Source organism: Harpia harpyja, chromosome Z (assembly GCF_026419915.1).
Source record: "Harpia harpyja isolate bHarHar1 chromosome Z, bHarHar1 primary haplotype, whole genome shotgun sequence".
NCBI lineage: Eukaryota > Metazoa > Chordata > Aves > Accipitriformes > Accipitridae > Harpia > Harpia harpyja.
The window spans coordinates 8,318,723-8,427,858 of NC_068969.1; the positions used below are offsets into that span (position 1 = coordinate 8,318,723).

General features: G+C 63.3%; 10 protein-coding genes across 15 annotated transcripts; 4 read left to right on the top strand and 6 right to left on the bottom strand.

The window, feature by feature from the left end:
• The first annotated feature begins 9,564 nt into the window (after positions 1-9,564).
• Positions 9,565-16,969, top strand: LOC128137807 (semaphorin-3B-like). The gene is given in 21 exon segments (XM_052779004.1): positions 9,565-9,638; positions 11,548-11,681; positions 12,683-12,840; positions 12,918-12,980; positions 13,069-13,188; positions 13,270-13,363; positions 13,518-13,573; positions 13,893-14,039; positions 14,135-14,227; positions 14,229-14,250; positions 14,339-14,408; positions 14,500-14,521; positions 14,524-14,646; positions 14,752-14,904; positions 14,907-14,973; positions 15,063-15,154; positions 15,325-15,366; positions 15,474-15,631; positions 15,744-15,799; positions 15,876-16,015; positions 16,105-16,969. Coding segments are annotated over 20 exon segments (2,223 nt in total). The 5' UTR covers positions 9,565-9,638; positions 11,548-11,575; the 3' UTR covers positions 16,546-16,969.
• A 1,203-nt stretch (positions 16,970-18,172) lies between these two features.
• LOC128137629 (2'-5'-oligoadenylate synthase 1-like) lies at positions 18,173-20,384 on the bottom strand. Its single transcript, XM_052778739.1, is given in 7 exon segments — positions 18,173-18,769; positions 18,852-18,984; positions 19,072-19,313; positions 19,396-19,452; positions 19,454-19,572; positions 19,652-19,946; positions 20,121-20,384. Coding segments are annotated over 7 exon segments (1,545 nt in total). The 5' UTR covers positions 20,316-20,384; the 3' UTR covers positions 18,173-18,265.
• Positions 20,385-22,996: 2,612 nt separating this feature from the next.
• On the top strand, positions 22,997-27,120 carry IFRD2 (interferon related developmental regulator 2). 2 transcript variants are annotated; one of them, XM_052776071.1, is made up of 12 exons: positions 22,997-23,083; positions 23,401-23,517; positions 23,653-23,737; positions 23,878-24,002; positions 24,085-24,242; positions 24,472-24,522; positions 24,874-25,043; positions 25,156-25,261; positions 25,521-25,658; positions 25,805-25,933; positions 26,008-26,103; positions 26,249-27,120. In XM_052776071.1, exons 1-12 carry the CDS (start codon positions 23,056-23,058, stop codon positions 26,327-26,329), a joined length of 1,284 nt encoding a protein of 427 aa, XP_052632031.1. In that variant the 5' UTR covers positions 22,997-23,055; the 3' UTR covers positions 26,330-27,120. The 2 variants fall into 2 exon arrangements, with proteins under 2 accessions (XP_052632031.1, XP_052632032.1); XM_052776072.1 differs by lacking the exon at positions 25,156-25,261.
• LOC128136472 (translation initiation factor IF-2-like) lies at positions 26,436-29,584 on the bottom strand. Of its 4 annotated transcripts, none has more exons than XM_052776077.1 (4): positions 29,243-29,584; positions 27,892-28,032; positions 27,599-27,808; positions 27,270-27,504 (listed from the first exon to the last, which is right to left on the bottom strand). In XM_052776077.1, exons 1-4 carry the CDS (start codon positions 29,262-29,264, stop codon positions 27,368-27,370), a joined length of 510 nt encoding a protein of 169 aa, XP_052632037.1. In that variant the 5' UTR covers positions 29,265-29,584; the 3' UTR covers positions 27,270-27,367. The 4 variants fall into 4 exon arrangements, with proteins under 4 accessions (XP_052632034.1, XP_052632033.1, XP_052632037.1 ...); XM_052776075.1 differs by having other exon boundaries at positions 27,892-28,035; XM_052776074.1 differs by having other exon boundaries at positions 26,436-27,808.
• A 110-nt stretch (positions 29,585-29,694) lies between these two features.
• Positions 29,695-35,373, bottom strand: HYAL3 (hyaluronidase 3). Of its 2 annotated transcripts, none has more exons than XM_052776070.1 (4): positions 35,321-35,373; positions 30,519-31,428; positions 30,313-30,402; positions 29,695-30,144 (listed from the first exon to the last, which is right to left on the bottom strand). In XM_052776070.1, exons 2-4 carry the CDS (start codon positions 31,413-31,415, stop codon positions 29,791-29,793), a joined length of 1,341 nt encoding a protein of 446 aa, XP_052632030.1. In that variant the 5' UTR covers positions 31,416-31,428; positions 35,321-35,373; the 3' UTR covers positions 29,695-29,790. The 2 variants fall into 2 exon arrangements, with proteins under 2 accessions (XP_052632030.1, XP_052632029.1); XM_052776069.1 differs by having other exon boundaries at positions 30,519-31,448; positions 35,325-35,353.
• Positions 32,596-36,083, bottom strand: LOC128136329 (N-alpha-acetyltransferase 80-like). The gene is made up of 4 exons (XM_052775650.1): positions 36,065-36,083; positions 35,906-36,006; positions 35,325-35,709; positions 32,596-33,383 (listed from the first exon to the last, which is right to left on the bottom strand). Exons 1-4 carry the CDS (start codon positions 36,081-36,083, stop codon positions 32,656-32,658), a joined length of 1,233 nt encoding a protein of 410 aa, XP_052631610.1. The 3' UTR covers positions 32,596-32,655.
• LOC128136467 (maestro heat-like repeat-containing protein family member 6) lies at positions 35,999-45,611 on the top strand. Its single transcript, XM_052776067.1, has 22 exons — positions 35,999-36,391; positions 36,760-36,955; positions 37,117-37,239; positions 37,602-37,681; positions 37,910-38,030; positions 38,154-38,240; positions 38,818-38,922; positions 39,223-39,406; positions 39,690-39,799; positions 40,051-40,200; positions 40,402-40,556; positions 40,683-40,830; positions 40,971-41,149; positions 41,239-41,376; positions 41,567-41,681; positions 41,948-42,085; positions 42,687-42,863; positions 43,328-43,483; positions 43,944-44,045; positions 44,356-44,458; positions 44,705-44,758; positions 45,014-45,611. The coding sequence occupies exons 1-22, from the start codon at positions 36,378-36,380 to the stop codon at positions 45,217-45,219; spliced, it is 2,841 nt and encodes a 946-aa protein (XP_052632027.1). The 5' UTR covers positions 35,999-36,377; the 3' UTR covers positions 45,220-45,611.
• A 1,056-nt stretch (positions 45,612-46,667) lies between these two features.
• On the top strand, positions 46,668-50,260 carry RRP9 (ribosomal RNA processing 9, U3 small nucleolar RNA binding protein). Its single transcript, XM_052776078.1, has 15 exons — positions 46,668-46,766; positions 46,864-46,946; positions 47,029-47,141; positions 47,230-47,306; positions 47,423-47,464; positions 47,708-47,834; positions 48,052-48,176; positions 48,413-48,505; positions 48,606-48,706; positions 48,829-48,963; positions 49,153-49,215; positions 49,296-49,441; positions 49,540-49,619; positions 49,739-49,812; positions 49,908-50,260. Exons 1-15 carry the CDS (start codon positions 46,692-46,694, stop codon positions 50,011-50,013), a joined length of 1,440 nt encoding a protein of 479 aa, XP_052632038.1. The 5' UTR covers positions 46,668-46,691; the 3' UTR covers positions 50,014-50,260.
• GRM2 (glutamate metabotropic receptor 2) lies at positions 50,240-61,673 on the bottom strand. Its single transcript, XM_052776068.1, is given in 7 exon segments — positions 50,240-51,564; positions 52,005-52,179; positions 52,937-53,284; positions 53,286-54,001; positions 54,721-55,558; positions 57,895-58,516; positions 61,594-61,673. Coding segments are annotated over 6 exon segments (2,610 nt in total). The 5' UTR covers positions 58,354-58,516; positions 61,594-61,673; the 3' UTR covers positions 50,240-51,490.
• Positions 61,674-64,239: 2,566 nt separating this feature from the next.
• On the bottom strand, positions 64,240-108,680 carry TEX264 (testis expressed 264, ER-phagy receptor). Its single transcript, XM_052778187.1, has 6 exons — positions 108,561-108,680; positions 107,413-107,480; positions 105,927-106,218; positions 99,094-99,315; positions 72,653-72,824; positions 64,240-65,095 (listed from the first exon to the last, which is right to left on the bottom strand). The coding sequence occupies exons 3-6, from the start codon at positions 106,182-106,184 to the stop codon at positions 64,782-64,784; spliced, it is 966 nt and encodes a 321-aa protein (XP_052634147.1). The 5' UTR covers positions 106,185-106,218; positions 107,413-107,480; positions 108,561-108,680; the 3' UTR covers positions 64,240-64,781.
• Positions 108,681-109,136: the final 456 nt, after the last annotated feature.

Genomic DNA, 109,136 nt, shown 5'->3' on the forward strand with positions numbered 1-109,136 from the left:
CAGCGCAGGACAGCTGGGCTGGGCTGCCCTATACCCCAAAACCCACCTGGACCGGGCGCAGGGCCAGACCCCCAGCCAAACCTCCCTGGGACGCCAGGTCCAGGGCCGAGCTGCAGCTGGGGTGTGCGGTTAATGTTTAGCGGAGCGGAAGCAGGGCCCTGGTGTGGGGCAGTGGAAGGAAATGTGGGGCATCGTTGAGGGGTCTGCAGTGCCCAGGGGGGGTCTCCCATTCAAACCTGAGATCCCCAGCAAGCCGTTACAAGTGCAGACCTGGCTGGGGGAGCCCCGGGGGGGCCAGGCACGCTGCCCAGGGCCTCAGCAGCAGGGCAGCAGATGGCTGGGGAGCTGGGGATCGGGGAGCAGGGGAGGACCAGGGACGCCTTTCGGCCCACATGACTGTAGCATCCTTGTTTAAAGATATAAATAACTGGGCTGAAAAAAGAGACGCAGCCACAGCCATGTCCCTCCTCTCCCCGGGGGACAGCGGTTGGTCCAGAGCCGACTGAGGAGCAGATACGGCTCATGCGGCCCCAGCGAAGCTGCGGTCTGCTCTGGCTCCCCGTGGAAGGCACCGGCAGGGCTGTGCCAGGCCCCCACCCTCACCGGGGTGACTGGCGGTCCCAGGGCCAGACAGCAGCACAGGGTCCTGCCGGGTGTGATCCGGCCACGAGGAGGAGAGGGGATAAAGGCCTTTTCATGGCCCGCCAGGGAAAAGGATTCAGCGGGAGGAGCACAAAAGGACATGCCGGTGCTCAGGACTGAGGCTGCCATGACCCCAGCACCAGGGTCCCCGAGCTCCACCAGTGGCTGGGGGCAAGCAGGGGGGGGGCAGCTGGGGAGTGCTGGGTGCCAGGGTCCCGGCAGGCACCCCCGGGTCCCCACCAGCATCACCCAGCCTTACGCTTGGGTGGGCCGAGACTGGCGCCGTTTCAGGCTGGGCAGCGCTGGCATGGTGGCCCCCTCCACGGTTGGGAAAGCCCCGGGGCGGCTGCCCCTCTCCCTCCCCTCTGAGCTGGCCGACAATTGGCTGCCCGGGGGACGCCGGCCTTGATCCGCACCACTGGCCGTCCCCACGGCTGAGCAAACAGAGAGGAAAACAGCCCCAGCTGGCCCCCACCACCGCCGGCATGTGGCCAGGCACCCAGCACCACGCAGTACTTCCGGGCCGTGGGACCCCCGCCACTGAGCAGAGCTGGCAGCACCCGCCCTGCCCGGTGCTGCTGGGGGGCTTAACGGTACCGGTTCCCACAGCTGGGCAAGAGCTCTGGGGCTGCAGGGACTGAGCCGGGAGGAGGGAGCCGGAGCCGGCGTAAGCACCCACCGTGCTGGTGGAGGGGCTGCGCCGAGGCAGCCAGCGCAGCGGGGAAAGTGCTGAGGCTCAGCCGGGGCAGCCCCCGTGACCGCTGGCCCTGGGTGCGGGGCAGTCCCTCCTTGCCCAGTCCAGGGGTCAGCTTGCCCAGTTCAGCGCTGTTTGCCGTGGGGCTGGGCCAGTCCCCGGGGGCTGCGGGCCAGCCGGGGCCAGCCGGTTAGCAGCAGGCAGCCAGCATGTGCCAGGGGCACGTGCCACAGCCCTGCCCAGCCGCCCTACACACTCCCCCCACAGCCCGATTCCCTGAAGCCCTTCCCCATCGGCAGAGCACGGCAATTCATGGAAATCGCCCCCAAGCCCCCTTCTCGGAGCTCCCCCGTTGGAGGGGCACCCCACTCCTGCTGGAGGCTGGGGAGATGCCAGAGGCCGGCTCCAGTCCCATTTCTCCCCCGGTGCACCCCGATGCCACCCAAAGCCCCCTGCCACCTGCTCCGCGGCACCTCTGGGACTCCCACCCGGCCTGCGGGGCAGCGGGTCCCACCCGTCACCAACACCAGGCTCGGCTGGCCTAGACGGCCGGGATGAGCACGGGGGATGCCACCAGCAGCGGTGCTCATGGTTGCACCGCGGCCAGGGTAGGGACGGGGGACACAGGCCTCCGGCCGCCCTCCCGGCAGTACAGCTCCGGCTTGCCCTCGGGGAGGATGGGGCGTGGGTGCCAGGGCACAGACAGCTGCTCCAGCTCTGCCGAGAGCGCTGCCCACTGCCCGTCCTGCCGCCGGCAAGGTCAGCGCGCTGCTGTGGCCACAGCCGGCCAGCGCTGACCTTCCCCGCCACCGGCCAGCCGCTCCCGGTTCCCGCCGGCTGAATCACCGGGCACCGCGCTGGTGACCCCGGCACGCCGCCCACGCAGGGACGCCACCATCCCGTGACGGTGTGGGCAGGGGGAGCCTGCCCGCGCCCCCGCGCCCACCCCAGCTCCGCTGCCGGACCAGAGCACGGCTGCCTGCGCCCGTGGCTGGTGACGGCCCTGCCCCGCCATGCCGGTCACGGCTGGCAGAGGGGCAGCAGCCCCGGCCCCACAGCAGCACCCGGCCTGCTGCTTCGCGTCACGGCCGGGCTGCCGCACGTCACCCCCAAGCCGCCCCACGTCAGGCCCAGGCTGCCCCACGTCACGGCCGGCCTGCCGCACGTCACGCTCAGTCCCCGCCCGCCCCGGCCCGGCTCAGCCCCGCCCCGGCCCGGCCGCGCGGGCCCCGACCGCCCTCTGACGGCAACCGGCGGCACGGCCGGGCCTCGGCCTGCGCCCGGCCTGGCCCCGCTGGGGCTCCCCCGGCACCCCCCGCCCCATCACGCTCGTGTGCCCCCCGCCCCTGTCTCCCCAAAAGCCCTCTCTCCCCGCTCGCACCCCAGCACTCTGCCGTGGGGCAGCCCTGGCCCCTCTCGGCCTCTCCCTCGGGAAGGGGTGGCCAGCCGGCCTGCCCGGCACCTCCCCGCTGGGGGTCACCCGCACCCCGGGGCCCCCGGCCACCCGAAAGCTACCCGCGGAGCTCAACATTGCACGGCGCCCTGTGGCTTCGTGTGGCACCACGCGGCGCGGCATGGCACGGTGAGCCGTGCATCCGCACCCCTGTCAGCCCCGGGACACCACGGCCTGCAGCCGCACGGGCAAGAGCCTGGCTCCGCGGTGGCACCGATATCCCGGGCTCTGGGTCCCCCCAGCCCCTCTCCTCCTGCACGGGGCGCAGGCCCTGGGGAGGGAGGTTGGGGCCTGGCACGGCCCCCCACCGCAGCCGGTGCTGGCAGAGCCCACCGGCTCCCCGGCTCCCACCCCGCAGCAGGAGCGGCTCAGCTGGCACAGGCTGCCTGGGCCGGCCAGGTTTGCCTGTCTCCACGGCCAGAGACTCCACAGCCTCTGGGGCAGCCGTGCCAGTGCCTGGCCACCATTGCAGCAGAAAAAACCATTTTCTTGCCTTCAGATGGAATTGCCCGTTTGGGTTTTTTTATTAAATTGGTGCCCGTTGCCTCCCGTGCCGGCAGGCACCGCAGAGCAGAGCCCGGCTCCCTCACCCTCACGCCCTGCCGGCAGGCAGCTGGGTTGAGGCTGGGGCAGGCGTGGGTGGCGGGTCAGCCTCCCTCCTCCGGGGACGGGCTTGTTCCCATCCCAGCCCGGCACGCTGCCTGCTACACTCCTTCCAGCAAGCGCTGAAGTCACCCCAGCGTGCCCGGCCACAGGACAGACCTTTCTTCGCCCTCCTGCCCCAACTGCGCGGCTGCCGCCGGGTTAGAGCCAACGCATCCCCAGCCCCCAGCGTGCCGGGTGGGTGAGAAGAGCCGTGTGGCTCGAACCGCCCTGGCCCGGCCAAGAGCTCGTTACACATTTACCCCGCGTTAATGAGGTGGCACGGGCTGCTCCTGGCCTTCGGACCACAGGGATGCTTCGCAGGCAGCCACCCGGCCCTATGGCCCCAGCGGGGCAGGGCTGTGGGGGTCCCGCGGGGTGAGTCCCCCAGGCATGGGCACTGCGGCGGCAGCCACGTCCCCTTCCTCCTCCTCCAGCCCTGCTGGGCCGGGCTTTGCAGGAGCAGATGAGGCGGGGGGACGGTGACAAGTGCCTTCATCCTGGCACCCCTCCACACAGGGACAGGACCGAGCGGGCAGGGATGGGTTCTTGGGGACGTCGGGATGCTCCGTGGCTGCGATTGGGGACCCAGGGCTCACCCGCACCTCTCCTACCTTCCCAGCACAGGCGGAGGGGGTGGCAAGCACCCCGGGGAGCCCAGGGTCCTGAGGGTCTGTCCCCAGGCGGCCGACCAGGTCGCTGGGTGCACAGGGAGGACACGGGACACAGTTGCCTTTTGTTGGTGCCGGCCCCGGGAGCAGGGACCGGGCCTTCGCGTCTCCTCCCTCCGCCCCCGCCGCTGGTGGGACTGGCGCCCGGCACCGGGGATTTGGGGTTTAAAGAGCAGGCGGCAGCCGCAGCCCCGTCTCACCCTCCAGGCGAGGAGGCAGGCGAGCTCTGGCAGAGCCCACGCACCATAGCAGGTGAGATGGCGGCTGCGGGGCACCGGGCTGCCCCACCGAGGGGGGCCGTGGGGTCGGGTGGCCGGGGCGGTGGAGCTTCCCGGGGGGGATGCCAGGTCCCTGTCTCCCCTCGGTGGGTGCTGGGTGCCGGTGGGCTCAGACACGGTCCCAAGAGGGAAGTGGAGGCATCGCTGGGCACACACCGCCACCTCCTTGTCCCCGTCACCCCACGGCTGAGTGGGGACCCCCAAGCCCTGTCCCAGCCAGGGTGGCCGGGATGAGCACCGCCACACTGAGGGGTTTCCCAAGCGATGCCCCTTTCCCGGGGCGCTGGTTTACGGGAAAGGGGGGTTCACCCGGTGACCTCCCACCCACGGCTCCTGCACCATGCTCACCGGCTCGGCCCTGGGCAGGGCTTGCCCTGGCTGGCACCTGGGCGAGCTCCGAGCCATTTGGGGAAGAAGGGAGCCCGACGCTGGGCACGGGGCTGGGCAGGAGCGGGAGCTGGGCCAGCAGACAAGGCCCTATTGTGCTGTGCCGGGGCCGCCGGCTCGCCCGTCAATAGCCGCATTATGCTCGGTGGCAGCCCCCCCAGCCTTCCCAGCCGCCGCGGCTCTGCGGGAGCACCGTGGGAGGCGATCTGAAGTGGCTGTTGTGTTGGGGGGCCAGGGTGAGAGGAGGAGGGTGGGCAGGGCAGGGTGCCGGGACCCCTCTGCCACCGCCTGGGTGGGTGCTGCTGGGTGCTGTGGCAGTGGGATGCTGTGTTCCCTGATGCCACTGGCTTTGGGGGCAAGGTGCCCTGGACGGGGAGCGAGCAGGTTCGGGGGGCACCTGGGCAGCCCTGTCCCCGCTCCCCTGCCCTTGCCGTCCCGCCAGGCATCGCCTGTGCTCAAGGTGGCCGTGGCTGGGCCACGCTGCTGGGTGCTGCCCTGGGGCAGGGATGAGCAAGTGGGCAGCGAGGGGCTGACATCAGCCCCGGGTGTGGATGCAGATGAAGGGTCCCGCATGCTTCCCAGTGAGACACGCCCCAGCTAAAATTACCGACCCTGTGGCAGGGCCACCAGCCTATTTTTAAAGCCTGGAGGAGCTGGATGCCGCCGGTCGGTGTGGCACAGGGCAGGGCTGGAGGGGCTGGGGCAGGGCAGCAGCCAGGGGGGCTCAGCCAGCATCTCTCCTGCCCTCCCGCTGGGACAGGGAGAGGGCCGGGCCGGTGGCAGAGAGCCTGTGTGCCATGTCTTGCGCCACTGAGGCTCCTGCCCCAAAACTGGGGATGGTTTTGAGGAGCTTGAAGCTCAGTGGTTGTCAGTGCATGGGACGCAGTCCCTCTGCCTGCCCTGGAGCCTGGCTGCTGGCATCCACGAAGCCGAGGGTGGACAGTCACCTCGGGGCAGCAGTATGGGATCCTAGAAGCCCAGGATCCCTCCCTTTCCCAAAAAGCCATTGTGCTGCACTGGGAGGATGGATGATGCCTCCTTCTTCATCACCACCCCAAAGGTTCACCATGCACCCCACAGCTCGGTCCCACAGCAGTGACACACGGTGATGGCACCCCAGACGTGCTCAGGCACTGGGGTGCACCAGCACCCCACGTCCCCTGGGCAGCCTGGCTCAGCCCAGTGCAGGGTGGGGACAATTAAAAAGGGATTAGCTGGGCTACACTGGCATGGTGCTGCCGGGAGCCGGTACCTAATCCTGGCAGGAATGCGCTGGGGCCACGCGGGTCCCTGCTGTGGGGGTCTCGCACCAGCATGCTATGATGGGGGAGTGGATGTAGAGTCGGGGGGGTATATCCATAGACGGGGTGCGAGCCCTGAGCTGGTGTCCCCCCAGGACATCGCCACCATGCCACGCTATGAGGATGCAGCTGGCTCAGGCGCGTTTGCTCGCCATCAGCCAAGCCCTTGGACCAGCACGCTTGGGACCCCATGGGCTCCATCCCCTGCCTCGCACATCCTCCCCTTGCACCAGGGACATGGTGGCCACCCGAGGCCTGATGCCAACCCGTGGCCCAACACCATGTGCCATGGTGACACACAGCCCCTTCCCTGCCCTGGTGCACAGCCGAGCCAGGTGTGCCAGCGAGGAGACACTGGTACACCCATCAAAGTGGCAATGGGAGAGATCCCCGCCGTGTTCATGGCACAGCAGGGCTCACCTCACTCCCCCAGAAAGCCACAGGCTGAGGTAGGGAGTGGAGCTTGGGACGGGGAGCCAGGCTGGCCAGGGATGAAGGAGTCACGCAGGCAGCCAGTGAGGGGCCCTGTGCCGGAAGGATTCCCAAAGGAGTCCTAAAGCCACCTCTTTTGTGTTGTCACAAACCACTGAGGGATTTTTGGGGTGGTGAGACTCAGGGGGTACCAGCTCGAGGAGAGTATCCCCATGCCTGGGCCATGGGTGCAGGCTGGGGTGAGGATGCCGCTGCTCCCTCCTCTCCCCCGGCAAGGCAGCAGTGTCATCAGGAGTGCTGGCAAAGGCTACCCCACTGCACATCTCTTGGCTGGGGAGCAGGGCTGTGCCAAGCCCAGGTGGCATGGGGACACCTGTGGCACCGGTTGGTACAATGCAGTTCACCTTGTTCCCCTGGGTTTTTGGCTCCACCAGGGCGGAGGGATGCTCCCCAGCCCCTAGGGAGATGGGGGGGGGGGGCACTCTGCAGCTGCCTCCCTCTGGGTCACCCCACAGGTCCCCGCAGCATTGCCAGGGCTCTCTCGGCAAGATACCGCTCCCGCTTGGGGTGCAGGATTTGTCCCCATCCTGATGGCTAGTGGATACCCATCCCTCTGTGCGGGCTGTCAAGCAGCCACTGGTCCTGGTCACCCATCTGATGGCCCGGAGGTGCGGGAGCTGTTGGCCGCTGCCTGCTGCCGCGTCACCCCCGGGAGCCCTGCGGAGGTGGAGAGGAGCCGTTTCCTACCACAAACACCGCTGGGGGCTTGGGCGCTGCCAGCAGAGCTACCGATGCTCGCCGGAGCCGGAACCGCCAGGGGAGATTTGGCCGAGGCAGCGATGCCCAGGCGCGGATCCGCCGGCGGCAGGGAAGGGATCAAAGAGGGAAGGTGCCGGCACCTGCTCGCGCTGCCGGCAGCGACACCCCCGCGCTGGCAGGGAGCCAGGCCACCAGCACCCAGCCATGCCACCCTCCGTGGGGCTGGCAGCGAGCATGGCGTTGAGGGCAGGATGCTGGTGGTGATGCCCGTTCCAGCTGGGAAATGTCACTGTGCCAGCGCCCAGTGGCTTCGGCGCTTGCCAGGAACACCCAGCAAGGCGGGAATGGGTGGCCAGCGGCGACGTGGCGCATCCCTCTTGCACCGTTTTTTCCGGGATTGAAGCCCGGCCCTTCTGACGCCTGATGGTTTCTCCAGGCGGAGCTGCTGCCGGCGAGGTCCCTGCAGGGTTCTGGGGCTGGGGTGACAGTGACGCCACCCAGCTGCCTCACCATGTGTGCCGGGAGCGGTGTCAGGTGGAAAGGTCCCAGCTGGGTGGAGGGAGACTGAGGCACAGTGCTGGCACAGCAAAGGAAGGTGCCCATTGTGCAGGGCTGGGCACGGCATCCCCGATCCCACCATCTCAGTCTGCCATCATGGCAGGCTGGGACAGTGGGATCGGGGACGCCGTGCCCAACCCCGTGGGGGCCACCCAGCCCAAAGTCCTCCTGTGGCACCTGGGCAAAGTCTTATGGGAGAGTAACCCTGCCATACCAGTGCCAGCGGCTTCCCTGCCACCCGATCCCGTCCCCTCGCCGTGCCCGTCCCCCTTGCCACCCGTGACTCTGGGCTGGTGCTTGGCACCATGGCACAAATGGGAGGGGAACAAGCGGCAGTGCTGGGGCAGAGCCTGTGGCCAGCCTACCAGCACACCGGCGCACCCAGGCCGGCAGCAGGACGGTTACCGGCAGTGAGACGGAAGGGCATTGCCCGGGCACCCCATCTGGCACGGCTCCTCCTGCCTGCTGCCGGCCTGCCTGCGCCTGCCTGCATAGCTCCTACTGCCTGCTGAACCCACTGCCTGCCTGCACCAGCTGTCCACCTGCACCTGCACCTGACCTGCCTGCACCCGCTGCCGGGCTGCTGGCACCTGCTGCCAGCCTGCGCCTGCTGCCGGCCTGCCTGCACCTGCTGCCGGCCTGCCTGCACTCACTGCCAGCCCACCTGCACCCGCTGCCTGCTGGCACCCGCTGCCTGCCTGCACCCCCCCACCTCCCCAGTCACCCTGCACCTGCCTGCACCCTCCACCTCCCCACTCACGTTGGGCCTGCCTTCCCGGACTCCCACGCCCGCAGGAAGGGACAGCTCGGGGCGCGGGGGGGGGGGACAAGGCAGGGGGGTGTTCCCTAGAGCAGCCCGTGTCCCCCCCCCCGGCCCCGAGCCCTGCCCGCCGAGGCACGCGTGGCCCCGCTGCCGGCACCGCTCGGCACTTGCTATTCTTGGCAGCGGCGGCTGGAAAATGGGAGGCAGCGGAGGAATTTTGTTTGCTCCGGGCTGGGCCTGGGCCAGACATCTGGGCTGCAGCTGAGCAGGGCGCAGCACCGGCCCCCCGCCGCCCCCGGCACGGCCCCCGGTGCCCCCCGGCATTGGCCCAGCACACCCCTGCACAGCCCTCAGCACCCCACGCCCGGGCTGGCAGCACCCGGCCGGCAACTGCCTGCCCCGGGGACGAGGTGACCCTGCCACTCGTGTGCTGAGCCGCTCGTGTGCTGAGCGTGGCACGCTCAGCTCTGCCCTGGGGGCAGTGCGTGTCACTGCAGGTGTCACCGTGGGCCACGTGGGGTGGCAGCGTGGCTGTGTGTGTGTGTGTGTGTGCGCGTGAGTGTGAGTGTGCGTGAGTGTGCGTGTGTGTGAGTGAGTGTGCGTGCAGGTGTAAGCATGCCTGGGTGATTTTGCACGCATGGGCTTGTGTGCAAGTGTGAGTGGGTGTGTTTTGCACGTGTGTGCCTGAGTGTGCCCGCGTGTTTCTGCACGTGTGTGTTTTTGCGCCCGTCTGCTTGCACGCGTGTGTGAGCGTGCGTGTGTTCGCACACGCGTGTGAGTGTCCGTGAGCGCGTGCTTGCACGGGTGTGTGCGAGGGTGCCCGGGTGCTTGTGCACGCGCCTGTTTGCACGTGCGTATCCGTTTGCACGCGAGCGTGCGTGGGCACGCGTGTTCGCACGTGCGTGTGCGTGTGCGCGTGCCCCCCGGCCCGGGCCGCGCCCCCGCCGCCCCCCCCCCCGCCCCGCCCCGCCCCGCCCCGCCGGGGCCGCCCCGCTCCCTCCCGGCGGACGCGGAGGGCGGGGCCGGGCCGGGCCGGGACGAGCCGAGCTGGGACCCAGGTGGGTGCCCGGGGGCCGGGCAGGGTGCGGGGGCTGCCGGGGTCGGGGGGGTCCCGGGGTTGGTACGAGGGGGGTGTCCCGGTCCGGGGTCTCTGCGCTGCCGTCGGGGGTCTGCCCGGGCTGGCACCGGGAGGCCGAGGGCTGGGTCTGCCCGGGCTGGCACCGGGGGTCTCGGGGGCCTGGCTCCGTGCCGGGGCTGGCACCGGGGGGGGGCTGGGGGCTGGGTCCGTGCCGGCGCTGGCACCGGGGGGCTGCGCGGGGTTGGCACCGGGGGTCTCGGGGGCTGGATCTGCCAGTGCTGGCACCGGGGGTCTCCGGCGCTGCCGCCGCTGCTCGACCCACCCGCCCGCCCAGCCTGCCCAGCCTGCCCAGCCTGCCCTCCGCACCAGCACCGGGCCGGGGCAGCCGGCGTGCGGGGGCCGTGCCCGGGGGGGCTGCCCTGGCCCCTCGGCGGGCTCTGGCAGGTGCCGGGCAGGCGGGAGGACCCCCGGTGCCCCCGCCAGGGCCCTCGCTGGCCGGCAGCCGGAGGGGCTGGCAGAGCCCGACGGGTCCCCCGCCTCGTCCCGGCGCCTCTGGAAATGCCATTAGCGCCTGCCGCCCTCGCGCCAGGCCGCCGGGCAGCCCAGCCCTGCGGCACTGTGCCCGGCCGGGACCCCTGCCCGCCGCCGGCTGCCTGCTGCTCCCCGTCCGCTGCCTGCCCAGGGCTCGCTCCCCCCCCCCCCCCCGCCAGCCCGGGTGGGGGCTGCCCCCTGCCCGCAGGAGCCCAGGGCAGGCCCCGGCCGGCCGTGCCGGGCAGCGGGCAGACGTGCCCGGATCTGCGCCGGGCGCTGCCACGCACGCGTGTCCCTCTGGCCCGGCACCCGCCGCGGCCCAGCTCACACCCTGCCCGAGCAGGGCGTCAGAACGTGGGGCGGTTGCACCGAGCCCCGGTGCCGCGGTGGGGCTTCGGTCGTCACCGGTGTCCCGGCGAGGCCCCGTTGGCTGTGGTGTGGGTGAAACCCATCGGCCGCGCCAGGGGCCGATGACTGGCCGGGCTTGTGCTCCGCACGTGGCGCGGGGAGGTGCCGGCTGGCACGTCCCGGCAGCCTGCAGCTGCCCGAGGCTGCCGTGGCGTGGCCGGCGGGCGAGGTGGGGAGCTGCGTGTTGGCGCGGTGCTCGCGATAACCGTCGCCTCCCACTCCCCAGGGGAGAGCGTGCCGGTGCCGGAGGAGCTGTTCCCCACCCTGTGGTGGGTGCCCGTGAGGGTGGTGGGCATGCCGGCGTGGGCCCCTCTAGCGGCTGTGGGCACCTGCGGGGCCAGAGTCCCCCCCAAACCCAGCTCCCATTCGCAGGGTGGTACGAGGAGGACCAGGGGCCAAATGGTGGGTGTAGCAGTGGGGGAAACTGAGGCACAGGACCCCATGACTCCCACGACGGCCTGCTTGCCCGCTGCTCAGGAGCCCGCTGCCTGCCCAGGGTGCCTTGTCTGGCTGGCACCACCCTGGTGCTTGCCCTGTCCTTGTCCCCGTCCCCTCAGGACAGCTCTGTGCTTGCAGGCAGCAACGGGCAGAGCCCAGCGTCCTCCTGCCAGCAGGGCTTGGGCAGGCATGGGGAGGGCTGGCTGCTGCTCGGCTGGGCTGCCTCAGTTTCCCCATGGACAGGAGCGGGAGGGCTGCTCCCGGAGCCCCTTAGGTTCGGGGTTGGATTAACGGAGGCTTAAAAACCAGGGAGGGATGCGGCTGGCCTGTGTCCTCCCCCCAATCACCAGGTCAAGCCCAGCAGGGTGGCCTTCTCGTGCCGTGCCGGGGTTGTCCTATGCCGATGCTCGGGGCTCTCCGCATCCCATCGGCAGCGCCGGGGAGGGATCGTGGTCTGGGGGCTGTGGGGAGGGGGCTGTAACCCGAGCTGAGGTCTCGCTTCTCTGCCCCAGCCGCGGGGCCACCAGCCAGGCCCCGGCCATGAGCCGCACGGTGCTCCTGCTCCTGCTCCTGCTCCTGCTCTGCGGCCCTGCCGCCGGCCGCCCCCCGCCCGCTGCCACCCCCCGCCTCAAGCTGGCCTTCCCCGGTGAGCATGGGACACGGGTCGGGGGGGGGACACGTGGGGTCAGGCGTGGGTGCGCCGGTTCCATGTCAGCACCCAGCATCGTCCCGGGGGATGGGAGCATCCTGGGGGGGCAGGAGACAGCATGGCGGGAGGGGTGTGAAATCCCGGCACTGTTGCCTCGTCGGCACCAGTGCCACCCTCTTCACGGGCTGCCAGGCGTTGGCACAGGCTGCAGGGTTGCTTGCCTGATGCCAGCCCCACCAGGGCCACCTGCCTGCCCTTGGGCCTTCACTCTCGGCCCCCAGCATGTGCCGGCTCAGGCATCCGTCCCCCTGCGGGGGCACCGCAGCAGCGCTCACTGCCACGGCTGTGCCGTGCTTGGCGAGGACGGCGTGCCGGCCAGGGAGCCGGTGCTGTGTCCCGGCTGGCCACCCCGTGGGCTCCGGCACGGCACAGGGGGCTTTGTCCGGCGGCGGGGTCCCGGCAAGCATTCTCCTTGCAGCCTGACAAAGGGCTGTTTGTTCCCTCGCGGTGGGATTAGCTCCGCAGGGCAGGGAATGGCCCCTTCTCCCCTGCTGCCTGCCACCAGGGTGGGCAGTACAGGGGTGGGTGCTGGGGGGCGCGGGGAGGGGTGCTGGGCTGGCTCAGGGTTGGGTGCTGGGTGATTTGGGAATGGGTGCTGGGGGGTGTAGGGATGGGCGCCAGGCTGACACAGGGATGGGTGCCGGGTGGTGTATGGGATGGGTGCCGGGCCAACGCAGGGGTGGGTGCTGGGCAGTGCAGGGATGGGTGTCAGGCTGGTGTGGGGATGGGTGCTGGGCCAGCATGGGGTTGGTGAACCCGGTCAAGCCAGTGGGACAGGTTTGGGGGGAGGGGGGTGGCATGGCGGGGGGGGGGGGGGGGGGGGGCCTTGGCCAGACCCAGATCCCCCCGGGGCATGTGTCCGGGTCAGGGGAGCGTGCCAGGCAGCAGCGGGTGCTGTGGCGAGGCCAGGGCTGAGCGGTGTCGGCGGGTCCCGGCAGAGCTGCGGGCTCGCCACGGGCTGCGCCTCTTCGCACTGGAGCGCTCGTGCTGCTACGAGGCCCTGCTGCTGGACGAGGAGCGCGGCCGCCTCTTCGCCGGCGCCCAGAACCACCTCCTCTCCCTGGCCCTGGATGACATCAGCCAGCGGGACAGGAAGGTAATGGGGGGGCCACAGCTGCCGGGCGGCCCCTGGCACACCCCAGGGCTGTGAGCGTCCCCCTCTCCCCCCCGCAGATCTACTGGCCGGCACCGGTGGAGTGGAGGGAGGAGTGCAACTGGGCTGGCAAGGACATCACTGTGAGTGGCGGGGGGGGGTGCTGGGAGGTGCCGGGGGGGGTGTCGGGGGGCCGCCCCAGCACCGCCTCCCTGTGCCCTCCGCCCCCAGGCCGAGTGCATGAACTTCGTGAAGATCCTGCACCCCTACAACCGGACCCACCTGTACGCCTGCGGCACCGGAGCCTTCCACCCTGTCTGCGCCTTCGTGGAGGCTGGCCAGCACGCGGAGGTTGAGCTCCCCTCTGCCAAAGCACTGCTGCGGCCCCCAGCTGCTGCCACCCACCCACCTCCCGTCCTTACCACCCTCCAGGAGCCCATCTTCAAGCTGGACCCCCGGCGCACCGAGGACGGCAAGGGGAAGAGCCCCTATGACCCCCGGCACGCAGCCGCCTCCGTCCTCGTGGGTAAGGGAGAGCCGAGCCTGGCGCTGGGGGCAGTGCAGCAGGGGGTTGCCGGGGGGGTCCCCCGTAACGCTTCCCTCGGTGCCTGCCAGGCGAGGAGGCTCTACTCCGGGGTGGCCACCGATCTGATGGGCCGTGACTTTACCATCTTCCGCAGCCTGGGCCGGCGTCCCTCCATCCGCACTGAGCAGCATGACTCCCGCTGGCTCAACGGTCAGTGCCGGGCAGCGGGAGGGCAGCGGGGCCGCCGGCACCCCCGGCGCGGCATCGCTGCTCCCTGGAGGCATCGGGGCAACGAGTCCTCCAGGCTCAGCCGCACCCTGTCCTCCGCTGCCTGCGGAGGGTGATTTGAGGGGTGCCTGTGCCCCCCGCGCACCCCCAGTGCCTGGTGGGGTCCCACCCTCGCTCTGCCTCTGCCTGCAGCTGGGCAGGGGAGGGGCTGCGCCCCTCCTAGGACCCCGGTGGGTGCCCCAGGGTCCCCGGGGAGCAGAGCTAGCAGAGGCACTGGATGCGGCACCCCCTCTGCCCCCAGAGCCCAAGTTCGTGGCCGTTTTTTGGGTGCCGGAGGAGCGAGGACCCCGACGATGACAAGATCTACTTCTTCTTCCGTGAGACAGCGGTGGAGCGGCAGCAGGGGCTGGGCAAGACCAGCTTTGCCCGCATCGGCCAGATCTGCCGGGTGAGAGCATCTGCAGGCAGGTGGGCTGGGTGGCCGGGGGTGCCCGTGGGTGCCACCCGCCGCTGCTGACGTCGGTACCCTCCCTCTCCCGGCAGAACGACGTGGGTGGGCAGCGCAGCCTGGTGAACAAGTGGACGACCTTCCTGAAGGCTCGGCTCGTCTGCGCTGTGCCGGGACCCGATGGGGCGGGACACCCACTTCGATGAGCTCCGTGAGTGGGGGGGTGGAGGCGGCCCCCCAGGGTGCCCATGGGCAGCCTTGGCACGTCGGGGCAGTGTTGACGCCCTCCTGGCTTGCAGGGGACGTCTTCCTGCTGCAGACAAGGGACAAGCGCAACCCCCTGGTCTACGCTGTCTTCTCCACCTCCAGGTCGAGCCCCCTCCCCCCCGCCCCACCGCCCCACCCCGTGCCCAGCGGTGCCCCCCTCGCCCCTCACATGGCCCCCTCTCTCTCCCACCAGCTCTGTTTTCCAGGGCTCGGGCCCGTCTGCGTCTACACCATGGCCGACATCCGCCGGGCTTTCCTGGGCCCCTTTGCACACAAGGAGGGTCCCAACTACCAGTGGGTGTCGTACCAGGGGCGCGTGCCGTACCCCCGCCCGGGCATGGTACGTGGCACAGGGGCGTCCCGGCTGGTGCTGCCGGGGGGATGCCAGTACCCAGGATGGGGGTTGGGAGCGAGACCCCGTTCAGCCAGCACCACCTCCCCGCAGTGCCCCAGCAAAACCTTCGGCACCTTCGGCTCCACCAAGGACTTCCCAGACGAGGTGATCCAGTTTGCCCGGCACCACCCACTGATGTACAACCCGGTGCTGCCCCACGGCCAGCGCCCCCTCTTCCTGCAAGCCCGCCGTGCCCTACACCTTCACCCCGCATCGCCGTAGACCGCGTCACAGCTGCTGATGGCCACTACGATGTCCTTTTCATCGGCACAGGCACGTGGTGACCCCGGGGCTGGGGCAGGGAGGGAGAGCTGGGGGATGCCGGGGCTGGGACCCCCGGCCTCACCCCTCCTTGCCTGCAGACGTGGGCACGGTGCTGAAGGTGGTCTCGGTGCCCAAGGAGAGCTGGCACCGCATGGAGCCGCTGCTGCTGGAGGAGCTGCAGGTCTTCCAGGTGAGGGGGGGGGCTCCGCACCCCCCCAGTCAGACCTCCCTGGCACCGCCTTGTACTGCCTGTGGTCCGGGTTGTGCCGGGGCACTCCACCTGCCAGCACGTGGGAGCCGGCAGCCTGGATGCCTGGGTTCCCCTGCCTGCCCTAACTCCTGCCTGCACTCTGCCTGCAGGATGCCTCCCCCATCACCAGCCTGCAGCTCTCCTCCAAGCGGGTAAGTAAGGGGGGACCCCGGGTGGGTCCCTGTGTCCAGCCGTGGCTCTGCCTGGCCCCGTGCCGCGGCACCGGGGTGCTCAGCTCCGCTCTCCACCCCACCCCCAGCAACAGCTCTATGCCGGCTCGGCCACGGCACTGGCCCAGCTGCCCCTGCACCGCTGCGGTGCCTACGGCAAAGCCTGTGCCGAATGCTGCCTGGCCCGGGACCCGTACTGTGCCTGGGATGGCACTGCCTGCACCCGCTATGTGCCCAGCACCAAGAGGTAGGTGACGTGCCGGGGCGCGGCGCTGGGGTGGCCGGCCTGCTCTGAGGCCACGGTGAGGGGCACGGGTCGTGCCGCCGCGGCCCCCTGCTGCCCCGCCGCCTTCCCGCAGGCGTTTCCGTCGGCAGGACGTCCGCAACGGTGACCCCAACGTGCTCTGCTCCGAAGGTGAGCCAGGACCCAGCCCGGGGGGCATCAGCCCTGCCGGGGCAGGGCGCTGACGGCCGGGCCGTGTCCCCCCCAGACCCCCGGCGGGGCAGCGTGCCCCAGAAGCAGCTCTACGGGGTGGAGGGCAGCACGGCCTTCCTGGAGTGCGTCCCCAAATCCCTGCAAGCCCGCGTCCTCTGGACGTACCAGCGCACCCCGGATGACCCCCAGCGAGAGGTAGGCTCTCCCCAGGCGGGTGCCACCGGCGGGACCGTGCCGTGCCACGTCCCGCCGAGCCGACCGCCCGTCTCCCGTGGGTGCCGCAGGTGCCGACGGACGAGCGGGTGGTGCGGACGGAGCGGGGCGTCCTGCTGCGCAGCGTGCAGCGCGCCGACGCCGGCCTCTACTTCTGCCACGCCACCGAGCACGGCTTCACCCAGCCCCTGCTGCGGCTCTCCCTGGAGGTGATCGGGGCCCGGCAGGCAGCGGGCAAGGCGCCGGCCGGAGACCCCCAGCTCGCCGCCGGGCCCCCCGGCCGCAAGGTCTGGTACCGGGACTTCCTCCAGCTGGTGGAGCGCCCGCCGCTGGGGGCCGCGGACAGGGGCTGCCAGCGGCTCTGGAGCCGGGGCAGACCCCCGCCGCCCCCCCGCGCCCCCGCCGGAGCCCCCGGCCGCGGGCAGGGCGCGGAGCCCCGCAAAGCCCGCCGCCGGCGCACCCACGAGGGACCGCGGGCCGAGCGGGGCCCCCGCAGCGCGTCCCCCTGGTGACCGCGGGGCCGGCCCCGGGCGCCGGGCTCTGCCGAGGAGCGGGGCCGCGGGCAGGGGGGCTGCGGCTCCGGGGCCAGGAGGGCAGCCGGGCTGACCGCCCCCCCCCGGTGAGGGGCTGCCGGCCGCCCTTGCCGCCGGCTCCAGCGGCGGTGGGGGGACCCAGCCGGTTGCCGGCACCGCAGAGTCACCGACATATTTATTAACGACTGTTACGGATGAATGTAAACCTGCCTCGGCGTACCGGGGCGGTGGGGGGGGGGGGGGGGGGGCGGCAGGGCCGGGCTGTGCCCCTCCCCGGGCATGGCGCCGCGGGGGGGACGGGGCAGCAGGGACGCCGTCGTGTCCCGGGGGGCTGCGGGCGGGAGCGGGACCCTGGAGGGGCAGGACGGGCGCTGGCGGGACGCGGGGCCCCCGGCAGGAGGAGGGGTGCCCGGGGCGAGGAGATGGGGGGGGCACGGAGGCGGTGCCCAGCGCCCCGGGTGCAGCGCAGCGGCGCGGGGGGGAGGGGGGGGGGGGGCTTGTACTAATTGAGCACAATAAAGCAGAGAGGATTCAGCCCAGGGTCCCGTGTCTGCCCCAGAGCCCCTTCTGAGGGGGGGCTCATCCCCCCCTCCTCCAGAAGACCTCCGGCGCCTGGGGCTCGGTCTGCAGCAGCAGCAGGGTGCTGTAGGAGATGCCGTGGGTGGCCGGGGTCTCGCCGTCCTGCAGGAGGAGGGTGCTCCTGCCCGGTCCTGCTGTGCCAGACGCAGGAGTACTCGGGGGGGGGGGGGGCGGGCACCCGGTGCCCTACAGCAGGGACCCCTGCTAGCACCCTGAGCCAAGAGGGTCGGGGTGCTCGGCAGCACCTGGGGGGTGGGGGCAAGCGCCGCAGGGGACACTGCCAGGGTCGATGGGGTTCCCCCCCCCCAGGCTTCCGCCGCGCCGTGCTTTCGTTTCTGGAAAACGAAAACCGAAACTCCCCGGTGCCAACAGCCCAGCAATTAAGGCAGTGACGGGAGGTGACGTCGGGGTCTGCTGCCTCCTGCTGCTTGCGGTGCCACCAGCGCCCCCGGTGACACTGGCAGCGGCCGCGTCCCGTTGCCTGGGGTGGCACCTTGCCACCGGCACCAGCCCTGTCCCAGCGCTGGCCGTGCCCCAGCCCGGAGGCTTGACACCCCGGTGTGGGCACAGGCAGGCGCTGGTGCAGGCAGGGCACCCCCGGCCCCCCGGGCAGGGCCTGGCGCGGGGTCCCCGTGGTGGCACTCTGCCTGCGGCCAGCTGGGCACCCAGGGGACACCCTGGGCAGGAGCCCCCCGGGGGGCCGGGGCCAGGGGAGAGGCAAAGCCCTGGGGCCGGGGCCGCCTTCACTGCTTGGTGGTGATCGGGCTGGGGGCCCGGGAAGGCTTAAAAGCTGCTGCAGGCAGAAGCAGACAGAGAGACAGCTGCAGGCAGAGGATGGAGCTGTTTTTTTCCCCGAGGTCCAGCCGGCACCCTGGATCCCACCAGGCACAGCACCGCTGCTCTGCACTCATGTGTCCCTGTGCCATCCCAGCAGCCGGTGGCATTGAGGTCCCCCCTCATCCCAATGGGGTCCCCCCTTGACCACCCCCGTGCCACTCGGCCCCATCCCTAACCCAGCGAGCAGCACAAGGATCTACCAAGGCATTTATTTCCAGTGCAACAGGGGGAGTACAGGGGCATGGGCCAGGGGCAATGTTCAGGAGGGCGAGCAGGCAGGGAACTAGGGGTGCTGAGGGCCTGAGCCCCCCCGGAGCCGCAGGAGCATGAAGATGGTGCTCCTGGGCTGGATGGCATAGTGTGCCAGCGTGTTCCGGTCCTCCAGCTCCCTGGAGCCGTACGTCAGGCGCTGCTGGTTGGCAGGAGGGCCCTGCCGGCTGTGGATCTGCTCCTTCAGCTGCCGGACGGTGTCGGTGGGCTTCACTGTGTAGGTGGTGGTCCGGTTTTTGTCGTCCTTCACAAAGACCTCCATTGCCTGGGGCTCGGTCTGCAGCAGCATTAACATGGTGCTGTAGAAGATGCCGTAGGTGGCCAGGGTCTCATCATCCTGCAGGATGAGAGTGCTCCTGCCCGGCTCCTGCTGTGCCAGGCGCTGCCTATACCGGGGGATGCCCCACACATTCTCAATCTCCTCCTTCAGCTGCCAGACGGTGGTGCCCGGGCTGATGGTCTTGCTCATGCTGGTGCCCGCCAACTGCCTCACCTCGACAGTCACGGGCCGGGCTGGCTGCGGGGACAGAAGACCGGGTGGGCAAAGCTGGCAGGGGCGGGGGGGGGGGCGTGACACCCGCAGGTGCAGGCAGCCTTACCTGCACATCCCAGGGCCGGGCGGTATTGACGCAGGGCAGTGAAAGGTGGCGGGCAGCTTCCTGTGCCACCAGATCCCAATTCTTGCCTTGGCCCAGGATCCCCGTGGGGTCAGCAGGGTCCAGGATGACAGGGCTGTAAATGCAGAAGACAGGCGCTGCCATCAGCCCCGGGCAGCGCCACGGGACGGGTGGCACGGGCCTCACCGGGCACGGGCCTCACCGGGGACTGTGCAGCAGCTTCCTGACGTGGGCGCCAATCTGGCTGTGCTGGAGCGAGTAGTACACCTCCCAGTAGATGCAGATCTCCCGGTGCTGGCGCAGCAGCTCCAGCACCGTACGGAAGCCTTCGGCCATAACGAAGGAGTCCTGGGAGCCCGTGCCCTCCTCCCAGGCGTAGATGGTCAGCAGCTCCAGGGCGTACTTGGGGGGCAGGTCTGCAGTTGGGTACTGTGGCTTCAGCAGCTAGGGAGAAGATGGGGACGGGGGTGAGAGCTGGCCAGGGTGGGCGCCCGATGGGTGCCGGGGAAGCCAGGCAGCCCCTCACCTCCTTGTACCAGTGCTTGACCAGGCGCAGGAGGTTCTTCAACTTGGCGGTGGTAACGCTTCACAAACTTCTTCTGCAGCTCGGTGAAGCAGGGGGAGAACTCCCCAGGGTCACTGCTGGCATTCAGGAGCCCCACGTACACCCCTGCGTCTGGCGGGGCATCCCAGTTCACCTGGCCTGTGGGGTGAGGAGGAGGGTGAGAGCTGTCCTGGCGCTAACACCGCAGCCCAGCCCCACGCCAGCTCACAGCCCTTACCCAAGGCGTCATAGGCGGGCAGGATGTCCACCTCGATGGACTCCAAGGTCTCCTTGGAGCAGAGAGTGAGGCTGAGGGAGCGTGGCGTATTGCCAGGACCCTTGTACCGGGGCTCACTGATGTTCACGGTGAACCTCAGGCTCCGCCTGCAGGCATGCAGCCTCCTCTCGATCAACTCCAGGATATGCCTTCTCTCCTGCTTCTGCTCGTGGTAGCTGGAGAAGCAGCTGAGGAAGAGCACCACGTCGGCATCGGAGTTGTTTCGCAGGGCTGTGCCCTTGCCCGCCGAGCCGCCCTGCGGAGAGATACCCTGCGCACTCAGCGCCACTGCCCCTCAGCACGGGGATTGCCTGTCACCATTCCTGGAGCTGCCAGGGGAAACTGAGGCAGGGCAGGAGCTGGAGCAGCGGAACAGAGGGAAGGGTGGCAGCAGGGGTGCCAGCTGGCCCCCGAGCCGGGCAGCGCTTACCTTAACGGTCTTGAGGACACGGATTTTGGTCTCAAAGCAGTCCTCCTTCAGGAAGTCGCAGATCTGCTTCACCGTCTGCTTCACCTGCTTGCAGAAAGCCGTGCTGGGCTGCAGGGCCTCCGCGATCCAGCCATCCAGCTTGTTGGCGGTCACCATCCTCAGCCCGTTCGTGGATGTCACCTGCCCCGCATCCATCCTGCCAGGCGTCGTCGCTCCCTCTGTCCCCTCCTGACCTGCTGCCTCCCTTCTGCCTGCTCCTGCCTGCAGCAGCTTTTAAACCCTCCCGGGCCACCGCCCCGATGGCGTCACCGCTGGGAAGTTAAGGTGGCCCCGGCCCCGGCTCCCCGGGACGCTCCTGCCCACGGAGTCCCCCGGGTGTCCCCGGTGCCACCGCCGCTGGGGACGGGAGAGGGCTCGAGGGGCTGCGAGGCACCGCCGTCACCCCGGCACCCAGCTGAGGGGCAGCAGTGACCACAGTGGCGGCAGCGCAGGCAGCTGCCTGCAGGCTGGGTCTGGGGTGCTACAGGACCTCGTCACCTGGGGTGTCGGCGGTGGCACAGGGTGTCCCCTGGGTGCCCAGCTGGCCGCAGGCAGAGTGCCACCACGGGGACCCCGCGCCAGGCCCTGCCCGGGGGGCCGGGGGTGCCCTGCCTGCACCAGCGCCTGCCTGTGCCCACACCGGGGTGTCAAGCCTCCGGGCTGGGGGCACGGCCAGCGCTGGGACAGGGCTGGTGCCGGTGGCAAGGTGCCACCCCAGGCAACGGGACGCGGCCGCTGCCAGTGTCACCGGGGGCCCTGGTATCACTGCAGGCAATGGGACATGGCTGGTGCCAGCATCACCGAGGTTCCTGGTGTCACCCCAGGCAATGGGACATGGCTGGTGCCAGTGCCACCAGAGGCCCTGATGTCACCCCAGGCTATGGGATGTGGCTGGTGCCAGCACCACCGAGGTTCCTGATGTCACCCCAGGCAATGGGACATGGCTGGTGCCAGCACCACCGGGGGTCCTGGTCCCCCCCCCAGCAGCGGGAGGCGGCAGGAGGTGCGGGCAGGACGCTGGTGCCCGTGCTGCCTTAAGAGCCGGAGCCGGGAAACGGGAGTTTCTGTTTCTGCCGCGGTTTCGGTTTCTGCCTCCGCCGGCTGGAAACGAAAGTGCGAAGGGACCTCCGCGGGGGCTCTGCCCCCCCCCCCGGGTCCCTCCCATCCCCCATGCGGGGCCGTGGGTGCCGCGGGCATCCCGGGTGCCGCGGGGTGGGTGCCCACGGGCAGCTCTGCTCGCCTGCGCTGGGTCATCCCGGGAAACTGGGAAGAGCCAAAAAACTGAAACTCGGGCCTGGAGACTCAGGGCAAGGGCAGGCAGGGACAGGAGGACGGGCAGGGGCCGCAGGCAGGCAGGGGTGGTGGGCAGGAGCAGGGGCAGGCACGAACGAGGAGAGGAAGGGGACGGGGGTAGGGGCGGGAGCAGAAAGGGGCAGGACGTCAGGGCAAGGGCAGGAGCGGGACAGGGATGGGGCAGGGACGGGGCAGCAGCAGGGGCAGGGACAGGCGCAGAGATGGGGGTGGACGTGGGGTGCAGTTGGGCTCAGGGACAAGGTTAAGGGTACGGGCAGGGACAGGGACAGGGCAGGGGAGAGATAGGCAGGGACAGGGGCTGGCACAGGCAAAGCAGCAGGACGGACAGGGGTAGAGATGGAGCAGGGATACAGGCTGGGGCAGGGACGAGGACAGAAACAGAGATACAGGCAGGAGCGGGAGTGGGGGCAGGAGCTGGGGAAAGGACAGAAGCAGGGATATGGGCAGGTATGCAGACAGGGGCAGGGATATGGGCAGGGACAGGGACACAGGGATGTGGGCAGGGAGAGGGAAGGGACAGGACCAGCAGCAGGCACAGGGGCACAGGCAGGGGCAGGGATGGGTGTCACAAGCATTTCACACCTGGCCCTTGCGGCCCGAGGAGCAAGGCGAGAACGACAAGTCATTCTTTATTTGCACCAATGGGGTGTCCCAGCCAAATCGAGGCACCCCAAATGTGGTTTCACACATGGCTCTCATGCCCTGCAAGTGATGGGGTACAGCATGGCCCGACTAATCCCCACTCCCCTCCGACCTGCTTTGCAAAGCTGCTGCAATTCTATGGTGGCAGCACCCTTCTTCCCTCCTCCAAGTGTCCCTGGAGCCGGTCTCGCTAAGGGTACTTATCTGTGAGGCCAGCTAACAGGAGGGTCTCAGGGAGGTGTTGGAGGGGCTGGGCTGCTGGCCTTATCGTGGCAGTGCAGGGGTAGCCTTTGTCCTTCGTGGTGGGGCTGTCCTCTTTCTCCTTCTCTTACCTATCTGGGGTCCTGTAGCCATGCCTACTGAGCTGTAACTACACAGTATACAACGTAAACTATAGACATGTATCTCTTTGGGAAAGTTCATACCGTTTCAAACTATAAAGACTAATTGGTACGATAGCTAGGGAATGAGATTTTCCTAGCGAGATGCAGGCAGGGGCAGGGACAGGGGCAGAAGAAGGGGTATGGGCAGGGGTAGTAACAGGCCAGGGGCGGAAATAGTGACAGGACAGGGACGGGGGCAGGGATACAGGCAGGGGCAGGGGTGTGGGCAGGGATACAGGCAGGGATACAGGCGGGGGCAGGGGTACAGGCAGGGACTGCGATGCGGGCAGAGGGGCAGGGGCTGATCTGTGGACCCGGGCAGGGCCGGGCAGGGGGACCAGGGCCGGGGCGCGGGCAGGTGCCGGCAGCGCGCGCCCGCTGCCCCGCGCGGCGCGTGCCGGGAGTTGCAGTCCGCGGCCCCGCGCGGGGCGCATGCGCGGGTGGCGACGGGCGCTCCCAGGGGGCAGCGGGGCGCGGGGGGGAGGGCGGAGCCGGAGGCGGGACAGGAGGCGGGGCCTCCCGCCCGGGGAGGGGCGCGGGGTCCGCGCGCGCCGGCCATGCCGCGCTCCCGCCGAGCCGCGCGCCGTGAGTGGGGGGGGCCCCCGGGCGCGGTGCAGGGCGGGAAGGCGGCGGACCGGGGAGGGCGGCTGGGGGCGGCGGGGCCGGGAGGGCCCGGGGGGGTGGCTCTGCGGCGGGGCGGCGGGGGCCGCCGGGCAGGGCAGGGCCGGGCCGGGCCGCCCTGCCCTGCCCGGCCCTGCCCTGCCCTCCCGGCACCGGGGCGCGGGGTCCGCACAGGCCCCATGGCCCGCACAGGCCTCCGCCGCCCCCGCGCCGCCTCTCCCCCGTGCGGCCGGGGCCGGGCTGACAGGGGCCTGTCCCCGACCTCCCCCCTTCCCCCGCAGGCGGCGCCGGCAGCGGCCGGGCGGGTTCGCCCGTCAGCGAGGAGGAGGCCGGCAGCGAGGTGCTGAGCCACTGCAGCAGCGCCAGCGAGGGGGCCAGCCCCGCCGAGGAGGGCGCAGGTGAGCCCCGGGGGCTGCCCCGCTGCCCCCTTCGTGTTCCTCCCGTGGGTGGCGGTGCTGCTGCCGTGTCTCCCAGCCGTGGGGCCCCCGCTTTCGCGCCCGGGCACCTCTGTGACGTGGGTGCCGCCCCGGCAGGGAGCGAGGCGGCGAGTGAGCAAGGCCAGGAGGAGGAGGTGGAGGACAGGCTGAAGGAGCACATGGACAACCTCCTGGACAAGAGGTGAGGAGCGGCTGTCATGCCGCCGTGGGCACGCCGGGCACGCTGCCTGGTCCCTGCCGGCGCTGCCAGCCAGGGCCAGGGACAGGGACGTGCCCTGTCCCGGGCCGTCCCACCCCGTGACCTCCCGCGATCTCTTGCAGCGCCAAGACGCGGCAGGCGGCACTGCAGAGCCTGCGCCTGGCCTTCTCCTCCAAAACCCTCTCCGAGTTCCTGCTGGAGCGCCGCCTCACGCTCACTGACTCCTTGGAGAAGTGTCTCAAGAAAGGTCTGGGCGCAGGCGGGTGCCAGGGCTGGGGTGGTGGGGCTGGTGACCGGTGTCTGAGGGAGGTCTCTCGTGCTGCCCGCAGGTAAAGGGGAGGAACAGGCGCTGGCGGGCACCGTCCTCACCCTCCTCTGCCTCCAGATGGGCTCTGGCCCGGAGGCGGAAGAGGTGTTTCGCAGCCTGAAGCCCCTGCTCATCAGCATCCTGACAGACGGCACAGCCAGCCCTGGCGCCCGGCAGAGCGTAAGGCCTGGCCCCTTTCCTCCTGGGTGCGGGGGGCACCTTGGTGGTGGGGAGAGCCCGGGCAATACCTTTGGGGGCCCCTGCAGTCACAGGAGGGTGGCAGGATGGGGTGCTGTGGGGAGCAGTGGGGTAAAGCAGGGGCACTCCAACCCTGCTTCCCCTTGGCTGGGTGCTGGATCTGGCCTGGCACTGCCTTCTCTGACTGCCTTTTCCTCACATCTCTCACCAGTGTGCCACGGCCCTGGGAATGTGTTGCTACATTGCTGCTGCTGACCTCGAGGTAACTGTGCCTGGGTGTCATCCGTACCCCTGCCAGAGGGCATCCCGGGGGCTGCCGTGCCACCCACCCTCAGCCCATGGTGCCAGGGCAGTTTGGAGCTGAGCTGGGGAAGGGGCACAGGGAAATCAGTGACAGCCCAGGCCCCTTACCTGGGCAGCGTGGAGCTGAGCTGAGCTGAGGGGGGGAATCCCACCTTGCAGAGATGGGGTGTCCTGAGTGGAGGAGTCTCTCCTGCCCTGGGGAGGTCCTGGTGCCCCTGGGCAGGGTGGGTGCCCTTCGGTCCCCAGTGCACAGCTTCACTGTGGCATCTTCCTGGCAGCTGTGGTCTGACAGTGGGTTTCCCCTCTCCAGGACCTGGTCTCATGCCTGTCCTGCTTGGAGGGCGTCTTCAGCTCCCCCAGTGCAGGTGAGGGGGGCTCGGCACCCGCCCACCATGGCCCTCTGCACTGCAGCGCGCTCCAGTCGTGGTCCCTGCTCCTCACCATCTGCCCCCCCTCCCACATCAAGAGTGTCTTGGACAAGTGAGTGGGGTGCGGGGGGTGCAGGGCCTGGTGTGGGGCAGCCGGCTGCAGAGGGGGGAGCTTCTGGGGTGATGCCTGGCCCCCCGACTGCCCTCCTACCTTCCTGTCCCAGTCACTGGCTGAAGCTGCCCCCGCTGCTGTCCAGCAGCAGTGTCACGCTGCGCATCCTGGCTGGGGAAGCCATCGCGCTGGTCTTCGAGCTGGCCCAGGACGTGGAGGTATGGCGGGGCACTGCAGCAGCAGGAGGCAGCCGGTGGGCGGGCAGCAGAGCAGCAGGGAGCTGCTGGCACCGGCACCCTGCCCGTGCCCCAGCTGAGCTGGCACTGACGGCATTGGGATGCACAAGACTGGCGTTGCCAGCAGGTGCCCAGGCAGAGGGGCTGGCCCCGGTGGTCCTCCCAGCCCTGTCCTGGCAACGGCAGCGGTGGGCAGTGCCTGGAGCCGCATCCCCTCCAAACCCCCCTGTGTTTTTGGCAGGAGGACTTGTGCCACCAAGATACAGAGTTCCTGCGAGCCCAGCTCAAGGTTTTGGCTACAGAGAGCAGCAAGTACCGAGCCAAGACAGACCGACGGAAGCAGCGCTCCATCTTCCGGGACATCCTGCACTTCATCGAGGTACTGGAGGCTGGCGGTGCCCTTCCCTGCTGAGGCTGTGGCCGTGTGGCTGCTGCCCAGCTGCCTGGCGATTCTCCTCCGCTGAAAGCCAGGGGATGCACAGGGCTGGTGCCCAGGTTATTGCTGATGCCCCTCTCTCCGCTCAGAGCGGGGAGTACCAGGAGGAGACCATCCGATTTGGCCTGGAGTGCATGTACCTGGACAGCTGGGCACGCCAGCGGACCTACCAAGCCTTTAAGGAGGTGCTGGGCTCCGGCATCCGCCACCACCTCCAGGTAGGGGCCGGGTGGCCGCACTGGGGGGTGCCGGACCAGTGCTGGCAGGTGCTGACAGGACCCTGCTTCTGCAGAACAATGAGCTGCTACGGGAGATTTTCGGCCTCGGGCCTCCCTTGGTGCTGGATGCGGCTGCTCTGAAAGCCAGCAAGGTCTCCCGCTTCGAGAAGGTGGGTGCCGCCACCCAGACTCGTGCCCGCAGTCCTCTCCCGTGCCGCCGCCGGCTCCAGCCGAGTGCCTGCATGTGGTGGGCGCCAGTGGAGAGGTGGGCAGAGGGGCAGCCCCTAACCCATCTCTCCTTCCCTCCCCTCCCAGCACCTCTACAACTCGGCTGCCTTCAAAGCCCGCACAAAAGCCCGGAGCCGGGTGCGGGACAAGCGGGCGGATGTGCTGTGACGGGCGGAGGGGGGGCAGAGCCCCCAGCCCACCTGGACTGCAGACCCAGCACTGTGAGGGGCAGGTGCCCCCAGCCCTCGGGCTTTTATTCATGTACAGCAGAGTATTTAATGCCTGGAGCTGCCCCACCAGGGGCTGCCCCCTCTTTTATTTTTTTAACCAAAAAAAAAGAATAAAAGGAGAGCAGGGGGGGAGGTGGCGGTGTGCTGCTGTGTGCCTGCTCTGTGGCTGTGGCTCTGCGTGGCACGGCGGGAGGGGATCATATGGGGCTCCTGCAGCCCCTTTCAGAGGCAGGGCTCATGTCCTCCCTCCCCGGTCCCGCAGGGGCATCAGGGTGGCCTGGCACAGCCCAAAGGGCTGGGTGGGAGGGCAGAGCCGTGCAGGGCTGCGGGGCAGCTGGGCCTGGTGTCTGTGCCTGCGGCAGGAGCGCTCCCCCAGGTCCCCCCTGCCACGCTGGGCACAGCCCCCGTCTCCGCAGCCAGCCTGGCACCCAGGGGTGGTGGCAGAGCGGCGTGGGGTGGCAGGCTCTGCCCAGCCCTGCCAGCTGCCCGCTGTGAGCCCTTTTCCAGCCAAATGCTTTATATGAAATAGTCCTCTTGTGGGAAATTAATTACAGGGGGGTGGCACAGCAGGCGAATCCCGGGGCTGCCTGTGCAGCCCTGGGGGCCACTGCCTGGGTGGGCATGGGGCTGCGCCAGCTGGGAGTGCCTGCCACCCCGGGAATGTATCTATGGTGGTGATTTTCTAAGACTTTGATTACAGGAGGTAATTAAAAGGCTAATTGGAGGGTGCCTTCTGTCTTGTTGTTAAGAGGAAGGGGCTGTCACTGGGGTGGGTGCCGGTCCTTGCAGTCCTGTCCCTTTCTCTCGCAGCCTGGGGCAGGGGCCAGGATTGCCCCCGCCACCCCCTGCGCCCCGTGGGGCGATGCTGCCAGGTCCGAGCAGGATGGGGGGCTGGTAGGGCTGCCCGCTCCCCCCTCCCGCCCTTCGGTGCCCCTTCCCGTGGTGGCCCGGTACCCGAGGTGGGGCTGGGAGCGGCTCAGCGGTGCCCGCCAGGCTCGGCGCTGGCGTTGAGGCGAGCCCAGAGCTGCCGGCTGGCTGCCCGCAGCTGGCGCATGGCGTCCTCCTGGCTCTCCAGCCACTGGGCCAGCGCCCGCACCGACTGGCTCTGCAGGACTGCGGGGAGAGGACGGGGACACGCTGGGGACGGGCGGCCTGGCCTTCCCGCAGCCCCCCCCCCCGGCCCCCCACCCTGCCCAGCGCCACGTACCACTCAGGTAGATGGCCAGCGTGGCCAGGACCAGGCTCGCCAGTGCCAGGAGCCCCAGCAGGGCCAGGAGCAAGGGGTGGCTGGGGCTGAGGCAGGGGCAGGGGCTGGCGGCGGGCACGGGTCGCAGGGTGGGCAGGAGCGGCGGGGGGCCGGGGGGCACGGGGCGAGGCGGAGGCCTGCGCAGGCTGCTGGAGGGAGCCGGGCCATTGCCTGCGGGCAGGGGAGAGAAGAGGTCAGAGCCCAGCCGCCGGCACGGCCAGGGCTGGCACGGCCCCTCCTCGCCCCGCTCTCACCCTCGGCGCCCTTCTGCCCGCCCGAGGCCCAGTGCAGGTCGCTGATGGACTCCACGGGGCGCAGGCTGATGGCTCCCGTCTCGCTGCCGTCGGGGTCCCCAGGCTCTGCCGGCGCGGCACCCTCGGCCCTTCCCATGCCGTCTGCTGGGAGCGGAGGCAGAGGGTGAGCGTGGGCCCTGCCAGCAGCCCCTGCCTGCCCCGGGCGCCCCTATGGGGACCAGACCCCTCCCGGAGGGGACCCCAGCTTTGACGCCAGCCCGGTGCTGTGCCGGGGCAGGCAGCCAACGGCGGTGTTCCCTCGGCACAGCCCTGTGGCCGCGGGCGGGCGAGCGCTGGCTGTGCCCCCCCCGGCCCCGGTGCTGTCATCGGAGCGGTTAGTGGTTGCCTGGTGGCCACGATCCCAGAGCCTCGTTAGTGGGGCTGGAATCTGGCCCTGGCTTGGGGGCAGGAATGTGCCACCCCCCCCGGGCCCCAGGTAGCCAGGGCACAGCGGGGCTGGCTGGGGCTGCCCCGGGCCAGCTGGGAGCTGGTGGGGCAGGGGCAGGACGGTGCCAGCTCCAGCCTGCGGCATGGTTTGGCCTGCCCTGTGGGCACCGTGCTCATGCGCTGCTTAGGGGTGCACGGAGATGTGGGGTGCGTGCTGTGCCAGGGGATCCTGGTGCCCACCATCCAGGTGGGCACGTTCCCCGTGGGAGCAAGGGGGCTTTTTGGAAGTAGGCATGGCTCCAGCACCATCTAGGGAAGCAACCATACCTGCACTGGGGTAGAAGGAAAGGCTTTTTTTGGGGGGTGTTTGCGCGTTTTTGAGCAGCGGGCAGGGCCCAGGCACTGTGCCGGCGGCGGAGCAGGGCAGGGTGGCACTGCGCCCACTCCCAATCCCTCCCGGGGTCAGTGGCGTGTCGCAGGGCAGCGTGGCGCCGTGCCGCTGCCGGCGGGGCGGTGCGTGCCGCCAGCCGGGTTGGCAGGCGTCGGGGCTGGGGGGCCTCAGCTGGTACCCAGGGTCCTGCTGGACCCTCCCCGGGTCTCTGCCTTTGGCTGGGGGCTGGCCCATGGGTACCCCCATCACCCCTGCATCCGCTTCCCCCTGCCTGGGGGGCATGGCTGGTCCTGTAGGTTTGGTGCAGGGGGCTGTGCCAGCCAGGTGCCTGCCCCCCTCCCCAAACCCTGCTGCCCTGTGCCTGCAGCCCTCCAGGACCCCCTTCTTCCCCAGGCAGGCATCTCTGCCTGCAGCCCCTGCAGCAGAGCGCAGCGTTTGGCCGCTGCTTCCATCCCAACCCCATGGCCTCGTGCCACCCGGTCCCCCCCAGGGTGCCAAGGCCCCCGTCAGCCCCCAGCCCGCTCCCCAGCCTACCTTCTCCAGCCTCCCTGGGCATGGCTCCCTGTGCCCGGGCAGCGTGAGTGGGCAGCGAGGTGGTGTGGGGCCCCTGGGAGCCGGGCACTGGGTTCCCAGTGCGCCAACTGCGCCGCTTAAAATAGGACAGTGAGAAACACGGTTGGGGGGTGGATAAAAATAGCCGTGGGGAGGGGGGCCCAGCGGTGCAGTCAGGGCTGCCGGCAGCATGGTGCCAGGGTGGCAAAGGGATAGCAGCCTGTGGCAGTGCCCCATGCCCCCCCTTCAAGGGTAAACGGGCTGCCAGCTCCCCGTGGCATCAGGGCAGAGCCCGTGCAGGGAAACTGAGACACCAGTGAGCCCATCCAGAGCCAAACTGGGGTCTCCACTGCCTCTCAGCAGCAACAGCAATTGTGCCCAGCCTGGGGGCACCAGGGAGCCCCCCCCAGCTTTGCCCACAAGGACCATGCCAGCTGTGTCAGGAGGATTTATTTAAGTTAATGAGACCATAGGAAGCGCCGGGCAGCAGCACTGCTAGGGTAGGGGACCATGGCGGTCCCCGGCCCTGGTCACCAGCCCCACGTGCCCCGTGGCAGGCAGGTGTCAGAGGGCAGGAGATCGTTCTGCCCGTAGAGCCCATGAGCGTGGGTGGGTGCCAGGCAGGAGGCAGCAGGGCCGGTTTGGACCTGCCGGGCACAGCCCTCACCGGCCCAGCCGCGGTAGCAGTGGCAGCGGAAAGAGGCCAGCGGGCTGGCACCGGGGCCAAGGTGCAGGAGGCTGCCCAGGTCGTGGGGCTGCCGGCGCACGCAGCGCCCGTGCCCGTGGCACTGCCCGAAGCTGCACTCCCGGGCTGCTGCCGTCACGTTGGCCACGTAGGGACCCAGGGTGGACGTGAGGTAGTGGCGCAGGCTGGCACAGCTCTCCTGCGGGGGGGGGAAGCACCAGTGAGAACCTGCCTCGGCACTGGGGTCCCTCCGGCCACCCCTTCCCGGAGGGCACAGGAGATGTGGCCGTCCTGTACGTCCCATGCCCACGCCACGTCCTGCTGCCCGCCGCGTGCCAGCTGCAGTGCGGCAAGGGCCCGTACTCACAGCCGAGCGGGAGTACGACAGGTCTCCCCAGAGCACGAGTCCGGCCGCACCCAGCGCCGCGCTCTCCCCGATGGTGTGCACCAGGTCAGCCTGCCACGGAGAGAGAGAGAGACAGACATGACCGGGCTGGGGGGCACAGGCCACGTCCCAGTGCCAAGCAGGACCCCCAACACACCCGCTGCCAGCCCTGGCCCCGCGGTGCTTACCAGCTCCAGGAATCTGGGTGAGCGGCGGAAGGAGAGGCGGGAGTAGGCGACCACGGGCAGGAGGCCGTCGGCCCCGAAGGCGGCCACGCGCAGGGCCTCGCGCAGCCGGTGGTGCACGTAGCGGCGGCGCAGGGCGGGCGGCAGCGCCGGCGGCAGGTAGATGCTGGGGTAGAGGGCTGCCGAGGCGGCCCAGAGCCAGCCCAGACGGTTGTTGCGCCGCACCTCCGCCGGCCGGCACCGCCCGGTGTAGTTGGCCTCCTTGGCCCAGTTGCCGTTGAGGCAGTCGGGGAAGCGGTAGAAACCCCAGAGCCCCCTCGGGCGCAGGGTCCGTCCCAGCAGCAGGGTCTCCTCCATCAGAGTCTGCGCAGCCTGCTCGAACTCCCACCGGGCCAGCCGGAGCCGCCGCCGTGCCGGCAGGAGGCCGTGCCGGTCCCGCACCCACTGCTCCGAGGCCACCCGGTAGATCCGCTTGGCCCCCCAGTTCTGGGCCCAGAGGGGCCTCCACTCCTCCCAGTCCACCACGGCCAGGCCGCGGAAAGCGTGTTGCAGGAGGAGGCGGATGTCCCCGGCCACCCTGGCGAGGTGGGCACTGAGCGGGACCCGCTGGGGGATGCCCCCGTTGCGGGGGACGCCCTGCCGTGACAGGTAGGGGTACAGCCCAAACTTGTTCTTGTAGAAGATGGTGATGTTCTGGCCGGCGAAGCGGCCATCCTGGTTCTCCACGATGCCGTAGTCACCGAGGGGCAGCCCCACGCCAAAGCGGCGCTGGCAGCGGCCGGTGGGGATGTTCCACACCACAGTGAAGGGCTGGCCGCCCACCAGGGGCTCTGGTGCCGGGCCTTCCCCACCGACTGTGCCCAGCACCAGGCAGGCCCAGAGCACCAGCGCCAGCACCATCCTGCGTCGCCGGCTGCCTGCGGGGCCGGCACCCTGCAGGGAAAGGAGAGTGGCAGGGGTGAAGTGGCAGGGCGCAGCGGGCACCCCGGCTGTGCTGGCGCTGCCGCCCTGGCACGTGGTGGGCTAGGATAGGCCACAGGGGCCAGGCTGCCCCACAGGCACGTGCTGCCCACCCCAAAATCCCACGGGAGTCAGCAAATTGAGGGTTTCAGACACCTCGTGCCTCAGTGCCACCAGTGGGCACCTCTGCCTGCTGTGCCCCGGTGTGCAGAGTCCCTGCCTGCACCACCACAGCCGTGGCACGGCTCTGGTGCGGCACTGCAAGCTGCTGACCCCGGTGCCTCAGTTTCCCTGCTGGCTCCTAGCCCTGCCCGTAGCAGGGGCACTGTGACCCCTTCTTCCCCATTTTGTAGCAGGGCCTAGCCAGGCTGGGTGCCCTGCTGAGGGACGGAGTCCCCCGAGAGGTGTGGTGGAGCCAAAGGGGCAGCTCTGTCCCCCCAGGCTGGGCAGGGATGGGGGGGGCCAGCTGTCCCTGCCTGGTGCCGGCCAGCTGCCCGGGGTGAGGGGATTAGACCGGAGATGGGCCCGGGGGCCGCGTGACGCAGCAAGGACAGTGCTAATCCCCCGGCACGGGGCCCAGCCGCTCTCCCTGACCTTCCTGCTCCCGCGCCTCCGGCCCTCGCTGCTGTCAACTGCCTCGGGGGGGGGGCCTGGCCACCTGCCCCCCTCACGGTGCAGTGCAGGAGACCCTGCAGCCCACCTCACCCTCCTGGGGCCTCCTCCCCCTGGTGCCCCTCCAGCCATTGTGTGCCTCAGTTTCCCCAGGCTGCTCAGTGGGGACAGTGGCAGCCACGCTGGCAGACATGGCATGCTGTCAGCCCCAGCTGCCCAACAGCGAGTCCTCTGGGTGGAGGAGACACTGGTGGGACCGGGCGGCGCTCCCGGGACCAGTCCCAACCCCAGAGCCCGACGTGGGCCCGGCTCCCTGCCATGCTGGTGGTTCCAGGGCTCCAGCCAGGTGAGCTGGGGGCCGGGCGAGAGCAGATCCAGTGTGCCCAGACAGGGCAGGGTGTGGGATCCGCATTTTTGCCGGCACCCACCCCTGCAATGGGACCAGGGCAAACCAGGGAGGCTGGGAGAGCTGGCGTCAGCCCCGAAGAACGGCAGGCAGTCAGGCAGCACTGGGGCAGGCAGCCCCTGCCCGCACTGCTTTTAATCACCAGCTCGGCGCCCCGGCCCCTCAGATGTCCTTCTTCATCCAGAAGATGGGCAGCCCTTTGCCGTCGCGGTGGGGGGTCTCCAGGAGGCTCTGCCCGCTGCTCTCGGCCAGGACTCCCCTCGCCCAGATCACGGTTGGCGGGGGGGGCGGGGGGGGAGCGGCAGGGGGCGGGAGGGGAGGAGGGGGGGCAGAGGGCACCCTTGGCCTGGTGGCGGTGGCAGTGGCAGTGCCAGGAGGGGCGGAGAAGAGCCGCAGCACCTCGGCGGGTAGGGCGGGGCTGAGGAAGGCCACGCTCTGCACCGGCTCGCCCAGGACGAAGCCCAGGTGGGCATAGAAATGCTGCTTGTCGTGGGTAGTAAGATGAAGGCAGCCGAAGCCCCGGGCCCGGGCCCACCGCTCGGTGGCCTCCATCAGCTGCCGCCCGTAGCCCTGGCCCCGCAGCGCCCGGGCCACCACCACGCTCTCCACGAAGAGGTCGCGGGGACGGCCGGCCACGCGGGAGAGCCGGACGTGGCCCACGAGCTGGCAGGGACCCTCCCGGGCGGCGAGGGCCTCGGCGGGGCCCCGGCTCCGCAGCAGCAGCAGGCAGATGGGGAAGGCATCCGAGGAGCGCTGGAGCGTGTGGAGCCGCGATGCCCGGCTCTTCCCCCACTCCTCGCCCAGCAGCTTGGCGCAGGCCTCCAGCAGCTCCGGCCTCCGGTGCAGAGGGACCAGGCTGAGTTCCTCCGACATGGAGCCCATTCTTCTCACTGACAGGAGACCAAGTAGGCCACAGCTTAGAGGCCGCAGGGGACAGGCTTCGTGTGTCGCCCCGGCGCAGGCATGGCTCCCCAGTGGCACGGCCAGATGGGTTTGCAGGGGTTAGCGGCGGGTCCGAGGTTGAACGACAGCACCGCGGCAGGGAAGCGGCGCGTGGTTCCAGCTCCAGACACCCGTGCTGAGACACCTGTGGGCAGGTCTGGCACTGCCGAGCCGGCAGAGGGGCAGGGGCAGGAGGCACAGGGCTGGCCTTGCCCCCTCCCCAGCCCTGCCACCAGCTCCTGCCACCTGGGCACCCGCCTGAGACCAGCCAGCTCATCACATATGTATCCCCAGCCTGCAAAAGAGGCCTGCAGTGCCGTGGAGCTAAGCGGACCCCAGCCATGCTGTGCCAGTGCAAGGGCTTGGGGGGGCCCTGCTGGCCTCCAAGGGGGCAGAACCCTGCCACAACTGGTGAGCGGCAGGGACCCCTCTCCCAGCGTGGCAGCCATTCCCCTTGCGAAGGAGAAGCCACAGGCAGAGAGCAGGAGGAACCGCTGCACCAGCTCACCAGCTGGGGTTGAGCAAACTGCCCTGCTTCCCTCTCTGGTGGGGGGAGGGCCTGGCCCTGCCCCCCCCGCACCCTCAGGGTGTCCCCAAAAGTCACCCCCCCAGCTCCAAGACCCCCAGCTCCCAGCCCAGCCTGCACGCCCCGCTTTGGAGGCCAGGCAGCTCCCCGAGGCCCCATCGGCACCCCCAGGTGGGTGATGCTTTTCCTTCCATCTCTCCAGCAAACCCATGCTGGGACCCTGCCAGCACCCCTCTGCACTCGGAGGGGGGGGCCCCAGTGAAGGGGGAAGCCCCCCTCATGCCTGCCCTCCTGCCGCTTCTGCCTGCGGTACCGCACCAAGCTTCACCCACCCAGGTGCCTGGTTCCTCCCTATGCCTGCCCCTCTCCAGGCCCTGCCCAGGGGCATGGGGCTGCCCACTCTGCCTGCTGCTCACCCTGCCTGCACTCACCCTGCCCACCTCTCACCCTGTCCGCTGCTCCCGCCGCTCACTCTGCTCACACTCACCCTGCCTGCTGCTGCCGGCTCCCGCGCCGTCAGTGCCTGCGCGGCAGCGCGGCAGGAAGCAGCCCAGGCTCGCGGCCGACCGCAGCGCCTGCTTCTGCTTCCCCAGCATGAATGACACGTCTGTCCAGGGCACCTCCCCCAGCACCCAAAACAGACTGCACCCCCGCACAGGGCAGGCCACCCTGCCTGCACCCCCCATCACTCCAAACCACGCTACACCCGCACACGGTGCACAAACCTGAACGGCACCACCCAGCTGATCGCTGCGCCCACCCCACGTCTGGACCTCCCAAACACGTGGCCCCCAGCCCATCACTGACCATCCCTGACCCATCACTGACCCCATCATTGACCCCATCACTGACTCCATCACTGAGCCCATCGTTGACCCCAGCACTGAGCTGATCGTTGACCCCAGCACTGGACCATCATTGACCCATCCCTGACCCCATCACTGAGCCCATCATTGACCCCAGCACTGAACTGATCATTGACCCCATCACTGGACCCATCACTGACTCCATCGCTGAGCCCATCACTGACCCCAGCACTGACCCATCACTGGGCCCATCACTGACTCCATCACTGACCATCCCTGGACCCATCCCTGAACCCATCCCTGACCCCATCACTGAGCCCATCATTGACCCCAGCACTGGACCCATCCCTGGACCCATCCCTGACCCCATCACTGACTCCAGCACTGACCCCATCACTGGACCCATTATTGACCCCATCACTGACCATCATTGACCCATCCCTGACCCCATCATCGACCCCATCGCTGACCCATCACCGGACCCCTCTCCCCCTCCCCTTTCCCCCTTCCTTCTTCCCCCGCTCCCCCGTTCCCGTCCCCTTCCCGCCCGTACCGACCTGCCGGCCCCGCCGCCGCCGCCGCCGCCGCTTCCGCCGTCGAGCCTTCACTTCCGCTGCCGCCACTTCTCGGCGCCCGAACCGCGCCCCCTGGCGGCCGGAGGCCGCGTCCCCTCACGCCACCCTCTTGCGCGCATGCGCGTTGCGCCGGGGCGCCGTCCGCCCTGCTCCCCGCCGCCGTGGCCCGTCCCGCTGCCCCCCGCTGCCCACCGGCCTCTCGCCTCACCTCCCGCCCGTCCCCACACACCGACCCCTCTGTGCCCACGCCACCTCGCTCCCGGCCCCACCACCCTGGGCGTACCGCCGCCCCCCAGCACCCCGGGCCGGGCCGGGCCGGGCCGGGCCCCCGCGCCCGCTCGGACGGCCCAGCAGGCCCGGGCTGGGCCTAACGGGGCCGTAGGCCTCGGGGAGTGGGAGAGGGGGAACCCCCCCCCGTCCCTGGTGCCAGCCAAGGGCTGGTGGAACCCTGCCGCCTGCCACGGCAGCCATAACCGGGGGGACCCAGCTGACCCCAAGAGTCACAGGTCGCTGCGGCTGCAGCTGAGCGCATGGGAAGGCCTCCGGTGTCCCTGTGTGCCCACCTGCCTTCGAGTGAGGGGAGCCCGGCGGGCCTCGTCCCGGGCCTCGTGTGGACGAGGGAAGAGCCTCGGCGTGCCTGAGGGGCTGGGGGCGGCACCAGGCCCTGGGAGTGAGGGACACGGGACAGAGGGGTCTCTGCGACAAGGGGGATGCCCCCATACAGACAAACCCCAGCCCCATAGCGGGAGGAGGAGGAAGAGGGAGCCAGTCCCGTCCCCCCAGGGCAAGGAGGGGTCCATGTGCTCCGGGGCAGCCAGAGGGGTTCTGGGGAGGGGGGAATCAGGGGGCTTAGGGGAGTGACATTGGGGTACTTTGCGACACCCTGTGTCACCCAGCCCTGCTCCCACAGTGTCTGGGAGGACAGTGTTGGGACAGGATGGGAGCAAGGAGCCCCGAGCACAGCCACCTCTGCCCCCACCGCCCCTGGGGTGGCAGGGGGTCCTCCTCACCCCTTTCCTCCCTCCCTCCTGCAGGATGGCGGAGAGACCCCCTGGCCACGTTAGGCAGGCCTGGGAGGAGAAGGATGGAGCTGCCCTGGTTCCCGGCTCCGGGCCAAAGCCTGATGAGATGTGCAAGGTCCAGCTGTTGCAGGCAGGTGAGTGTGCAGGTGCTGTGGACCAGGGGGCTGCCCACCCTGCCCTGCCCCGTCCTGTGCCAGGCTCGCATCCCCCAGCCAGACTGGCATCAGAGCTCCCACAGCGCAGTAGCCAGGAAGCTAGCTCTGTTATGGCATTCCTGGGTCAGGGACTCTCCCTGTGCCCTGGTGCCAGCGTGTCCCTCAGCAGAGCACACCAGGGCCTCCTCCCCATGCTGCCCTCCAGCATCACACCCTCTCCCCTGGGGCACACAGGGGACACCAGTGTCCCAGCCTTGAGCAAGGGCTCGTGGCATCCCTGGGAGCTGGGCAGAGGGCTCGGGTTTTCCCCGCTGCCTGCCCCCCAGCCCTGCCTGCTCTCTCTTGGCCAGATCTGTGCTGCTCCACCTTGGCTGTGCCCAGGGAGGAAGATAATACCCTGGACATCGTTCGAGCCTTCCTCAGGAGCAGACCAAAGGTATCCGTGGCCACTTCTATGAGGCTGCGCCCGTGTCTCCCAGCCTGTCTTTCGACCCCTGTCCCATGTTCAGAAGGTGCTGGGGGCTGTGCTGGGCCCCCCACCCGGCTGTCTCTCCCCCCTGACACTGTCTGTCTGTCTGCCTCCTCCCCGGCTGGCAGCAAGAGGCCCAGAAGCTGAGGTTTCTGGCCTCCATCTGCACCGTCTGCAGCACCACCAGTGTGGACTCTACCGTGTGGGACATGCTTTACTTCTGCCAGCTGGAGGTGGTGGAGACCATCGAGGTGAGGGGACGGCCAGTCAGGCTGAGGCAGGGGCAGGGGCAGCAGGCAGCGACACAGCCCCAGGGGCAGGTGAGGGCTTGGCCAGGCAAGGGGGTTGCGGATGAGCACTGCTCTGAGTCTCCATCCTTGGAGATGCCCCAAAGCCACCTGGGTGGCCCGGCTGGACATTTGCAGGTCCCTTGGCCAGCCTGTGGCTCTGTGATGGGCACAGCCTTTCCAGCCATGGGGCTTGGGACCACTGGGTGCTGGGTGGGGAGGGGGTGCCAGGATGGGGGCACCTGGGCTCTGCCAGCCCTGCAGGCTCTTGCTGGGCGAAGGAGACTGCCCCGTCCTGAGCTGTCCCATGCTGCTGTGCTCCCCAGGTGCTGCTGCAAGAGGAGCCCGCTGGCCACCAGGGCATCATGGTGCAGCAGCAAGCCATGCTGGCCATCACCTCCATGAGGTACCTGCCCCAGCCCCCAGCTTGGTGGCCCCGACGGCACTGGTCCCAGATGGGGGGCATCCCCGGTCCTGGGTCTGAGAGGGAGGCAGAGAACAGGGCAGGGGGTGCCACAGGGTTTTCCCCGCAAAGGCGAGTGCCAGTGTCATGGGGGGTTGAAGTGTCCCCCATGGCATGGGGCTCAGCTCAGGTCTCTAAGCCCAGGGTCTGCCTCCTCCTCTGTCCCCGCAGCAGAGTGGGGCTGCTTCTGCAGGAGAAGAAGAGCAGCCTCCTCTATGTCTGCTTCTGCAGCATCTTCCACCTGCCTCCTCAGGAGGACACTCAGGGCCCTGATGCTTCACTCTACTCCAAGGTATGCCAGGGGTGAACCACGGGGAGTTCCCTGGCTGCGAGGCCCCTTCCTGGGCACCGCAGGGCCATGGCCGTCCCCTGCCAGGCTTCCAGCGCTGCCCCCAAGACTCTGTCCCCCTCGCAGACCCTGGCCACGATGGACAGCATGCTGCAGGTGCTGGTACGCAGCGCCGGCACCCTCGGCATTGTGGAGCTGCAGAACATCTTGGAGGTCTGGCCTTGGCACAGGGTCCCCATGGGCAGTGACCCCTGGCTTGAGCGGTGCCCGCCCCCAGCACCTGGTGCAAGGAGGGGGGCAGGGAACGTCCCTCCTTACCAGCCATGCCCCCCACCAACTCCCCTGCCTCCTGGCTGCTGCCAGAGCACCTTCTCCTGCCCCAGCCCACCCCACCTCTGCAGCCTTGCCCGCTGCCCGTCCTCCCCAACACTGCCTTCCAGATGGACCTGCCTGTCTGGCAAGGGGAGCCTAGCCCTGGGGCTTTCCCCCTCCAGCTTCACCATGGGCCATATCCCAGAGCCCCCACCACAGGTCCCCAGTGAGGTGGTCACCCCAAAGCCTTGGAGTCCTTGGGTGGGAAGCAGAGGGATGTTTTTTGGTGGGGAGTGAATGGAAGGCAGCAGAGGCAGCAGAAGAAGCGGGATGCAACAACCTGCCTGGCTGCAGCAGGTTGCTGTGAGGGGCAAGAAGGACACATGCCCCATCCCAGGCACTGCCCCAGAGCAAGCCTGGCCATACCATGCTGTGCCATGCCACCTCCCTGGCACACCAGCAGCTTTTCTCCTCCCAGCTGCTGCTGCCCTTCACCAATTCCCAGCTGGCAGCGGTGCAGGAGAGGGCCATGGCACGGATTGCCAGGCTGGCCAACTTCATTACCACCTACTCCCTGCCGCAGGTACTGAGCTCCTGGTCTGGGCAGCCCCAGTGCCCTGTCCCTGTGCACCTGAGCCCCGGCACCTCCCAGGGAAGCTGGCCACCCAGCCAGCAGGTCGGGAGCAGGGGTCTTTGCCCTGCCCCTGTCCTGTCGATGCTCTCTCCCAGGGCAGGGCAGGGCAGGGCTGCCCCGGGCACAGGCAGGAACTTGGGTCCGGCAGCCCTGCCCTGCTCTTGGCTGCTGCCTAGCTGCTCTGAGAGCAGCTGGGGCTCACCTTGTGCCTGGGCTTACCTTGTGCTCACACTGCCTCTCTTCCCCCAGGTCTGCCCCTGCTTTGCACAAGCCACAGTCCTCAGGCATCAGTGCTCCAAGACACATCAGTTTGTGATGCTGGGGAAGCTGGTGGGGCACCTCACCCTCTGTTGCACCTGCAAGGACAAGGGGACCCGTCACGAGGCTGCAGAAGCTCTCCATCACCTGCACACCTTTGTCCTGCAGCAGAGAAGTAAGACAAGCCGTGTCGGGCTGGATCCCCCAGGCATGGGCAGTCAGGGGCCGCTCTCCTTGTCGAGAGAAAGCCTTATCCAACCTGCCTGCCTGCCTGCAGTCTGAAAAGTCATTTCGCCTTGCCCCCGCTCACAATAGCCCTGGACCCTCCCTGGGTATCTGCTCCCTGGACCTGTCTGGTGCCCTTTTTCTTTGTCAGCAACTTTTCTGCCCAATGCTCTCAGACTGCACCTCCACTTCTGCACCCTCTCTCTGAGCACCCTGGTTTTGCTCCTCCCCAGGCAGGTGGCCCTGGCTGCATGACACAGGGCAGCTGCAGCTCCAGGAGGGCTGGCAAGCAACGCAGCCCTGGCAGCTTTTGCACACCAGCCACATCGGCAAAATCTTCTTGGTAAGAAGTGCCTTTGGCTCAGTGTGAGTGAAGGGACACCCAATGCATGGGGATGACGGGCTCACGCTGTTCTTGAGCAGGGGTTAGGCAAAGGCCCTCAGGGAGCTTCAGTTCCCTGTGGGACCCTGACGCCCACCATCGGTCTCCTCCCCAGCGCAGCCTGGCTCTGTGTCCTGCTCTCACTGCACAGCCGAGATGCTCTGGGTGATGCTCTAGGCAACAAATCTCCCCTCCTCTCCTTCATCCTGCAGATGTTCACAAAATACCTCCAGCCCTCCGACCGGGCAGACGTCATCCTCATGGCTATCAAGAGCTTGAGAGCCCCAAGCGCCTACAGCATCAGCCTGGCTGCCCACATGGTGGATGTCCTTGTGGCGGACCATGCCTTCCAGCCGGGGCAGGTGAATAGCCCATGGGTGGCACGGCTGATGCTCCAGCCCACTGGGGGACTGTTCCTCCCCTGGCTCGGTGCCTGGCTAGCACTGACGCCGTCTCAAGCTGGCATACCGCAATAGGAACAGAAGCAGCTCCCAGTGGGAGCTGGGCAAATGGCCGCGCTCACCGTGCTGACATCCCCGCTCCCACCTGTGTCTCCCCTCCAGGTGCTGAACATCGTGTGGGCCATCTACAGAAGCCTGCCCTCCGTCAGGGCGGTGGTAGCCCTCAAAAGCCTGGACAGGGCCCTGCTGGTGCTGACGGGCAAGCACCCCAGCGAGGTGGTGGCCAGCCTGCTGCAGTGCTCCCCGATGTGCACCCAGTAAGGGGACCACCAGCCTTTGGGGCTCCTCTCGCACTGGGAGAGGGGCCCCAAGACCCTCCCGAGGGATTTCAGCCCCGCCATCCTCTGGGGTGTCCCTGCTGACAGAGCCCCGGGTCCCTGCAGTGTTGCCGTGGCCATGTGGAGGGCGATGATGTCTGAGCCCCAGGCTGCAGAGAAGGTGCTGAGGGAGCTACTCAGCATGCTGATGAACCAGTCACTGCGCAAGACCTCCACCTCCACCAAGGACAACCCGCGCATCCTCTCCCTGGCTGTGAGTTGCTGGATGAAGGCTCGCTGACCTCCGGGGCTGATCTCAGCTGTCTGGGGCCCCTGCTCCCCTTCCCTGCCCACCCCAAGGCTTGACCTCCCCAGGGGTGAGGGGACATCTCGGTGTCTGGGTGTCTTCTGCAGGCAGCCAGGACGATAAGCGAGATCCTCCTGCAGTCTGTCTGCCTGTGGCAGGTGGAGGCAATTTTCCCCCAGCTTTTCCTGGCACTGCTTTTCCAAGTGTCGTTCACCACGGAGCTGACGCTGCAGGAGGTGCACATCTTCTGGAAGGAGCACCAACAGGATCTGCTCACTCCCATCAGGTGCTCCATCCCCTTTCCTCTCATCCCTGCCAGCCACCCAGAGCAAAGCCACAGGTCCTGGTGGGAGCTGAGCATTTCTCCTTGTGCAGGTCTGCGGTGCAGTCCATGAGAGTGCTGCTCTGCAGCATGGGCTTTGAGAGCCAGGTACTGGCCATCGAGGTGCAGGGTGGCTGGGACACCCTGCTCAGCTCCCAGACCCACCTCATGGGAGTGCGCATCATCGCCAGGTGAGAGCCCCTTCTCCCTGCTGCTTGGGGACAGGGCACCCCATGCCACCCCCTCCCTTGGGGCTGATGGCAGTGGGGTCCCCATTACTCGGAGAAAGTGGTACGGACTGGTGGTGTCCAGGCTGGTGCAAACCCCCAAAAGATGTGCCTGCCTGGCTCAGGCCTGACGGTGCCTCCTTCCCCCTGTCAGGGAGATGATGAAGACCCCAAGTCCCCTGTGCTCCACCATCTTCTGCCATCTGGCAGAGCTCCTCAGTGCGGAGGACCCCACCTGGGAGATGGTCGCCATGGTCTTCTTCATCGAGGTGAGCCTGATGGCACCGCTCCAAGCTCCCCCCGACGCTCGGTTCTCCCATGACCACCGCTGTGGGGAAAGCTGGGGCAGCAGGTGGGCTCTGGTTGGTACCATGGAGGAGCAGATGAGCAAGCAATGTGCTGTGGTGTGGGGCATGGGGACCCTCCGCAATCCCTGCTGCCTCCGTCTGGGCTTGGTCTTGCCCTGCGTCCTTGTCCTGAGCTGATGGTTGGAGCCAGCACCGCACCTTACCGGCTCCCGCTGCCTGTGTTTCAGATGCTGAACTGTACCAACCTCAGTGAAGAGCTGGACCGTGCCCTGGAAATCTTCCCTGTGTATCTACAGAGCCAGTGCCTGGGGATGCCCAGCCTGGTGCTCAGGGCCATCCTCAGGCTCACTGAGAGGCCCGACACAGTGAGTAGGGGGCAACCGGGACAGCAGCCCAGGGTGGAAGAGTGCGTAACATGGCAGCTTGGGCTTTCCTGGGCATTGTGAGCTGTGCTGGCTGCTGCCAGCTCTCCCGCCTCCCCGGCCCTCTGCCCCATGGCTGTGCCGTGCCAAGGAGAGAAGCAGCAGTGCCGATGGGAACGGGCTCCCACTGCCAGCACGTCCCAGCAGGGATGCTGGCGGCAGAGCAACCAGCCTGAGCGTGGGGTCTGCAGGGCCTGGCCGTGAGGTGTTGAGCCCCAGGGTGAAACACAGCAGCCATGGCAGGGGCTGCTGGCAGCTTGGGCAGCTTTCCAGGCAGCGCCAGTCACCCACCAGCCTATCCAGGGGTGTCTGGTGGAGAAGGGGGCAGCCGAAGGGCTGGCAAGGAGCCAGTGCTGTCTGTCCTCCCCCTCTGTGCCCTGCTCTTCCCATGGCCATGCTGATGAGCCCTGTCTGCTGGGACCTTGCCCTCGTAACCCGCACTGCCTGCAGAGAAGCTAGCGGGGAGGCCGGTGTTCGTGGAGAGGGTTTTCACGCCTGTGATCGGTGGTTCCTTTACAAAAAGGAGGTGGCATGTCTCACACAGGAAAGGAAAGCCCTCATCCTGCTGCCATATGTTATGGAGCAGCTGCAGGGTGCTGACAGTGATGCCAGCGCCGCGGCCCTGCCCGTGCTTGGCAACATGCTCCAGCTGCTGGAGGGGAAGACGCTCAGCCTCACTGCCCTGGCACTGGCTGACAAGCTCCAGCCGCTTTTCGACGATGTAAGGCTAGGGGAGAGCCCCATGCCCCCCTCACTGGGCACCTCCATTCATGCCTCCCACCGCAGCCCCCGTGCTCTGCAGGGGGATGCTTTGCCCCGCAGTCCCCAGACCCCATTGCTGCCCTCGGCGGCTCCGTGCTGTGTCACAAACCCCCCCCCAAGGACTCCCTCCGGTTCGGCCTCCCTGCCGCAGCGGGGGACGGTGGTGGCAGGATGGCAGCAGGCGTGCTGAGCCCCACCAATGCACACCCTGCTCTGGCAGCATCCTCCAGCCTTCTGCAGGGTCTCCCTCTCTGGCCCTCAGCCCCGGAGACCCCAGTCCCCCTGGGCAGACCATCTGAATGCCGCAGCTCGCTCCCTTTTGGAGCAGGGCTGCCTGCAGCCATTTGGGGGATGTCTGTCTCCATGTCAGCCCCTTGCTTGCCATGAGCTTGGGGTTGAGGTCCTCCTCCCCTCCTCCCCCAGGAGCTGGACACCGTGCGGGAGCTCTCCATCCGTCTCTTCCAAATCGCAATGGGGCTCGTGGTGGGTGCCGAAAAGAAGAAGATGAAGAAGAAGGTGTGGGACAGCCTGCTGCCGCTGCTCTTTCACCTGCATGATCAGGACAAGAGCGTGGCCAAGGTGGGATTCCCAACCTGACCGGTCCTTTGGGGAGGGCAATGCTGACACTGCACTGTGAGGTCTAGCTTGTTGAGTCCCTAGGAACAGGCAGAGCCCCCCTCCCTGCCCACTGCTGCCTTTCTCCTCCTGCTGCCTGGATGCATGGGGAGGTGGGTCCCTTTCCCACCCAGCTCCCTCCACACAGCCCCTGGCACGGGTCCCTGCAGCCCCAGAGACTGGGCTATGGCTCTGCAGCAGCCTGGGGCCACCAAAGCTGAAACGCTGAAGCCCCGACAGGCTTCCAGCCAGAAAGGGTGGCTGCCCTTCTTTTCCCCTGGGGTGCTGAACCTGGTGGCAGCATCAGTCTCCAGCTGGTGCGTCTTCCCTGCATGGGTCAGGACAGGCTTTGAGCCCCACCAAGAGGGAGGACACAGGGTCCTGTGCCCCCCATGATGGTGGTGGCATCTCTGCTGCTCACCAGGCCTCCCAGGAAGCCCTCCGCAGCGCTGGCCAGTTTCTGAAGTGGGGGCAGCTGGCGCAACTGGCCGAAACGGCACAGGCATGGAGGATCTGCGAGTGCCTGGTAAGCACAGCCCCAACACCCCTGGGTAAGCCCTGCAGAGGGGACCAAGGGCTGTGTCCCCACAGCTGCATCCACCCTCCTGGAACAGGCTCTGCTCCAGGCTGTCCTCACCCCCGGGGTCCCAAAGGGGACCCCGCCACCAGGATGGCACCCTAGCATTGCTTGGGAGCCCTCTGCTCCCTCCGAACCCCAGTGCAGAGAGCGGAGAGCTGGGAATGTCCTGCTGGGGGGAAGAAGGGTAGCCCTGGGTGGGGGGATGGCCCAACAGGGGGCCACCTCTGTGCCAGCTCTGCACCCTTCTCCTCTCCAGCTGGCCAGGAAGAGGAGCAGGGCCAAGGACTACCTGTGCCAGAGCCAGACCTACCTGCAGAGCCCACAGGAGCCCCTGCGGCAGGAGGCTGTCAGGTTCATCGGTGAGCCCCTAGCCCGAGGGTCCCTCCCTCTCCCAGGGTACCTGTGTCCTGGCGCAGGACCTGTGGGGCACCCCTTCACCCCCTCCCACTCCTGCCTGCACAGGTAGGGGTGGCAGGAGGTGCATCCCTCCCCTCCCCGATGCTGCACCCTGGGGTCAGCCCTCCCCAGGGAACCGTGTGGCCAGACAGGCTGGGTGGCGGGTCCCTGATGGCCAGTGGGGTCCCTGACATGCTGTGTCCCCCCAGGACTCATTGGACGGGATGTGGATGAGCACAAGAAGGTGCAGTACATCAGAGAGAGTGAGTGAGGGCAGCGGGGAGGAGGAAGGACCCTGGCATGGAGCTCCCCCCCCAGCCTGGGCAAGGGGGGCTCTGGTCCCAGCACATCTGTGGGAAGAGGGGTGTTTCGGGAGGGGCGTATTCCTGACCAGCAGGTTCCAGCCGAGCCATCTGCCCCCTGGTTCCCTCCTGGCCCTGGGAATCATGGGGTGCAATGTGCCCTGCCTGGAAGGGATACGGGGCTGTCACCTCACTTCTGCTGCTTTGTCCCCGCAGTCCTTCAAGGCACAAGCAAAGACACCAGCCCCCTGGTCTCCTCCCTGGCAACTCAGATGGTCCTCATCCTCGGACGAGGAAGGCTGAAGTCGAGGTTTAACTTACCACGGCTGAGCTTACAGATGCCGAGAGCATGGATGAGGTCACACTCAGTCCCCAGCGAGGACTCTGCTCAGACAGAGACAAAGCAGGAGCCCCAGCCCTAGGATGCTCTGCAGGCTGGGTTATCTCCTCTTCCTGAGGTCTAACAGGAAAGAAGACACCTCAGCCAGAGGAGGACCCAGCACCCTCCAGAGAGCGGCAGGACAGCCACTCTTTCCAGTGGTCCAGGACAACGCCTGCCCACACGCTTCGTCTTTGCCACAAAGCACCAGCTGCTCTGCTGGGCTGTGAAACAGAGGGAAGGAGAAGGCCACGCCAGAGCCAAAGCCAAAGTTGAAACTGAAGCCTTCCCTCCCCTCTGCAGGGCCATGCTGGGGTGAATCACTTTTTCTGCCTCCCACCGTCCAAGGATCCTGCGCTGCTTTGGGCCAACGTGGCCGAGCTTGGGAGCTACAAAGCCACCGATGCTCTGACTCCAGCAGCATCGTCCCCTCCATGTCCCCAGCAGGAAGGGCAGCTCTGCCTCCTGCCCGCACCGCTAGCTGTGCAGCCGCTCCTGCCCGGGAATGTTGGAAGTCACAAGAGCAATGGTAAGAGGTCACAGCGTGAAACTAAGCCCTCTGTCTCCAAAAGGCAGACCGCCGGCCGACAGTCAGCAGCCCCTCCAGGAAGCTCTGGGCACACATGGTGACGCTCTTTCGCTGCTTGTCCCTGGGGAAGTGAGCCTGTGCCTGGCAGAGACCAGCCAAGGAGTGTTCCCGCTGTCCTTCCACACCTTCCCGGGTGCCAAAGAGGAAAGAGACTGAACGCACAAAATGAAGTTTCGGCACAAAAGCAGGTTTTAGCTCTTTAGAGCATCACCAGGACAGGCCCCTCTGCACCCGCCTGTCCCAGACAGCCAGCCACTACCCCTGGCGCAGCCCAGCACGGGTCCCTGGGACCCCCAAAGGATGTGGGACAGGACCAGAGGCCGTGCCCCGCGCGGGGACTGGCCGAGGGTCCCCGAGGGGCAGAGCAAGCTGATCGTGATTTGGGAAGCAGCCACCCATCCACCGTCACCGCGACGCCGTCTCGGTGAGTGGGGGACGCCGGCTGCGATGCCCGCGGGGCCGGCACCAGGGGTCTTGGGGGGACCGGAGGAGGCAGCGCCCCCAGGGGGCCCTGGGGCTCAGCCAACCGGGCGGTGTCGCCGGGCGGGAGCTTGGGGGTGCGGGTCGGCAGGGAGTGAACGGTCCCAGCGGGGAGCCCCCGCTCCCCCCCAAAACCGCAGGACACTCGGGGCAGGGACGGAGCCCCGGCAGAGGAGCTCCGCCGAAGGGGCGGGGACAGCTACAGGGGGCGGGGCATGGCGCCGAGGGGGCGGGGACAGCGCCGAGGGGGCGGGGCGGGGCCGGCGCGGAGTGAATGGCGTCGCTACCCGAGTGACAGGGCGGCCCGCTTCCGTGGAAGGGGAGGCGGGGCCGCAGGGGCGGTGGGAGGCGGGGCCCGGCCGCTTGAAGCCAATAGGAGCGGGCGGGGGCGGGGCCTGGCCGCCCGCAGCCGGCGGGGCGGGGCGGGCACCACGTGCGGCGGCAGCATGGCGGCGGCGGCGGGCGGCAGGAGGGCCAAGGCCCCGCGCGGGGCGGCGGGACGGCGGCGGCCGCGGGCGGCGGTGAGGGCCGGGCCGGGGGCGAGAGAGAGGAGGGGCTGCCCCGGCGGGGTCGTCGCGCCCCTCCCCGTCCCGTTGATCAGCCCGGTTTGTCCCGTAGGTCCCGGGCGCCGAGGGGAGGCCGCGGGCGGCGGCCGGCCGGCCCGTCGACGAGGAGGTGTCCAGTGACTCCGAGCCGGAGAGGTAAGGCCTGCGCCACGGGGCGGGGGGGGAATGCCGGTACCGGTGGGGGTGCCGGTACCGGTGCTCACGCGTGTCCCCGCAGCCCGTCGTTGGGGCGGCGGCGGCGGGAGGCGGCGGAGGAGGAGGTGGAGGAGACGCCGCAGGAGAAGAAGCTGCGCCTGGCCAAGCTGTACCTGGAGCAGCTCCGCCAGCACGGTGAGTCCCGCCCGGCCCCCGGTGTCGGAGCCCCGGCGGGAGGGCTCCGGGCGCTGAGCCCGGCCCTCATGCGCTGTGTCCGCTGCAGAGGAGGAGCGGGCGGCGGCGGAGGAGGAGGAGACCCAGCCGGCGGATCTCATCGGCGACCGGCTGAAGGAGGACGTGGTGAGCAGGGGGGGCGGGCGCATCCCCTCTGTCCCGGTGGCGGCGGCGGGCTCTGCCCCTCTCCCGTGGGGCTGGGGCCGCGGCCACCTCCACTGAGCCTCCTGCTTCTTCCCCAGCTCGAGCAGAAGGGCCGGCTGCAGCGCCTGGTCGCCAAAGATGTACGTGCCCAGCGCTGGGGGTGCCAGGGGGGTGCCAGACCGTAAGTGCCGGCTTTGGGGGATACTCAGGCATGGCCACAGCCGGCACCCCGAGTTGCCGTGCCAGCTACGGGACCAGGGCCCTTCTCCCACCTGGAGTGCCAGCTGCTGGCACCCAGGAGAAGAGAGGGTGCCGTGCTCGGGTACTCCCATGCCTGGGGAAGGGGCCAGGGCAGCCCAGCTCACATCCTGCTCTCCCTGCAGGTACAGCCTCCGGATCCAGCCAGCATCCGCATGCTGCGGGGGCACCAGCTGCCTGTCACCTGCCTGGTCATCTCTCCAGATGACAGGTTCATCTTTTCTGCTTCCAAGGACGGCTCTCTCATCAAATGCAAGTGTTTCTTTGGGGCTATGACTGGCTGTTACCCCACCCTGAGCCCTGCAGGGACCCTGCAGGAGCAGGACTGTGGGTGCTCACGGGGGTGGCTTGGCCCCCAGCCCCTCTGGGGATGTGCATGTGCATTGTTTCAGTCTCTGCAGGAGGCTCGTTGGTGCTTTCTGGAGTGGTGGGAGGCTCTCAGGGGGTGACGGTGATGCTTTTCCCATAGGGGAGGTGGAGAGTGGGAAGAGGTTGTGCGTGGTGCCCGGGGGGAAGAAGGGCACCGAGGAGCGGCACATGGGGCACGCATCCCACGTCCTCTGCATGGCCATCTCGTCAGATGGCAAGTACCTGGTATGGAGAGAGGGGTCTGGCGTTGCCGCATGGGGTGGAGAGGTGGCCATGGGGAGTGCATCTCTTCCCAGGGTCCTGGGGGCCAGTGTCTCATGCCCAGATGTACCTTGCTGGGTTAAAGCAGCCCCTACCCCCACCAGAGTCTAGAATGGGTTCTTGGGACCCCCCAAAGCACCCATGGGGTGGGCCGTGGGTCCCCAAGGGGCAGGTCTCGGGCATCCCCTGTTGTTTGCCAGGCCACGGGAGACAGGAACAAGCTGATCATGATCTGGGATGCAGCCACCTGCAAGCGCCTGCACATCTTCACTGGGCACCGCGATGCCGTCTCGGTGAGTTGCGGGCATCGGCCGTGATGCCTGTGGGGCTGTGCAGCCGCGTCCTCCCCGGCGCCCCTCACTGCTGTGCCTGTGTCTGTCCATCTGTCTGTAGGGTCTGTCCTTCCGGAAGGGCACGCACCAGCTGTACAGTGCCTCCCACGACCGCTGCGTCAAGGTCTGGAACGTGGCAGAGAATGCATACGTGGAGACCCTGTAAGACCTGGGCGGGGGGGAACCCACTGACCGTGCTGCCATGGGGTTCGCCAGTGGGCCCAGGGGAGTCGTGGTGGCAGAGGGCCCTGCTTGCCACAGCTCTTTGCCATCTCCTTCTCCAGGTTTGGGCACCAGGATGTCATCACAGGGCTGGACAGCCTGAGCCGGGAGTGCTGTGTGACGGCAGGGGGACGGGACGGTACCGTGCGGCTCTGGAAGATCCCGGAGGAGTCGCAGCTTGTGTTTTACGGGCACCAGTAGGTCTGGGGGGGGGAGAGGGGGCTGCAGGCAGGTGGGTCCGGCTGGGGCAGCGGTGTGCGGGTGCCAAGCATCACCAGGAGCCTGCCGGCACTGTGGGGATGCTGATGCCCTGGTGAGCCCTTGTCTCCTAAATAGGATCCCAAAGCACGCTCATAACTGATGGCAGTTGCCCCTTCTCTTCACAGGGGCTCCATCGACTGTATCCAGCTCATCAACGAGGAGCACATGGTGTCAGGCGCTGATGACGGGTGAGCACAGGGCCGGGGTGGTGCCCGGGGTGCGCAGGTGGTGCCCCCCTCAGTCCCCTCACCCCTTCCCTCCCTGGCAGGTCCCTAGCCCTGTGGGGGCTAACGAAAAAGAAGCCGCTGGCACTGGCCCGGCAGGCGCACGGCATGCAGGATTCCCAGGGCCTGCAGCAGCCATACTGGATCTCAGCAGTGGCCGCCCTGCGCAACAGTGACCTCCTGGCTACAGGTGTGTGGCAGCTGCTTTGGAGTGGGGCTGTGGAGGGGGGGGCGTCCTGCTCCCTTACCTGGGTGGGGGTGCATGGCAGTCTTCTCTCTCTGCCCCAGGCTCCCACAGCGCCAGCGTGAAGCTCTGGAAGTGTGGTGAGGGATTTCGGAAGCTGGAGCCCCTCTGGGACATCCCGTTGGTATGGGTGGGGAGGTGGGGGATTGGAGCTGGGCTGGGGGCATCTCTGGGCAGGGGCTCCCCTCCCTGGGCGGCAGGAGCAGGCTGCCAGAGCCCCTCACCCTGCCCTGTCCCCTCCAGGTGGGTTTTGTTAACAGCCTCAAGTTCTCTGCAGCCGGCGACTTCCTGGTGGCTGGCCTTGGACAGGAGCACCGGTACTGTCCCCCCTCCCTGGTGCTGCCCAGGGGCACAGCCCCCCCGCTCCTCCAAGGGCTCGGCGGAGGGTAGCCCCCATCTCTCTCATCTACAGGCTTGGCCGGTGGTGGAGAGTCAAAGAAGCCAAGAACAGCATCTGCATCATCCCCCTGAAGCGGAGGGCTGCAGCCCCCAGCTCCGAAGCCCCCGACAGCTCCTAGCCCCTGGCCCCAGAGGCGCTGGAGCCAGGTCACTAAACCCCTGTCCCTGGAGCTGCACCCCGAGTCCTTTGTGCAACCATCTTCCTGGAGCCGGCAGGACGTGAGCAGGGGGTGTCGCATGGCCCCCTGATCCTGCTGGCCCCCATTTCATGATGTGGCTCTGCCCTCTGCGAGGGTCTGCCCCTTTCCCTCAGGTTCAGCCTGACCTGAGCTCTGGAAGAGTCTATTTAAAAAAAAAAAAACAAAACCACTTTATTTACATAAATTACAAAAAAAAAAAATCACACTCTTGCTCACACTAAAAATCTACTCTTAAAAACTCGGTTGGGCTCAAATATCTGGGTTCTCTTACTTGCCTTCAGCCCCTGCCGGACCCCCCTGGGCTCTGCAGGGGCCGGGGGGCCAGCAGGCCCTTGCCCCGCTCCTGCCCTGTCTCCCATAAAGGGGTGAGGGGTGAGAAGCACTACGCGCAGCGAAAGGAGGGAGGGAGGGGGCTTGGGCCCAGCCCGGCAGTGCTCGGTGGCTTTCCTGGGGCCAAAAACGAGGAGAAAAAGGTGAAACTGCAAAGCACCCGGGAAGGGTGACGTGGAGCACGGCTTGGCGCAGGGGGGTGACGGGAAAGACCCTGCACCAGGAAAGCAGGGTGGGCGATGGGGCAGGGGCTAGACTGGCGGCGCGTGCCGGCACGGGGCTCGGCGTGGAGGGGGCAGGAGGTGCAGCGTGGCTCGGTGCAAGCAAAGTGGGAGTTGCAACGTGGCTTGGCCAGAGGCAGTTAGGTCGTGTGCCACGGCTCGGTGCAAGGGACGGGGGCTGTGCACCAGGGCTCGGTGCAGGTGGCGGGGGGGGGGATTTGCACCAGGGCTCAGTGCAAGGGATAAGGGGGGGGGGGGGGGGTTGCACCACAGTTTTGGTGCAGGGAATGGAGGACGTGCACTACAGGTCAGTGCAAGGGACGTGCGATGTGCGCTACGGCTCAGTGCAAGGGACGGGGAGGACGTTCACCAGGGCTCAGTGTGGGGGACGTGGGGGGTGCACAACGGCTCAGTGCAGGTGACTTAGAGGGACATGCACCATGGCTCAGTGCAAGGGGTGGGGGGACGTTCACCATGGCTCAGTGCAGGTGATGGGGGACGTATGCCACGGCTCAGTTCGAGGGACTGGGGACGTTTGCCATGGCTCAGTGCAGGGAACAGGGGACGTATGCCACGGCTCAGTTCGAGGGATTGGGGACGTTCACCATGGCTCAGTGCAGGGGACAGGGGATGTGTAACGTGTCTCAGTGCAAGGGAAGGGTGACACGTACCGTGACCCAACGCGTGGGATGTGTAGCTCGTGCTGGGGCAGGGGCTGAGCCTCTTGGCCGCTTGTGGCACCCGAGCGGGCCGTGCCGCGGGCACTGCTCTCCCTGGGGAGGGAGCCGGGGTGCGACGCGGCCGTGGGCATGAGCGGCGGCACCACGGCCTGGGCCCCCTGTCCTTCACAAGGATGACGTCGTGGAGTCCACCACCTCGCGGCCGTTGCACACCGTGGGCACGTACTGCGAGGCCGAGCCTGGCCGGGAAGGCAGCAGTCAGGGGCAGCAACCCCCCCCCTCAAGGCATCCCGCTGCGGTGGGCGATGGGTGCCTGGGGAGCTGCATCCCCTGGGGCTGGGGTAGAGGTTGCCTGGGGGGGCCATGTCCCCCCAGGGTGGTGACAGGCACCTAGGGCAGCTGAATCCCCCAGGTTTGGGGTGGAGTGTGCTTGGGGTGGCCATGTCCCCTCAAGGCAGCGTCGGGCCCCTGGGAGCAGTACCTCCCCTGGCAGGCAGTGCTGCAGCCATGGGAGATGACAGGGATGAGCCATAGGGGACACAGCACCCTCCGTCCCCCCATTTCCAGCCATACCCTACCCTGCACCCCACTTTCTTTCAGGGGCCCATGCTGGGGTGCCCCCCCCCAGCCAGGAAAGGGGTGCTGCCCCCAAGCCCTTCCCCATCCCCACTGTGCTCACCATGGGACTGGCTGGAGCTGGCAGCCGCCACGCTGAACCGAGCAGTGCCCACGCGGTGGCTGGCCACGTTCTTCTGCGGCTGGAAGAGTATGATGTGGAGCTTGGGGGTGAAGAGGCAGCCGAGGACCACGGTGCCGCTGAGGCTCACCGAGATGCACATGGTGGTGGTCTGGACCTGGAGACAGGGGTGGGCGTCAGGTGCTCTGGCCACCAGCCCTCTGCCCCGACCGGGGCAGGATGAAGCCCTCGTTGTGGCACCGGCCATTCTTCTCATACCAAACTCAAAACATAGCACTATACCAGCTACTAGGAAGACAATTAACTCTATCCCAGCTGAAACCAGGACAGCCCAGCACACCCCACCCCAGTGCCCGCTCCCACCGGGGGATGCAGGTCCTCTCTGGAAGCCCCCAACTGCAGCCCGCCCCCACCGAGTCCTCCAGGCCTGGCAAGAATGTGTCTGGGCACCCTTGCCAGGTGCTGCAGGGTGCACCCCATGCTCCCCAGGGACCGTGCTGGCCCTGGGATTGGCATTCATGCCCTGGTGGGGGGGTGTCTGGATGGGCCAGGGGCTGTCTCGTGCCTTCGCATCATGAGGCTGAATGATGGCAATCACTCCTCCGTGGTCAGGGTGTCTTTGGAGGTCTCAGGGCCATTTCCTAGCCTCACTCTAGCAAACAGTCTGTCAAGGGAGAGGGATGGGGGTGTGTGTCTTCTTCCCAGGACTCATTGCCCCCTCAGCCACAGCCCTTCAGCCACCCTTCACCTGGTTCCGAACACCCCAATGCAGAGGTGACCATCACCAGGTCCGTGGCCAAAGACCCTTCCCCAGGCCCACACATCTCCTGGCCACAAACCTTGTGAGGCCCAAATTGCCAAGACCTCTCAGATCAAGCTCTATTAGAGCCCCCCCCCCCAACTCAGGCTCTTACTCGGTAGTCGCTGGAGGTCACGTAGAAGATGGGCAAGAAGGCCAGCCAGATGATGCAGGTCGTGTACATGGTGAACCCAATAAACTTGGCCTCGTTGAAGTTTTCGGGGCATTTCCGTGTCTTGAAGGCATAGACCGTGCAGAGGACAATCAAGAGGACATTGTAGGTAAGCGAAATGAGCATGTTGGAATCGCGGTTGTTGCACTTGAGGGTGACGATGTACCTCTTGTCAGGCTCGGTCTCCTTGCCTGTGCCGGGGGTTTCCACCAGCAGCCAGATGATGACGATAATCAGCTGGCAAGAGATGAGGGCCATGCAGATGACCACCTGCGATGTGGGGCTTATGAAACCGGGGGCGCTGGACCCCCTCCTTCACCCCGCTGAAGATCCTGGCGATGCGGTTCGTCTTGGTCAAGAGGGCCGAATAGCAGACGGCGAAGGACGTGCCCAGCCCCAGGCGTCGGAGCGTGCACACCTCAGTGGAGGGCTTTGCGATGAAGATGAAGGTCATGCTGTAGCACATGAGGACCCCAGTCAGGAGAATGTAGCAGAGCTCCCGGCCAGAGGCCTTCACGATGGGAGTGTCATTGTTCTTCATGAAGACTCCGAAAACGAAGAGAGTGGAGATAAATCCCAGGCAAGAGATAGTGACAGGACCAATGGCCCAGACGTCTTTCCAGCGGATGTACTCTTGGGGCAACTCATAGCAGCCATTCAGGGTCTCGTTGGGCCAGTAACCGAGACCGCAGTCCATGCAGGTGAACTCATCCAGCAAATACTCGTAGGGCTGGCAGGGGATGCAGAGCCAGCAGCATATGTCTCCAGGCTGCATGCTCTTTATCTCATTCTTCTTGCAGGGATCGCTGCACTGGGACACAGGGATGGAGGTCTCAGCCCATGGGATGAGGCTGGTGTTGAGGATGAGCCCCTCGGCCCAGTAGCCCACCTTCTGATACCGATACCGCCCATCCGTGTAGTGATAGTTGAAGATGTTGTAGCGCCCGATCCCATCGCCATAGCGGTCGAATCGAACAACGCTCTTGGTGTCTGCTGGCCTGAATGGCGCTGGAGGGAGGAGAAGGGGAGACGGTCACTGCCATGGGGCAGGAGGGTGCTTGCTCCTGGCATGGCGGCGGGGATCCTTCAAAAAGTGTCACATCCCACCATTGCCACACGCAAATGTCCAGCCTGTTCCCTGCTTTCACTTTCATATTTGCTGCCTAGGCACATGTTAGGAGCAGGAAAGCAAAGGTGGAGAACTACCTCCCCGCGTGCCTAAGAGCTCAGCAGCCCCAGCCAGCTTTGTAGGGGCAAAATGGGGGATTTTGCAGCCTCCGTGGCTCTCAGTGACACCTGGGCTCAGCCCAAGTCACAGAGGACGTGCTTTTAATTCACCCCAAACTATGTGGGTCCCCGGTCAAGGGCATCCCTCCAGTTTAATCCCTGAAATGTGAATAAACCACAACGCTTGCAAGTGAGGTCTCTAAGAACCTATGTTCTCAGAGGGTCCCTTGTGGGGCTGGTCCCACCCAGCTGTAGCAGGATGGGGTTGGTCACACTGTGGAGCTTCTCCACACTGGGGACAGAAGGCCTGGTTGCCTCCCAAGGGTGATGGTGGGCTGTTGGCATTCTGGGACAACCACAGCCCATGGCTCCCCGGGTGTGGGCAGGCTGGAGGAATTGGAGGGTCTTGGGTCAAATTTGGGTCTCCTTCCTCTTCCCTGCCCCTCCACCCATCCCTTTCCAGTTAGGCAGCCAAACCCTGTCTCCATCTCCGGACTCACCATCAAAATTAACATTGAGCATAAAGTCCTTGTAGAACCTCTTGCCATTGACGGGCTTCATGGCGTCGCAGAGCTTGGTGGCATTGGGGCACAGCGCCTGGTGCATGTTGTGGAGAGAGTGAGCCATGGCATAGACTGCATTGACCACGAACGTGATCTTGGACTCTGGCTCAAACTTGCCTGTCTTGAGGGAGTACCGGCTACAGTCCTGCGTGTGGAAGCTGCACTTGAACTTCTGCTCCCAAAACTCCCGAAACCAGGGATTTCGGCTGTTATTGTAGGGGTTGAGGTTACGGAAGTAGGCAGCAAACTCCTTAATGGGGTAGGCTGCCAGCTCGATGGTGATGGCTCCCTCCGCCACAGCTTCGCTCCCGGCCACCACACTCTCTAGGGCTCCCCACCCATCACTGGCCACCCATGTGAAGGACACGTTGGCTCTCTGGGCAGCCGCCAGCAGCTCCCGGGCATCTTCGCTTCGAGTGAACAGCACAACCACTCTGGCATTGGGCTTCTGCAGCAGAGCCCGGACCACCCCATCGTAGGTCTTCTTGTTCATGGAGCGCCCCACCTTCTCCGAGGTGGCAATGCAGATGTTGCGCATGCGGGCTTCTTGCTCAAAGGCCTCGATCCCTGTCTCCCCATAGTCGCCCTCCGAGGCCACAGTGGAGACGTAAGTCCAGTTAAAAAAGCGGAGGATCTCCGCCATGGCTTTGGCTTGGTAGAAGTCTGGCGGGACGGTGCGGGCGAAGTAGTCGTAGCGGGACTTATCGCTGAGCTTGGCGCTGGTGGAGGCATAGCTGATCTGTGGGATCTGGAAGAGCCGCAGCAGGTTGGCCACCTGCATGGAGGAGGAGGAGAGGTGAGCACCTGAAGATGTGGCCCAGTGAGGGATGTTCCCACTGGAGGACCCCTGCCCAACACCAAGTGTTGCATGGTGCTCCCAAGCACGACTGTGGGGCTGATGAGCAACCCCCCCACACCTGGAAGGTCCTGGTAGATGGACGGACGGCACATTCACAGGGTTGCCTGAGCCTTCAGACATGCTCATTTCTTTTAGTTTTTTTTAGTATTTCGTGTACTCCCCTCTGAAATTTGGGGCTGGGGAGGGGATAAATGGATTCGTGGCAAAAGCAGAAACTCCCCTGCGGGCGACCTGTGGGAGATGCTCGTGGGCAAGGAGAAAGCCGGGTGCCTGGCAGCCCCACGGCGAGGGGGGAAAGGGCTCTGGGGGCTGGGGGCCAGGGCAGAGCCCCCCCACCCAGCCCGGGGGGACCGCAGAGCCGGGCCTGGGGACCAGCGCCTGCGCATCCCACATTAGGAGCCCCAGTGAGACCGGCACCTTCCAGCAGCTCAGCAGAAGCCCTCGTTAGCTTCATAGGGGAAAAAAGCCCCGCTAATGAGGCTGTTAAAAACCCAGGCTCTTGGAGAAGCAAGGGGGGGGCTCAGGCACGCCAGCGGGGCCGGTGAGCCTGCCCTCATCTCGCTGCTCCTGAGGCAAGAGACGCAGCTTAATTAACGTGGACAAATGTTCTCGACGACAAAGTCCCCTAATGGCAAGAAGCCCCCGGAGCGCAGCAATGCCGCTGCCTGGCCTCACCGCACAGCGGGAGCTGCCAGCCGGCTGTGCCGCCCCAGCACTGCTCACGCTCCCCGGCCGGCTGCCCGCCTGCTTGGGGTTGGGACGGTGTCCCCAGCCGTGGGGACACGCCAGGCCCTCCAGCAAGGGAAGGGACGAGCGGCCGCGTGGGCTGGACCAGGATGCTGCCTCTATCACCCAGCCCTGGCTTCCTCCACCCCACGGCTGGGGGATATGGGGACCCCGGGGACCAGCAGATGTGGTTAGATGCGCCCTGGGGACTCGTTAATTCTTAGCGAGTGCGTGGCCCACCGGCAGCCCCAGGGACTCAGCTGGCCCCGCCGGCTGCCTGCATCCTCAGGGGATGCTCTTCTCCCTGCCAAAGCCGGCCCCCGGGTCCGCAGAGCCACGGTTTTGGGGACTGAGCTGCACAGCACCTAGGGTGCCAGCCGGGTCCGAGGCTCGAGCTGCCTGTTCCCGTGGGATCACTGTGGACGTGGGGGCGGTGGTCCTCTGCGCCCACCCTGCCCCGGCCGGGCAGCCCTAGGGCTGAACCTCGCCGGCTGGGTTTGGGGGGGGGCAGAGGGGACGGTGGCCCCTCGTGCCGGGCAGCTCTGCCTGCTGGGAGCGGTGTCCCCACATCCCCGCCCCAGCGTTCCCCGCTGCCATTCTGACATCAGGAATGTCACCGCCACGCCCGGAGTGTGTCCGTGCACCCGGCCGCCCGCCCGTCCCACGGGGGACAGGACCCACGGGGCTGGAGGTGAGCCGAACCCCGCTCCCACGCCATGGTGGCCCCCGGAGACAGCCACCCACTGGGTGCCAGGGCAGCCCCCCAGCAGCCACCCCCCCGCAGCACTATGCTGGTCAGGGGGGACCAGGACAGCCACGGCGCGGCTGTGGCCATCCAGGCCTGGTGGCGGGGGCAGCTGGTCCGCCGGGCGCTGGAGGTGGCCGCCCACAGCGCCTGCCGCATCCAGGCCTGGTGGCATCGCGCCGTCGCCCGTCAACGGGAGGAGCGGCGGCTGCGGGCGCTGGCGGCGTATGTCAGGCAGGAGAGGGCCAGCGTCCTTCTCCAGGCCCGTGCCAGGACGTGGCGGGCCAGGGACCAGTACCGGCGCTGCCGGGAGGCGGCTCGCACCATCCAGGCCCGCTGGCGGCAGCGAGGGACGTGGCAGCGTGGGACGCGGCAGCGTGGTGGCACTGAGGACGGCGTGGACCTGACCATCGAGATCGTCCTGGGCTGAGGAGCTGCGCTTGCTGCCACGACCCCGGGAGGGGAATAAAACCCCGTCCCTGTGTGGGACGGATCCACTGGCTCAGCTCCCCTGGCTTATGGTGGGTGGGGGGCTCCCCGCAGACCCTGAGGGGACCTCAGCCACCATCAGGGCTGCAGCCCACCCCCGGTAGCAGAGAGACGGCTGTCTCAGGTGCCAGCCTGGCATTCCCTCCCCATTGCAGAAAAGGGCACAGCATCACTGCGAGGGATGCAAGAGCATCCCTGTGTGGCATTATCGCACCGCAACCGGGGTTTTACCTCCCTCCCCGTTTCTGCCGACCCCCCAGCCCCATCCGAGCCCATCTTGCCCGGGGGGTACCTGGATGGAAACGTCGCTGTAGGAGCCCCCGATGACACCAGTGATGGCAGTGGGCACGTCGTCGTGGACGGCGTAGGAGCCATCGGGGCAGATGTGCTCGGAGCCATCCACCCTGGTGAGGGAGGCACGGACAAAGTCGAGGGACTGCTCGAGGGCGTAGGTGTCCTTGGAGCAGGTGTCAAGGATGTGGGCGCCCAGCTTCACCCCTGGCAGGATGCTCCCGTCCTTGTTGATCTCGTCCAGGGCAAAGAGCATGGCCTCCAGGCGCTGGATGCCCCGGTGCTCGTTGATCTTGCCGCAGTCTTCGCTCCCCACTCCTTTCTCATGGACGGGGAAGAGGCCCCCGATCACCAGGTCCCCATCCATGCTGATCTCCTTCTTGCCAGCCATGCCATGCCCGGCGGCCAGGCAGGTGGCCAGGCGCATCAGCCACAGCCAGGCGGCCAAGGGGACCGCCATGGGGTGCGCCAGCGCCGGCCGGGGGACCCAGGCCACCCCGTGTCACCCGCTGCCACCCGTCAAGGTGAGGGCAGGCAGTCCCCAGGCATCGGGCGGCGGGGGGTGGCGCAGCGTGGTGTCAGCGTGAGGGGGGGTCGTGCCTCCTTGGCAGAGCCCTTGGCACCTGGAAAAGCAAAGAGAAAAGCCGCTGGGTCTGGTGAGCCAGGGCATGAGCCTGCCTGTGCCCCCCCACCCCAGAGCCGCCCCACGTGGGGTGCCCTTAGGAAGGACCCGCCACAGAAGGGCGAGCTGAGCAGATGTGACAGCTCCTGCAGTGACCGTGGACACCCAGGACACCTGCAAGTGACACAGACCCCAGGGGACAAGTAGGGGTGCATGGACCCACCCCCCCCACCACTCCCTGGGATGCACGGGTGTGGGCAGGGGGGGCATAGAGCTGGCTCCTGCAGCAGCACTGGGCAGAGCAGCCTGCTGGGGGGCAGCTTGCCGACCCCTAAAACATCAGGGAGGGGGAAAGGAGCCAGGGAGATCACCGGGGGCAGGGAGCCCGGGCTGAGCAGGCAGAGCCAACGCCGGCTCCGAGCCGAGCCCCGACCCGTGCAGCAGCATCAGGGATGCCAACAGCTACCGACCTCCAGCCAAGAGCGCTGCCAAAAGCAGCCAGCCATGAGCCTGCTGTGCCCGCAGCACCCAGCACCCAACCACCCCTGTATTTTAATCCCCATCCCCACCCCCAGAGCCCACCTGCCCTGCTGTTGCCCCCACTGCTGCCCGTGGCACCGGGGCTGGAGCGGGGACGCGCCGCCGGCTTCATCCCCCCGCAGCGATGCGCGGGGCGGGCTCCGGCGGCCGCGGTGATTTCGAGTCTGTTCTCTCACCACCGCCCCTTCCTTCCCCGTATACTAAATTCAGAGATTTCAGTAAAAGTAAGAGCCAGGTTTGCTGACTCCCTCTGCAGAAAGCACGGAGGCGCGGGGGAATCAAAGGCTTTTGCAGCAGGCAGGCCTTTTTTTGGCAGGAGATGCAGTCCCCTCAGAGATCAGTTGTCTTTTCCCAAACCACGGGAGAGATTTGTTCCCCATTTGAAGCCGACTGCTGAAATCCCGCAGGGCTGGCGTTTCAAGGGCTGTGGGAGAAGGAGACCCCCTGACAGCCCAGAAAACTCAGGCTGTTCCAGCACGGGAAGCTGCCGGTGCCGTGGCGGGTCCTGGGGCTCACCCACAGCCCAGCAGAGCAGGGTGCTCATGGGGGCACTTGAGGTAGGAGGGCGATGCCGGAGAGTGCTGGCCCCCCTGCAGCCCCTCACAGCCGTTACCGAGTCCGCTGTCCCTGAGCAGGAGCAGGGCACCCCTCGATGCCCCCGTGGTGCTCCCAGACAGGTGGTGCCCGTGGCTGGAGAAGCCCTCCAGCAAGCAGCCGGAGCTGGCGGTGATGCCCAGAGGGATGCGGGCAGCAGTGTGGCACAGGGCGTAATGGGGTGGGGAGGTGGGATGCAGGCAGACCTCCTCCTCTGTGCCCCAAAGTGCCTGTCCCCCAAGTGCTGCCTGCCTGTGATGAGCCCCCAGCTGCCTCAGGGCATATCCTGCCTGACCCCCTAATTTGAAGGTGTTTGGGGAAGAGGCTGAGGAAGGGTCCCTCCCTTATTTCAGGCAGTGAATGCTTTTGAGGGACCTAGGGTTTCCTTAAGCAGGAAAGAGGCCACGGGCAAATGGATTATTGATGGACCCCATCGGTGGCAGGCTGAGCCTGGCACAGTGGTCCGGTGGCACCGGGAGCCCAGTTCCTTGGGGTCCAGCTCTTCTGGGGCAGCTGGCAGGACCCGCCAGATGAAAGGCACCTTCAGGCAAAGCTCTCCCAAAAGGGCAAACCATCACCCACCCTGCAGTGAGCCCCGAGGGACAGCGTGAGCAGGGCTGCAGCCATCCCTGCAGCTGCTCAGCTGGGTTGGCATGGTGCTGGCGGAAGGACAGCCCCATGGGAACATCTGGAGAACATCTGGGGAAGTGAAGCACCCGGCAGGGCAGAACCAAGTCCAGACCGATGGCCGTGGTGCGGCGGGAAGGCTCCTGCCGGCTGCTGGCAGCCTCCCCTCCCAAAATGATCAGCAAGTAGGATGGGTGAGAAGGTGCCGTAGCTCCTATGCGCCCCGAGCGCTTCCCACCCACCCCCTGCCAGGAGGCCTGACCCTCTCCGACACCAGCACCCTTAGGGGTGGCGTGGGGCGTGTGTGGAAGCAGCAGTGCTGGGAGGGCGCAGGGTGAGCCTGGCTTGCGCAAGCTGCCATCGTCATCTCCCCCGGGGGTCCCCGCGAGTCCAACTGCCACCGAGCTCTGCCAGGACCCCCACGCCTCCGTTCTGCCCCCACGGCCTGCGAGCCCCAGTGCCCCGTGGGGCCGAAGTGCCTTCCCCAGGGTCTCGCCCCATCGCGCCCCACCACCGCGGCCGTTCGGCTGCTCCTGCCCAGCCCGGGGGGAGCACGGGGCGTCGGGGAGGCGAAGGCGAGAGGAGCTGGCACAGCCCTGGCCCGTGTGCCCCAGCAGTGAGGCGAGAGAGGAGGAGGCTGCCTGCCCCACCGCGGCCCCCCGAGGGGTCACGGGCTCAGCTGATCCACCCCAAATCCCATCCCAAATCCACCCTGGGGTCCGGCTGCCCCAGCAGCCCCCCCCTCCCACTAAAGCCACTGCTCTCCCCGGCCGGGGTCAGCCGGAGAAGGGACCCGGGGGGGATGGCAGCAGGGGCGGGGGGGGGGGGGGCTGTCCCCACCGTGCCGGGCGGTGACCCCCAGTTCCCTGCCCCGGGGCCGGGGCGCTGCAGCGGCAGGGTCCCGCTGGGTGCCCGCTGCAGGGGGTCGGCTCTGCCGGGGCGACGGGGACCCCCCGAGCCTTTCTCCTGGAGCCCCGCGGCCCGGCGTCTTGCTCCGGGCAGTGGGAAGCCGGCGGGACCGGCCCCGGTGCCCGCCGCCCCGCCTCGCCCCGCCGGCCCAGCCGGTGCCGGTGCCGGTGCCCGGGCTCGACTCCCCTCCCGCAGCCCCGGGAGCCCCGGCACCGGCTCCGGGCACCGGCCGCCGAGCCCCGCCGTGCCGCGGCCCCGACGGCTGCGGGGGACCGCCGGTCGCCGTGCACCCTCCGCCGCGGGCACCGGGGCTCTGGGGACGCCGGGGCGCCGCCGGGGCACGGCGCGGCCCGAGGCCACGGGGACGGGCGCGGCCGGGAGCGGCGGGGGTGGGACCGCAGCCCTTACCTGGGCCCGGCGGGCTGTGCCGGGAGCCGGTGCCGGTGCAGCGGCCGCCTCGGAGCTGCGGCTGCCGCCGCCTCCCGCCGCCGCCTCTGACACTCCCGCAGCCCCAGCCGAGCGGAGCCGCTCCGCCCCCCGCCCGGCCCGGCCCGGCCCCGGCCCCCGCCCCGGCCCGGCCCCGGCCCGGCCCGCCGGGCAGCGGCACCCCCGGGGCCGCCCCGCCTGCCCTCCGCCCGCTCCCGGCACCGCCGCGCCGGGCAGGGCACCGGCAGGGCCGGAGGCTGGCGGGGCTTGGGCAAAGCCGGGGAGGAGGACGTGGCCGGATCCAGGGCGCGGGCAGGACGTGGCCAGATGCGGGCAAGGCATCGTCAGACTGAGCCGGGGCACGGGCAGGACACAGCCAGAGAAGGCAGGACGTAGTCAGGGAAGGCAGGACATGGCCAGATCCAGGCAGGACACGGCCAGAGAAGGCAGGGCACGGACAAGACCCAGCCAGATCCAGGTCAGGCATGGTCAGACCGAGCCAGGGCACAGGCAGGGCACAGGCAGGACACAGCCAGATGCAGGCAAGGGATGGCCAGATCCAGGCTGGGCAGAGGCAGGACACGGCCAGAGCAGGCAGGACCTGCTCAGCACCCTGGCAGACCCAGCAGGGCACAGCTCAGCGCCTGCTCCCCCAGCTCAGTCCCAGCCCAACGAGTGGGGTCCCAGCGCTGGCTCCAGCTCCACAGACACAACCTGGTGCCCCAGGGGCTGTGTCCCCCCCTGCCCGGCAGAACACCCCACCCAGCCTGTCCCCTGCTCCCCAAGCCTTTGGGGGGTACCCAGGGGCCCAGCATCACCCCGCTGACCCCTGCACTCCATGCAGCCCCCAGCACTCACCATCAGCCCAGGCACCAAGCTGGGGGAAGGCTTTGGACCATCCGAAGACAGAGGCAGTGGCTGGATTTAGCGTTCCAGGTCTCCACCACTTGCCCAAACCCTTTCTGGAGCCATTTGGCTGCCCAGGATCCCACCGTGCTGCATCCCCATCAGTCCTGCACTGGCAGCCCGGCTGTCCCGGAGAGCTCCATGACTCAGGGACAAGAACAGGACGGGGGGATGACACAGGACCCGCAGGGATGTGCAGGGACCAGGGGTGCCTCTGGGGCACCACCCTGAGTAACCACCTCACTGCCCTGTGCCTCAGTTTCCCCACTGCCAGCTGCTGTGCTTGCAGACTGCAGGTTAGGGCACTGCAGCAAGTCAGACCTGCTCTGTCATTCCCCCCCACCCAGGAGTCCTGATTTGGGGGAAGGATAACCCAGGACCTCCATGGCAAGGTCCTCCCTGGGGTCCCACGGCATCAGGACCCCAGACCCCACCAGCTCCTTTCAAGACTGTTAGGAGAGACAGAGCGGGGCACCGGGGAGAGGAGGATGCCTGGGCTGGGACACCTCACCATCACTGGCCGGTGGGGACAGAGAGCCGGGGAGGGCTGGAGCCGTGCCGTGCTGGAGGATGCTGGCACTGCCAAGGTCCCACTTCCCCCCCCGGCAGACGGGACCTGGCACAAGCCTCGCACGCGCCCCGGCACCGGCTGCACCCTCCTGGCTGCTGCTTCAGCGCGGCTGACAGCAGAAGGACAACGGCAAACCCTCCCCAGCCCCCATCTTTGGTGGGGTTAAGGGACAAGCGGCATTAGGATCCGCTGCCTGGCTCCAACCCCCCCCCCGGAGCCTCAGCCAGGCATAAATATTTCAGGGGGCTTGGCAGTTTTGTAATAACCGGCAACAAAGATAAACACCGGGAAGAGCAATATTTTTCCATGTGGGCTGGAGGAGTTTAATATTTTATCACTCAGAGCACAAAATATTTATGAACAATCTCATGTCAATCACTGGCTGAGGACTAATCATGACCTTTCCAAGCCAGGGAGGACACATCCCCACCACAGCAGGACAGCCAGGCCTCCCCTGCCCCTTGCACCCCCACCCCAAGCCTCGGTTTTGGGCCGCCACATCTGACCGCCGGGGAACAAGCCCTGGGCTGCCAGAAGCACGGGGGGCACCGGGGCAAGGGCTGAGCTCTGCCAGCCAGGCGAGGAGCTCTGGCACCTGGCATTGCCCCGGGGCACCGCGGGGGTGATGTCCAGGCTGCTCCCTTGTCCCCAGCTGGGGGACAGGGAACTGGGACCAGCATGGGCAGCCCTCCCTGCCTGCACCCCATTGCTGCGGGACCAGGCAGATGGGATGCCGGGGAGGCACTGCACGGACAGGCTGGTCCCTGCTGCCACAGAAGCAGCACAGCGGTACCAGGCCCACTGGCAGTGCAGGGACCTGGCTTTACCGGTTTTACTTTCAGCAGGGTCCCAAGAGGAGCGGGGATACCACCTCCCTCCAGCCCAGCCCAGCTCAGCACGGCGGCTGGGACCCTTCCCCGCTCCCCCTGCAGCTTGCAGAAGTCAGGGATGGTCCCGGGGCCCCGCGGGGTTGCCCGGGCAGGGAGCAAGCACCGGCAGCAGGGGTGCAGAGCCCCCGGGCAGCTCCCTGGCTCAGTCGGGGGGCACAGGGGGGCAGCCCACCAGCAGCCTCCACCCGCAGCCCGCTCCCCCCCACGGGGCAGGACGACGCGATCGGCCAAGAGGCAGTCAGCAATGCCACTGGCCACCGGTGAGGAAAAGCATCCACTTTATTACAGACCTCAAAAGCGCCCGTGGAAGTGCCAGGAGGATCAGGTTTACACGGGATGTTTCCATTTTTCAGCAAGGGGAAGAGAAGGGGGGAACAAACCCAACCGACCCTACTCACGGCTCTTTGGTGCTAGAAAACACGCGGCGGTGCAGCAGAGAGAAGCTGTGGGTGAGAGGGGCACTGGCAGAGATGAGGGGGGACGCTTCTGCCATCCACCACCACCCCCCCTGCCCCGAGACACCTGCAAAGAATTTGTGATGCATCTAAAGACACACAAACGGCAAATGCATTTCGCTGTCCCCCCCAACCTGCACCAACTCCACACCTCCGAGCGCTGCAGGAGACCCCCCCCACCTCCCAGCATCCCCGAAACGGTCAAACACCTTTCTGCAAAGAGGGAGAGCGGGTCGCGGGGGAAACCAGCGACCAAAATCTCTTGGCTGGAGAGGAAGGAGGTGGGAAAGGCAACCAGTTCCCAGTAACTCAGACCCTGGCGGGAGGTGAGGCAGCCAGGTCTCTGCTTCACTCTTCTCCTCTCTCAGCAGCGATGGGCTCCTTGGTCCACTTGTCTGTGACCTCCTGGTTGCCCGCACAGCCCACGTCGGGCAGCAGGCCTGGGGCTCCCTCCCCATCCCCGGTGACCTCCAGGTCCAGCTCCTCAAAGGAGGAGCCGCTGGCTCCAGACTCGCTGTAGCTGTGCTCGCTGCGGTTGTCTGCCTCCTCCCGGCCACGGCTGGCTGGGAAGGGCAGCAGGATGGAGGTGGCCACCGAGGTGTCTCTGCTGTCAGTTGTGGCCTCCATGCTGATGGAGCTCGTCTCACTCATGGTGTCGGCCCCTGGGATGGAAAGAGAAGGGAAGGGAGTGAATGCTGCGGGAAGGAGGCAATGGGAATGGCGTGCCACAGCCTTCGAAGCCACCAGAAACCTCAGAGACGTCAGGCCACAGTGGAGACCAGCTCCTACCTCGTCACCTCCTGTGCCTTTGAGAAATGGCTGGGCCAAGACAAGCACAAGTTGGACTCAAGCAGCTCCCTGAAATCAGGGCACCCCCAAGCCGGCACAAACAACCCCTGACTTCCCAGCCGTGCCCTGACCTCCTGGCCATGCCTGGCCCCACTGCTGCTCTCCATGCACACACTGAGGACCTGGCATGTCCTTCCTTAGGGAGCATGCCCGGCCTGGGAACCGGGGGACAACCCTGCCCCCAGCACAGCACCAGGAATGAGGCAAGGAGCTGGACGCTGTGCTGCGCGGGTGATGGGGAGCTGCAGCATTGCTTGAGCACCCAAGGGGAAGGCGGCACATGGGCAGGTCCTCAGATGTGCTGCCGTCAAAGGCGGGTGTACATCCAGCCTCATGCCGTGGCACCCTAAGGCTGCCCTATAACCCACTCCTGCTCCCTGCGTGGCTCCCCGTAGCCGTCAGCTCTGGCAGCAGTGCGAAGGCAGGCAGGGCAGCGGCAGATGGGACTTGGGGTGCCCAAGGATGGGGAAGCCTTCCCAGCTCGCTCAGCACTTCTCCATGTCAGCCAGCTGCCAGTCCACACCCCCTCTCGCAGCCGAGTGCCCCCGGGGGCTGACCCTGCCTGCCCGGGCAGACCCCTCGGCCCACTGCCGCCTCCCCGAATCCCTGCCTCGTTAGCTCGGTTGACAACACAATTAAGGAGTCGACAATGAGATGAGCGTGTCAGATTGAGACCAGCAGCTCAGTGCTGTTGCCGGAGCAACCAGCCAGGAGACAAAACCCTCCTGTAAAACATTAATCATTGTTAATTATGACATCACAGATCCACGTGGTTAATTATGACATCACAGATCCACGTCACTGATTACGACATCACAGATCCACATTGTTAATTACGACAGTGACAGCAAACACGGGGCGGGCTCTTCCATCACAGCCCTCCCCGCTCCACCCTCCCTCTTCCAGCCTGCCTCGCACCAGCGGGAAGCGCGTGCTGGGCTCAGCCGCTTTTCGGCACCTCCGCTCCCCCGGGAGCTCCAGCCACACCGGGCCGGACACCCCTGCCCACGATCATGCTCCACACCAGGAGGGAAGCCAGGACGAGCCCCGCTTGGCAGCGGCACCGGACCGCAGCTTGCCACCAGTGGGGCCGGGAAGCGGCAAAGAGGACGGTGATGACCGTGGAGGGGCTCCCAGGTGGGAGAGGAGAGCCCTCTCCTCCATGCTGGCTCCTGCCGGCGTGGCTCCATCCCCAGCCGCCGGCACGGGGCTGTCCCGGGCTCCCGCAGGCATCTCCAGCCTCCCTGGGCTCCTGCAGCTGGGGTACCCAGGGCTGGGCTGCTCGCCCTCCTCCAGCTGCATGGCAGTCACTGATCTCCTGGAGGAGACCCGACAGGGAGGGAACTTTCCTTCCAAACACCCTTAAATCCCTTTTTTTGCTGTTTTTCTTCCCAGCCTGGGCAGCTGCCAGCAGAACTGCTTGTAAATGGCAGTCTTCTGCCTTCTGAGTGGCATCATCCCACAGTCCTGCCAGCTGAGTGAGGGCTGTTCGGAGAGGACCGAGTAGCGGTAGCAGGACGAGGAACAGCCGGGAAAGACCCACAGACACAGCATACCCGCTGCTTCATCCAAACTGGATGGTGTATCGGCTTCATCCTGCCTGGTGGGCGCCCAGAGAGGAGCCTGAGCCTCCACCCTCTCGCCTTGGCCATGGCATGCAACCCCTTTGGCAGCTGGCACAAGCCGAGCTCTGGGCTGCCCACCCAAGCAACGCCTGCTGACCCCCCCATGAAAAGGAGAAAAGAACCATCGCCTGCCAACACGTGCCACCTTTGCTGCAGCATCAGGGAGCACCTCAACATGGAAACTACATTTACTCTAAGTTAAAAAGGATGTTCTGCACGCTGCCGGCGAGGTGCTTGCTGAAGGAGATGGCGGAAACTGAGCAGGCGGCACAAAGATGGGAGATGCTATCCCACCTGGCAGGACCTCGGCAGGGCAGTGGGTCAGCAGGGAGCCTCTGGGAAGATGGAGAGCTGTGGGGTACAGAGGGGAGTGTGTGGCCCCTGAGCCTTGAAGCCAGCTAAGGGTTTGCAAGGTCTCTAGCGAGGATCTCAAAAGAAAAAAAAAAACCAACCCAATTTGGCCAAATTGGTGGCCTGAGGTGACACAGATATGTTCCCACCATGGCTTCATGACAGCTCACGTCATTTGTGGTCATCTCGCGTCCCTCTGAAACCCAGGACAAGAGTGACCCTGACCCCCCAAGCTGTGCCCTGTCTGCACAGCACCCCTCCTGTGTCACCCCAGGGTCCGTTTTGGCTGGGAAGCCGTCACGTAACCCCATGCCATAAGGCAAAGGAGCTCCTGAGAAGAAGAGCAGCAGCTCAGGAAGGGGAAGATGGGGATGAAGCTGACCTACACGCTGCTCCGAGCCGCCACATCAGGAAAGCACCACTCTCCTCACCCCTGCAGCCGCCTCCCTCTCCCTTGCTCCAAGGGCGACAATAAATCGAGTCCTGTTTCCTTTCAGCCAGGCACTTTTTCACTGCTCTGTCACTTCTGATCATGTTTGAGCAGCCTCAGCTGGCAAATTTGCCCATTTCAGCAGCCTCGCTCTCCTCTGCGCAGGACAAGGCTCGCTCTGGCATGGCCACCCAGCCTGGCTGGGGTGGGCAGGGTGAGAGATGGAGCCGCTGCTGCTGGGGACGGTGCGGGGTCAGCTCTGGCAGGGGGATGTGGCAGGAACCCCCAGCCATCCCAGCACAGCCCGGAGAGGCCAGGCAGGGAGTGCGGCAGGGCTCCAAGAGGGCAACCGAAGCTTCATTGGGAGGTGCCTTGCGGGTGAGCAGGGGCTCAGCTCTCATCTCGCGGGCATGGAGGTTTCCGGCAGCCCTCACGCCCACTTCTCCACCCTGCCCCACGCATCTCGCTCGGTCCGCCAGCGAGCCGCTGCCCATCTCCTGCATCCCACTTCCCAAGGCCAGTCCCTGCACCAGGAGCCAGCCCAGCACCTGGATCCAGCATGGCTTTTCCCTCTGGCGTGCAGCAAGGTGCCGACTGTCCCATGGAAACCCCCCGCCTCTGCTCTGCTCCCCCGAGAACAGTGTAGCTATCCTGTTGCACCTTCACTCAGCAGGAACGTGGAAACCAGGAAGTTTTAATTCGGGAAAAAAGAGGCACAGCCCAGGGTGAAGCCCCGCTGGGGTGTTGAGGGGCCCTGCAAAGGCCAGGGCCACCTAGGAAGAATGGAAGCCAAGCAGCCAACACCCAAAGACCAGCCGGGGATGGGTGCAACGGGAATCACTCACCCCACACAGCTAACGAGCCTGGTGGGGAGCCAGGACCCCCAGGCAGCTCAGCCCTGTGCCGCCCCGGGTACCGGCATCCCCAAATGCCCCTGTGAAGGAGGACCGGCTCCCCTCCCACATCGCCCCAGCATGACACTGATGCCCGAGCATTGCTCCCCTCTTGGTGCACCTGGGCTCTCTCTTTCCCCACATTCAATCAAATATTCATTGCCCCTGCCGCTAAATAATAGATCAACGCGCTGCCAGGAGGGGCACAGCTCCTCCATGTTTGCCGAAGCTCACACACAAGCCATCCGGAGAGGGGCTGGGGCAGGCAGACCAGCAGGAAGGCACAGCAGGAGCTCCGCGCTGAGACCCTTCTTGGGATGTACAGGCAAGTAGCACAGGCAGGGCTCTTTGGAGGTTGGAAGCAAGTCAGGATGAGGCAGAGTACGTCAGGGAAGGTGCCCCCCGTGGCACTGGGGCTCAGCGGGTGATGCCATCGGTTGCACCCAGATGCTGCTGGACAGACTCAGCTCCAGGAAAATGAGCACCTGAGACTCTGGGCAGAGCCACATGCTTAGAAACCATCTGTGTTCATGCCAGTAAGCCCATGTTGAGAGGCTGCTTTTGTTTGCTTTCACCTTCCATGCGCTGCAGCGGGGTCACGCTGGAAAGCACGCTGCTGAGAGCGAGCCGGGAGCGAGGGCCTGCTGAGCACCGTGCTGATGCCAAAGCCCCGGAAAATAATTAAGTACAAAACAACTAATCGTGATTGACACTGGCCCCCTGGAGACCCATCAGCTGCCTTCCAAAAATGCTTTCCGTCTTTCTGATGACCCTGACGATGGCTAAGAAGGGACAGAATTGGTGAGGAGGCAGCTGCAGCCCCTGGCCCCTTCCTTGCATGCCGTGTGTCCGTCCTCAGCAGAGCTGCCAGCACCCTGCTCCATGCAGAGCAGCAGCAGAAAGCAGAGAACCTGGACCACGTCCCACATCCTTTGCAGCCACTGGCTTTGCTTGGAGCCGCAGGCACTCAGCACCTCGCAGGTCAGCTCAGGAGCAAAGACAGCATACGACAGCCTAAATGGAGAAATGCGCTCCAAGGTCAAGAAAAAAAATCCAAGCTTTTCTTACACATCCAAGTCGCTCGGTACTGCCTGTCACTAGCCACAACGACAGGCAAGGAGAAACGGCAGCGCCTTCCGCTGGGAACTCCTGAAGTCTTTAATTCAACGAAAGTGTAATACAGCTGCTGGCTGGGAGTTTCATGAGCCGTGACTGAAAGGTGCTGCATCCACACAGAGCATTACTAAATATGATGCTCACTCTGAAATCGCACGCTCAGTGCTGTTTATTTCAGTATTTTGTGAGGCGGGGGGGAAGAGCGGGCTTCATCTGCTGCCACATCAGGAGTGAGAGCCCAAGGCTGCCACACGTAGAGCATCCTCAGCTGCCTCAGGGAGAGGAAAAGGGGCGCAGCACTTCCCCAGTCCCCCCCGCTCGCCCTGCGAGGCAACAGAGTGTCAGAGCCCAGCATCTGGATTTGCACAGCTCAGGCACGGCCAGAGGAGCCAAGTGCCACCGGCAGGGACCACCACCCTCTCCCACCCTCCCAGGAGCATCCCAGCACTGCCTGAGCCTCCGTTGGGGCAAGACCACTTGAAACACTGGCAGAGCTGAGGTGGATCAAGAAATAACCCAAATCCATGCAACTGGGGTTGAGGGGGAACTGCACTGAAAAGCAGATGGGGACATTGCTGTGCCCGCCCTCCAGCTGGCAGAGGAAAGCTTGAAAGCTGTCACAGAGACCCTGAGATCTGCTGAGTCATGAAGAACTTATGGCCATCATGCCTGTTGAAGGGGCTGTGGCTAAGCTGACCTTGCTCCTTGAGCAGCTCCCCAGGGAAGAAGGGAGTAAAAAAGATGGGAAAAGAGACTGGAGCTTTCTCTTCCTCCAACTCAGAGGTGGCTGCACAGATCCCAGCACAGAAAACACTTGGGAAGGGAGGACCAGTCTCAATCCGCAAGGCCTCTCCTTCAAGGTGTCTCCCTCAAGGTGTCTCCAGCGAGCGGCTGGGCAGAGGGGAGATCTGCCGGCTGCCGCCTCCAGCAGGATCTCCTGTCGCACCAGGGCTCAGAAAACCCATGCAGGACTTTGGTGGCGAGTTGTGGAGCCCAATGAGACCGGCTGCACCCTCCTACCTTGCCTCCCAACTTTGACCCTGCTGCTGAACCAGGGGCAGCCCAACGGCCACTCGATGGCTGTGGCTGGGGCAGCACCACCAGCAACAAACCGCGTCTCCAGTGTCAGCAGGCCAGCGGCAGTGGGACAAGGATGCTCACCAGGCACCGTTTCCCTTTGAACAGGCCCAGGACATCCCCACGTGATGCCACCCTCCCCAGCTGACAGCGATTGCGCTGGCCTGGGGCACTGCGACATCACTGAGATGCAGGAGATCATGGGGACCTCCAAGACCCTCAGGCAGGAGCGGCACAAGCAACCCGAAGGCTTGTCACGTCCTCGGCCCTCTCCAACAGCCGGAGCAAGGATGTGATGCCCTGCCAGACCTGGTTCTGCCGCTGTGCCCAGTAGCAACGGTGATCACAATGCGACATCCAAGCTCAACTCTTTAGTCTCAGAGGCAAGGCCAACCTCTCACAGCTATTATTATTTTAAGCTGGTTTTGTGCAGACTCAGCAGATGACACTGCCTCAGATTGCACCAACAAAAGCTCATCTACGTGACTGGAAGGGGAGGGGTGGTGGAGGAACCGGCCCAGCGCTGCTGCTGGGGAGCCCAGCCTGGGGTCTCCCACATGAGAAAGTCCAACATCATTTGCTGTCTGAAATTGGGAAGACCTTCTCAGCCCTTCTTCCAGCAGGGCAGGGGACTCCCCCACCACAGGTGTGCTGGCAGTGGCATCCCAGGGAAAGCACCAAGACAGCTGGGCCACAGGGCAGCGGCTGCACTGAGCATCCTCTGGCTGTGCTGCAGGATCGTGCACCCCCGTGAGCAGTGCAGAAAGAAGCACACACAGCTGCTGAAGCTACCGACCTGAAGCATCTATTCCTCACATGGGTCCTGCTGTCCCTCTCTGAAACCAAGGGACAGCCATGGGAAGGTGCCGGGGCGAGCGGGCTGCGGGTTGTCTTTGGCCAACCTGGGCCGGTGCCCAAAGTAGCCGCCCTGATGCAAGGCAAAAAGGCAAAGAGCCGAGTGAGCACCGCAAAAACATGGGACCTTGAAGCGCTGGGAAACCGCTCAAATTAGACTCTTCATTGCAGCACTAAATGGACATAGCTCCCAGAAAGCAAATCCCAAGCTTGCTTTTACACCGCACACAATTAAGAATTAAAGCAACCCAAACCTGAAGATGTGTTAAACCAAATGACCAAACTCCCTGGGAGGTGACGAGAGCTGTCATGGTTTTTTCATGACCGTTACACAAGCGTGGGTGACCTGCAGGGCAGGAGGAGATGGCTGCCCCTGCCAGCGGCCAGCTCGGCCGTGCCGTCCAGCACCTGGGAATGCTTGGCTAGCCGGCTCCCGCATCTTGCAGACATGTGAGCACGTGGGCCGGCAACGGCAACTAGCATTTCGGGTTACTATAGCACTGCTGTTCTGCGCCTACAGCCATTGTGGTCCCTTCCTGTATGAATACATCCAGGCTCCAACAGATCTTGCTGAGCAGATGCAATCGGGCAACTCCACCACCAGCTACAGCAACCTGGTATTTAAGCTCTTCGCAATCCCAATATGTAACAGATGAAGATGAGATCAAGGAAGATGTATATGACAAGGAGAAAAACAAGCCCAGCTGCAACCAAAAGCTGTGAGATCCAGCTCTGCTCTGACAACAGTGGGCCAGCGGCTCGGCGGCAGCTTCACCCTCGCCCCCACGCCGCAGGGGTGCCCGGGTGCTCCCTGAGGCGCGGTGTGACACCTCAGGGACGAGATCCTATCTCAGCTCAGGGTGAATGGAAGAGGTGGGCTGAGACTCAGTGGTTGGGCGCCAGGTGGGCGCAGGTCGATCCCTCTCCGCCTGCTCAGACGGCAGCACCAGGGACACCAGGATCCCGACCTTTGGGAGGGCTGATGCCGATCGAAGATGGAGCCCGTGCGCAAGCCACAGATACCTGTGATATCTGTCCGGGAGTCCTCGGCCTCAGCTGCGGCAGCCCTGCTCTTTCTCTCCAGTTCTTTCATTTCAGGCACGTAGAAATCCCCTTGGCGAGCGAGAGGACACACGAAGTAGATGCGGTCCTCCTTGTAGATCTCTATCCGGGGGTGGGCACACAGCTTCCTCTCCTGAAAGACAGCAGGTGACCACAGGTCAGGGATGTGCCCTTGCCCCCCGCCCCAGCAGCCCCCGACCACGTGGACCTGCTGGCCTGGCAGCATCCCAGACTGACCCACTTTGCCCACAGACATGGGGGCCCAGTGAGGAGCAGTGGGTCCCATCCCAAAACTGCAGTGCTGCTTTCCCTATCACAACAGCCCCCCACGTGCCAGGGCTGGCAGGTTTGGTCCTGGGGGTGAGCAGCTGGCTGCGCTCAAGGAGGAGATGCAGAAGCCCCAGGAATACTCAGCTCCTCCGGCTCAGTCTCGTATTTGGTGTGCTCATTTTGGGCTGGAGTGAGGGGTTTCGGGGAGCCCAGCAGCTGCTTTGCATGGACCTGCCAAGTCTCCAGTTCTTCCTGGCAGCACGGCCCCACGAGCAGGCGTAGCATTTCTCTGCTAATTAATATAATCCAGAGCTGACAGCTCAAGCAGCTCCTTTCAGAACGGCGAGGGCAGAGGGAGTGGGAGATGAATCCCTGGCATTTCAGACAACTCCCCCTCCTCCTCTTCCTCACCCCATCTCCCCCTGGCAGCACACTTCAAGACCTCAGCCCCCCCCCCAGCCTGCCAGGGACCCATGACAGGGGCATGTCCCCCCCGGGCTGTGCCCCAGCCCACGCCGAGCCGGGGCTGCAGGGACTCTGGGGGTGCCGGGGCCGGGCCCCTCTTGCCACCCCCTTCTTGCCCGCCCGCCCGCCAGCTGCTCGCTGGCAGAGGGGGCGGCTGATTACAAGCCGGGTGAGAAGGGAGAGTGTCTCCTCAGTGGGTTTTCTTTTTCATTCTTTCCCCTTTTCAAATCACTGACAGCTTTTATTTAACCCCACAACCACCCCGATTATCCTCCTCTTCCTCCCTGCCCCAACTATCTTCTTCCTCCTCCTTGCCCTGACTATCCTCCTTCTCCTCCCTGCCTCAACTACCCTCATCCTACTCCCTGCCACATCCTCCCCGGCATGGCTTCCCTAGACACTCTCCGGCAGGGTCCCTGTCCTTGCAGGGCTCTCTGAAGCCAGGGCAGGCCCCTCTCCAAGGACGAGCTCTATGGACACATCAACCATGACCTTATGAAAGCCTGTTCATTCCTGAACCCCTTCACCCCTGGGGCTGGACCAAGCTGATTTCAAATTATTTATTTCCCAGCCAAACGACAGCACCGGGCAAAATCCACAACAGACGGGAGCCAATGCCGACCCTCTCCCCTGTGCTGGCAGCAAGGCCACCTGGAGAGCCACCTCCATGCTGGCAAGATGCTGCGCAAGCAAGACAGGGAGAAAACCCCATGTGAGCCGTTTTCGTGTCTATTTTCCCGGGAAAGCCTGCAGGAGCTGGCTCTGCGGAGCCCCAGTTTACCAAGCAGCACCACAGCAGCAGAAACACGAACCCCAGCAGAAGCTTTACCCATCCCAACGCCTTCAAGCCTGAGTTTTGGCAGAGTCCCTCCTCCAACTGAGGAGGAACCACATTCACAAGCCCCGTGCCGCAGGGACGCGCAGGGACGCAGGCGGGCTTCCGAGGTGCTTGGAGCCTGGAGTTCCCACTCGCAGGCAGGTGAAACACTAACACACGCAGATCAAAACTGTATTAAATAAAAACAAGCTGGGCTGTTTTTAGCAGCAGAGCAGAGGCGGCTCATATCACTCCTGCTTTTTCAGCAACAACGCAGACAAGAACCCTCCCCGCTGCTCTGCCCCTTGCTCTACCAACCACAGGCCCATCAGCCAATCTTCAGCTCGGTTTGTTATTTTAGGTTACTGCAACACATACCAGAGATGGGTATCTCCAAGATTTGCAGGTTTTTTGGATGCATCCAGCTGGCCCTCCACCACTTAATGCAGACGGGGACAACTCAAAGGATCTCAGAGCAAAGAGATCTTTACTAAATTCATATGAGGTCTCTAACGAGTCTAAAACCTCAGGGCTCCAGTCCAGCCTCCAATATCCCAAGCTGACTTCCCAAAGCGCACCCTGGGATTCCTAAAGAGTGGATCTGGGATGTACCCTCTTCCTACAATTTATCTAGGCTGCTAGAACTCCCCTTCCAATTACACAGCCATAGTAGTGACACCCCCAACGCTCAAACAATGGCCGCTCCACAGACACAAAATGTCGGAATCGTGGCTTTTTAAGGAATAAAAATGCACACCTGTATGAAGAGCAGGGTCCCAGACTGGCTCTTGAGCCAAATGCTGCTTCACTCTCAAGGATTATCCTGTAAGAGAGACGAGGATGCTTCACCCTGCCAGGGTGGGAAGCAGCTTTGTCTCCCTGAAGTCAGAAGAGCCCCAGTGCCCTGCAGCCAAAGCCCACGGTCGTGGACCAGGTCGGTGGGATGACGCTAAAATGGCCGGACACTCACTGTCAATACCAATGCCTGCCGTGTTACGGAGAGCTACAAGGATGCTTAATACTTGACTTCTTCCCAATTCATCCAGTGTTTTCCCCAAAAGAAAATGGGAGGGAAACCAGAGCCTGGTGGTTCTAATTTATGCCTGTACAAATCAAGTTGGGAGCCAGGCTAGTGAGCTGGCCTCTGCTTCTGCGCTTCTTCCTGGAGCAACCCAGCTCCTGGCAGGGCTGCTGCAGAGCTCAGCACTGGCAGCCAGGCTCAGGAGAGGACAACATCCCCAAGAAAGAGCAAGGAGGTGGCAGCTGGGAACACTGTCCCGTCCAGGGTGGGACCAAAGGGATGAGGCTGAATAAAGACTTGAGGAAAGGACAGAGGCGATGAGGTGGGGAGCCAGGACAACAGAAATGGATAAGGGATCATCCAAAGGGGATGCAAAGGAGATCGCCCTTGTGGTCATCCTGAAGGAGATCAGGAGGCAGGCAGAGGCCAGGCAAACACAGGCAGAGGTGCAGCAAAGTGCAACCAAGAGGCAGGTGTCAGCACAGGACAGAGTGGACTTAGGATTATCCCAGCAGAGAGGAAGGCTGCAAGGCTGCTGCAAGGGAAAGAAACAACCGGGATAGACTGGAAAGCAGAGTCCAAAGGCGAAGGCGTAAGCAAAGAGTGAATTAACGAAGGCTTAACAACATGGCAAAACAACAGAGACACTCAACAGGCAATAATACATTCTGCAGCTGAGAAGGAAGCCCCTTGCTAACCACGCAGCTAAGCCAACAGATGGAGCTGCAAGGTGGATGTGGAGTTTGCAAGGCAGAGCCCTTGAGTCAAATCAAATGCGGTCTCACACGGGTGGAGGAGCTCAGTGAGAGGTGAACAGTGGGACACTGACAGTGTCGGGGCCAGGCTTCTGGCTAGGACAGCAGGACCTGGTAAGTAGGGCACGGAATGGGACTTGTCCCTTCGCAAGGTCATGTTGTGCCACTTCCCTTCTCAGCCTCTGCCAGGAGCTCGCCTTTCCTATGGCCAGAAAAGATGCAAGGCTTATTTCTATGCAGGACCCTCCACCGGGCACCAGAAGCATGGGACTTATTGCACGTAATCCATACAGTCAAGCTACACATACACGGCAAAGGCCAATGCATCCAAAGCCCACCAGTTCAGTCCTGACATGCACAGCAGCTCTGGCATTCTGCTATGTCAGACCCACTGCTTCCCATGAAGCCAACCCTTTCTTGGCCCATCCGAGGGCTGTGGTGGGGTGCTGCTCACCATCCTCTTGGGAACAAGGGTGTATGTAGGGAACGAGTTTTGCACTCCTCTTTCCCAGGTGAAATAACACCCTGCCCAATCTTTACACCTGGGTTGTTTCCAAATCGCCCACCACCCCTGACTCCCTGTAGGACTTTCTCCAGGTTGGCTTCATCCCTCTAGGAATGGAGCATCCCCTGGCCTCGTGCATCAGAAAGGACAACAAGGATTATGCACCAAACCAGCACTTCGGGAGACCTTCCCCAGCAGCAGGAGGTGGCACCTCCCCAGCAGCACAAATTTTCCTCTCCCCACTCATCTGTTAAGGAATAGACCCCATCATCTGGCCACAGAATGGCCTGGGCACAGCCTCCCGGCCAGAGGATGCCCCGGCTTCCCCGGGTGGGCAAGAGAGCAGTACCAGGGCTATGGCACATGCGACGGGGCAGCTGAGACATGATCTGCAGTCATTAAAATCCCAGCAGAATCATGCCAAAATGGAAGGAGGTGGCAGGGTGCTCATGTCGCACCGTGCCCCTCGGTGCCTGCTGGGAAGCAGAAGGTGAGCTGGGGCACTGCAGGGACCAGCTTTGTCACTCTGTCAGGCTCGGCTGCTCAGGAATTCAAATGCCACCAACTGGATCTGCTTCATCTCCCGCTGCTGGAAGAATTCAGCTTGTTAGGAGACCAGCAAACAAGCCTTGCGGATGCTCGCAGGATCCTCGCCATGCCCAGGCATGCTGGCGCTCAGGCTCCAGCTGAACCCGCTGTCTGCCCCAAAACACTTCTAGGGTCGCCAGGAACGCAGTGGGGAGGCAACTGCTGTCCTCACCCTGTTTCTGGCCACAAGCTCTCAGGCCCCACAGCCCCCTGACTCGTCACTGAGACCTCCTGGCATGGCTCACAAGGTGATGGTTAAGGCATGCCAGCCTGCTGAGCTGCTGTTTCAGGGCCAATGGCTGTGGGAGCGGTAGGGGAGAGGCTTTTCATGCCACCACTGAGCTTCCTGCTGGAGCAGGGCCAGGGGCTGAGCTCTCCGTGCTGCTCAGCAGCTCCTGGCTCCACCACAGAGATGTCCACCTCACGCCCCATTCACCAGTGTGCCATATGTATACAGCCATTGCCTGCGCCTGTCACCCACGCCTGCTGGAGGACCTCCTGCCTGCAATGCATAAAAAAAAAGCCTGTAAAACCCAGCCGGGACTGGAAAAGCCACGGGGAGCAAGCGACGGGTCACCTGACAGATGCTCCCCCTCTTCTACCTTAGGGGCACCAGGCAGCCCCCTGAGCTGCCCTCCCTGCTGCTGGCCAGGGATGCACCCTCCAGGGATATGCCACTGGGCCTGCTGAAAAGCTGGGACAGGCTGGAGCCTGCCAGCCACCAGGAAAGCGATGGTGCAGGATCCAGCCAAAGCATCGACTTCTCTCCACACAGTCCCAATCAAGAGAACTTCCCAGAGGGGCCAATGAGCGCGTGGCCGAAGCATGTGCTGGGCGGGCCCAGACTCAAGGAGAAGCTGTAGGTTGTTTACCAGGGGCCATATGAACATCAGTTGGGCACAACGTGCCTGGTGCTGCCAGTCACCTCTGCTCTTATGGCGATGGGATGTGCCGCCGTCATTGCAGTGAAGCAGAAGGGTGCGGGGCACACGGGGTCAGCTCCATCCACATCCTGCTGTGACCCCAGAGCGACACCAGCCACATGAGGGGGTTTTCCATAGGCAGCTGGAGAGTGGGGTCAGCTCACTGTTGGGTTACCGCCAGGTCCACCCTGCTACCAAATTGGACCAGCAGCCTCAAGTACAATTTGCTAAACACCAGTGATGCAGGGTGGGTGTCTGGCTCCTGCCCTGGGGGGAGTGCAGGGGGGTTGCTAAGGGACACCCCTCCAGCCCCCCTGCTGCACCAGGGCTGCCCTCCCTCCATTTATTACCGCTGCACCTGGAGGAGGAACAGATGATGGATGCAAATACACGGGGGGCTTGTGCCCATTGCTGGGGGTTGCTGCTCGCCGGAGCGGCTCACCAGCATCCCTCTGGCCAGGCAGCCAGAGCATCATCACACACACACTGCCACGAGCCTCCCCTCACCCATGCCACTGGCACTTGGGCCGCTCTGGATAGTGCTAGCAAGTCAGCTGGCACTCGGCAGAGTGCGGGGGGACCCCAAGGGGACCCACCAGCTCCATCCCGGCACACCAGCACCTCCTGCCTGCTCAGGCAACATGACTCCCCCATGTCTTGCTTCCAGCCGGAGGCATCCATCCTCTCCTCCTCCCAGTGAAGGGGTCGGATGCTTTGGTCCCAGGGATTTTAAAGAAACAACAAAACCGCCTGGAGCCGAAGGGCCCTAAAATCAGTTGCTAAAATTAGAGCTGAAACTGAGCCACCATCTAAGACCGGAGGGAGCGTGCTGTGTGCCACATCCTCCTCGCTTCCTCACACGCTCCACGCTCGGTGTGTCATCCCTGCTTATCTTAGACCACGGGCGCTAGGTAGTGCAGAGAGGCTTTGCAATTCAGTCTGCACAGCACCCAGCGCCCTTCGGTGCTCTCCCAGTTCAGCCAGGAGACAGATTCCTTGCTGGGCCATCCCACCGTCCCAGACCCAGACCAGGGATGTCCCTGTTTCCATTTCTCCTTGCCCAGACAGCAGCTTGAGGTTAAACACCACTTCGGTCCCAAGTCCGAGCTGATGAAACCAAAAAAAATAAAGGCACCCCTTCCTCCCCAGGTTTGAAACTTGGTTTCAATGTGCACTTGCAGCCCAGAAAGCCAAGCGTCTTCTGGGCTGCACTACAAGCAGTGTGGCCAGCAGGTTGAGTGAGGGGATGCTCCCCGTCTGCTCTGCTCTCGTGAGAACCCACCTGGAGCACTGCCTCCAGTTCTGGGGTCCCCAGCACAAGACAGTTGTGGACCTGTCAAGGCAGGTCCAGAGGAGGCCATGGAAATGGTCCAAGGGCTGGAACACCTCTGCTATGGAGAAAGGCTGAGAGAGTTGGGGTTCTTCAGCCTGGAGAAGAGAAGGCTCCAGGAAGACCTTATTGCAGCCTTTCAATATATACAGGGGGCTTGTAAGAAAGATGGAGAGAGACTTTTTACCAGGGCCTGTAGTGACAGGACAAAGGGCAACTGTTTTAAACCAAAAGAGGGCAGGTTTAGATTGGACATAAGGAAGAAATGTCTTGTGATGAGGGTGGTGAGACACTGGACCAGGCTGCCTAGAGAAGCTGTGGATGCCCCATCCCTGGCAGTGTTCGAGGCCCGGTTGGACGGGGCTTTGAGCAACCTGGTCTAGTGGAAGGTGTCCCTGCCCATGGCAGGGGGGTTGGACTGGATGATCTCTGAAGGTCCCTTCCAACCCACACCCCTCTGTGATTCTGGTCCTCCCTGCCAAGCTGCAGCCTGACCATGGGAGACAGGGATGAAGCCTGGGTGCCCGGGCTGCCTGCCGAGGGGCAGGAGTCAGGCAGGGGCTGTGGAGGAACCATCAGCCCAAGAGATGGTTTGGGCAGAAGGGAGGACAAGCTGCTGGAGGGAGAGGCAGGCTTTACACCAATACTACCTCAAGCGTCAAGAAAACCCCAACATCTCAGCTTGCAGCTCAAGCAGGGTGCACATGGAGCCAGCAGGCCCTGCCTCCCGGCACGGCCAGCACTCCGAGCCAGCTCCAGCACGCGGCACAGCCGTGAACACCAGGCTGCTGAGGGCTGCGAAACAGCTGCTGCTTCCCAGCCTGGAGAAACTCACATTTCAGAGGTGGTGAGACTGCTCCCACGCACGTGCACTTTACTTTCAAATCCTCTGGGCCACGAGGTGTTTCAGAAACAGAAGGTGATATTATTGCAATCAAGAAAAGGCCGTTTCCATCAGGCAGCAGGAAAAACGAGCGGCACCACCAGCACTACAGCAGCGGAAAACAAAGTCTCGCCAAAGGATAGCAAATCCTCCAGGTAGCAAAATACAGCGCCTGGCAATTAGCACCTCCCGCGCCCATCAGCATCCCTCCCTGCCCTCCGCGCTAGCACACTTCCCCCGCTTCCCGCAGCAGGCCCTCGTCCTGCCTGCAACCAGGACACTGCCCTGCCGACGCGGCAGTGCCGTGGCTTCGGGACAGGCAGGTGAAAATCAGCCCCCGAGATCCTCTCTGCAGCGCTGAGGAGGAGCGCATTTGGACCGTGGGAGCTGCGAAACGCCAGGCTCGATAGCTGGGAGAGTTTTTCATTTTCACCTTGGTGAAGGCAGCCCGCCATGCAATTTACACCTTGCCCGCCTGCCTGCCTGTGCTTCCAGGGGCCGCGGGAGCTGCAAAGCAGCAGCTGTCAGGCACGGCCAAACCGAGAGGCCAAGGAACGAGCCTGGGTGGGTTGGTGGGTACGGGAGGTCCCAGTGCCCCAAGAGCACTGATAGGGACCGGGCACAGGCTCCCAGGTCACTGCTGGAAGCTGCTGTGAGAGTCACGAACACTTTTCTCCTCCCCGGGATGGAGATTTCTTCCTGTCCTCCAGCAAAAGGGATTAAGCTCCAAGCCTGCCTTGCTGCAGGCACAGACACGCTCCGGACCTCCTCCCCTTCTAGCAGCCACTTGAGCTGCAAGAGAAATCCTGCAGCACATCCAGGAGCATCCCCCATCTTCAGAGATGAGCCGGGCAGCAAGTCCCAGTGAGACAAAACCTTTCAGAAAGTAGCCACAGGCAGCCAGCGCCCCTGGCACAGGGGAAGGACAAGCCCTGGACAAGGCTGCCAGCCTAGACACGCTCAGGTACGTTAGTCCATGTGCTTCCAGGGACATATTTTACTGCCCCAAGTATGGGAATGTCACCTGCAGAGTAAGGAGCAGATGGTGCAAACACACACAATTCATGGGGCTTGGGTCCCCCCTGGTGTCGCAGTTATTTAGTAGTAATTAGTCCCGGAGCAAAGAGTTTCAGAAGTGAAGCAAACTTTCGGATTAAAAAAAAAAATAATTCCTAAAAACTCAGTGCTTTCCATGTCCCCAAGTTCTGCCTTGCTCCTGTACCCTCCATAGGTAAGCGAAGCCAGCTGGGGAGACGGTTCTCACCAGCTTCCCAGAGCTCTGTTATATGTTCTCATACTCTTCCTCCTAGCCGACCCCAACTGCATCCCTTCCTCTCCTCCTCCTTTCCCATCACTGCCACACACAAGCTCTCTGAAGGGGACTTTGGTTGTAACCACTCGGAAAGCTCAAACACTGAATTTTCATTATAAGACAAGAAATCCACGTAAATCCACATAATCTCTCCTCCCCTGAGGAACCAGTCCTGGGTTCCTGTCCCCATCCCTAGGAACTCCCTCGCTACGGGAGTGTGCGGGTCAACAGCCATGCATGAAAGGAGGTGGATGAGACTGCAGGAGAGGAGGACCACAGCTGGAGAGGGCTGCCTCTGCTTCGGAGTGCAGGTCTCTGGGGACCAACGCTCTCCTTCCAGCCTTCACAGGATGCTTTTTCAGCATTAATCGCAAAGCTGAAGAGGTTGATGCAATGATCTCTGCCATCACAGATGACTGGAGTGATGCTAAATTGCTTTGCCTGCTCTGTTGCCTCGGTGAGGCTGCCAGGAGCAGCAGCTGTGGCAACTTCTCTGCCTCTTGTCAAGGCAGGGCTTTTCAGGAAAGGAATCATTGCCCAAGACATTCTCCTGCCCATCCTGCCTCAGCCAGGCAGCCCACCACACTGCAGCCTCCCACCCCACGTGGTTATCATGCAGGTAAAAAGACCCTCTTTGAAACACGGGTCTTTGTTAGGCTCCTTGCAGGGAGAGTAAGCCCTAACCTAGAGTACAACCTCCTCCCGAGACATCCAACAACAGGTTGTTTCTTGCGGTGAGAGATCTTCTTCCATGGCTAACTCACAGCTGAGAGCCTGGAGGGCTCCTCATCCAGGTAGACATTCCCAACCCACCTTGATGGCTTTATCACCTGGGCCACCACTCGAGTACTTGCCCTTCCACAACAGAGACGTCCAATGGAGGCTTGTCGTTCCCAAACTTCTCACAGACATCCTCACCCGTAACGGGTCCTGTGATGAAACCCTTGTGCAGCAAAACCAAAGCAACAGAGATGGAGCAGGAGCAGGAGTGCCCGGTGCCCACAGCAAGTGAAAGCTCTCGGTCTCCCGAGCCGAGGTCCAGGCCAGCCCCCCAAATCTCAGCCCGTTCCTCTTGTTCTTCGCTCCACAAGCCATCCTCCCAGGATCGCGGGCATCTACAGCTGCTCTTCCACAGCTTGTTTGTCACCAGGACAAACTCAGGACACATGTCACATTAATGGCCCCAGGAAGAAAATGGCGCAGTGGAATAAATACCCGCCCTGTCCCTTTCTACCTCCTTGAACAACCTTGTCTTTCTGCAACGCCCCCGGCTCCCAGGCTTCATGGAATATATTTCACGATGAGCTAAGCTCAGCCTCACACCATCCCTTCGCAGCTGAGAAAGCTGAAAAGGGAAGCTGAAGAACCTAACCTTGCTGAACTTGCACAGATAAAGCCACTGGTAGCCCGGAGCAAAAGCCTGGGGTGCAACTGCCTGACTCCCAGACAAAACAGTCCTTCCCTCCTGACCAACGGGGACTTAATGTTAGGCTTATTAGCCTCATTTAGAAGGCAAGGAAGGCCACCAAAGAGGAAGATCAAGCGGGTTTCAGCCTGGTTTGCTGAGGAGGAATGGGTAAGATGATCACGACATCCATCAGCATGTCATGAGTACAGCATATCAGCAAATTTGATGGCAGAAAGCAAGTTTCCAGGACAGGAAGATCTTCCAAGCTATTGGCTAAGTGCAGCCAACAGTGGAGAAAGACTGTTTGACCTCCTGCTCAGGGAGGCCCAGGCTTGCCTTGGATGACAAGGATCCCTCCCTGGCTCTCCACTGCAGGACACTTGCCCACGGGCCACCGCTCACCCTCGGTTCGCTGCTCCTCCTGCTCTTGCTTCTCCTTCCTTTGCCCCCGGGACAGACATCCCCGTGTTTTAAAAGCAAGCCAGAGCCCAGGACAAACGCCCTTCTGAATTTTTATAAATGAACAAGAGACATTTCCCCGCAGGCTTCCAGGAAAGCCGTCCTCAAACCCCCATGTCCGAGAGCTTGCACCTCTACCCCAAAAAGCCAGCAATCCTGCGAGGCAAAGGGCAAAGAGCCAGCGACCCTGGTGAGCCCCAGCGTGATGATGACTCCCACTGGTGAGCTCGGCTAACGAGGCTCCCAGAGCCTCGAGCCACCGCACGCCGCTGGCGGTAACGATTCGCCCAGGGAAATCCCCAGCGCAAACAAACAGCGCTTGCGGGCAGAAAGCAAAAGGCAAAAAGACGGGCAGGCTGCCTGCAATGCGGGAGGAGGTGGAAACGCAGGCAGAGGCGAGGAGTGGGTAAGGGAGGCGAACGAGCAGCACCAGACAAATTCATCAGGGACCTCAGGACAGCTCCAGACGTCCTCGAGCCAGGACAAACCATTTCGGCGGCTGCATGTGCACCCACCCTGCCCAGAGCAGACGTGGGGAGGCGAGGTGGGGCTGGGCGCCTGCCTTTCCTCTGCAGCCCTCACCTCCTCCTCCACGGCCCACCAGGGAGCCTGGCGCAGGGTGCCAGGGGGCTCATTACCTCGGTCTGGAGAGGCGAGCGTCTGCCAAGCACGCTGCCGTGGTGCGCTGGGGCATGCGGGGAAGCAATGGCTGGCAGTGCCAGCGGGGACACAAGCTGAGCGCCTCCAAAGCCAGGCTCTTCTGCAGGCAACGGAGGCAGTAGGGGAGAGGAGCAGCTGCTTTCAGTGACCTTTGCAGCCTGGCAACTGCTCCTCCACCAGCACGGGATTGTGAGTTTGACTATGCAGATCAATCAGGAGATGAAATCAAAGCCAGTTAGGCAAGGATGGAGCCCAGCCTGACTCTGCCCTTCCACTATCCTACGGCTTTCCAGGTCCCGTACGCTCCCAGAGGTGCTGCATGAGCCAGGAAAGCTCCAGATACACACTGTGCCACTCAGCTTTCCACATCTTTCCTTGCTGGGGAGCCACTTCCCCATCTGCACCACTGCTCCGCTCTCCCAGGTACCCCAAACCACGCGCAGCCCTGCATAACGTCATCGATGGCAGCACATCAGCCAACATCGCAGCCACCAGAGCTGCCCCGGATCCTCACCAGTGCCCTGAGACCCAGAGGACACCCCTCCTCTTCCCAGCACCGTGGTGCCCTCCCTCAAGTTCTGGGTACCTGGAGGATAGGGAGGAGTTCAGGGAAGCACCTCTGGCCCCATCCACCCTTCCCCAAACAGCTGCAGCTTGACATGGGCAGGAAGCAGACTCTGCCCTGCACCGTTGCAGCCCCATCCCAGGAAGGCTGCTGGTCTAGGCTAGCAAGAGAGGGGGGGTTTGGATACTGGGCCTGTGCCCCACGGCACAGCATAAAGCCAGAGCTGAGCCAATGCTTCGTGTCCCATAGTAGCTCCTGCTGGGAGACACAGCTTTGCAGGGTAACTGGTGGGAGATGGATGCAGGTGAGGGCTTCTCAGGGAGGCAGGAACTGAGCCAGGGAGGGACAAGTGAACATGGCATCTAGAGATGCATGTGAGAGAGGAGGAGGAGGATGCAAGAACAGAGAGGAGCTGATGGCTGCGCTCCTCCACTGTGAGCCCACAGCATCAGGCAGCTCCTGCAGCCATAGCAGCCGCTTCTGCTTCGCTCATCTCCTGAACCACTCGGCAGACAAGTACCGGAGCAAGTGTTTCTCCGACACTGACCTCTTGATAAGCTTTTGCCAACTCACGGTCTGGTTACTGTACCGCTGGGCGGACGTTACCCCAAGCTGTGAATCCACACAGCATGAAAAGAAGAGCAGCTGGCCACAGCAGATGATAGATATCTACCTTTCTGCATGTCAAGGAGCTGCCATCAGCTCCTGGCAGAAATAAAACCCAGAGGAGCAGCTGAAAGTAACTGGCCATCCAGTGGCAGGGAGAAAACGCTGGTGTCCGCAGTGGGAACGAGGCCACAGTTTCCCTCCCTCCAGCCTTCCCGAGGTGCCCTACAACCCCATGGAATGGGAACAGAGCCCATCAGCAAATGCATGAAGCCAGCAGGCAGCTGCAGACAGACACTCTCTGTGAACAGCCACAGTGTATCCTCTTCATCCCCACAGGCCAAGGACACCCCTTCAGGTTTCATCTGAAAGGCAACAGCCCCCAGTGCTGCGCTGGGACAGGGACTCCCAGACCAACCACTCTCCCAGCTGCCTTAAAGGTCTGACCTTGACCTTCAAGCAGCACTTTTGCCTTAGGATCCATCCCGCAGAGCTGTGAAGATAAGGGAAATGGACACTCTAACAGCTTTAAATATACCAGGAGATATTCTGGTTGGTGGTGCGTGAAAGGGGGAGACAGAAGCAGAAGTTTCCAGGGGTCCTGCGATGCAAGCATGTGCCCATCCACAAGTTATCACTGTGATAAGCAGCCAGAGTCAGGGATGCAGAGTGGTTATTAATCTGCTCTCCCTGCTGCACTCTGCTCCGTCACCCCCCTTCATCCCTGCGGGCTTGTTATAATTCCTCACATTAGCAGAAGATGAACAGGTAAAACCATCCATCTGTGAAGCGAGCACCCAGTGGTCATTGTACAAGCCACCAAAAAAAAAATCACCCCAATTACTCCATAGCACCAGAAACTCCCAGGCATCATTCTGCTCCCTCAGACCCTTTGAAATGTAAAGCTGCACAGTTCGGTGTCATTTAATTTGGAGCTCAGCCTCAGACCGATAGAGCCTCACTGAGCTTTAGGAGGAATGCAGCCATACAAAATGTAGACGTGCAAAATCCAGGTGTCAGTGGCCTGGAAGACAAGCACACCCCAAGCCCCACCAGTGACTCCATTTCGTGGCCCTGGTGTCTCTGTTTTGCTGTCCTGGTGCCAGAGGAGGCTGGCTGCGAGTTCCTGCCCTCTCCATGCTGGCTCAGGACTCCCATCTCTCTTGGAGCGGCTGGCAGCCAGCACCCCTTGGATGCTGCCTTGGTGCAAGCTGGAGTGGAGCTCAGGGTCTCTGCTGCAGCTGGGCTGCTCTCACAATCGTGAAAGCCTCTGAAAGCCTTCCTCAGCTCCCTCTCTGCACACAGGCCAGGACATCCATATTTTGAACCCCCCTGAGAGGTACACTTTGGAGAAAGCGGACACAGTGGCCACAGGAATCTGATCCCGTCCCAAAAGCTGTACCTAGGCTCTGCTCCAAGTCAGCACAGAAACCTCTTTCTAGTTTCTCTCTGCTACCCAGAAGGAGAGGTGACTCTCCGCCTCATCTCCTCTCTTAGGCAGGTTTGTTCCTCTCCTCCATGCTGGAGGCACATCCTTTTTCGCATTACAGCCCAAGCCCTCCTACCAGCCCTGGCAGGGCAGAGGCACCCTACCTAAGGGAGAACATATCTCCAACAAACCCATCAGAAATGCATCTGCTCAAGCCAGGCATGAGCCTCCAGCTCCCCACACTCACTAGAGCATTGAGGAGCCCAGGAAAGGCAAATGTTGGGTGGGTTGGGGACAAAGAAATGGGATGCTACCTTGGCACACCCAGAGGCACTGGTCCATCAGGTGCTGATCCGTTCTTGAGGGTAACAGGTACCTTTGGTCTCTTACCAATGCCAGACACCACAGAAGAGATCCTGAGAGAAGTCAACTCGAGGGTGACAGAGGACAAGCATTGACTCATCCCTGAGCCTGTCTCCAGGGAGCTGCTACCTCCTCTGCCTGCTGTGGTCTGACAGCAGGGGAACAAATGCCTTTTCTCACTCCTGTGCGACTGGGAGAAGAGGAGAGGTGCCAGAAGCCTACCCACCCAGCCCACTGGCCACAAAGGCAAAGAGGTTCACCATGGCTTGCTGCTCGCCCAGGATGGAGCAGGGGAAGCAGCGCAGGAAGCCTGGACATCCTCGCCAGGCTGCAGACCTCCATCAGCTGCCTTGAGGCAGTTCTAACCTGGAGTCATCCCTGCCAGCTCCGGGCACAAGTGCTGGAGTTACAAACTGCCAACATTTCTATCAAAGGCTCTGATTTTTCCTGGTTTGGCTGAAGTAGAGAGGCTGGAACAAGCTGCCACATGCTGGAAAAGAAATGGGACAAAAGGAATTCTGGAGCTGAGGGGTCCCAGGCACTCTCCAAAAGCCTGCAAGCCAAGAATTAAGCACAGCTCGACCTTCATCTCTCAAGGAGCTCAGACACCAGGCTGCAAGCTGCTCTGGAGCCCTGCAACAGCAGAGGCAGCTGGAGACCACAAAGATGAATCCAGTCCTGGCAAATCTGGAGGAGTTCAAGAAGGCCAGGATTTGGCAGCATGATTTTCCAGACAACCAGAGTTCAGCATTGGGTGTTTGCTCCTCAAGGCAGGACAGGATGTACTGGCTGTACATAGGTCTACACCGAACCATTGCACCTCTCCATACCCTGCACCCGCTCCACAAAGGCTGCAAGTCCCTACGGGTGTGGGCAGAGCAACGGCCACCAGGGAACAGCATAAACAGAGGAAAACGCACACGCTGAGCCCGTGAAAGCCTTCCCAAGATGTGAGCAGCTCCACAGACCACTACGCCTGCTGCAGTCATGAGGACTGGCCGCTCAGGACACCTCCAGCCTGCTGCCTCCACCCAAGGCCACCAGCATGCAGCAGCATCAACTCCAACAGCATCCGAAGGGCAGCAGCTGCTGCAGGCAGGCAGAGAGGACAGAGAGGGTTATATGTACATTTTTTATATATATATATATATATATATATGAGACCCCACCTGGAGTACTGTGTTCAGCTCTGGGGCCCCCAAGGTAAGAAGGACATGGACCTGTTGGAGCGAGGCCAGAGGAAGACCACAAAGATGGCCAGAGGGGGCTGGAGCACCTCTCCTACAAAGACAGGCTGAGAGTTCGGGTTGTTCAGCCTGGAGAAGAGAAGGCTCTGGGGAGACCTTATAGAGGCCTTCCAGTCCCTAAAGGGGGCCTACAAGAAAGCCAGAGAGGGACTTTTTACAAGGGCATGTAGTGGTAGGACAACGGGTAATGGCTTTAAACTGAAAGAGGGTAGATTTAGCTTAGATGTAAGGAAGAAGTTCTTTACTGTGAGGGTGGTGAGACACTGGACCAGGCTGCCTAGAGAAGCTGTGGATGCCCCATCCCTGGAAGTGTTCAAGGCCAGGCTGGATGGGGCTTTGAGCAACCTGGTCTAGTGGAAGGTGTCCCTGCCCATGGCAGGGGGGTTGGAACTAGATGATCTCTGAAGGTCCCTTCCAACCCAAACCATTCTATGATTCCATGATACATACAGCCCTGTCAAAAGAAAAGACCCTGAGGGACTTTCAGTGTGACCCTCTGCTTTGGAACAAACAGCTGGGCTCAGCCGCCTCGCCGGTGCTCCAGCCACCAATGCAGCCCTAAAGCCAGCGTCTCGCCTACGGCACATAAGCTCTCAGCACGGGAAGGAGCAAGAACTGATTTTGTTCTTTCATCCCTGTGATCTGATCACCACCCAACCTCGCGACTCATCCATCCATATTTTAACTCAGCGCAGAAGAGAAATGTTTTCGTTCTCCTGCCCTCCCCGAAGCGGGGCCTTTCCTACCATTTTATACCCAACTAGAATTGAAAAAAGTGCAAGTTAGTCATAGCACAATGGTCCCTTTTCTGGAGGTAAAAATGCCACTGTTTTCAAATGTATTATCTCCCTGCTCCACAGGTTTCAAAGTGGGAGCTTCACAGCCAGGGAAACTGGGCCAACAGCATTTGCTGGAAAAGAGCAGTATTTCTAAGAAGCTGTTTCACATTTGATCAGGTTCATTTTGCTGTTTCTCAAGCCTGGCACAGCTGGCAAGGTGTGGCTCAGAGGGCTAAGGGGAAGAACCAGCCCAGAAACAACTCATTAGGACCCTGCTAAAATAACTGCAGAGAGGCAGATCAATCTCATCCTTGAGTTAATTGACTAGCTGGCAAGGAGGGAAGACCCCAAGGTTTGGGACGGTGTCACTGCTTGAGAGAGCTGGACCTGTCTCCAATGCCTGACAAAGAAAACCTTTTGAGCCAACTGCATCCTCTGGGATTCTCTATAAATACATCTGGGGAAAGCACACGTACAGATTGAGTCGATAAAGAGATCTGACAGAAAAGCACTGTAGTATTTTACTCTCCCTCCTTGCCCAAGGCAAACCATTTCAGTTCTTTGTCTCCCTTGGACAGCCGTATGAAATATCCCCAGCTTCCTCCATGATCATTAATCCTTGCTGCAAAGGCGAGGGGGGAGCAAATCTTTGTGTCTGAGCAGCTTCATCTCTGTGACAATTTTGCAAGGCTGGGTAAGTCGTTATGAGGCTGCGAGCCTCAGCTTTCCAAAGTGGCAGCTGGGAGAGCGAGGTGGCTTCTCTTTCCCTCTCGGGATGAAAATGCCCGCTGGCAGGACCATCGGCTGACAGGCAGCACTGGGCCAGGCTTTTGGCCGTCAGGCCATCAGGGATGCCTGCACGGTTTGGCATGCGTGGGAAGGCAGGCGCTTGAAGTTTGTTCTCCTTCCAGAAGCTGCCTTTGGAAATGCTCCTGGAAAAGGAGCTGGGATGGTAATAGGATCAAAATGCTGGATGTCACAGGAAGCACCCGCAGTGGCAGAGACCCAGGGTGAGCCGCCAGCTGGAACAACCTCCCCAGGATGCTGTGGAGTCCCCATTGCCGGAGGCTTTCAAGATGCAATCGGCTGCTAGATAACCTCATCCAGGCTCCCTTTCACATGGAAGGTTGGACCAGACAATCTTTCCAGGTCCCTTCCAACCTGGGTTGTTCCCATTCTGTGATCAATTAGAACCGGGAAGGCCACAGTGGCCAGGACTGTGCATCCCACCACCAGCCACTTCCCCGGGACCAGGACTCCTCTGCCTGCTGCTGGAGCAGATGGTTGCATGGAGTCAACAAAAAGTTGGGGAAAAAAGCAGGTGATTTCACACAAGACAAGCTGCAGAGGCAGGGAAGGAGCCTTTGTAATTACTGAAGCTCAAAGCTGGTCAGAAAACCTCTTTTCTGCTCAAAGCAGTGATGCCGCCAGAGCTGCGGTTTACACCTGCCCCCGTGCAACCCAACAGCAGAGCCAAAACAGAAGCTGCATGCTTGCGCTTGCAAGAGGAAAGGCGCTTGCAAGCACAAGGCGGCAGAGCAGCAGGTATGGTGCCGGCATGCGCCGGCCAGCCAGCACACACGCCAACCAGTGCACACTGGTGTGCCTGGCTCAAGTTGGCCATGCCGGCTCTGTCAGGGCAGTGCCCAGCACTGAACACAAAGCACAACCAGTGCTAAGTCACCACTTGCCCGTGCGCCGGCAAGGACCAAGGAAAAACTGACAGCAGATGAATAGTGGCCTGGGGCTGCCAAATTCCTCTGGAGAAGTGGGAAAGTGGGGATGCCTGCTGCGAGTGGCAGGAGACGTGACGCAGAGCCCTGGATCCCCATATGTTCCATTAGCGGCGCAGGAGGAGCACGTTTCCCTGCAGACACAGGTTAAACGGACCCGCTCCGCTGCACAAGCTGATCCTGAGCCGGGTCCAGAGGTCACTATGGCGTTAAACAACATTGCCCACCAAAAAACCCTTCCACCTGGCTCAGCTCCCAGCCTGACCTTGCGGGCCTCCTGCCCTCCGCTGCCCGATCCCCAGCACAATGCTGAAGATGAGGTCACTCGCACTCACAGGACTGAAACTTCTTCGGAGGGTTTTGTCGCTAAAAATATTTAATAAATAAAAGTCGCCGCAAATGCGCGAACTGATGTGATGTGACATGCAGCTGGGGGTTGCCAACCAGCAGCGAGCGGGCAGCCTCGCTGGAGCGAGACCGCTGAAAACCAGCTGTCAGTGCAGGTCAGTGGGAGATGAATGTGCCCGCGAAGGTGCCAAGCCTGTGCAGAGACACCTCGGGGTCCCTCTCTGGTTCCTGTGGTTGCATGTCACCTTCTGGAGAGGCTCGGGTTGGAGTATCACGGTGCCCACCCCTTGCCTGCTCCTCCTGCCCAGCCCAAGATCAAGAGCTTCACTGGCTCCTGGTAGAGAGCACACAGCAGCCAAGGGTGTCCAACACTGCTGGCCAAGCTACTCCAGCACTCATCCTCAACATCAACCAGGCTGGTGGGGAGCCAAGGATGGGTAGGGAGAGACTTGTAGCTTGCTGAGGCACCCATCCTTAAACTGTCTTATCCTAAAATAAGATAAGGCCAAACTCTCATCTACTTACATCACCTCTTTTACCGGCAGCAGAAACAGGGTGCATAAAGCCTAGGTGAGAGGAGGGAGCGTGACATGTACCACCACACTCCCCAACGCCCACCAGCCCCCAGGCAACCAGGAACACTCACCCAAAGCCATCTCTGACATTGCCCTCTTCTGCTCTCCCTTCTTCTTTTCCTGTGGCCACGAGCAGCGGTAGAAGACCTCAGCAGCATGTGGCAGGTTGGATCCGACATCCCCCATGCCTCGGTTTCCCTGGCTGCAGGGAGATGCTGCAAGCATCCGGCTGTGCTCCACTGCCCTTTGCGGGAGCAGACTGCAAACACCCAACACATCCCCAAGCCCAAGGGGGTTCCTAAAGGAGAAGACAGTCTCAATCCATGATGTAGCACTCGCAGATATGAGTGACAGGCAACAAAAACAACACCGTTGAGGGCTTCCTTGGTCATAGGATAAACCAAGCCAGAGCAGCATTTGAGTTGGGTTTTGTTTCTAAGAGGGGAAAATAAGCAGGATGCATCTTGTTTCTCCCCCCTCATTTCCAAACTCTTTTGCTGGCTGGCTATCAGCAGTAGGGCAAAACCAGGGAGGTGGCTTGTCATCAATCCCCCACTCTGAGTCAGACCATAACGCTGAGGTCAAAAAAAACAACAAAAGCAAAAAAAAATCTAGAAAGGAAAAAACTCTCACCCTCCACCAGGAGTGAGCCTGCACCATCCACCCTGAGCATCCACACCTCCCCAGGGTTTCCCATCATCAGCCACCTCCCCACCCTAACCAAGTACCACCCACTGGAGATATTACTGGTCCGTGGCTACACCCACACCAGCGGTTTCTCAGGGACAACTGATGGGGACGGCCCCAACCTGCTGCTGCTGCAGCCCCTAGGTATACAACCGGTGGACACCAGGTGCTAGCAAGGTCCGTCTGCAGTGCGCAAGCCACACGTGACCCAACATACAGCCCGGCTTGGGACCCGTGCAGACACATGCATGGGCTCCCAAAACACTTCCCCCAGAGTCTGTATCCTTACTCGAAGGCCCTGCCAGCCCAGGGCCCAGCAGCCTGTCACGCTGTCAGGTCTGGTCTCGTCTCTGCCGTCAATACAAGTTAGACACGTCAAATCCTCTGTGACTCTCAAGGGCTTTTTTTTCCCCCCTCGTTTTTATTTGATGCGTGAGGATCGCTTAACAGCGGCATCAGATAACCTCCTGTCTTCCTGAGAACTCTACAGACCTATATTCAAGTGCGTGTGGTCTTAAACTGAAGGTCATCTCACCGTCATCTCACCTAGCCAGGCAGCCGAGGCACCACCTCTCTCCCCAGCACCCCAAACCTCTCTGAGGGCATCTGCAAACCAATCCCCATGGTCACCTTGGGGCACAGGAAAAGGGAAGGAGGAGGATGGAGAGCTCCATCTCCCACAAAGCCACAGGCATGTTCCGCAGGGTGACCCGCTGATGCGAGGAGGGGGGTCATCTGGATGAGTCCTTCCAGGCCTGCATGATGAGACACTGAAGGCACCAAAATCCCAGGCTGGTGGCGATAAGTTCTGGATAAAGGTATCCTGCTCCTCATCCTCCCTGGGGAGATGAATATACAACTTTGAGTGGCCTTGGGTCAGTAAGGGCTCCACCTTGGGCAGTGGTCTTCAGCCCATGGTCCCCAGAGCTCGCAGGAGACCAAAGGAGTTCATGGGGACAAGCAAAGCTATGGTTGAAGAACAGCATCAGCAGAGAGGGCTGGGCATCTGTAGTACTTCCTAGACACCCAGAGGAAAACCTCAGGTGGGAGCTGATCAGCTGGAGCTGCCACTGCGATCGGGTCTCACACACACGCAGACTGCAGCCTGGACTGCTCGCACATGGCAAGCTGGTATTTAAAAAGGCTTCATTCACAAAGCCCAAAATAAATAAACTAAATCAGCCAGGAGAAAGAATTCAAGTGGAAAAACATCCCAATAATTGAGCCCTCTTTGCAAATGTTTTACCAGCTGCCAACCCCCGACCCCAGCTCCCCAACACAGCCAAGCAAAATGATCGCTCCATGGTTTTGCCTTTAAAACACAAACCGTCTGGGATGGGAGCATAGCTACACAGACTTTCATTTATAACAAGTGGGAGAAAAACGTCAACAGATCTGAGCAAAGCCAGCAGCCGTGGCAGTGCGGTCAGGGGAGCAGGAGAGGAAAGATGAGGTGCAGCCATACTCACAAGGGTGCCGGGAGCCGGGAGTTAGCTACCATAAAGGACCATGTTTATGTTCTTAGTCCCCTACAGACAGAAAGCCGTTCACATTAAGAAGCCGTTCAGGGCTCTGGGTAGGGGAGGAGAGTCTGAAGGATGGCACAGATCCTGGACACATCAGCTGGGGGAAACCTCGGTGGCACCACCAAGAAGGGAGGAGCATTCAGCAAGTATTTCTGCAACGGATTTAGGGCAAAGCCAGACAATATAGGCAGAGGGTGTGGGTGAAATGTTTGCTCTTCCATGGGAAGATATAACACACAGCTCACAGGTCTAGATAACATATATTTAAAACATGGTAAAGTCCCGGCTGACAAACTCTCCACATGTCAAAGGGTGGTTTCTGGCCAGCTGGAGATGCTAGAAAGTCCCAGGAGAGACAGCAGTCTGTACCTGCCAATATTCAAATGGGTAAATAGCTACCTCAGGCAAGCGCAGGCTAGTCAGGCAAAGACTGAGCCAAGGCAAAATAAACTGATGGCTGTAACCGGACCAGATCACCAGGAAGCAAAGGAGACCAGCATAATTAATGCCAACCAACACCCATTTACAGCTACCAGATCCTGTTGGCAAACGTGATTTATTTTTGTGTGGATTGTGGGCTTGACTGATAAATGAACCAGCACCTGTGCCATTCATTTGAACTCAGAGGATGTAAGACTTGGTACCACTTCCCATTTTTAATCAACAAACTACAACTCCATCAAAGGACAGCAGCACATGTTTGAAGTCACTGTTAGCTGGCTCAGAACAAACCCATGACCAGGGGGTCCACGGCAAGGGACAAGATCTCCAGAGATCTGTGCACCACAGCAATAAGACCATTGCTGAAATAAAGCATCCGTTTGTGCTAATGACAAGTCAGAGAACTTTCTAAGCTGAAAACAGGTCAAAAAAAAAAGGTTCAAGAAAAGACCCAGGAATTAAGATTGGAAAATATGCCAGTGGAAGACTTTACAACCTCTGTGTATTTAGCTTATCAAAGAGAGAGGCAAGAGGTGACTGCATCCTAAAGTGCCATAGCTGACAAGGGGAGCAAAGCTTGCTCCAAGCTAGCGGCCAAAGAAATAACATGTTTCCCTGGCTGTAAATGGGAGCAAGCCACGTCTTTCTAGCAGCTTATGGAGCACTATACCTCAGCTCCCCATAGATGTGGGGCCGAGGTGTGGAGGAGCGTGGCAGCCCGTGCCAGGCAGGAGCCAACATGATAGCCTCCCAAATCCTTCCTGGCATCACAGAGCCCATGCTGGCCACTGCTGCTCGAGATATGCACTGTAAAGCAGTGACTCACAAGCCCATGGAGGTGGGGAACATCCTAATACAGAGCCCAGAGGAAGGGAAAAAGCTGGGGGTTTTGCTGAAAGTTGGAGGATGCCTTTTCAAGACCAGCTAAAGAGATTAAACCCCAGTTTTCTAAGTTAGGCAGAGTCAGAGTTTGGAACCAACCAGCCCATGCTTTGGTTCAGAGCAGGGTGCAAGGCAGCCAGGATGATGCTGGCATTGCTCTCCTCCTTCATCCCTCCACTTGCATATCCTCCTCAGCTGCAGAGAGCACAAAACTGACCCAAAACCCCACAGAAAAAGACCAGGTTGAGCCAGTCACTTCTAGGGTTGCAGTGGGAGACACCTGCCAGCTCCGCCTCAGATGCGATTAGCCACCTCTCCAGCTGCCAGAGGAGCCCAGGGGTTCGGAGATCCAAGCCCACCCACCTGGCAGTGCCCACTAGATGCTAGCACAGATGCAGAGAGATGCAGGCATACGCAGCCCACCATGGAGAGCCTGTTACACCCAAGCCAGAGTAAACGCTTCTTGAAATGGCGGGAGGTTACAGGGGAATAACCCGCTCCCAGAGCTGTCAGAAAGGATCCCCACCAGGGAAGAGCTTTGCAGGAGCTCTCCTTTGCATCCAGGAGTTGGGACCACCAGGTCTGACCAGTAGCTGTGCTGTGGGGCAGGTGCGTATGCCCGGGGAAAGCGGGGCATACCTGCCTGGCAGCAGGGAGGAGCATCAGCAGGAGCTATTAGGGAAGAAATGCTTTCAAGGGACACTAAATAACCCCAGTCTATGCCTTAAATAACCCGCGCTCAGAGCAACGAGCCAGCACACTCTCCTGGGTTTCTTCAAAGGCGATTCTAGCCAGCAAGTTGCTGCTGCTGCCAGGCTGCCATCCCAGGGGACCGATGTTCTCTTACCTGCTGGGGATGGCTGCAGCCTTTTCCCCACAGTTCCCAAAAGCTATGCCTGCACTCAAAGGGTCATGGAAATGCCAGCTCCTGAGCCCCATAAGACCCAGGGGGGCAAGGAGGCACACTGCAAGGGCAGCCTGACCACAGTGCCTCCTGCTCAGTGCCAGCCCATCTCCCTTCCATCCCTAACAAAAGACTCTACCATCCTATTTATTTTTTTAATTATTGTTATAAATTTTATTTTTAATCTTCCCTGTCCCTCCAAAGCAGCAGCAGACTGGGACACACAAAGCCCAGACTGCTGAAAGCCGGCACCACTGCACCTGCACTGCTCAGGACACCTGAGCCCAGGCATCCCCAGTAACTTCAGCACGGCACCAGCAAGTCCAGAGGGAGCCACGCTCCCTCTCCACAGCCTTCGGCCTCAGGGGCCTGACATCCCCAACAGTCAACCTCAGGGGATGCCGTGGGAAGGGCGCTGGAGGGCCACCCGCAGTGGGGCTTCCTCCAGCTCTGCCCCAGAATTCCCCACCACCTCTCACAGTCCTGCTCCCTCAGTTGGTCCCCAAACCCTCAGCTACTTCACCCCACACGTCCCCTCCAGTCCCCTTCTTCTCCTATTCCCTTTCCCTATTTTTCAGCACCTCCAAAGCTTTCTCCACACTTCTTCCCCACCTTCCACCCTTCTCCCTGCCTCCTCCACCTCCCTCTCCATCCCCTGCTCTCCCACACCTCCTTCCTATGACTAGATGGCCACGCCATCCTCCCTCCACTTCAGCTAATTCCCTCTCTCCATGGGAGCCAGTGTTTCATCTCTGCCGCTGAGCCCCCTTTCATGCATCCTGGCTTTTGTCATCCCACCCCCTTCCTCCCTGCGGTCGCCGGGACGGCAGCAGGGGTCCCGCACGCTCGGCAGGCCTGACCCCCAGCTCTCATTAACAGCACCCTTCTCAAAGCAGGCGCAGCGTGAAATAAATAAATAAAGCAAATCTCCGTCTCGCTGCTGTGTCGGGTTGCTTAAGGGAGCCAGGCGCCGGGGGTGGGATGAAGGATGCTATTTGGAGAAGCTGTCTCCATGGCAACCCCCATTCCCACCACCGAGCGGGCACAGGTCACCTGTTTCCGTGAAAGTTTCCCCCCTCCCTCCTGGTCCCTCCACCCCGGGAATTGCCGGCACAGCCCCAGGGGCACACATGGTCCAGCCCGCGGGAGAAGCATCGGGGATGCAGAAGCGGCAGGGATGCTGCTACCAACAGCCTCCAAGGTCCCCCATGCCACGTCAGAAAAGGCCAGGGCATCCCCACGGTGCAGCACGCACGGACTGGCAGCACCCACTCCCCTCTGCCCCAAGGCAACCCCGTCGTCTCCCTGCCTGTGTCCCCACAGTCAGTCTAACACAGGCGGGGGGGCCACTCTCTGCTGCAGGACTTGGGGATGGACGCAGGCATGCGCCCTGACACAGGTGCTGTTGGGACTGGGGCAGAAATCAAAATGTGTCCCCTCCCTCCGCAGGCAGCCCTGGGTGCTGCCTTTCCATACGATTTCAGTTATTTATTTTAATTGAAATCGGCCGCTCCCATTAAATGCTGCCAGGTGCTCCCAGAACAACCCATGGTTCCCTTTTTAGCTCTAACAACTCCATCTCTCATGCGACAGATGCGCTTGCCGGGACCTTTACCCAAGTAAGGCAGCGTCAGCCCCGCGTCGCCGAGCATTCCCGCAGCCAACCTGATGCTCCCAACCGTGCCAGCCCCCTCCCTGCATGCCCACGCGTCCGCCGCAGGGCTGGCAGCAGTGCCCAATACCCCCCGCACCAAAACAGCCGGCAGAGCTCCAGGAAGAGACATAGAGAGGATGGAGTGAGAAAAGGAGAACGGAGAACTGGTTCTGCGCTCCACCAGCTCTCCAGCACAGGGGGGGCATGAGCAGCGGCGGTCTCACCCACTGCCGGCATTAACACATCTTCTGCCGGTACCAGCAGGCAGCTCCCTAAGGCCGTGGTGGACAAGAGGGTCAGCAAAGAGCCCCTGGCTGAGGTTCTGGGGTTGGCACCCGGGCAGCCATCCTGCGGCACAGCACAGGCTGGAGGGATTTGCATGGTTCCCCCACGGGGCTGGGAGTTTCGCCAGGAAAAGCAAGTTTATAAATAGTGCATTTCAACACGAACAAACGAAAGCGGCAGAACTTGACAGTCAGATAAGCCAGGGGCTGAGCGCCGGCCCCTCCCCAGCATCCTCTCCCACCAGGAAGGATGGTCCCTTCCCTCCATTGCCCAGCTGGCCAGGACCATCCTCGCTCTCCAGAAAGCCTGGATCTGGAGCTGTCTGTGTCAGATGTGCTGCTTGGGAACACCCTTGCTGCAGCTGGTCTGGCAGCCAGAGCAAGCGTCAAAAAGACCAGAAGCAGGGGGGATGGCCACCTGCTCCGCTCGGGGGCAAGGGCGAACACAGCCCACAGCAGCCAGCTGCCCAGCCAGGGCCAAGGGTCACAAATTTCAATGTATTGCTTGAAACCAAGTCTTCATAAGCCCACAGGCCAGAAAGTTTCTAACTTCTCCTCCCACCCCTGCAGAAGACAGCTGCCCCACCGGCGAGGCTGGCACTTGAAACAGAAGTTTCACGGCACGATGCATTACACCAAAGGGGCACATACCTGCCAGATCCTAACAACAAGCAAGACACTCAAGGGGAAAACCAGCTTTTATCTCTGCGTTCAGGAGAAGAGTAGCGAGCCGTCAGATGAGAACTTGCTTCTCGTAAACAAAAAACAGCAGAAAAGACACCCCTGCGCCTGTGGAGCGAATAAGAGGACATCCCTGCTGGGGAACTACCTGCCAGATTGCAAAAGGAGGAGATCTTGATGGTAGTGCCCAAGGGAAGACATCAAGAGATGACACATCAGAGCAGCCCCATCAGCCGTCAGCAAGAGAAGCCTCTGACAGTCCACCAAACACATGCAACGCTGTTCATGCCACACTTGCTTACCTTGATGTAGGTGTCAAGGGCTGGGTGGACACGGTTGACTGCTAGATGGATGGACAACGGCGTAGTGAATGGGAAGGTCGCCATGACCACGTGGCTGGGAGCAGGGAAGGAGAAGATCTTGAAGCCATACTTTTGGAACCGCTTGATCTGCTCTTCCGATGGCTTTGCATCTCCCTCGCTCAGGATTCGGCCTATGGCGAAGCGGCACTTCTCCGGAGGCACCTGATTGAGGGGGACAGGCAGACAGCATCAGAAGAAGAGAGAGGCTTAAGACTGGCCAAAACCTCAACCTGCTGAGCATGGAGGCAGGAGACCACCACGAACCAGGGTAAATGCAACGGTCCAGCATGATCAGGCACACCAAACCAGGGGCCTGCTCCTAACCAAGACTGATCCAGGCCCAAACTGTCCACGCTCCTCACAGCCTAAGCTCACCACCCAGTGGGGAAGGTACTGCTCCCCTCCTTGGAGGGCAGAGGGACTTGCGGCAGAGAAGAACTAAACCCCATCAGGCTGCTCACCCAAACCCGCCCCGGGTGACAGCCACTGCAGAAAGTGTCTTTCCTGACCCCCCCATCACAGACCCTGCTGTTGAGACATGCTCACCGCCGTCCCCATCTGCAGGACACCCCTGCGATTCTGGGGGGGCTAAAAAGAGATGTGACCACAACCTGCCCAGCCTGCCTCTATCCCACCCCCAAGGAGGTCACCCTGCAGGGCCCCCTGTGCACCAGCAACCTCCTGAGCACACAACCCACCGGCACAGGCTGCTGGCACTAAGCCAGAGAGAAATCTAGAGGCTGCTGGGTCCCTCCTAAGTGGGCACGCTCAGTCCGGCACAGTTTTAGGAGTGGGAAAACTGAGGCATGTAAGACTTGCATGCAGGCACCAAGCTGTTTGTAGCAACACCAAGAGAAAAACATCCCCTTCCATCCTGGATCCCAACACCACACAAAACATAAAACATGCTCTCTTTCCAGATTTGGGGATGTCTCCCATTAAGACAGGAGGCTGCAGGGCTCTCAGCCTAGCAAGGGGGTGGTCAGGGCTCTGCTCCCGGCACAGTGACAGTCCATGGGACTCCAGCCATCTCCACACCAAAGCCGAACCAGGCCATAGCTTTCATTTCTGTTTTTTAACAAAATCCCACCACTCAAGTTCACATTTACCCATGGCACTAGGCAGGAACATGGCAGGGGGCAGGAGGGCCCAGGAACTGCCCCCCAATACCACCCAAGGACACAATGTGCCTTCCTACTGCTGAGATCAGAGTCCAGCTCCCTCCTTTAACTCCAGCCTTTGTCCCCAGCAGAGCTGCTGTCTTTTCCATCCCCAAAGAGATGTTCAGAGAAGGAGCTGGCAGGCAGAGACAGGGCTCCTTCTTCCAGGGCACACTACCTAAAAAAGGAATGCAGGAAGAACAAGGGGTACACGGGGCACCAAGGAAGGGGGCACCATCTGAGCGTTCGTGCTTCCCTGCCACCTGCTCTCCAGCCTGCTGGATAATGAGACGATGTGGCAGCCAGCAACCAGGAGCAGCAGATGCACGAGTCTGGCCACCTTCTGCCAACCTCTTCTGGTGAGGGCTGGAGAACCGAAGTCTCCAAACTCCCACCACACAAGGCAGCAATACTCACCAGGACCTGCCAGGATGCCTGATAGCAGCAGCAAGACAGACAGACACCCTGCAGGCGTTGGCATCACGAAGCTGTCACGGGATGATGAGAGGCAGAGAGAGGGTGCACGCAAGGCCAGCGTATTACCACCTCCCACCCCCGTGTGCCCACCAAGGGGATCTCCACTCTGTGCTCCCCAACCTCATCCCTAACTTTGCCTGTGCTAAAGCTCAGCAACGTCTCCTCCTGCAGCATAACCACCCCACACCGCACTCCTTGCCCTCCCCTTTCCCTTAAACACCCTTTAATGTTGCACGGCAGGACCATCCCGGAGGGGAAACACAAGCAAATGTAAATAGGAAGGAAGAAAACAGACCGTCAGAAACAGTAGCAGCAGCCATGAGGCAGGGGACTGGCGTGCCTGATGGCTCACTCTTGCCCTCCTGTGCTGCAAGAGGGAGCTGCAGACAGGGCTGTGCCGAGCATCGCTGCTTTGGGGCAGGGAAGGAGAAGCAGATCCACCCCAAAGACAGCAAGAGGCAGCAGTAAAAGGCATCCATGGGGAAAGGCCCAGATGAAGCAAGGAGATAAGGGAAATCTAGATAAAATTCCTTTAAACACAAAATCTCCATTTACATCCTCAGTAAAAACAGTTCACCCCCGGCCCCAGAGCAACTGATGGAAGGACGCGAGCTGCTGGAGTGGGCAGCACCACTTGGGCCAGGCATGTTTGCTTCCTCCCTTCTCCTTTTAACTTTCTTTTTTGTAGCATGCAGCCCCGCAGGCACTTTCTCAAGGACAGCAGCAAGGCAGATTTGCCTCCTCCCCAGCCTGGCAAAGCCCGTCTCAAAGGAGGGAAGGAAATACTTTGGTTAAAACCAGCCTTTCCCTAACAAATTAATCATTTCGGGGTGGCCAGGTGCTGATCAAAGCCTCTGCTGCCTCAAGTGCCCTGACAGAGAAGTTTTACAAATGATTAGTTAACCTATTCATCTACAGCTTTGCCTATGGGAATAAAACCCATTCCTGCATTCAGAAAGCGTTTTGGCCTCTTCCATCCAACACTTGGACACAGACTGGTCGCTGAGCATGCAAACATGTGGACTGCAGGCAAAAGGCCCTAGCGCGTGCCTACAGCTAAATGTGAGCAGAAGCACTTGGCTGGAGCTGAGCACAAACCCGCCTGCCATATCCAGTCCTTGCTGAGCAGTTATTTTTGTTCCTGCCAGAGGTGGGAGAAGGAGGGAGAAGTCCTCTGGGCTGCTAAATATTAAATAAAAAGGGAAAAGAAAAAAAAAAAGTGCAAATTAATATTAATCTTGTCCATTAAAACACATAAAACATTGCTGGCAGGAATTCGGCAGCACTCGGGGAGCATCCTTGTGTGAATGCCGGAGAGCCAGGAGCCAGCAGGGAGCCCCGGGGACGCTGGTGACGAAGGCTGCCTTGAGGCCCTGTGTGACCCCGAGGCAGCCCACATGCCACGGGGCTCTCCCCGGCCCCGCTCCCAGCTGAGAGCCAGCACACGGCCATTGCTCTCCAGCTCTGGCATCCCCATCCACTCTCCTAGCAAGAGCCTCCTTTGGCCACGAGTCCGCCAGCACAGCAAATGCCACACTGGCACGTGCCGGTCATCAGCTCTTTCCTGCCACAGCACCAGGGGCATCAAAACCCTCAGGAGCCGGTGGCCAAGAACCAGGATCGAGGTGGCTGTCTGGCCAGAGCCCGCTGGCGCTCAGCCAGGGACCCTGTGGGACACAGCAGGCAGCGAGCACGTTCTGCTGCCTGATGACAAAAGGTCTATTTTTGGTGACAAGTAAACATCCGCGGTGGGTGGCCAGCTCCGGGCGGATCAGCCTCTGCCAGAGGGTGCCTGACCGAGGTCAGGAGAGCATTGAGAAGGAGAAGGAAGAGGAGGAGATCATCTCTTCCTCGCAGGCAAAAGGCAGCCTGGGTGACCGATCCCACCCCACCGGGCCTCCAGGAACGAGGAGCCAGCAGCACACACCATCTCCCATGCCATCACAGCTACAGCAGGTACAAGCACCAGGGGCACCCCATGGGATGCCAGGCGCTCAGCACCTGAGCCAGCACACCAGGCACGAGTATTGCAGTCCCCAGCTAAGCAACCCACCCAAAACTGGCCCCTTCTTCACCTGCCTGGAGGCAAGGCAGCTCTCTGCCCATCCTGACCAAGGACATCCTCACTCCCAGCACCCTGCCTGGCCTGGCCTGCTCATCGGTGAGACGCGAATCTCTGTGGGAACCAATTCAGGAGCCACAGATCAGCCTGTGGAAGGTCCCACCAGCATCCCAGCTGCTCTGGCAGACCAAGGTCTGACAAGTGCTCATATGTGTCAGGCGAGAGGAGGGTCCTGCCACCATGCAGAGCCCCAGGCACCACAGCTATGTCCTGCACGGCCCCGCTGTGTCCCAGCCACCACAGCGTTGACGGAGGCAGGAGGCTCAGGTCAATGTCACCTGCCCAATGTCATGAGCAAAGGCAGCCCTTCCAGAGAAGGGCAAGGTCTGTGGGGCTGCCTGCCAAGCCTTTGGGGGCAGGTTAGGTCCCATCACAAAAGCCAACCGCAACGGCCTCCAGAGCTTGGGACGCCTGGTCGCGGAGATGGCTTTGTTGGTCCCTGAGAGCTTCCAGCACCCTCCAGGTTCACTCCACACACATGCAGTGCCCAGAGCCTTCGCTGTGCCCGTCCTGAGCACCACCTGTCCAGCATGCTCCAAGAGGGAAGCAACTCACCTGCCCAGCACCACCACCAGGATCTCCCAGCCTGACCCACAGGCCTGGGGCCACACAGCTTCCAAAACATCTAGAGACCCACACAAATTCACTATCATCCTTCGCAAAGGCCCCACCGCATCCTGCCCCGTGCGAGGAGCTCCCCTCAGCTCACACACCAGCTGAAGGCACTCGTGACCCACGCCAGATCAGTAGCCAGGCCACAGGCAAGCGAGTAGAGAACCCTCAGCAGGGGGTGGAAAAAAGGCCTCCAGACCAGTAGCATGCTCCAGTCCGGACCGGGCACCAGCTGGGCCACCAGGCAGAGGTCCCAGTGTGCCTTGGCCACAGCAGGCCAAGAGCTGTCTCCACCAGCTGAGGCCTGAATCCAGAGAAACCTCCCCCAGTCACCAAGACAGGCCTCCTTGGCCACCAGATGCCATTCAGCCATGCTGGCAGAGAAGGTCTTCCCTCCCAAGAAACCTGACTGCAAAAGGAGAAATAGCTGGCTTCCAAAACCCCGGATGGCCACCAGAGACCCAGAGACAAGTTCTGCACTTGCCTGCACAAGCCCCACTGCCTGCTCCAACCACAGGCTGAGGGCAGAGATGCGACAGAGGCAGGGAGAGAAAAGAGACAGGACCAGAAAGAGGAGGCAGCTTCATCCTGCATGGACAGCCCAACTTTCCAGGGTCATGTAGGAGCTGCTCCTTCCCAGCCTCGCCTGGTGCTGCCAGGGAAATCACTCCCCGTGCCAGCCGTGGCAGGAGTCACCACAAATATCCTTATCAGTATCTGTGGACCTCAGCAGTACAAGCTTTCACTAGCCCATGCTTCGGCAAACAGAGAGGCAAGGCACAGTGCCCAAGCAGAAGGTCTGCAGGGCAACCACAGGCATGTCTACATCATGTCCCTGGAGCAGGGCAGCACCAAGTGCAGACGCTGAGCCCTTCTGTCAGCATCGACTGCCCTGCTCTGCCCCCAGAGATGCCAGGGGAAGAAGCAGCAGCACTAGGGTTCTCAACTCCAGACGAGGACCTCGACACAAGGATAAGGGCACAAATTAGTGGCAGGGGAATTGGCCACTCTGACCACGTGGGCTCTAGCACACCAGGCACTCCTCATGGCTCCCATCCCTCACCCTCTCAAACATGACACTTCTTGCGGAAGAAAGTGTCCAAGGACATCTAACTGAACCCTGCCTCTGCCCAGCTCATCCCAGGGAGGGGGAAGTCCTCTTCGCCACCCTCCCTCCCAGGCCAGGAAGAGGCACTGCAGTGTCTCTTCTCTGCCTCCCATGATGCAAAAGCAAAAACTGGAAGGTAAAGATAAGTCAGCTGATCACAAAGACAGAAGGTGGCTGAGCACACCAGGCTCCACTGAGCACAGTCAAGCTCAGTGCTTCCTCACCTCCAATATCTTCCTGTCACAGTCCACTCAGCACTACGTTTTCATGGACAAGTTCCCTCTAAGCAGGTCCAACCCCTGGGAGCACCATCTTGCAAGCAATGAAATAGGGTTCCTAAAACAGGACCAGTCACCCCCAGAGCAGATGCACTGGGTGAGAGCTATCAGCCCACTGTGCCCCACACCAGCCCCCAGCACACGTGCCCAAGCACAAATGCACAGCTGCTGGCTACTCTGCCGTCCCTCCCCCCCACGGCATTCCTCCACGGTCACACTAGCTACTGCAGAATTACTGGGGAGCCAGGCTGTCTGCCATGGACAAATGCCCACATGCTGTTATTTGGAGACCCCAGTGCTACCTAGCATCAGCAGCCAGGCTCCTCATTCCCCAGCAAGTTCTGATGCACTTCTGTTTGCTCCTCGTCCTGGACTGTACCCACTGGAATACTTAGCTTTGGCTGGCAGCCATCAGGCAGTGCACTTTCTGCTCACCTCTCAGGCTGAAGAGCATCATGGAGTAACTGTTTCATCAGCCAGGAGCCCGCATCACCTGAGGTTTCAGTAAAAACTCTCAGGGGATGAAAGGACTACAGGGAAGCTCAGAAACACATGAGAGCACTAGAAATGAGAGAAGGAGTATGGATGAGGACAGAGCAAGCTGAAGAGATGATCTGCTTTCAACCACAGAGCTGCAAGTCCAGAAGGAGCCTTGGCTGCACTGCCTGCAGCCAGGGGATGTGCCAAGGAATGCCTCACCTTGTGGTCATGAACATTGGCCTCTGCTCCACAACCAGATCCATTATCCTGCTGATAACTTGTTCAGCAGGAGCTACCAGGAGATAGCAAGCTTTGCTCACCCAATGCCTTCCAATTAGGATTATCCAAGAAACCATCTGCTTTCAGCTCCCTTTCCCCACAAAGCATCCTCTGCTGATCTGGGAGACCTTGTGAACCCCAGTTCTCATCTACAGAGGATGAGCTGCAAGCGCCTGAAATACAGTCAGGGAGCATCCCTAGCCAGGAACCTGGGTGCTGACCTCAAGAGTTTGCCGGCCCCACCAGGCACACCTTACCGTGTGAGGGTTGTCGTAGTAGACGCCAATGGAGCACAGCTTTGAAGAGATGCTGCAGCCATCCGTGAAGAGCTGCCCAGATTCACCATACGCGCCTACCCTGAACTTGTAGGCCAGCGTGATGTTGCCAACAGGCGGGGAGCCAGCACTCACAACCACCTCCGTGAAGAGCCCCGAGTAGACAACGAAACCAAAGACAGTCAGCAGCAGCAGCATGACCAGCGCGGCAATCAGCCCAAGGAGCACCCAGTCGGACATGACGGACACTTGGTGCTCCACGCCTCCTGATGCACTAGCAGCAAGAGGAGAGAAGAAAAAGGAGGGGAGTTAAGCTAGCACTTGGACAAGCAATTGCTCTCTAAAGCTATTTATTTGCAGCAAAACACACCCACTTCCAATTCCTCTTATGCGCGAAGCTTAAAGACAGCAGAAACCCCTCAGAAACCTCCTGTATATTAGTCCCACATTGCATCAGCCTGTTCCAATTGGTCACCAGGTACAAATTATACTGCTTCAGGGCCTCTTGGGAATGAGGTGGTTATTGAGGGGGGACGGAGCGGCACTGTCCCCATTTCCCCAGAACCAGCCACACTGCTCATGTCCAGCCTTGCATCCAGGAGAAACAGAAAGCCACCCCGGGAGCCCACATCACCCAGCAGATCAACAGATACACAGCACTGGGCTAAGGATCAGGGGACCATAATAAAATAATTTATCATTTATAGATACCAGACGCAACACTGTGACCAGGGCAGCTCCTTTGTCAAAAAGTCTAGAAGTCCAGGCCTTTAACGACCCAAACGAGGACCATGCCAGGTCAGAGCTGAGTGCTGCATCCAGATCCAAGCACCCAGACAGGCTCAGAGGAAGCCGAAGACCCAGCTAGAAAAAGCATCCCCAACACGCTCAGGTGCAATGAATTACCGGTATTCCTTTTAGATGGCTTTTTTTTAAACTAAAAGAGTTTTTATAACACCAGCCAAGGCTTCCTGTTTTGTTTGGTGTCTTTTCTCTCTCGTGCTGACTGCAGGATGCAGCAGCCTGGCAAACACCTCCTGCTCGTTTTCACCCACCAAGAGCAACCGCTCTGGGGAGTTGCAACCCAAAGCATTGCAGGAGAGTTGTTTGTGTTTTATTCTCCCTTGAAACACAGCTCTGGTCACAAGGACTGGTTGCGACGCTCCCCTGGGACTTTCACAGGAGCTAGGTTTGAAAGCAAAGGTTGAAGTAAACAATTCACCTTTACCTCTGTGTTATAAACACACTTTGTCCAAACAAAGTTTTTCATGGCAGCTGCTGCTTGCACAGCTTTATGGCAAGAGAAAACCCACATCCTGGTAGGAACTGCGGGAGGCTCTGCTCTGTTTGACCCCAGTGAGCACGGGTACAGCTAAACCAAGCCCTGCAGAGCTGGCACCACCAGCCACGCTTTTGGTGCCGCAGCAGTGCCAGGCCAGGCACCATCTCACGCCATGGCCGTACTCACCTGAAAAACCAGCTCAGCCCAGAAACGGTTCACGACATCTGATCCACAGGAGTGTGGGATCCGCGGCGCTGTGGCAGGAAAAAATAAATGTCATTGCTTCCTTTCAAACTCACGAGGCCAAAAGCAAAACAGTCACAGCAGAGCACCCGAAAGGCGCCTCGAGGCTGCTCCCCAGAGGAGGGGCATCCCGAGGGGTGCCTTCTCCTGCAGGACCCCCCGGGCCTGAGATTTCTTCCCAAAACTCTGCGGCTGAACGCACAGGTACCAAGAAACACGGAAATTGGAAAAGAAGGGCGAAGGAGGACAACATCCTGCAGCCGCCTCTGCTGGCGTCTCCCACCCCGGGCCGTCCCCCGGCTCCCCCGGGACACCTGAGCCGCACCCGGTGCTGCTCCCGGGTGACCTCGCAGTGGAACGCTCCCGGACCGATAGCTTGGCCGGAGCTATACGTCCGTCCCGGTTCCCAGCAGCGCCTCGCCTCCTCCCTATAACCAAGGCAGATTTATTACTTCAAATCACGGTTTGGGTGATTCTCCGTGAGCTGCCAGTCCAACACCCAGCCCGAAGGCCCTGAAGACTGCCGGACCCAGAGAAGACGGTATTTTTGGCGATTCTTCCCGGTTCCCGTGGCTCGTTCCCCGCCGGCGGCAGGCACGGGCGGTTTCCCACCTGCCCTCCTCACGGGCAGCGGGAGCGGAGCTCGCCCGGCCCCTGCCCGGCCAGGAGGCCGTGCCCCCCCACCCCCCGCCCCCGGTGCCCATGCCCGGGCGGAGGGGAGGGTTCGACCCGAGGGGCCCCAACAAATGCCCGCGGCGGGCGGCACCGCGCCGGCCTGCCAGGAGGCGCAGCTCTCGGCCCCGCCTGGCTGCGGGGAGGCGGCAGGAAGCGCCCTCAGCACCGGCACGGCCCGCAACCCCCGGCACCGGAACGGGGAGGGACCCGCCGAGCCGCCGCCCGGCCCGGCCCGGCCCGGCCGGCGCCCCCCCCCCCCCGGCTCCAGGCAGGCCGCGGCCTGGGGGGGGGGGGACCGGAGCGGAGCGGCGCTGGCCTGCCCGGCCCCGCCGCCGCCGTCGCTCCCCCACCTCCCGCAGAGACACCCCCCGCCCCGGTGGCGGCCGGAGGGACCGAGCGCCCCCCGCTCTCCTCACCCGGGGCTCGCCGGTGACGGCCGGGCCGCAGCGATCCCGGCCCCTCGCTCGCCCCGCCCCGCCCCGCTCGCGCGGGGCCGCCAGGCCCGCCCCGGCTCCGGCAGGCGGCGGCTGCGCGCGGGGGGGCGGTGCCAGGAGAGGGGCGGGGCCGGCGGGGCGGGGCGGCTGGGCCGTGCCACTGGCGGAGGGGGCGGGGCTTCCGGCCGGGGGCAGGGCCTGCAGGCCCGGGGAGCAGCTCGCCCCCGCGGACCAGCTCGCCCCCGAGCCCCGGCGGTGAGGCCGGCCCTCCCCTCGCAGCCCGCTGTCGCTCCCAGATACCGCTGGACGTGAATGATAAACAACGGCGTAGTGTCCTCCGGCTTCCCCCGTGCTAGGGCTGCGGCAGCTCGGCACGTGTCCCAGCTGAATGATCCCTGAGCTTCAGGCTCCGAAACAGCCGGAGGCTGGGGTTAAGGGGTTCCTTCCCTCAGGCGCCGGACCAGCAGGTGCCACGGTGCTAGAAGATGCACCAGCCGTGCGTCATGGCCCTGACCGCAAGGCCTGGCCGGTCGGGGCGGTGGGCAGAGCTGCTCTTCA

Coding starts and splice junctions, on each gene's coding strand:
- LOC128136472 (XM_052776073.1), bottom strand. CDS start 29,264: ATGCCCAGGGAGGCTGGAGAAG. Junction 28,036..29,242: donor GCCCAGGGAGGCTGGAGAAG/GTAGGCTGGGGA, acceptor CTCCGCTCCCAG/CAGACGGCATGGGAAGGGCC. Junction 27,809..27,891: donor CGGGCAGAAGGGCGCCGAGG/GTGAGAGCGGGG, acceptor CCCTGCCCGCAG/GCAATGGCCCGGCTCCCTCC.
- RRP9 (XM_052776078.1), top strand. CDS start 46,692: ATGGCGGCGGCGGCGGGCGGCAGGAGGGCCAAGGCCCCGCGCGGGGCG. Junction 46,767..46,863: donor GGCGGCGGCCGCGGGCGGCG/GTGAGGGCCGGG, acceptor TTTGTCCCGTAG/GTCCCGGGCGCCGAGGGGAG. Junction 49,620..49,738: donor CCCTCTGGGACATCCCGTTG/GTATGGGTGGGG, acceptor TGTCCCCTCCAG/GTGGGTTTTGTTAACAGCCT.
- HYAL3 (XM_052776070.1), bottom strand. CDS start 31,415: ATGGTGCTGGCGCTGGTGCTCTGGGCCTGCCTGGTGCTGGGCACAGTC. Junction 30,403..30,518: donor CACCCAGATTCCTGGAGCTG/GTAAGCACCGCG, acceptor TCTCCGTGGCAG/GCTGACCTGGTGCACACCAT. Junction 30,145..30,312: donor TGTCGTACTCCCGCTCGGCT/GTGAGTACGGGC, acceptor CCCCCCCCGCAG/GAGAGCTGTGCCAGCCTGCG.
- LOC128136329 (XM_052775650.1), bottom strand. Junction 35,710..35,905: donor CTCCCCTCACTCGAAGGCAG/GTGGGCACACAG, acceptor CGGCCCCGTTAG/GCCCAGCCCGGGCCTGCTGG. Junction 33,384..35,324: donor GGCGGCGGCGGGGCCGGCAG/GTCGGTACGGGC, acceptor GTCTCCTGTCAG/TGAGAAGAATGGGCTCCATG.
- IFRD2 (XM_052776071.1), top strand. CDS start 23,056: ATGCCGCGCTCCCGCCGAGCCGCGCGCC. Junction 23,084..23,400: donor CTCCCGCCGAGCCGCGCGCC/GTGAGTGGGGGG, acceptor CTTCCCCCGCAG/GCGGCGCCGGCAGCGGCCGG. Junction 25,044..25,155: donor ATCAAGAGTGTCTTGGACAA/GTGAGTGGGGTG, acceptor TTCCTGTCCCAG/TCACTGGCTGAAGCTGCCCC.
- TEX264 (XM_052778187.1), bottom strand. CDS start 106,184: ATGTCCGACTGGGTGCTCCTTGGGCTGATTGCCGCGCTGGTCATGCTG. Junction 72,825..99,093: donor CCCTTGACACCTACATCAAG/GTAAGCAAGTGT, acceptor GCTGTCTTTCAG/GAGAGGAAGCTGTGTGCCCA. Junction 65,096..72,652: donor CTCCCGGACAGATATCACAG/GTATCTGTGGCT, acceptor TTTCCATCCCAG/GGGCCGACACCATGAGTGAG.
- LOC128136467 (XM_052776067.1), top strand. Junction 38,031..38,153: donor ATGCTTCACTCTACTCCAAG/GTATGCCAGGGG, acceptor TCCCCCTCGCAG/ACCCTGGCCACGATGGACAG. Junction 41,150..41,238: donor GATCTGCTCACTCCCATCAG/GTGCTCCATCCC, acceptor CTCCTTGTGCAG/GTCTGCGGTGCAGTCCATGA.